Here is a 112,284-nt window from a genome sequence, read left to right on the forward strand (position 1 = left end):
CCCAACACAACCCATCCCAGTTCATCCCATCCCCGCTCAGCCTGTCCTGTCCCATTTCATCCTAGTTCATCCCATCCCATTCCAGTTCATCCTGTCTCATCCCATCCCAGTTCATCCCACTCTGCCCTGGTCCGTTCTGTCCCATCCCATCCCGGTTCCACCTGGTCCATCTTATCTTGCTCCGTCCCAGTTCATCCCATCCCGTCCTGGGTCCATTCTCTCCCATCCCGTCTTCATCCCTGTTCATATTGCCATCCTGGTCTATCCCGGTCCATACCGGTCCATCCCGGTTCATCCCGGTCTATCCCGGTCCATCCCGGTCCATCCCGGTTCATCCCGGTCCATCCCGGTCCATCCCGGTTCATCCCGGTCTATCCCGGTCCATCCAGGTCCATCCCGGTCCATCCCGGTTCATCCCGGTCTATCCCGGTCCATCCCGGTCCATCCCGGTTCATCCCGGTCTATCCCGGTCCATCCCGGTCTATCCCCGTCCCCGCCGCCAGTATCGGCTCAGCGCGTCACAACAGCGCCACCTGCTGTCGCCGCCGCGCCGGTGCCCCGGGCTAGCGCAGGAGCGGCGTGGAAGAGCCCAGGTACGTGCGGAGGTCGCTGAGCGTGGACGGGATGATCTTGGCGGGGATGGTCTCCCGGTTGAGCGCCTGGTGGGCGGCGAAGCGGTGGCAGCCCCCGAAGGAGTAGAAGTAATCCCCGCCCTGGGTGCCCTTGATCCAGAGCACGTCGATGGGGGGCACCCGCTCGGGGTCCTCCTGCCAAGGACAAGACCCCCGGCAGTGACACCGCCACCGCCTGTGCCGGGGGTCCCCGTCACGGTGAGGGGTCCCGGGGGAGCGGGGCCGCTCACCTGCAGGGTCTCCATCAGGCTCCGCACCTTGTCCGGCTCCAGCTGCGCAGGGATGGGCCGGATGAGGACGCGCATGGGCACGTTGTGCACGGCCGAGATGTGCTGCGTGTGGATGCTCTGGTCCCCGGGCTCGGCCATGGCTGCTGCTGCCCGGAGCTGGCCTCGTCCTTCCTCCTGCGGGCCCGGCCGAACGCACCGCTCCACCCCGAGCAGGGCAGCGCCCAGCCGGGCCCCTTTACTTCCTCCCGGCCCGGCCATCGCCACCGTCATCGCCACCGCGCCCGCCCCGAGGTTTTGCAGAGTCACAGTGAAGGGGCAGGACCGGCTGCGGGCCCGGTGCCAGCGCGGCCTGGCCTGGTGCCCGCTGCTCTCCGTCCCGGCGAGGCTGTAGGTAGGGATGAGCCCTGCTCCGGGGCTGCTCCATGTGTTGGGGGCCTCTGCTGCTGCTTGGGGGCTGCCCGGGGGTCTCTGCTCCTGCCTGGCCATGTGGGGCACTAAGGCTCAGCCTGCAGCACCTCACAGGAGCTGGGATGTGCCCCCACCCACCCCTGCTGCACTGATGCCCATGGGGTCCTCGGGGAGGAAGAGGAGGCACGAAGCAGCCCCCGAGCTGAGCAGTGCAGCGCCGATGCTCTGCAGTCAGGCACACACCGCAGCATTCCGGCTCTGAATCTTTCTAGGTCATTTCTCCAGCCCAGCGCTCCAAATGGTGCAGAGGCTCCTGGGAAGAGCTGGGTCTCATATTCCACTGGTGGCTGCAACCACGGCAGCCTGGATCTGTGATGCTGGTGGATGGCAGCTCCCGGTCCCCTCACCCTGGCTCCCGGGGCGCATGGAGGGTCCCCAGCCCCAGCACCGACTCAGAAACACACCAGTGTGGCCGGGCACTGCCCGTGTGCGGAGCAGTGATGGGGATGGTCAGGGACCGGTTTGTGAAGCTGCGGGATGAGATTTTGTCAGGATGAATCCGGTGGTGACTTCACAGGTGAATCACTGTGCCTGAGGGGCAGCACCGATGTCACCGAGACCACAGGGTTCAGCGAGGGCTTTGCTGACGTCCTGGAGGCCCCAGATAACTCACCTTTTCCCTTTGGCACCCATCCGTGGGGAGGGAAGGCAGCGAGTGGGGTCCAGGAGCTCCTGCCTGCCCTGGAGCTGTTCACCCCTGCCCCATCTGCACCTCTGTGCGGGCAGGAGGGGATGCAAACACCAAATCCTCCCCATCCATCACAGCTGAGCCCCATCGCTGCCCCCCCAACCCCCCCCCCCCCCCCGAGGCTGCCCGCCGGGCTCCGAGCCCCGCTGCCAGGGTTTCGCACGGCGCTTTACTTCCAGGTCACTGCTCTGCCGCATCCCCAGGCAGGGCGATGCTCCCAGCGCACCGCTCACCGCAGCAGGGGATGTCTGGCTCCTTCTGGTGCTGGCAAGGCAAAGCGGGCAGGCCTGGGTGCTCCGGGTGCCAGGACACATCCACCCCTTGGCTCGGGGCAGGTGATGCCCTTGGGACACGGCTCCACGGGATGGGGATCCACCACCCGCTCCCCCCGGTATAAACGCCCCGAGACACACGGTTAGTGGCAGAAATCCCTTTTATATCCCTGAATTGCGTTACAAGTAATACTGCGGGCGGCCGGTTCTCAGTGGATTTCTCCTACTGGGGGCTGGCGAGTACAAAACCTGGCAGAAAAAATCTATCATCATGCACGGAAAATTATTGCTGTAGTGTCTGCTATTTACAGGAGAGACGGGGGCAGAGGCGCGGGGCCGCGCCGGCACCGCGGGGGAAGCCTGCCCGGCTGCGAATGCGCTGTGGCTGCCTGCGCGGCCGCGGCCCTGCTCTGCCCCTGCGCGGGGTGCGGAGGCCACGGCAGCGAGGACCGTGACAGGGACATCCCCGGGGAGGCGCGGAGCCTGCGAGCAAGGGGAGCACCGAGGCGGCGGGAGGAAGACGTTGCAGGGAGGAAGACGGCGCAGGAAGACTGCGTGTGGGGAACGCGAGCCCCGCCGGGTGCCGGGCTTGGACCCCGCAGGTACCGGGGACCGGCACGGGGTGATGGGGCCGTGGCAGCTCGCGACCCGAGGTAGGAAGCGGAGGCGCGGGTCGGGCCCCGCTCCGGGATGCCGCACGCACGGCGCTTGCTCCAGGGATGCTCCGCTGGGACGTTGCATAGAATGGGCTGGTTTGTCCCCGCTGGGCAGGGAGCAGCGAGGCAGACAAAGGGAGAAGGGCTTTGCCTCTGGAGGAGGCGTGCAGGGCGCAGAGCCCCGGGTTCCCAGCTCACGCCCTCCTGCCTCTGTGCCTGCTGCATGATCCGCTCTCGGGGTGCCGTCCCCATCCGGGTCACCGTGGCTGTGTCCTGGGGACGGCGGCTCTGCTGCAGCTCTGCCACCTCCAGCGCTGGCACGGCCCTGCCAGTCTTGGCAAATAAATAGTGAAAAGCATAAGTTATAAATAATATAAATAAGAATAATATAAATAGACTCACCCAAACTTGACGGCTACACTGACCCCTCCTCCTGAGCGCAGGCGGGGGGACGATGGGTTAGGGGGGCTGGCAAAGGGTCTGGGCAGAGGCTGTGGGGACATGAGGGGTGGCTGGGGGCTTGGGTGCTGCCCCAGGGCTGGCTGTTCAGCCCAGTCACCAGCCTGGCTGTTTGCACAGCAAGGGGGCTGCACTGGCCCGGGGGGGCTGTTCCCCAGCCCATCACCATGGCAGAGCCCAGTTGTGCCTGCCCAAGCTGGGAGCCAGCAAGGGATGTGTCCCCTGGGGCTCTGCTGGGGGCCCCTTGCCCTTCCTAGGGCTATGGACCCACAGTGCCAAGGTGAGCACCGCGGGGCCATGTCCCATGGGATCGTGCTGGCCAGGGGCATCAGGGTGCCCCAGGGCCCGTGCAGTGTGGGCTGCAGGGACCCCAGACTCCAGGGGTGACCGACAGCCCAGCCGCACCATCCATCAGTCCCGCCGAGCCATCGGTAGCGCCAGCCCATGGTCCCATCAGTGTTAGGGGTCAAGGTGAGGTTTTGCTCCTGGGGGGGGAGCAGAAAAGTGTCTTTTCTCCCCCGGGATCCCCCGGGGAGGAGAAGCAGCAGCTCTAAATAAATAATGGTAATAAATTAAATAAATAGAGGTGAAAGCCAGGAGCTGGGGAGGAAAAGTCTCTCCTGGGTCTGGAAGAGGTCCTGAGGTCCCCGCAGAGAGACCTGCCTGGCTGCGGGGGGGCTCAGGGACCTGTGGGCGAGGAGCCGGGTCCTGCTGTGGTCCCGGCTGGATCCAGCCCTTCCCAGGAGAGCTGGGACACCCTCCCCCGGGGGGGAGTGAGTCTGTGGGGACGCGTCCTCCAGCCACGGCACAGCCAGAGCTGGGCTGGCTGCAGCTGCAGGAGCGCTGGCGCGGGGACCAGGACCGGGATGGGGACAGGGATGGCAATAGGGATGGGGATGAGGGTTGGGATGGGGATGTGGATAGGGATGGGGATAGGAATGGGGATGGGGATGGGGATGGGATAGGGATGCGAATGGAGATGGGGATGCGGATAGGGATAGGGATGTGGATGTGCCACAGGGGGCTGGGGGGCTAGTTCCCTATTGCACAGCTGTGTTCGGAGCCCTTGAAGCAGGCGGACTCGTAGTGCTTGTTGAGGTACGACTTGAGGGCGAAGGTCTTCTCGCACTGCTTGCACTTGTAGTGCTTGAAGGCCGAGTGGGTCTGCATGTGGGCGCGCAGGTTGGAGCGGTCGGCGAAGGCTTTGCCGCAGTGGGAGCAGCCGAAGGGCTTCTCCCCGGTGTGTGAGCGCATGTGGCCCTGCAGCAGCCAGGGCCGGCTGAAGGCTTTGCCGCACACGTCGCACTTGTGCTTGAGGTTGTGGGTGAGGACGTGCATGGCCAGGGCGGGCATGGACACGTAAGCCTTGCCGCAGGTCGGGCATTTCCTCGCCATCTTGCTGTCCAGGCTGCGGTGGGTTTGCTTGTGCCGGCTCAGGTTGGAGGAGGTGGCATAGGTCTTGCCGCACTCGGGGCAGGAGTGGCGGTGGCTGCCGCGGCGCTGGCTCTCGCTGCGCCGGCGCGACCGCCCGTCCGTGATGAAGAAGGCATCCATGGAGTAGCTGTCCGTCACCGCCGCCTCCCCGTTGAAGTAGCGGGCGGAGAAGCTGGACTGGGGGCTCTCGGGGTCGCTGTACTCCTCATGGCCCGGTGCGTAGGCCGGGTCTGGTGGTGGCGGTGGCAGCCCTTGCTTCTTGTCGGTCTCATAGCCGGCTGGTGCCAGGCAGTGCTGGAGGTACCCTGCAGGGGCGACACAGCGGGGTCACCGTCACTCCTGGCCGGCACTGACGGGGATGGGGAAAAGCCACAGCCAAAAGTGCCCGTTGGAGACGTGGAACCAGGGCTGTGCCCCCCGCACCGGTCCCTGTGTCCGCTCAACCCCAGGGGCTGCCCTTGAGCACCGGAGCTGCCTCACGCACCCAGGGGCTGACTTTGCCCCACATCTGCAGCAGGATGGGTCCATCCCGCGGGGCTGCCCGGGGTGGGAGCGGGATGGGGCTGCGGAAGCTTCAGCTGCTGCTGCCCCGGTGCCGCAGCAGCCCCCGGGGGCCGCCCGCCGCCGCACAGCTGTCGGTGCAGAGCCTCATTGTTCACCGTAATGAGCTCTGCTCCGTCCACCGCCGGCACCGGGCGAGCAGGAAAAGCCCACCCCGGGTTTCCCTTCTGCAGCAAAGGGCATTGGAAAGGTCCCCAGCCGCCCATTGACCCCCACTGGGGCTGATCCGAGGCAGCTCCTGGAGGGCAGCAGCACCGGGGCAATGGGCTCACACCCAGGAGAGGGACCCGCAGCCCCCCAGGCACGGAACGGGGCTCGGGTGCTGCTCTAGTAGTGTCACCCCTGTGTGACATTGGTGCAGGTCTGCTCATGGCCTGGCTCCTGACCCTGGCAGAGCTGGCACCGCGTGGGCATCCCCATCCCTCCGTGCTGGCACATGAAGGTCACTGCAGGAGGAGCAGTGCAGTCCTCTCCCTGCGGGGCCAGTGTCCCCGTGGGACATGTGGCCACCCCGGTCCCCCAAACTGGTCCCAGTGGTCTGCCTTGTGTGCCCGGCCCTTGTCCTGCTTCAGAGGACACGTCCTCACCATTGGTGGCAGTGGGGGCTGTCAGGGGGCTGGTGTCAATGCACGGCCAGGCTCAGCAGTGCATGACACCCACCCCAGCTGCAGCTGAGCATCCCTAAACCTAGGTCCTGCCCATGGGATCTCCAACCCACGGGACCCCCAGCCAGGGCGAGCGGCTGCTGTTGGGTGTTCCACAAGGTCTGGGGGTGCCTGCGGTGGGGAGGGGGCTGCGTGGCAGGGGCAGAGCTCGGCCCCACTGTGCTGACAGCGCGGGCTGTGCAGAAAGCGCTCTGCTCAGCAATTTCTCACACTGCCTCCGAGCATGCAGCAAGGTTATTTCCAGGAGAGCAGCGTCGGCAGCTTCTGCCCAGCTGCAGCACATCCCTCCCCCACCGGCCTCCGCTTCCCGGTGCGGGAGGGGGGAAGCTGGGGACCCCCAGGCCCTCACACCCTGCCCCCAGCACAGAAAGCCCACCAAGGGCTGGGGAGCAGCCAAAGGCAGGGGGACAACGCAGCACTGGGATGGTGCTGGCTTGTGCGTGGCTGGATCAGGCCCATTCCTGCATCCAGCTCAGCATCCCGGTACCCGAGCAGCCAGGACCCGCCAGCCCCCACTCTGGGACAGGACCCCCCCCTCGGTCCCCTCTCCCAGGGCAGGTCCCTGGGCCGCCCCCTCTGGGGTCTCTGCATCCCAGTGACCCCCAAAACTCTCCCCAGTGTTCCCCAGCGGGACGCAGCCCCAGAGAACCCAGACCCCCCCCAGCCCAGCCCCCGCACCTCTCCCAGCACTGCGGGGAGGGGGGGGCTGCCCCTCGCCTCTCCCCCGCCTGCTCCCGGTACCCCGGAGAGGCGGCGGCCCCCCCCGCGCTCCCGGGGAGGCTCGAGGCACCACTGCGAACAATGAAACCTGCGGGCTCGGAGCGGCTCCGCTGCCCCCCGCTCCCCGGGAGCTTCGGACCCCCCCCGAACTTGCCATGGGAAGGGACCGGCCTCGCTGCACCCGGTCTGGGGGGGCGCGGGTCCGGCCGGGGCGGGGGGGTGCCCGCGGGGATGCCGCTGTCAGACCGGGGATGCTTCCCTAAGGACCAACTTCGGCAGAGGCCGCTGGCCCCGGAGCCCCCGGGGGGGGAGAGAGGTGCGGAGGGATGACCCCGACCCCCCCACCCCGCTGCACCCCCGCTCGACGGAGACCCCCGCCCCGTCCTGCCCCGCTCCCTCTGCACCCGGTGCCCCGGCGGTCGCACACACAATAGCGGCGGCGGGGCCCCCCCGGAACCCCCGTCCCCGCACTCACCATCACCGGCGGCGGGGCCGGGCAGCGCGTAGGGGGGCTCCAGGGGGGTGTAGGGGGGCGCGGGGGCCCCGGCGGCCGGGAATGCCTCCGCCTTGAGCTTCTTCACCAGGAAGGAGCGGGGCATGGCGGGGCCGGGCCGGCGCCCTCAGCACTGGACAGCTCCGGTACCGGCACCGCCACCGGCCCCGGCCCCGGCACCGGCCCCCGCCCCGCCCGGCCCGGCCCCGCGCTGCGCCCGCTGCTCCGGCCCCGCGGTGCGGACGGCGAGGAGCGGGGAGCGACTGCGAGGGGCGGGGAGGCAGGCAGAGAGCAGGGCGGCGAGGAGGAGGAGGAGGGATGAGGAGGAGGAGGGGACGAGGAGGAGGATAAGGGGGAGGAAGGCAGGCGGCGGGGTGGGGGGGGGGAAGGGGCCGCTCCGCCCGGCCGCGCCCGGACCCCCCCCGGAGCCCCCGGAGCCGCCGGCAGCGCGGGGAGCCCGGGGCAGCGCTGCGATGCGGGGTCCCCGGTCCCTCCCCCCGGTTCCTCCTCCCCCTTCCCCGGACACGGACAATGGGGACACGCGGGGACGGGGGGTGGGACACGCTCCGCTGCCTCCCACCGCCTTTGTCTCCTGCCGCCAGCCCCCAGGGCTGTGAAGGACGGGGCTGCGGGGCGGGGGTCCCGTCCTTGGCCCTGCTCCCGTCCCCATCCCCGGCCCTGGCCCTTGTCTCCACCTCTGGCCCCTGTCCTTGTTTCTTGCCCCTTTCCCCTGTCCTTGCTCCCTATTCCTACCCCCGTTCTCTGTCCCCATTCCCATCTGTCTTGTCCCTTCCCGTGTCCCTTGTTCTCTGGCTCCATCCCCATCCCCTCTTCCATGCCCTGTCCCCTCTGCCCTGTCCCCATTCCTGCCCATTATCCCTTTCCTCCTCCCCACCCCTCTTCCTTGTTCCTTTTTCCACCTTCTCGCCCTCTCCCGTGTCCCTGTCCCCATCCCTTTCCCAGGGGAAGCCTGTGACCTTCGCAGCCCACAACAATAGCTGGGCTCGGTGCATTGTTCCCTACCGAAGCCTCCTCTCCCCCCCTCGGCTGCCGGAGCAGGATGAAGCCCCAGTCCCGCAGGCACGGGTGACCTGGGGCTGGTGTCCCTGTGCCGCTGGGGCTGGAGGGTGACACTGGGACCTGGCTGGCCGCGGGCCCTGTTCTGCCTGAGCCCGGTGCTGTACTGAGCGGTGCGGTGCTGAGCTAAGGCCAATCCTCATCCGTCACTGCAGGCAGAGCGCTGGCACGGCCGTCACAGTGCAGCCCTGGGCACCCCCAGCTGCAGGAGCCAAGTGGCATCGGGGCTGGGGGTCAAAAGCAGCCCCCCCGTGACAGGCACCCTGGGTCTGACTGCTCACAGCCACGACTGGGAGCCAGGGCTGGGGCCATCCTGGCAGTGCATCGGGCTTATGGCTTTGTGTGGTACCCCATAATCCAGGGCATCCCACAGCCCAGGGTATCCTACAGCATCCCACATCACCCCACAGCATCCCACAGCCCAGGGCATCCCATAATCCACAGTATAAAATAGACTACTTTAGAGCTCACAGCACCCCCCATCCCACAGGGTACCACATCCTTCAGCATCCTAGAGCCTACAGCCCCACATGTCCCACAGCATCCCACCTCACCGCAGACCCCAGCGCATCCCTCAGCATTCCGCACCTCCCAACCAGGCCATTGCCGGGGGGGGGGGGGGAGCCCGGGGTGCTCCCCACACGTGCTGGGGTCTCACCCCCCCCCCCCCCCCATCCCTTGAGGCCTCGCCGGCAGTGTCACGGCTCCCATCCATCCCTGCAGCATCCCTGCCATCAGGGCTCTGCCAAGTTCAAGGTCACCTCTCCCGCAGGACCATGGCCCCGGGGAGCTGCCTCCTGCCGGGGCTGCTCCCGGTGATCCCCCCCCCTCACACCGGGCTCCCGGCCTCCGCTCCGTGATTCATTATCCAGGCGTGTGCCGGGGCTCTCCCGGCAGGCGCTGGCAGAACGGGCCATTACTTACGCCCCAGTTGGGCCGGGCCTGCCCCGCTGCCCGGGGATTTTGTCTCTCTCCAGGCTGTGGTGTAATAAGGGAGGTAATTAAGTGTAAAAGACAGGGGGAGGGAGGGCTGGGAGAGGGGGAATAGGAACCCGGCTCCTTTCAGAGGCAGGGGACTGAGATAATGTATGTTAATAACCTGCAATCAGTCCTGCCGAGCTGTGCTGATATTGCTGACTGCAGCGCCTGGGCCCCCCCCAAACCTGCCCCCGCCGGGCTGGGGAGGGAGGGGAGCTCCAGAAGAAAGGCTCAGCCTTTCTCCTCGGCTGCGGCCGGGTTTGTGCCTTCCTGAGCAGCTGTATGGAAATAATTCCCATCGGAGCCGATTGTTTCCTTGGCGAGAGGGAGGGGATCGGGGGGGGGTGCGGGTGTCCGGTGGGCGAGGGTCCCAAGGGCAGGAGCATCCTTGTGAGGTGCAGCAGGAGCGGGTCCCTGTTTCAGCTCCCACTCTCCCTGCAAAGGCCGTGGGATGCATCCTGCTCCTGGGACGAGACAAATCACCCCATGGTGCCTCCCCAAAGGCCACATCCCTCTTGTCCTGACACTGAGCATCCCTCATGGGGCTGGACCTTTGGTGCTGTGGGGTCAGCCAGGAGGTGCCGTGGGGCAGAGCCCGCTGCCCTCGCTCCTGCCTCTCGCCGGCGTGGGGGGCTGCCGGCCATTAGTGATTCCAACCGCGTCGTTCCCGGAGGCGGCCGGGCCGCAGCCGGAGCCCCGGAGTGGCTTTGAGGCAGAGGCTGGGTCTGGCGCTGCCGCCAGCTCCGGAGCAGATTGCCAGACAAAGGGCTGGGGACAAAGGCCCGGCTGCCTCGTGCCCCGGGGAGGGGGCGCAGGCGCGTGTGGGGCACGGGGGCTGTCCCGGTGTGGGGCTGCTGTTGCCCCCCGGTCACCAGCGCCTGCCATGCCCCATCGCAGTTGGGTACCGGTGGTCCTGTGCCACCTCCTGACTGTCACTGTGCCCAGGGATGTGCTGTAGCCCCGGTGCTGCCCAGCTTGGGGTGCAGCAGGGCTCAGGTGGGGTACAGAGGGGCACAGGGCTATGGAGAGGGAAGAGAAAGCATGGACGGGGACACTGCGCCCTGTGGAGGGTGGCAAATGTCAGGCAGGCTCCCCCAGTCCCCTGTGCCTCAGTTTCTCCCCACTGGTGGGGCCCTTGTGAAAGCCCCATGGTCTGTGCCCCCACTTCCCTTCCTCATGGCCAGGGCAGGGCAGGCTCCAGCAGGTCTCCGGCACAGCCCTGCTTAAGCCACCTTTGTCCCTGCTCCCTGCAGCTGGCTGTAAACCCACTGACAGCCTCTGCATGGCACAGGGCTGGGAATGCCGCTGGGAATGCTGCTGGGGCCATGGGTACAGCTGGGGACAGGGGGGCTTTGGGGCACGATGTCAAACGGTGCCAGACCCCCCAAGGGACGCGGCCCCAGGCGGGTGGTACCCAGGGGGGCAGCGGCATGGGGGGGGTGCAGGTAGCAGGGAGCCGAGGGCTGAGCAAATACCTTCTATTGCCTTGAACACAACAGGGAGGCCCGGTGCTCGGGGCCACGGAGCTGCCCCAGCCCATGGACACGGCAGAGCCCGGTGGGGACGCGTGCCCGCAGCCATCCCAGTGCCAGCGCTGCCTCCCGGCCCTCACTGGCTTTGGGTGCACAGTGACAAGAGGGGGTGTCCGGGGGTGCTCACGCCGGGCACTGCAGGCTGCAGAAGTCGGCCGATGTGAACAAGGAGTAGACGTTGACAAGGGGGAACATGAGCAGGGCCCCCAGGAGGGAGCCCAACTGCTCCATCGCCCCGTACCACACCAGCTCGTTGCGGCTGCAGCTGCGCAGGATCACCCCGGCCATCGCCTTCACGTAGGAGAGCGTCCCGGTGAAGAGCACCCAGGAGAGGACCTGGAGGGGAGAGCGGTCAGCAGGGCTTGTGGGGGGGTGCCCAAGGTGGGGATAGGGGACATTGTGGTGAGGACAGAGCTTGGGGTGGCCCCAGAGACCTCGCCGGGTGAGGGGGACCCAGTGACTTACAATGGTGACATCTCCCCACTGGGACTGCTGGAGGATTGGGCAGGGACTCATCACCGCGATGGCCATGTTGTAGGCACCAAAGCCTGTCCCCAGCATGGTGAAGGTGCCCAGCAGGGCCAGGGACCTGCAAGGGACATGTGGGTGACACTGGGGAACACTGGTGAGGGGCACAGACCCACGGCACAGGCTCCATCCTCCTTCCCTGCGGTGTCTCTGCTGCCAGGGCACGGGAGCCCCACAGCCCCTCTCCCATCCAACGCTTCCTTCTTCCCCCATTGCAAAGCAGGGCCTGTTTCGGAGGCGGAAGCCCCCGGGGTGCACCCCACCATGGCCATCAGCACCCTGATACCCACCTGCCGGGCAGGAACATGGCCACGATGCAGGCCAGAGGGTTGGCCATGGCGCTGAGCGTGGTGGCGAGGTGGTAGGCGGTGTTGCCATAGGGCAGGCAGGAGTAGGACTGCACGGAGGGCAGGACCCCGTTGGTCAGAGCGCTCACCCAAGCAACGAGGAGGTAGATGAAGGTGAGCTTGGCCAGGGAGTAGGAGGCCTGCTCCGGCACGATGCTCGTCAGCCCCCTGGCATCCTTTGGGCATGGGCAGCCTCCGCTCAGCCGGGAGCCTCCTTCCTCACTGGGGGTCTGGTCAATTGAGCTCAGCATGATATTGCTGGGAAAGAGCTGCTGCTGGGAGAGCTCCCACTCCTTGGGCAGCCTGTCGAGGCAGAAGAAGGCCAGCAAGCAGGCCAGCATCATCGCCGTCATGAGGAGAAAGAAGACGAGGGTGGAGAACTTGGCTGGGAGGTAGCGGGTCTGGGAGATGGTGCTCTCCACGGTCTCATTGCTGATGGTGACGTTGACCAAGGTGGTGTTGTCGCAGGTGGAGATGCCAGAGCCCTGGGCCAGGGCAATGAGAGCAGGGATCAGCCCGCTGAGCCCTTCACCTACGAAGAAGGTGTTGAGGAACTGGGGCTGCAGCTGCATCATGAAGGGCAGGAAGGTGACGGAGGAAGTGCAGTCCACCAGGGCCAGGAAGAAGGTGAGGAGCAGGAAGGCGGTGCTGTGGGGTGCCCCGGCGATGGAGGATGTGTAGTTCCAGAGGAAGGCTAACAGTAAACAGGCCAGGACACCCACAGACACCACCACATAGATTACAGCCTCCTCCTTCAGCAAGCCGGGCCGAAAGCGGTGCATGAGGGTGACGAAGAGCGGCCCCACGTTGGCCATCTGGATGATGATGGTGATGTACGATGGCAGACCCCACTGCTCCGGCAGCACCGTCACCAGCAGCGGCAGCTCGACCCACAGCCCGTTGATGGCCACCCAGGAGCCCATGCCGAAGGTGCAGGCGAGGAAATGGGTGAGCAGCGCCATGCTCAGGGATGGCTGCTCGGGGGCGATGCTGCTGTGCTGCGGGGAGAGGTTTGCATCAGCGGTGGGGTGAGACCTGACCCCCCCGGACCCCAACCCATGGCCCTGCCTGCGACCTCCCTCTGCGGGCAGAGCGCCTCCTCCCCATCACCCCAATGTGGCGCGGGACCCACAGAGCACCGCGGCCCATTCCCAACCCCTCCTGCCCCCCTACAAGCCCACCGGATCCCCCTGCTCCGCACAGCCACGGCGCTGGGCCGCATCCCGGACAGGCACGGGGCAGGGACCCTGTGGCCATTGGGCCCGTCCCGGGTCAGGGCACGGCGTGGCCCGGGCTGGCGGCGGCTCTCACCTGGGCGCCGGGGGGCCGGGGCAGCGGCTCTGCCGGGAGCAGAGCGCTCGAACCTCCCACCGCGCCCGCAGCGCCCGTCTCCTCCCCGCCGCGCCCCGCGGCATCCGGGCGGGCTCCAGCGCCTGCGGCGAGAAGGGCTCTCCCGGCAGCCCCACCTGCGAACCGGGCCCGGCTCCTGCCTGCGCGCTGACTCAGCGGGGACCCGGCCGCATCCCCTGCCCCGGGCTCGCCGCCCGCTCCGGCCAGCACTGACCCCCGCGGCCGCACGGCCCCACGGGTGAAGCTCGGGTCTGCCCAGACCCAGCCGCCCATGGCCCCGGCCCTGCGGGGTGGCACCGGGCCCGGCGGGACGGAGCGGGAGCCAGCGCGGAAGCGGGCTCCTGGTCTGACCGGTCCTGCAGCAATGTCATGGCAGGGAACTCACTGCGCCTCGGGGAACCGGCTGCCGCCGCGGCCGGGAGCGGGGCCCGGCTGCCGTGACGCGAGGCCAACGTCACCGCCTCCGGATGCGGACCGGAGACCGGCGGGCCCCGCGCGGCCGCCGCCTCTGCTCCTGTGCCGGTCCTCGGCTGGGTCCCGGCCGGTGGAGACCCCGCGGGGGGGGGGGGGGGGGGGGGTCCCCGTGTGCTCCTCCACGTGCTCAGGCGCGGTTCAGGGCTCCTGCCCTTGACGGGGGGGTCCCAGCAGGTCGCGGGGAAACACGTGAGCCACCGGCTGGGTCGGCTGCCAGCACAGGGTGCGATGGGATAAAAGCCATCAGAAAGCACAAGGAAACGCGCGGTAGTTCCTGGAGGGATTTGGGGGGCGGGTCCTGCTCCCCAGGGGATCCTCATGGTCAGAGGGACCAGCTCCTACCCCAGCCATAGCCCCCCCGCCACAGGACAGGGGCTGGCTGGTGTCAGCCTGGGCGTGGGGCACGGCCGGAGGGGACAGGGGCTCAGCACCCCCCTGGCTGCTGCCTCTCTTCCCAGTGGGTTCCTGGTTTCCTCCAGCTCTTCCCGCACAGCCCAACCCCAGGCGCTGGAGCCTTTAGCTCCAAACTCCGTCCCGGTGGCCAAAGTCCAACTGCGGCGCCTCCAGCTCCTGCCAGCCCGGGGACATCCCATCCCCTGCCCGGGACCACCGCTGCCCTCCCTGCTCACGTGCTGCCGGCTGCCATGGCGCGGGGCTGTCACCGCAGCGTGGCCGCTGGCCCGGTGCCCCCGGCTTGGCCCGGTGCCGGTGGCTATTCTTGGCAGTGTCCTGGGCTTTGCACGTGTCCTCGCCTGAACCACATCCCACCTATTTCAGGCTGCTTCCCGCAGCTGGCAATGTCACTTGGTGCCTGACCCCTCCGGGGGTCTCTGCAGGGGCAGGGGCTGCCATGGGGCCCTCGGGGACCCAGAGCGTGGCGATGTTCCGACCTCGGGCGCACCCTGGCACATGGCAGCAGGGTGGCACCAGACGGGCAGTAAAGACATGAGATGTGGATAAGCCGCTTGCAGCAGCTGGGAGGTGACTGGGGTGAGGCCAGGTCAACCCCAGGAGCACAATTTCCCCCCCCCCCCATCATGGCAGCACCCCAGGGTGCCTCACGGCGGCTCTTCCCACAGCACCCACCGGGTGTCGCTGGGACAGAGCCTGGGGCTGCCTTCCCTGTGCCTGGCCTGTCCCTGTCCCTGTGCCTCCCTGTGCAGCCGGCCCTGCCCTGCCCATGGCTCCAGCCCTGCCCCAGCCGTGTGGTGCAGCAGGGACCTGTAGGGACAGGCCAAGGGGAACGGCTTGAACCTGCCCGAGGGGAGACTGAGCTGAGCTCTTAGGCAGAAGCTCTTCCCTGTGAGGGTGCTGAGGCGCTGGCACAGGGTGCCCTGAGAAGCTGTGGCTGCCCCATCCCTGGCAGTGCTCAAGGCCAGGTTGGACACAGGGGCTTGGAGCAAGCTGCTCCAGTGGAAGGGGTCCCTGCCCGGGGCAGGGGTTGGAGCTGGAGGAGCTTTAAGGTCCCTTCCTACCCAACCCATTCCTTCACTGCTGCCTGCGCAGGCCCATGTCCTGCCAGTCCCAGCACAGCAGATCCATGTGTAACAGTGACTCCAAATGTCTCCTGCTTCCTTCTTTTTCTCCAGCTTTTATTGCTGAGTAGGAGAGCCCCTAGTTTGGGGTGCCCCTTGCTCACTGAGGTCTCCTGTCCCATCCCCATACCCCCCCCCCCCCCCAGTTTCCTGTGCATCCCCAGTCTCCTCACTGCTTGGGCACTGTGAGAAGCAGACAAGACCCTGATGCTATGCAAGAGCTGCTCAGTGATAACCAAAACACCCCAGACTTATCTGCTCTGCAGCAAGAACCCAAACCAGCCACATACCAGCTCCTATGGAGAAAAACAAGTCTATCCCAGCACAGTCCAGTGCTGCGGGGACCTGGAAGTGGGGGAGCACATCCAAGATGCTAGAAGGAATCAGGCGCAGGGGCTCGGGCTGGTCCGGGCTGGGGACAGGAGGGGACGGTGTTGCATTGGTGTTTAATGTGGCAGCACAAAGGAGACCCGTGCGAGGGCAGCCCGAGGGGCTCTGGGTGCGGGACCCCCACGCTGCTGCTTCACGCTCCTCACCCCGATCCACCCAACACAGGCTGCCCCCTCCCATGCTGCAGCTGAGCCCCCGGCCCTCTGCACCCCAGCAGATGCGAGCCAAGGCCGTGGAGGCAGATGGCAGCACTGGGGAGCCGAATGGTCCCTGGCCACTGGACTCTGCCGAGCTCTGGTGACCGGATCACTAGGAAGCCCCCTCCCCATCACCGGTGAGGATGGGGATAGGAAATGGTGGGATTAGCGGGGTCCATCCTCAGGCTCAGCCCCAGCAAGAACCATCCCCGAGTAGCTGCTTCACTGAGAGCAGTGGGGATGCTCTTTTAGGGCAGGGGAATGCGGCTGCTCCATTGCAGGGGGACAAGGGGTACCCCCTCGCCCCAGGGACCGCCGGCTACCGCAGGCACATGTGTGTGACCCCCAGAGCTGGGTGCAGGGAGCCGCTGCCACGTCGCAGGCGCTGGCCGCTGGCAGCCCCCTCCCGGGGCCATTTGCATCCCATTTCCATGTGAAAGGAGCAGGTCAAGTTGAAAGTTGAAAGGCGGGGGGGGGGGGTTGCTGCGGGGAAGGGGCCGCTGCTGGAGGTGAGACCCCGACAAAAGGGCCGGCTCCCCAGGGCCCGGCGCTCGCCCGGCCTCGGGCTGCGGTCCCGGCCCCGCCGGCAGCCGCCATCTGCGTGTCCGTGCCGCAGCCACCGCGCAGACAAAGGCCTCGTGCCCGGCCTGTCCCCATCTGTCACCTCCCGGCTCCGGGCCCCGAGCTGCTGCCTGCGGAGACGTGTGGGGAGAGCGGGGTGCGGGCGGCATCCTGCCCTCTGCCCCTGGGGAGCGGAGCAGGGCGGTGCTGGACCCAGCCAGAGCATCCCCATTGAGCACCCACATCACAGATCCCAGAGGGGTTTGCGCTGGAAGGGACCTTAAAGCTCCTCCAGCTCCAGCCACAGGCAGGGACCCCTTCCACTGGAGCAGCTTGCTCCAAGCCCCTGTGTCCAACCTGGCCTTGAGCACTGCCAGGGATGGGGCAGCCACAGCTTCTCTGGGCACCCTGTGCCAGCGCCTCAGCACCCTCACAGGGAAGAGCTTCTGCCATAGATCCAACCTAGATCTCCTTTGTTTCAGTTTGAACCCATCACCCCTTGTCCTATTGCTACAGTCCCTGATGAAGATGCTCCTGCCTGCCAACTGGGGAAACTGAGGCAGGAGCAGGCGGTGCCTTGCCCTCGGTCAGGGCACATGGCACAGGGGAGATTTCCCTGCTACAAAGCCGGGCACAGCCTCGGTGTGCCAAGGGGCTGTTATGAACCATTGGGAATTCGCACTCACCAAGAAGAGGTGTTGGGGGGCTTCGTGGCTCTGGGATTCTGTGCCTGGTGCTGCCGTGAGCCCTGGCACCCGCAGCTGCCTCCACCCAGCACTTCCAGCAAGGATTTGGCCTCTGAGTGTGTTTTCTGCTCCTTCAAGGCTGTGTTTAGTTCCTGGAAATCCTGGAAGCGACAAGTGGGAGGTTCAGCCTTGAGCGCCCGTGGGAGGTGAGAGCGAAGCCAGCGCCAGCACCCGCCTGTCCCTCTGCCCCCCGACACAGCATCACAGAACCCCGGCCCGGATCGGGCTGAAATGACCTTAAAGCTCCTCCAGCTCCAACCCCTGCCACGGGCAGGGACCCCTTCCACCGGAGCAGGGTGCTCCAGGCCCCATCCAGCCAGGCCGGGTGGTGCCGGAGGTGCTGGGGAGCGCTCCCACCGCTGGCTGCCTTCCCAAAACCCGCCCTGGGATGCTCCCAGTGAGGGTGAGGCTCCAACGCCCCGCTCCAGGAGCACCCGACGTGCCCGGGCAGCCGCCTGCACCCGCTGCTGCGCCCTGCGCAGGCTCGGTGCCCATGGCGGGGCTCAGCCCATCCGGGCAGGCTCTGAGCAGTGGTTTTCCAGCCAGGATCATTGTGTGGATCCCCCTTTGCTGTTTGCCAGGCACAGGGCAGCCCTGTGGCACCCAGTCACTGTTTTCCATGTGTTTCACTCAGCTCTTTGCTCTCCGCCTGCTCCTTGTCTTGCTTCCAAGAGCAGTTGGAAAAGCACACGGCTCCATCCGCTCCTCGCCACGGGAGACGCCTGCACCATGGCACCTGGAGCCACCCCAGGGCTGGGTTCAGGCCTGCAGGGCTTTGTGGCCGCAGGCTTGGTGACCCCGCTCCGGTCCATCAGCTCCATTCCCACTCTCCGGGTTGTTTTCCTGTGGTTTGGAGTTCATTACAGAGGGCTGCTGGGTGCATGCGGGAGCAAGGCAAGTTTTCCAAGTCGGAGCAGGCCCTGCTGCCTGCTGTGCCGGCAGGGAGCCAGGCTGGGAACCTTCCCATCTCCCTGGATCCCTGCCAGGGCACCCGGACCCTTTGCCCACAGCAGGCAGGGGGCATCCAGAGGTGATTTGGCTTTGGCAGCGGGAGCACCTCAGGCCGTGCATCCCCATCCAGCACCGCGGCTGAACCAGCACCACGCCGGGACGTCACCATGTCCCATCACGCTGCGTGACGCAGCCTGGCATGGAGGATGCCCCACGGTTTTAATCCCATGTGAGCTCGTCCTCGCCCAGCACTGACTCAGCGGGAGCAGTCGCGGTGCAGAGCAGCTCCCGGTGGGAGAAGGGGAGGACGCGGCTGGGGACCGGGACGCGCAGGGACATCGGGACAGCCCGGACGAGCGCAGGGAGCAGCGCTGTGGCGGCTGAGCCGTGCCGGGCCGGCTCCCACATCGCAGGGCCCATCCAGGTGGGTGCTGGAGGCGGTGCTGGTCCTGTGCCAGCGGGATCACTTGGCGAGGGGGGCACAAGCACACATCTCCCGGCATGGCTCCCTGGAAGCACTGCCTGGGTCATTCCGTGCGCCAAGTGAGCCCGGTTGTGCTGCCCGCACCAGGAGGGATTGGAGCTGGGGCCATGGCTGGGCATCCCCCAGGGTAGGTGGGGTTCTGAGCCCTGGCGTTTGGATCCCCATGCTCCGGCCGGGCTGGGGGCATGGGACAATGTGGCCGTGTTTTGGGGTGTCTGGGGGGTGGCTTGGCTCAGCCCTGCTCGGTGCAGCCCGGCCGTGCCAGCGCAGGAGGCTCAGCACCGCAGGAATGCGGAGCAGCAGGCTGTGCCCGGCCCGGCCGTCCCTGCCGGCCAGGCAGGGAGGGGACCCACGCTGCCCGCATGGCTGTGCTGGGGACCCTGTGCCCTCAGCCTTGTGCCACAAGAGCCACCCCACGGCTCACCCTGGGGCTGAGCCTCCGGCACCAACCCGAGCTCCACAGCAGCGTGGAGCCGTGTCCCCGCTTTGCCTCCGGGGGGGGGGGGGGGGGGCACGTTTGCACCTTCTGCAAGCCGAGGACCTGTGCGTGGTCCCCATTGGGGCGCAGACGCCGATGCACTGGTGCGTGTGGCTCGGCGCGGCCGTGCCCGTGGTGCTGTGGGTGCCGGTGCTGGCTCCGGCCGCCCGCGGTGATGCTGGGACGGGCCCTGGGTGGCACCCAGGAAGTTGTTGTGCCGGGGAGCGGTGACGGTGACGGCAGCCGCTGGGGCCACCGCAGGAGGGACCGCGGCCACGGCACCGCTGCACCTGGTGAGTGCCGGGGCTGTCATAGCATGGGGTCACCAATGCTGGGGGGCTCAAAGCAGCTTGGGAACAGGGGGAAGATCCGACCCCATGTGCCCCCCCCTCCAGCTGCCTGAGCCCCTCCGTGTGTTGGGACCCCTCCAGCTCTGCCCACCCTTGGGCGGGGGCACTGGGGGCTGATGGGAAGGGGCTGCAATGCGGTTCAGGGCTGGTTTGGACCCTCCCCAGGCTGCTATGGGCAGGCCGGGGCTCGGTGCGACCGCTGGGGAGGGCGGTTGTGATTGTTGGGGTTGGCAGGGGCCCAGGGACGTGGGGTGAGCGGGGCCCCAGAGCCGCTCCCAGCGCACCTCGACCGGGCAAGTTCGGGTGGAAAACCCCGGTGGTGCTTTCCAATGGGATCCAAGGTGGGAGCAGGGAGCTGGGGAATGGAGAGCAGGGGGAGCAGAGCTCCAGAGCCCCCAGCCTGGCAGGGTGGTGGGTGGGAGGGGTGGGTGTTGCACCCCTGGACATGGGGGATGCTCCTCTGGGAGTAGGTGATGCTCCACTGAGCATGAGCACTGCACCTCTTGATGTAGGTGTTGCACCCCCTGATGCAGGTGATGCACCCCTGGGCATGAGCATTGCACCCCTGGGTGCAGGCAATGCATCCTTTGATGTGGGTGATGCACCCCCAGGCACGGGAGATGCAGCCCTTGGTGCAGGTGATGCACCCTTGGGCACAGGCGATGCAGGCAGAGCATCACTGAGGGGTGCAGGACCAAACCACCCCCCTCCACCCCAGCTTCGCTCCCCGGGGTGCCCCTTGCCGTGGCTGGGGCTCCCTCCCCGCCATCCCCATTGGCCCGGGTGCGGTTTGAAGCAGGCCGGCTGTGCCGATTGGCCATGCACGGTGCCGGGGAGGCCGCGGTGGTGATGGAGGCGTGGTTCCTGCCTTCAAATAGCAGCCCGGCGCTGCCGGCGCAGACAGTGCGGCACCGCACACAGCCCGGGCAGCCTTTGTCTGCGGTGGGGCCGGGGGCCGGGCAGGGGCAGCAGCACCACGCTCACTCCAGGCTCTCTTTGCAGCTGCCGGCACGTGAACCCATCGCTGCGGTTGCCGGGCACCCACCCGGTGCCGTGGTGCCAGCGCTGAGGATGCCCGTTGAGGCGCTGCAGGCCAGAGACGCCATGAAAGGGGTGCCGGTGCCGGCTCCCTTCACCTCGACCATGCCCATCCGCATCCTCCGCAAGGGCCCAGCTTATTTCCGCCGTGGCACAGAGCCGGGTGCCGGGAAGCCGAGCGCGGTGGAGAGGCTGGAGGCCGACAAGGCCAAGTACGTGAAGAGCCAGCAGGTCGCCAGCACCAGGCAGGAGCCGGTGAAGCCACCGCTGCTCAAGCAGCCCCTCTTCACAGCGGGGGTGCGCCGGGCGGTGCTCACCCCCAGCCGCAGGGCAGCGCCGGGACCACGTCGCGCCGAGCCTGCTGGCACCAAGACCTGCCTCGACCTGGAGATCCTCAACAACCTCATCAACCTCTGCGACAGCCCCTTCCCCAAGGCGGAGAACCCGCTGGGCAGGGACTGCAAGTGGAGGGCGGAGGCGCCGGCGCCGCGGTGCAGTGGGGCGGATGGCGCTGCCAAACCACCGGAGAGTCCCATTGCCACCAAGCCCCCCGGCAGCGTGGCCGTGCGGAGGGTGGACGTGCGTCCCTGCGGGGCTCCACGGGGGCCGGTGACACCGGTGACGCCGATGACACCAGTGACACCCGTGACACCAGTGACACCTGTGACACCGGTACCCGCATCCCCCATCCCCGGTGCGCTGCCGGCAGCCCCGGCACGGAGCTCGCCTGCCCGCCCCGAGAGCGCGCGCCGGCAGCCGGTGCTGCACCGCTCCAAGTCGGACCTGAGCGACCGCCTCTCGCGGGCCACCGCCGACCTGGAGCGCTTCTTCAACTACTGCGGCCTGGACCCCGAGGAGCTGCAGGACACGGGCGCCGAGCGCTTCGCCCGCGCCAGCTCCGACATCGTCTCCCTCAAGTTCCACAGCGTGAGCACGGCCAGCTCGGAGGGCGGCCGCTCGCCGCCCAGCGCGGCCACGCCGGAGGGACGCCCGCCCGAGCGCGTCCCTTACGGCATCTCCGTCATCGAGCGCAACGCCCGTGTCATCAAGTGGCTGTATGGGCTGCGCCAGGCCAGGGAGCACCAGCAGGTCTCCAACGTGTAGCCGTGCCGCGGTGGTGGAGGACACCGGGGTGGGTTGCTCATAGAAGGCGATGATGGACACGGAGGACCCGGGGACCTCTTGGCAGGGATGGGACCCTTGAACTCAGACCCGTCGTTGCTTCCCTGGTGCGGTGGCCACGCATCCGTCCCACCGGCTCCATCAGAACCCTGTGCCAGCACCGGAGAGCCAGGTCACTGTGACCCCATGGCAAGGCAAAGGACACCCATGTCCATGGGTGCACGGCGGGTCCTCACCACCTTCCCATTGCCCATTTGCATGGGAGCCTGTGTGTGGTCACCCTGCCTGCCCTGCTCCTCACCGGCACCCATGGGTGGGGGGTAAGGGGCTGTTCCTCCCCTGCACAGAGCCCCCTGAGGGGGCCGTGCTGACTGGGGTGGGGGCTGCATCCTGGGGCCCCCCATTTTAATGGTCTGGGTGAAGCTGGGTGCTTTGTGGGGTGGGGGCAAATGTGAACCCCTCACTTCGAGCTCGCAGGGCTCTGTGTGTGTGTGTGAGTGAGTGTCCGCGAGTGCTCGTGTCCCCTCCTGGACACCTTCTATTTATGACGATGACGTTGGTGGTCTTTTCCTCATTTCCACCGGTTTTCCTGATGTGTGACCTGTAAAGAGCGATAACGACACCAATGCAGGCGGTTTTATTAAATCTCTGTGCTTTGGATGCTCGCTGCGGTGCTGTCTCTCGAGGAGGTGAGGTCGGGATGGGGCAGGGACCCTCAGGGTGCCCACCCCGGTGCCGGGTGCCGATGGGAACACCGGTGCCGTGCCGTAGCGTGCCAGCGCGGGGCCCGGCAGGCACGGCGCGACGGCGGTTGGTTCCGGCAGGTCCCGGCAGAGCCCTTCCCGCGGGATTCCCCTCTGTGCCGCAGCCAGCACCGTGCCGACCGTGCAGCCTCCCATGGGGCTTGGCCGGGCCCCGGCTGCTCGGGGATGCTGAGATGGGGCGGCGATAGCCGGGACCTCCGAGGCGGGCTGAGGATGAAAGGGAGCGCAGGGAGAGCTTTGAAGATGAAAAGCAGCCGGGTGTTACCCCCGGGCTGCCCCCCGCAGCCTCCCAGCACTGGGGGTGCTGCCTGCGCCTGGGAGGTCCCCCCCATGCAAGTGGGTGGCTGCAGGGGAAGGGGCACCAAGGCACCAATGACTGCACCCTGGGGACCCTGCCTGGCCCCCGGCCCTGCCGCTGCCTCCCTGCAGCTCCGGCAGCGGTGTCTGGGGCCATGGCTACAAATGGCTCCGTGTGCTGGGAGCCAGTGTGCGGGGCACGGGTGCTGCTCGGTGGCAGCAGTGGTGAGAGGCCAGGGGCAAGGTCCAACTGCAGGGCTGCAGGTTTCGTTTCTGAAGGGGTCAGATCCATGCACACACACCCATGCATGCACGGACGCACATAAATGTGCCCAACATCCATGCACACACCTGCATGACCCCTGACAGGGATACTTGGGGTCCCCAAAAGAGCCCTCATAGGGATGAAGTGTTTCCCCCTCCATCCTGGCTCCTGCACTCTGAGTGTTTGCCCAAAGCCACTGCCCAGGGTGCAGGATCCATCCAGCTCCTGCTGGGATACGGGCAGGTCCGGCTGCCTGGGATATGGCAGTGATGGGCAGGATGTGGTGTGCAGATTGTGGTGGGCAGCACGTGGTGGGCAGGATGTGGAGATGGCATCTGGCCCCGTGAGTCAGGCTGACAAATCAGGCTGGGGAGGAAGCACACACTTAAGGGATCCTTAATGATGGCACGTGGGGCGCAGGAGCTGGAACCCTCGGGGTGACGGTAACCCCAGGCACATGTTGGGGGCCAGGATTCCCCCTCAGGAAAGCTCACTGGGAAGCGGTTCAGGGCGCTGGCAGCACCGGCTGCGCTGCCGGATTCCTCGGCTCGGCGTGGCCCAGGGCTTGGTCTAAATTTGATGCTGCTGCCAAGGACGGGGTGGGGGGGGTGTCCCTCTGGCCCTTCGGCTTAGCTACAGCATCCCAGCACCTGCGTGTCCCCGCAGAGCCCATGTGCTGCTGCGTGTGTGTGATCCCGTGCACGTGTGCGCGCAGGGCCGTGGGCATGCACACGTGTGTGTCCATGGGTTTGTGTGCACGCAGGGCCGTGGGCATGCACACGTGTGTGTCCATGGGTTTGTGTGCACGCAGGGCCGTGGGCATGCACACGTGTGTGTCCATGGGTTTGTGTGCACGCGTGCCTGTGTGCACGCGCAGGAGGAGCCGTGATCCCAAGGCTTCTGACCCTGCAGCCGTGGGACTGCAGCACGAATCCCTGGCACAGGCGCATCGAGGCCGTGCTTGCCTCCCTGGGGATGCCCCCCCCCCTTGCTGGGACAGCAGGATGGCCCCAGCGCTCCCTATCACTTTCCATGGCAGCTGCCTCTCAGTGGCTCCGATTTCGACGGGGGCCACAGCTGATCCCGTCTGTTATTCCTATGGAGCAGGGATGGCAGGGACGGGGTCTCCATCACACTCACCCCTCCATGCCGGGCTCTCCCATAGGTGCCCATGTGCAGCACCCCATGGTAAGCACCACCCCATCCTCCTGGCACCCAGCCCCAGCCATGCGGGGGGCCATGGCCCGCGGCTGCACCGCGCCGGTTGCCTCCTGCAGCGCTGCTCGCTCCCAGCATCCCCGCTCCCTCCGTTTTCCATCCTGTCGTTATCCGGCCCTGATGAGCATCTTCGGGAAGCGCCAACCACGTCACGTGCTTTAATCACTGGTAATTAGCGAGTGCCAAGGGCAGCGTGAACGGAGCCTCCCCCCCCCCGCTGGGGTCACCGGTGCCAGCACCCTGCCAGCGGGTCCCGCTGTCCCGACGGGCAGGACAGTGCGTCCCCATGTCCCTCACCCCACTGGGAGGTACTGGCCCTGTTCCCCAGCGTGGGGGAAATGGGGTTTGGTGGCAGCAAACCCAGCTCTGTGAGGTCCCTGCTGTCACCCAGCCAGCCAGGGGTGAAAGGGACCTGTTTTGCGGTTGTCGCCACTGCCACCGTTCCGCAGGGCTTGGGTACCAGTGGGAAAGGTGAGCTGGGGATGCAATGGGGCACCCAGGGGTGACGGTGCTGCGGGGAGCCACAGTTGGCTTGGGGGGAAATCTAGTGGCAATGGGGCTGAAGGGGACGAGGACAGCGAGGGGACAGGGACACTTGCAGAAGGCTGTGACTGGGTGTCACCGAGCCCTGTCCTACTGCGTGCTCACCCATGCACTGAGGCCTTAGGGTCCCCTGAGGTTGCTGGGGTCACTCTGTCCTGCCCTGCTGCTGAACAGGAGGAGCGGTTCCTTGCCGAGCTCTCCCCCAAAGCCCCCTCCAGACCCTTGGAAAATAAATATCTCTTAGTACAAAAATAAAAGTGGCTCCAGCCCGACCCGCGCCAGCTGCTGGGGCCGCTCCTGGGGCCTGGTGCTGCCGTATGGAGACCGGGCTGCACCGTACCCCGCTGCTCCGGCTGCTCCCCAAGGTGCCCTCAGCCCGCTTTTGCCATCTCAAGGCATCCGCGTGAGGGGGTCTCACTGCCTGCATCCCCAGCTCCTCCCACCCTGCCCCAGCTCAGACCCCCTGCAACACCTCCCCCAGGACCCTTCCCATCCCCTCCCCACCCACAACCCCTCAACCCCATCCCGGGGCTCTGCCAGCCCCTGCCTCCATCATGAGCATCCCCATCCCCTCCAGCTCCCCTGATCCCATGGGGTAAAAGGAACAGTGGGAGCTTTGCAATGCCCAGAGACAGAAAAGGCAAAGCCCTGGTGTGCCTTGGAGCCTGGCTGCGTGTGCAGGGGCTCCTGCTGGGCCTTGGACCCCAGCCTGGGGCAAAAACCGGAGTCGCAGCAGAAGGATGGGAAGAGAAGCGAGGTGGGACCTGGTGGTTCCCCGTGAACCATCCCTTGTCCCTCCGCCCCTGCTCTGGGCTGAGGCGCTAGAAGCTGACAGGTCGGATGAGCATGCGGGTGCCCTTCAGGGAGTAGCTGGGCCCTTGGAAGTGGTGCCAGCGGATGCCGTTGAGCTTGCGGATGTTGTGCCGCGCTGGGTAGTAGATGCCGTTCAGGTTGGAGAGCCCACAAGCATCGAACCACCAGCCTGTGAGGAGGGAGCAGGCGGGAGGGTGGCATCCCATGGGGAGCACCCATGGGTGCTGCATGGGGGGTCCCCCCACCTCCGCTCACCTCCTGACAGCATCTGGGCGCACTTGCAGAGGCAGTTGTCGTTGTCGGCGTCGCGGGTGCTGAAGCGGGTGCCCTGCAGTGCCAACCCGCTCTGCTGCCCCGCCGTGCCGCTGTAGTCCTGCAGTGACAGCCTGCAGCACGGGTGGGCATGGACCATCAGTGCTGGACATTGTGGGGGCCACAGAACCCCTCAGCCCTGATCCGGGGGGTTAAGGGACATGGGATGCCACCGGCAGAGGCACAGAGGGACGCAGGCAGAGATCCTGCACCTCCAGCTTGGCCTGGAGCTGATGGTTTGGGGTCCCTAAGGGTGGGGGTCATGCTATGCTTGGGATTGGGACCATAGACTCAGACTGGTTTGTGTTGGAAGGGACCTCAAAGCTCATCCAGCCCCAACCCCTGCCATGGGCAGGGACCCCTTCCACTGGAGCAGCTTGCTCCAAGCCCCTGTGTCCAACCTGGCCTTGAGCACTGCCAGGGATGGGGCAGCCACAGCTTCTCTGGGCACCCTCACAGGGCAGAGCTTCTGCCTAAGAGCTCAGCTCAGCCTAAGAGGAGCCTGGGGAGAGCAGAAGGAGCAGCAGAGCAGAGCCCCCAGCACCGGGGGACGAGTTCTGCTGAGCCATAACCCCCCCCCCCCAGGACACCCCGGTGAAGCCCTGTGGGATCCTGCACCCGCGGGGCACCGCAGCCACCTCGCCCATGGCCACCGCGGGGCAGCAGGGGTCAGGCGGGGCCGGAGCTGCCCCTCTCCTACCTGTAGAGCTGCCGCTCGCTCCCCAGCTGGAATCTCCCGTAGTGGGCATAGACCTGGCCGCCCTCCCAGTCCCGCAGCTCCACGCGCAGGGCGTAGGGGCCCTGGCTCGTCAGGAGGTGCACGGCCTCGTTACCCAGCCAGTACTCGCCTGCGGCATCCCCAAACCCCTGCGGGAGCAGTGGGGCAGGTGAGTGCGGGGTGTCCCCGGGGTGTCCCCCGCTCCCCGGGCAGGCACGGACCTGTTTGTACTCCCTCCAGCTCCTCTGGAAGCTGAGGCTGCCGTTGGCACGCAGCTGGATGACGGTCCAGCCGCCGCCGTCTGTCTCCATGTCGCAGAATGCCTGCAGCGGGGAGAGCCGGGATGGGCTGCGGAGCAGGCAGCACCAGGCATGGGTGCTGCATGGTGCTGGATGGGTGCTGTATGGGTGCTGCATGGTGCTGTATGGGTGCTGTATGGGTGCTGCATGGTGCTGTATGTGTGCTGCATGGTGCTGTATGGGTGCTGCATGGGTGTTGTATGGTGCTGTATGGATGCTGCAGCTTGCTGAGGGGTCTGTGCCCTCACCCAGCAGCTCCTCCCTTCACCCTCCCTGCAGCCTCAGCCCTCCCAGCCAGATGGGATTGGGATCATAGAACCATGGACTGGTTTGGGTTGAAGGGACCTTAAAGCTCCTCCAGCTCCAACCCCTGCCACGGGCAGGGTCCCCTTCCACTGGAGCAGCTTGCTCCAAGCCCCTGTGTCCAACCTGGCCTTGAGCACTGCCAGGGATGGGGCAGCCACAGCCAGGCAATCAGGATACCAGCACTGGTCTGGGGTTAGTGTGCACTGGGTGCACTGGGATCAGCAGCGCCCCGGGGTGCTGTGCTGGAACCCCTTGCCAGCCCACACTCACCTTTTTGGGCTCGCTGAGGTTGCTGATGTGGAGGGTGTAGACGCCGCTGGCGCGGATGCCGGCCCGGTGCACCTCGGCACAGTCCTGGAATTGCTGCTCCTGCCCCGGCAGCGTGGCTGCGGCAGAGGCCCAGTGAGACAGTGGGACCCCGGCTGGTCCCTCAGCCCTGCCTGGCCCTGCTGCTCTCCCCTCGCCCTTTGGTGCTGTTGTGACCAGGGGTTATTTCTCCTTCTTCTGCCCCATCTCCCCAGGGCTGTGCTGGAAGATGAGGAGCTCTCCCACTGCCTGCACCCTGCCCGCACCCTGCCTGCACCCTGCCTGCACCCTGCCCGCACGGCCCCGTCTCACCTCTGCCCTGGGAGACGAGGCGCACCAGGCTCTGCACGGACTCGAGGAGCTGGAGCTGCTGGCGCTGGAGCAGGCTGGTGTTGGCGCTGGCGGCCAGCAGAGACTTCTCCAGCTCCTCGATGGTGCCGCTCTGCCTGCTCACCAACCGCTGCAGCTTCTCCTTCTCCGAGCGGGCCCCCGCCAGCTCCTCCTGGTGCTTGGTCTCCATCTCCAGCACCCGCACCTCCAGGATGCTGGAAGGGGAAGGCAGCGGCGATGGGGAGGCTGTGAACGCAGTGGCTGTGCAGCCCCAGCCCCAGCTGTGGTGCCCTGGCCCATCAGTGGGGACCCGGAGCTGGCCCATCCCCTGCAGCACCCACAAAATCAAGCCCACTTGGCACCTCTGGGATATGCTTAGCAAAGGGAAACCAATGCCCAAAGGTCTGTGCTGGGGCTCTGTGACCCCCCGCCATGGACCCCACCCAGCCCCTGAGCAAGTTTAACCCCCCCTCAAAGTGCAGCCTTGGGATGGGAGACACCGGCTGGGGTCTGGGGGCTCGGGGGTCCCCCCCAGGCCCTACTTGTTCCTGTTCTGCAGCTTGTGGATCTCGTTGGTCTGCAGCAGGAGCTGCTTCTCCAGCTTGGTGGTGGACAGCGAGTTCTCCTGCAGCTGCATCTCGATGCGCGACGTCTGGTTCAGCACCTACCCCAGAGCATCCCTGTGAGCACCCGCGGCCACGCCATGCCCCTGCTGTCACCGGTGCATTAAACCATGCCCCACCTCGGGGTGCTTTAGCAGCAGAGCCCCCGTGCTCCTTGCTATGGCCCCGGGGGGCTGTGGGGACCGGGGGGGGCGGTGGGCAGGGGTTGTACCTGGGCCTCTACATCGGTGAGCTTGCGGCTCTGCGCGGCGCTCTGGTTGAGGAGGCTGCTGCCGATCTCCAGCATGGTGGCGGTTTGGTTCTGCACCGCCGTCTGTGCCACCTCCGGCTTCATGCCCGTCTGGATGTAGCTCTCCAGCTGCAGGGGGGGGGAGCAAGGATGGGGCGGCTCATTTGGGAAGCTCCCTGGCACGGCCCCGGGCACATCGCTGGGAGCGTTCCAGCGCGGCACATCCCATCTCCAGGCTCTTTGGGGCTCATCAGAGCGAGCTCCCATGGGCTGTGCTGTGGCGGGGGAGCCCCTTTGGGCACCGGATTCCTTGGACCCGGCACAGGGCTGTGTGTTCCCGGGTGTGCTGGCAAGCTGGGGCGGCTCGGAAGAGTGTGTCCAGCATCAGCATCAGCTGCCAGCCCCCGAACGCCACAATCCCGTGGCCGGGGAAGGTGGGTGTCCATCACCCGGCGCTGCCCCGCCACAGGGAAGAGCTCGGGGCTGGGAAGAGGCCGCTGTGGACACAGCTGAGCCCCCGCTTCCTCTTTCCCAGCCCGCGGGGAGCCGCTTTTCCCAAAGGCCCTTTCTATTCCTGGCAGCCCCTTCCATGAGGTTCCCATTCGGCCGGGAGGGACACGGGGCTTCGGCAAGGGGCCGCGGGGAGCGGAAGGGGCTGCGCTGCCCACGCTGGGAGCACAACCCCACACCAGGGAGCCCCCAGATCCTGCATCCCAGCCCCGCATCCCGGTGCAGCTCATGGGAGCGCGGGCCCGGCGGCGCTGGCAGGGTGGGATGCTGCTGCCGGGATGCTTGGCACAGGAGCGGGGCCGGCAGCGGGCCAGGGCGCTGGGCTCTGCTCTTGCACTTGTTTGCACATGATGAAATCGCAGTGAGGCCCCATTCCCTGCTTCCCAGACCCAGGGAACAGCAGAACCATCACCCCACTGCGAGCACCCATAGCGGGCAGGAGGAGCCCAGCTCTGAGCATCCCATCCAGCACCTCCTGCCCCCCGATCCTGGGGGATCTTCCCTTAGAGGAACACGCTCATGAGGAGGAAGCGGGGAAAGGTCGGAGAGCCACGTCTGGAAAACATTTCCCGAGCTGAGTGCTTGCTGGAGAGTTTCCCTTTAACCACGTCGTTAATCTTGTTGCTTCACAGGCTCGGGGAGGCCTTTCCTCCCCCCCATTCGCTTGGCTGCTTTTTTTTCCCTATTAAATAAACAGATCTCGGAGCTCCGGGGCAGAACATACCCATGGAAAAGGTCAGGCTGGCACGGGGAGGGCTGAGACGGACACGGAGCCCCCGCTCCCGGCCCCAGCATCAGCCTGGGAGCAGCAGGGGCTGGAGAGGGGCGCAGTGACCCCGACCGTGGGTGGCACCGGGGACCCAAGGGGGGTCTGTGCAGAGCGCAGGGGTCTGGGGTTGTCTCCCCTTCAGCCCATGGGTACCGAGGAGAGCAGGGTCCCACCAACCTCATCCCTCCCTGAGGGTGCTGTTGGTCACCCCAAAAGCTGCCCTGGAGCAGGAGGGACCCCAGCACCCTGCTGTAGCAGTGCTGGGGACCTGGTGCCCAGGGCTGCATGGTTCTGCGCTGCCTTCTTGCAGCCACAACCCTCCCCTGTCCCCATCTGCACTGGTATTTCCAAGCATCCCACAGGCACTGGCTGCGGGGTCCAGAGGTGGGAGGAACCCCCCTATCTGTGCCTGTACCTCACCAGGGGGACCCCATCCTCCCCTGAGCCCCCCCCCCCCCCCAGACCTGGTGGCACCATCAAATGTTTGCGTCTGAACTCAAATGAATTCCTCCCGAGTCGGGAGCAGCGATGGGACAGGGAGAAGCCACACGTCCTCGTGTGCTGGGTGCTGGCCATGTCCCTGTCCCTCCCCACCGCTGGGGGCTGCACGTGGGGAGGATGGAGCAACACCCCAGTGCTGTGTATGGGGCTCCTGGGGGGGACCGAGGGGCCTCGGAAGCCCAGCAGCCCCCAGCGCCCGGCCAGGCTCCACGGGCCAGGGCAGAGCAGACGGGGATGCGACGTTCACAATCCATCCCCAAACCCGATACCTCCTTCGAGCCCTGGGTTGTTTGTTCAGGCCTGGAGCCCGACCAAAACAAGCTTCCCTGGGCCGTTCGGATGGATTGGGAATGCCGAGGAGCAACAGCAAAACATCGCAGTGGGCTGCCTCCGAAAGGAGAGGGGTGTGCTGTGTGGTGTGGTGGGATAATGCGGTGGGACGAGCTGGGATAATGGGATGGGGGACCACTGCCCAGTGCCCCACTGCCTCGTGCTCCTTGGGGCTGCAGTGTGGGGCATCGCTGCCCACAGCTGCCCAGATGTGCAGCCCCACATCTGTCTTGCTTATGTGCACTTGTGGTGGCACCTACGGCCCCTGCCTTCCTTGGGCATGCCTAAAGGTTGTGCTCACCCCAAGAGAAGCTCAGAGCTTGGGCACCCAGGGCAGGGAGGCCAAGGAGCAGGTTCCCCAAGGCAGGGACCGCCAGGCACAAGTACCCCAGGCTGTGCATGCACAGGAGACCCAGCAGGTCCTGCAGTGATGGAGACTCATTGCCACCGGCCGGGCGGTGACAGGCTCTGCCGGTCCCTCTGTGACATCCCGGGATGGCTTTCACGGATCAGCACTTTCCAGCCTTTGAGGAATTTGTCATCTAGTGTGGATGAGGGAACAGCCCTGCATGTCCCTGCTGCCCCACAGCCAGGAGAGGCTCCTGGGCCACCCCTGGGACCCCACTTGGTGCATTCAGCCCAGCCCCAGTGCTGCTGCCTGGCATCATCCAGGGTGCAGACACCCAGGTCCCACTGCATCCACCACCAGGACAGGGATGGGGCCATGCTGGCGATGCCATTGGGCTGGAGGGTCAGTGATGGCCGGGACGAGCCGCGTGCCCTCTTGTCAGGACAAGCACCCAGAGTGCTGCTGCTGTGTCCCATGGGATGAGCCGCCGGGAGCTATTCCTGGGTCTGACGCAGGCACCCGCAGATGGGGCTCCATCAGCTCTTGAGCTCTCCGGAAGGAAACGCCGCTTCCTGCTTCCAGTCATGGGGATGGGGAGAGCCTGGGTGGGGGCACCCCCATGGGCACCCCACTGCCCCCCACCCTGCAGCCACCAACATGTCACAGGGCCACAGAGAGCCATGGGCCCCACTCAGAGTCTTACCAAACGCCAGGAGCTTTTGCAAAGCCCGTAAGTGGGAACATGATGAAGCTGGAGGGGTTTTGGTGGCTCCTGCCCTTAGGTCCCTCTCTCTGCTGCCTGCCAACAGCCCTCCCAAGAGCTTTCCAGCATCCTGACCCAGAACAGGGAGTGCTGAGCTCCACTGTCCCTGCTCCATTGTGGTGGGACCACGATGAGTAATGGCAGGGGTGACAGCGGGATACAGGCAAGCACCAGGGAGCTGCAGTACTCACACTGCAGCACCCATAACGCCCACAGCATCTGCAGCACCCATAGCACCCGCAGCACCCATGCCCTCCAGGGAGTCCGCACCCGGTGCAAACAGGTTGCAGGGGAGATGCCGACCTGGCACAAGACCCCCACGCATCTCTGCTTCCAGCAGCCCGCGCCAGGCAGCCGGTACGAGGATGCTGCACCCATGGGCGCTGCCGGCAGAACCCCCCCGTCCCCTCACCCACCTTCAGCAGCCACTGGGTGCTGTTCTCCAGGACGCTCTCGAGGTGCCGCAGGCGCTGGGCCGCGCGGTGGCCGCCGTGCGCGGTGCCGGCCGGCGAGTCCCGCTGCAGGAGCGCCTTGGCCGGGCCGGGGGCAGCGGCGCAGGGCGCGGGGTCGGCCTCGGGCAGCACGAAGGTGTAGCTGCAGTGCCCGTGCTGCACCCGGTGGTAGCGCCGGCGGCTGCCCCCGTCCAGCGCCCGGCGCTGCGCCCCGGCTCCGCGCAGCGCGGTCACGGCGCAGGTCAGCGCCAGGAGGCCGAGGCTCAGCGCCCGCATGGTGCCGCTTGGTACGGGCTGGCAGCGGGCTGCGGTGGCCGGGGGTTGCCGGGCTGGGTCAGCGGGCGCTCGCCGCCGGGCCGGAGCGCTGCAGTTTTGGCATTTCCTCCCTCGGAGCCGGCTCCGGGCTTTTATCGGCGGGGGGAGAGGGGGAAAAACCCAACCCGGAATGAAAACAAGAGAAAAAAACCGGGTTTGAAAACAATTCTGTGCCTTTTCGCTCCCCCCCGAGCCCACTGCGCGCAGATCAAGTTTCACACGTGATCGCTGCATGCCTCGCACACACACACACACACGCAGCCCCCGTCCCTCCCCCGGCCACACGCACCCATCACCACCACCCCCCCCCCCGGCCGTTCTCTGCACAGCTCCTTGCACCTCCCAGCACCGGTACCCACCGTCCAGCCCGGCGCTGTGTGAGCCCCACCGTCCCCGAGCGGTACCCGCTGGGTCCCGGCACCCCCGGGGCACCCCCGTCCCGGCAGCAGAGCTCCCTCCCTGCATCCCGGCTATTTATAACATAGGATGGAGCCAGGCCTGGATTTGGCCGCGGGATGAGCCCGTGGGGACCAAGATAGGGGCTGAGTTCCAGGCGGAGCTTGGCAGGACCCAGACAGACCCTGCACAGGGCTTGGGGTGCCCAGAACTCAGACTGGGGCTCCACTGGGGATCCCCCCCCAGTGCAGCTTGCAGCCTATGTACTGGTGCAGATCAATGCTGGGTGCCCCAGGAGGGGACAATGATAGAGTGGGGATGCCCGAGCACCTCAGGAGGAGGTGGTTTTCTCCCAGCATGAGGGGCAGACGGGTATCCCAACACACCAGGCTGCTCACACAGCCATGGAGCTGGAGAATGGACCCTGGTCAGTGCAGGATGGCCGGGAATGCTCTGAGCCCAATGACTGGGATGCTCCAGGCCTCTCTATAGGAAATGCGCGAGCTGCCGTCAGGCCAGTGCCTGCAGTTGTGCCTTCACAGTAACCGGATTACACGGCTGAACCCAGCCATGGCTGCGAGACCTGATACTCTCATTTCATTAGCAACCGGTTGGATGAGCCCCTCAGTGCTTCCCGATGGCAGAGCTGAGGCCGGGATACCTGCGGGGAGCATTCCCGGTGAGGCGCTTCCCTCCGCCTCCAGCACCAAGTGATGCTGGGGAAGCTTTCAATAACGGCGTTAAAGTCTTTGCTCGGAGTCCCCGCAGTGCCTGGCGGCCAGGGCAGGGTCCTGGCGGCTCATCCCCATCCTCCTGGGAATGGCTCCTCCTGGGCATGAGGAATCCGGGGGGGCAGCGCCGTGCCGGACGTTTCCTGCCTTTGTTGGACGTGAAGCGAACAGCTCCGGGGCCGGCTCGATGCTGACACCCAGTGCGCTCATCCTGAAGGGTCTGTGCAGCCCCCATATGCCAGTGCCAGCCCTCGGGATGAGGGCTCGGACCCCGGCACACTCCAAATGCAGCAGTGCCTGTGGCTGGGGCGGTGACATGAGCGAACCCTCGTTGAACCCACTGATAGAGCCCTTGTGGACATTCAGCTGTGAGCTCTGTATGTGATGTGAGCGTGGCTCAGCACCCCTGGTGCCGGCTGGGATGGGGCTGCTCCCAGGGCATCCACTGGGCAATGCTGGAGGCAGCACCATTCCCTGCTCCAGTCGCTGCAGTGGCATCGTGTGCGCCCCTGTCCTGGACCGAGCGTGGCTATGGGATGCCAAATTCCTGTGCCCACATCCAGCTGGGGAGAGAATCTCTTCCTGCCCTTCTGTAAGCCTGAGGATGGCAGGATATGGTCCATGGTTGTGCTGGGGGGGGATGCTGAGCACTGGGCTGGTCTCCAAAGGGGTCCCATCCTTGGCATCTCACTGTTCTCTGTGCCACTAGCTGAGGATGGGGGGACTTGTATGACACCAGAGCATCCCTGTGCCATCGGGACCCCGGGGGAACAGAGCATCTCCCAGCCCTGAGGGATGAGACCCAAGCAGACACCATGTTCACCAACAGGGTCCAACCCCATCCCAGCCGTCTGGAGCACGGGAAGGGACGGCGCAGGCTGGGGGAGAGGGAAAACCAGCAAAGTGAAGGAGCCACCCCGCTCCCCAAGCCCCAGGGCATTGCTTTGGACACTGCAAATTAGATTTTCTGAAAAGGAAATGTTTTACAGGCCATAAATTGTGTCAAAAGAAAAGGGGGGGGGAGGAGAAAATGTTGTGCAATTGTGTTGTGGATGGAAAACTGGGGTGATGCGGCTGGGGCAGCGCGGTGGGAGCCCTGGCCAGGGGCTCCGAGAGCTCCCACCCCGCTCCCACCGCGCTGCCCCAGCTCCAGTGCTGGAGCCGCTAAGTACCCGCCTCTGGTTCTGTCTTCGGCTTCTTCTGCCTCTTCTTGCCTTTATTTTTGGGTTCGGTTTTCTCTGGAACAGGAAAGAGGAGGAGAAAGGGAGGGATCGCTCGTCAGGACCCGGCCCGAGCCCCATCCATGGGGTGCACACCCCGCATCCTCCCTCCGGTGTGAGACAGGACCCTCTTCCCAAGCTGGCGGACCCCAAAGCCCTCTCCAGGTCACTGAATGTGGGGGTCTGAGTGTTGGCAGCATGGGCAGAGGGACGCCAACGCATTGCCCCCCAGCTTCCATGGCCAGATCCTAAACTCTGGTACCCCCAGAATCTCCAGGAATGGGCTGGGAGATGCTCGGCCAACCTAGGGGCACGCCTGAGGTACCCCAACTTCTCTCTGAGCAAGGACTGGGGATGCTGGAGCACAACTATGGCTGCATCAGCACTCCGAAGCTGTGCCGCAGCCATGCCTTGCTCTCCCATCCTTGACCAGGCACCAGTGGAGCTTGGCTGCATCCTGCTGTCAGCCGGCAGGGACTCAGCACTGGTGGTCCCCAGATCTTGCACACCCCAAGGGGCTCCCCAAAGCACTGGTTGAGGCATTGGTGCTGCGACACCAAAGCAAACAGGGTCGCAGGAGATCTGCCGTGCCGTGGGTTCCAACGGGAAGGGGAACCCCTACTTGGGAGCGGAATGGCTGCCCAAAAACCGGGAAGCTTCACTTCTTCTTCCACCCCTGTGCTCTCCTGACTTAAAGGTGGGCGATAAGAGGGGTCTGGTGCCCCTCTCCCCACACATCCCCTGTGTGAGGGGCACGGGGCCGGTGAGCGGCCGGTCCTTTCCGAGGGCTCCGTCTCCTCTTCCTGCCCGTCTCTGTTTTCCAGCTCCGATCTCCCAGACATTTGCCACCCACCGAGGCGAGGGCACAGCACGAACGCCGAGCGCAGCAGACACAGGACAGATTTACAGCAGCGCGAGGGGTTTGTGCCTCGGCCAAGCGCGGATGCTTCCCCCTTCCAGCTGCCTGCGGACGGCTTAGAAGTGGTGGCACAAATCTCTCCTCACACGCTCGGGCCCCGCTGCCTTCCCTGGCTCGCCCGGGCTGGGGGTGTCTCGGCTGCATCCAGTGAACTCATTGTCCTCCTCCTCCAGCATCTGGATCCCATAACCCAGCACTCGGCCGGGCGGGCAGGAGCCTGGGAGCGAGGGCAGGGGATGCTGAGCAGCCGGCCCGGTGATGATGGGCACTGAGGGCTGCCCTCTCCTGCCTCCTGGCTGGGGCAGTGGGGCTGTTGCAAGGCACTGATGGGTTCCCCTCTGCCTTCCTGGGGCTACATCTGCCTCCGGAGCTAATCCCAGACAGCATCCGTGAGGAGCCCTGACGTTGAGCTCAGGGACAAGAGCCCAAGCGCTTTTCCAGGGTGCTGCTGCCTTCTCCGTCACCCCACAATCCAAGGTGCCTCTGGAGCACTGGAGGGGCATTCCCTGCTTCCAGGACAAGGCTCGGGGCTGCAGGCACCCGGCACCCCGCTGCGGGACACTGTGCTCCGGAACAGCCAGTCCTGGCACACCATAACGGCTGCATCAAACTGTCACCAGCTCGCTGGGTCCAGAGACGGAGCAGCCCAGCGGGGATGGGAATGGCCCCCAAATCGATGCCACCTGGCACCCCAAGGCCGCGAGCCAGGGCCCGGCTGGGGAAGGAAACGGCTCCTCTGCGCTGTCAGCAGTAAAACCTGATTTACGATTGATAGCGCTGGGACGAAGCTGCTCTTCTGGCTCCGTGGCCCCAGCCTCAGCACGCACGTCCCATCGCTGCCCCCATTGCTCCACGCTCGGGCTGGTCCCTTCCTCGGGGCACCGCGGCGCTGCCACGCTGGCGGTGCCGGCCGGCACGTCCCCCGGCACAGCGCGAGCCCGCGCCTCGGGCCCGCCAAGCGCCGCGGCTCAGATCTGCTGCCAGGCCCGGCACATCCGTATCCCATTGCAATCCCCCCCTTCTGCCAGCTGTGAAGGGGAGATTTATTAGAACGGCTTCGGTCCAGCCGGTTGCATCCAAAAATGACATCAGCCGCCTCCTTGCTCCCAGCGCCAGCCACGTGCCCGCACGGCCCCGGCAACCAGGGATGGGGCATGGGAGACGTGGTGGCAAGCCCTGAGCCAGGGAGCTCAGTGCCGAGGAGCCCCCAGCCCATGGGATGCGGTGCTGCTACAGTGGGAGAAGGCACAGGAGCAGAGGCCAACATCTGGCTGGGGAATCCATGGAGAAGAGCCCTGTTCTGGGATGGCGCCCAAGGCTTTGGCCATCAGAAGCCCCCTGGGTGATGCCCTCAAGCTCTATGAGTGTTTCTGGGGCTCAGTGGGTTTTGGAGGAACCTCCCCTGTTGTTCTCAACCCTTCTTATCCACAACTGTGCTGCAGAAAGCTCTGGCCGTGCTTTCCCCTCCCTTGGCAGCCTCATTCCATCACAGAGGCTGCCACCAGCATCCATCCCAGCCCAGCAGTGGATGGAGACACCGGCCGGTGCCAGGAGCTGCCAGATGCGAGCAGCCAGCGCAGCGCTGCCGCAGGGGTCCCCCAGCCCTGCAGCCAGGACCAGCACCAGCACCGGCGCTGCTCAGCACATGCGCCTGTAACTCCAGTTACAGCCACCAGCCTCAGGATGCCAAGGGTAACAGCCGGGCTGTGGGGCAGGCTGTGGGGCAGGCTGTGGGCAGGCTATGTGGCAGGCTATGGGTCGGGCTGTGGGGCAGGCTGCAGGCCGGGCTGTGGGGCAGGCTATGGGGCAGGCTGTGGGTCGGGATGCCCGCGATGCAGTGCTCACCTCCTGGGCAGTGCTTCCTCATGCGGCACTTCCGTGTCTCCAGCAGCGCGGGGCAGGCGGCTCCTTCCTCCCGGGCGGCCCCCGACACCTCCCGGACCCGCGTCTCCACTCCCCACTTGCAGCCGCAGGTTCGGCTCTCGTGGGTGCAGGGGCTCCACTCGCTCCACGGGCCCGGCTCACACGTTTCTGCGGGGGACAGGGGCGCAGAGCGGGGCCGGTGACCGCACAGCGCCGGGCATCACCCCGGGGACCACGGGGATGGGGTGCGAGTGCTCCTTACCTTGGCACTCGCGGGTGCCGGGCTGCACCGTGGTGCTGGGGGGGCACTGCCGAAAGCACTGGCCCTTGTGCAGGTAGAACTTGTCTTTGCACTTCATGCAGAAGTCTCTGCTGAAGCAGCTCTCGCAGCTCGGAGACCTGCACTCTGCGAGGAGGAGGGATGCTCAGCCGGGAGAGCCCGGAGCCGGCAGCCCCGGTACCCACCAGGAACCCAGAGGCCTTTGAGAACCTGTGGGGTCTGGGATGGGAAAAGGGGAGGGAGCCCCATGGCCACCGGCTCTGTGCCACCATCCCTCACCCCTCCCATGGCACCGGGACCCGCAGGGGGACACTGGGAGGACCCCGGGACCTACTCGTGCATCTGTTGACCTCCAGGCCCCGCACGCCGAAGTAGCCGGGCGGGCAGGTGTGGACGCACATCCCGAACTGGCGGATGCCGTCCCTCCAGATGAGCAGGAAGAGCCGGTGGTGGCACGTGATGCAGCCGTTGTCCTCGGAGCACAGCACGCAGCCCGTGCAGTTCTCCAGCAGCCCGGCGCTCGCTGCAGGGACACAAGCGCATGGCATGGCCAAGGTGCCAGGGAGGGTCCCAGGCCCCTGCCATCCCCATGGGGTGACAGCACTGTCCTGTTTCCCCGCAAACACCTCCCCAAATCCCTGCTGTTTCCCTGCCTGCCAGCACGGGAATGCACAAATCCATCGCTCCCCACTACTTGGGCATCACCCCCTCCATCACCCCAAGATCCAGGGCTGAGGGTTCACCCCATGCCCAGGCTGAGCCCTGTTCCTGCACCAGCCATTCCCAGCCTGTGGGAAGCATCCTAATGGGAGCTAAACACCAGCTCTGTCAGTAGAAATAGGCTCTGACCTGGATTAATCGGTTGATGCCTGTTAAGTGTCAGGGGACAAAGGGATTTTGGAAACACTCAAGAGGAGCCGAGATAAGGATCTGTCTGGTTGCTAAAGAGCCTCTGCCGCCTCCTTGGCTGCCTCTGCAGTGCTCCTGACCTGCGTGAGGGCAGCAGGCCCCACGGTGGGCTCTGCTCCCAGCGAGGACGGGTGCCAGCCCCCCCCAGCCTGCAGCCCCAGCAGAGCCCATGGGGATCCTGCCAACAGCTCCTCCTGGATCCCGGTGCCAGAGAAATGCAACCTGGGGAGATGCTCCCGGCATGGATCCAGGTTGCTACTGGGGGCTACCAGCACCCGGGGCCTCTTTGCACCCCCAGCCTGGCTGGGCATCTCTGTAAGGGGCCTGCAAGCCCCTGCATGGGCAGCTGGCATCTCTGCTGTGCTGGGAAGGGGTTGCTTGGCTCCAGCACCTCGGGGTCCTCTGGATGCTCCTGAGCAAAGGCTCCTGTTGTGCAGCAGTGACAGCCAGTGCCAGACTCCATCTGCCAGCACATCTTGGAGCATTAAGATGGTTTTTTTGCACTTGGTAAAGGTCTAAGGAGGTGTCTGACCTGAGCAGAGCAGGGCCCAGAGCCTACAGCTGGGACAGGCAAGGGCTGATGTGGATCCCTGGATCCAAGCTCTAGAAGGGACCTGCGCTGGATAACTCCGAGCCAAAGGAGCCAGAGATGGGCTTCACCCCGGGAGCAGTGCCCAGCACTGATCCTCTCTGACCCCAGGAGCTGAGAGCAGCAGGAGCCCCATGGCTGCGGTGCCAGGGCAGAGAGGCCGGTGACAAGCAGAGGCGGGTGCTGGGGAAGCCAGGAAAGATGCCGGGAGCTGCCTCAATACCCCTGGCACAAGCCCCGGGTGCGGTGGTGCCGTGTATCTGTCCCTGTATGGCTCATCCCTGTTCCCTCCCTGCAGCACAGGGGCCTGGACAGTGGCAGCAGCCGCAAGGCTTCGTTAGTGCCGTGTCTGCTGGGAGCGCGCTAACGAAGCACCTTGGATCCATTAAGTTGTTATGGTCTCCGTTTCATATTTACCAAACGCTGACAACATTTGTGTTCCTGGCTGCAGCCGGAGCGGCTTCCCTGGAGACTTCCCAGGGATTTACGAGCTTCTTTCCCTTCCCTCGCTCTTTCTGAGGACTTTTTCTTTGCCGCTCTCATTCCAGCCCCCGTGCGGGGCAGGGGAGGTGGGAGCCCTGCGAGGCTTTAGAGATAGCCCTGGGGTGCGGAGCTTGGGAAGGTTTGGCCAGACGGATCCTGCTCCTTGGCACCGTGAGCCTCACGAGCTGCCGGCATGGCACGTGCCACTGTGCCGGGAGCTGCCGGAGAGCTGGGGGATGGCTCTGCCATATCATGGGATGTGCCACGCACTAAAAACGGGACAAGGGAAATTAGGGATCCCCCTGCCCATCAGGGACTGCAGAGCCAGTGTGCCAGACATCAGAGGGGCATCACCCATCGCTGCCCAGCCCTGCTGCCGTGGGCTCTGTTGGCACTGGGAGACCTCTGGGCACTGCACTGCCCGGACCAACCCTCCAGGGCAGCAGAGCTCATGGAGGCAGCTCCTGTTTGCAGTGGGGTAGTTGTGGAGTGCGCTGCAGCATCCCTCGGACCTCCCAGACCCTATGGACTGGGCCAGCCCTTCTCCATTGCTTATACCAGGAGATAGAACATGTGTTTGAGGTGCAGAGCCATGGCCAGACCCCTGGGTGCTCCCAGGACCCGAGTCTCCCATGCATCCTATAGCATGAGGCTGCTCAGCATCCTGAGCTCCTCTCAGTGCCAGTCAAGCATCAGCCACTAGCACTGGTGAGGAGACAGGAGCCAGTGCCCAAAGGAGGGTGTGTGTGCCTTGGCACAGCCCTGGCACCAAGCAGCAGCTTGGCTGGTGCAGGGGACAGGCAGTGCCTGCAGCGGCTCTCAGCATCCCCCCAGGAGATTTTACTCCTAATGCTTTAAGCGGAGAAATACCAGAAAATCACCCAGTTCTGCTCTATCCCACCAGGCAGCCCCTGTGCCAGTTTCCCCTCTCCCTTGCCCCGAGCCATAGGACAACACTTTGCCTTCTCCACATGCCTCTGCACCAGCCCCGTGCCATGCACCGGGACGGGAAGCAGCCGGTGTCCAACGAGCCCCGAGGGGCTGGGCTGGGGAATGCTGGCTCCCGGCTCCTTCCAGCTTCACACCTCCGGCACCGGCAGACGAGGTCACTGCCCTCATTGTCCCCATGTCTCTGAGCCACCCGCGATACCTGAGCGGGACGATCCGGCCGCGCACGCACCGTACCTTGCTTCTTCCATCGGTTCTGCGTGAGCATTTCCATGGAGCTGATGAATAACAGCAGCATGAATATTATCCACTGCATCTGGGCAGGAGGCGGTTCGGGCAGGGAAGGAATCAAAGCATCCAAGCGGCTGCGGGCTCGTCGCCTCCGGCCGGAGCCAGCCGAGGGGCGCTGGGGAGGAGGGAGCAGGACGGCTCCGGGCTCACTCCATCCCACCGCGGTGCTGCCGCGCTGTAAGGGAGCGGGAGCCGGCTGGGCAGGGGCTCATGGTGGTGGGACAGCGCCGGCTGCCCCGGGGAGCTCTGCCTTTATACCCGCTGCCAGCCCCCCCTTCACTACAGCAACACCAAGGACCCCCCCCTCCAGCAGCGACGGAGCCGCCTGCGGACGAACCGGCTGCAGAGCCCGGGGTCGGGACCCGTCCCGCTGCCCCGCCGCGCTCCGACTGTGCCGCTGCCATCCCCGCGCCGGGGCCACGCCGGACCCCTGTGATTTGGGGGGGGGCGGAGCCAGGCGGTGACGCTGCCTGAACCAGCCCCCCCCGGCTGCTGAGCCTGGCCCGGGGCCGTGGTGGGGTCCGGCTCCTCCGGCTCTGGATCCGCTCTTTGGTGTCCCAGGGCTGCAGCTGACTCTGATTTACCCGAGCGCATCGGAACTCACTCCCCTCTCAGCTGCTGGAGATGAGCGGAGATGAGCCGAGCCCAGCTGAGCTGAGTGAAGCCGAGCCCAGCCGAGCCACACTGAGCCGAGCTGAGCCGTTTTTAGCCCCCCTCATCCTTGCTCCATTCAGTGCTCCCCAAAACGCCCCCCAGGAGCTCTCAGTTTGCCCAGGACAGGAGGGGAAGGGGCTTGTCTGCAGCACCTCGGTCACCAGGTGAGCCCTGCGTGCCCGTCCTGGCAGCTCCATGTGCTCATCCCACCCCGCTGGCGTGCGCCAGCCCCAGCGGCCGTGTGCTACGGGGAAATGAAAGGAGCAAGGGTTGGATCCCAGCTTTTGGGGTAACCCCAGTGTTCCTTGAGCTGGGCTCAGCGGGCTCTGCCATTATGCTGCACCCCACGGAGATGGTTTGGGTTTGGACCTTGGTCCTGATGGTTTCCAGTCAATCAACAGAGAGTCTCTCCTTCATTCTTGCAGGATGCACTGATTTAACTGGGATTTGCTCTCTACCCACATGAATTTCTACCTCCATCTCCCCCTTCTCCCCCAGCCTCCCTGAACATCTCCCTGCACCGCTCCCATGCAGCACCACCACTTTCCATTCCCAAGGAGTCAAGGATTCAGACAACAAAGGAGCCATTTCACCCCTTTGGCCTGGCCATAGGAAACCAGCAGCAATAATGGTTGGGATCACTTTAGGTCTGTTTTTTCTAACGCCAATAAATTGAAATACTCCAAATAAATGCCAAAGAAATTGAAAAAATACCCATAAAATGCAGGTTTCCAGCAGCTGGCTCGGCCTTACTTTCCATAAACAACCAAGCCCTCAACACAGCATTCCCATCATGGATCTGCATGGGCTGGGGGGATCTGTGGGCATGGGCATGGTGCTGCCATCCAGCACAGGAGCTGGCAAGAATATGAACATGGGAATGGCATTGGAGCTACTTGAGTACGGGCTGCAAGGGTGCTTGTGGGTGACTGGTTCCCCAGGAGCTGCTTGGGAATTGTCCTTGTCAGACACGGAAGGGAAACGCTGTGCAAGGGAAGTGCCCTGGCCCCGGCTGCTGGCGTGGGCTTGTGGATGCTGGAGCAGCCTCTAATTGGGTGTCTCTCATGAGGGATGGCTCCCCGGGGACAGCCCGTGCAGTCTGCTCACACTCATCACTGCCAAGATCCTGGATCCCTGCTGGTGGGTGCCGGGTGTCCCGGAGGGAGCAGGGAAACCCTCTCCTTCGGCTCTCTCTGGCTGCTGCTCTGAAGACTGCAGTGGGAAGGGAGGATGTGCTGTCCGCTGACTAATCCAGCCTGGATCCCCTCTGCTGTGCCAGGAGGTGCTCTGGGGAGCCCGGATGGATGCTGCCGCGGTGGCAACCACAGTGACTCAGGGTGATGCCGGGGAGCAGCCCCACAGCCAGCGCACAGGGAATGAAATGTTCCTCCTCTGCCTTCCAAAGCACCGGGAAGGAAGTGTCCAGGAAGATCATTTGGAAAGTTTGTTTGACACTTGAGCACGCTTTCATCTCTGGAGAAATCTTGGTGATCCTCCAAGGCAGCACTGCCTGCTTCCCGGCACGGCCAGCGCCCGCAGCACCGCCCCAGGGGCTGCTTTTGGGATAACAGCGGCTCCGGGTGGGAGAGCATGGTCCTGGCAGGGCCACAGTTTAGTCAGGAATACTGACACGGGGATGCTGGCAGAGGGATGAAGGCATGGGGATGCTGGCACAGGATGCTGGTGCAGGGATAGTGGCACCAGGGATGCTGGCACAGGATGCTGGTGCAGGGATAGTGGCACCAGGGATGCTGGCACAGGGATGCTGGCACCAAGGGATGCTGGCACAGGGATGCGGGCACAAGGATGCTCCTGCCCAAGGTAACAAAGTGAAAATGAAATGGTTGGATGTGGTTGGCAGCAGGGGGAAGGAGGCAGCGAGGAGCTGAGAGATGGATGGAGCCCCTGGATGAAGGCAGGGTTATCTCCCCACCTGCAATGAGCTTCCCATAGGCGAGGAGGGATATCTCCTCCGGAGCAGGGGCCCTCGTGCATCCCAGGAGATGAATGTGGGTTTGATCAGGGAGGGTTTGAGCGGATGGTAGTGGATAAGGAAGAAAAATATTTGGCATTCCTCTCCCATCATAACAGGGCCAGATGCTTGGACGGTGGCAGGCGCTTCCCACAGGAATGGAGTCACAGCCGCTCCCTGCTCCGCAGAGGCCCTTTCCCCTGTGCTTATGAAATGCCAGCTCCACCTAACCCAGCACCGTGGTGCTCGCCGGCATCCTTGGTCATGGTGGCACTGACCGGACCCCCACTCGGGGCAGGCAGAGCCCGGAGCCCGGCGGATGTGCATGGAAACCTGCTGGGAGAGGCCGGACTGCAGATTTACGGCCCATGTGGGAGCCAGGTGTGGTCGGGCACTCCAGGGACAACCGGCCTGGCACAGCGCGGCAAGGGAGGAGAGCTCCGGTGAGCTCCGGTGATGCCGCTGCCACAGGGAGATGCAGTCGGAAGCAGGTCCTGCCTGGCCAGAGCTGGTGCGAGCAGATGGGCTCTGTGTGGCCAGGGGCAGCTTCATCCTTGGTGACAGGATGCCGATGGCTCCCCCAGGCAGGAAGGATGGCGTAAAGAGGGCTAAAAGAGGGGAGACTGAGATGAGCTCTTAGGCAGAAGCTCTTCCCTCTGAGGGTGCTGAGGCGCTGGCACAGGGTGCCCAGAGAAGCTGTGGCTGCCCCATCCCTGGCAGTGCTCAAGGCCAGGCTGGACACAGGGGCTTGGAGCAAGCTGCTCCAGTGGAAGGGGTTGGAGCTGGAGGAGCTTTAAGGTCCCCTCAACCGAAACCAGGCTGGGATTCTATGGTTCTATGACACCAGACACTGCACGCTCATGGCACGCTTGTTCTCCCCCTGCCTTCAGCCAGTCCTGGACCTGCTGATCCTGTTGCTCTCGGGTGGATGCGGCACCCCAGGAGCTTTAAGTCCTGCCTGACGGTTTAGGATGTGCCTTAAACCAACCCTCCATCCCTCAGGAGCACCGCTGCTCCCGCTCCCCTCCCGCGGCTCCTCTGGCTCGGCTCCAGCTTGGCCGCTGGTGCAGCCGCGCAGCCTCCGAGGGCTCCGGCTGCCAGAACAGAAGCAAAGCCCAAAGACAGATTTGGTGTCGAGCGGCGCCGGAGGCCGAGGGGCAACGGGAGGAGGAGCCGGAGCCTGGAGCAGGAAGGGGCAGGCGAGCGGTGAGGTTCGGGCTCGAAACCGAGCTGCCGGCGCGTGCCAGCGGCGCGGATTTCCAGTGTTTATTTTATCTCTTTCGTTGAGCCCCTTTTGAGGCAGAATATATTAAAATGGTTGGACTTTATATAATGGGAATAATTGAAACAATATTCCTGCTTCCCGGCTGCGGTTTGGTTCCAGCCGAGGGTGTCCGGGCCTCCTCGAGGTGCTGGGGCCGCCGCCTGTTCACTGGTTATTGTTGACACATGTCGGAGCCGTTTCCGTACGGCTGCCGGAGTGGGAAGAGCAGGATCCGTGCCCAGCAGCATCGCCCGGTGCCTCCGCTGTGATGGGGCCGGGTTCTGGCTGAGCCGGGGGTTCCTGGGCAGCGCTGGAAGGAAGATGGGAGATGAGGGTGGTGGGATGGGGTGAGGCTTGGGAGGAGAGAGGATGCGCTCATTGGTTGTGTGGTCCATTGTGCCTTGGTGTTCACTGGAGAAGGTGGAACAAGGAGATGGCCACAAAGGTTGAGGGTTGTTGGAGTCCTATTCAATCCCTTCCCGGCAATGGGCAAGGTCATTGCAGAAAGACCCCTGAGCCCAGCGTCCTCACAGGCCAAGCTCACACCAAACACTTGTCCTTGCAGCCAACATCCATCTGCATCCCACATGTGCCACTGGAACTGCCACCTCTGGATGGACAAGGGAGAGCAACCACAATGGTGACGCGGCCCCAGCGTTGAGCCGGGTCATAAACCAGCTTCCTGCCCTGCAGCACCACAGCGTCTGGGGGGGCAGCTGATGGAGGCGAAACTAAGAGCAAAAGGATGGGGAGGTTTTCAGGGAACTGGGACACGTGTGAAATCCGGGTGGAAATCTCTTCCCACCATTGCCGCAATTCCCACCAGCTACGTGCAGGGCCCGGGACAGTTTCTCCAGGAAAAGGCAGGGATGTGGGCTGCACCGTGCAGGGTCAGGAGCCTGGGGCTTGGGGCAGTGGGACCAGGCTTCCAGATGGCTGGAAACATGGAATTGCAGAGGGTTTCACAGCCAGGGAGCCGGGATTCCCCAATGGAGCTCCTAGACCCAGGCCATGGCACCCTCCTGGCAAAGCCGGAGCATCAGCAACCTTGGAGCCCCCTCTTCTCTGCCAGGCAGAGCCATCCAGTGCCTCCGGCTTTCCTAGCACTGGGAATCATGTGTCTGCTGCTGGAAGGGAGCAAGGCAGTGGTATTTTAGTAGCTGGCCCTCTCCTATTTTCCTAAGAATCATCCATGCCAAATTCCAATTGAATTTCTTTTAATATTTGCGCTATTTGGGGAAAGCATTGGGAAAGACAGATGGAAGCGTGGCTCAGATGGACGATCCTGGCTCCACGTGAGGCAGTACTCAGAAATCCCGTCCTGTTTCAAATAACTTGAATGTGACTGCATGGTTCCCTCTCACATCATTCCCCAGGAGGGCAGAACCCTCTGACTCCAGCGCATGACTCTCACCGGCTGGAATTCAGCAGAACAAAGGCTTTGGGCAGGATCCTGCTCCTGGATGGGGACATTCCCCCCTGGCAGCCGCAGAGCCTTCGTGGCTCCGGTACCCATTGCCCCGCATGTGTCTGGCTGCAGCCGTGGCTCCCGGTGCATGTGCCACTGGTGAGGGTGCCTTGAGCACTGCCAGGGATGGGGCAGCCACAGCTTCTCTGGGCACCCTGTGCCAGCGCCTCAGCACCCTCACGGGGAAGAGCTTCTGCCTTGTATCTTGCTGGTCTCCACCATGGTTCCTGCTGAAATCAGACCCTTAAGAGCAAATGAAACCCCCATGGACCTGCTGCAGCAGGATGTGATTTGTACCATGACCGAAGCTGATGGCTCCTCTGCCCCTGCTCACCCTGGCCAAAGCTGCAGGGCTGTGCTCATGCTTTGAACAGCAAGCCAGAAGGAAACGGCGTGTCCTAAGGGCTGCCTATGAGCTAGTCCTTTGATGGACCCTCCTGCATGGGCACAGGGATGGGAAACAGCTGAGTGGACATCCCCAGGCACAGAAGCGCATCCTGCCCCATCCACAGGAGCCAGGCCTTTGAGTCCTCCTCACCCTCCCAACCTCATGCTCCATCCTCACCCTATTGCCAGCTCCTGGTCCCCATATCCACCAGGCACCGCCCCACATCCCTTCCCTCCACACAGCCTGGGGACATGGTGCTACCAGGGCCAGTGTGGACCATGGTGACCAGCCCGGCGGTGGCTGCCATCGCCCCAGGGCTGGCGCCTGCTTGTGTCCCCGTGACGTTAAAGGCCTCTCCCAGAATTAATACCAGGAGGGACACAAACATTAATATTGCTGAAGTGAAAATAAAGTGATAATTGCATGGAGCTGGCATTCAGGGAACTCATTACCACCGCTCGCTGCTGACGTCCAGGAGCACCAGAAACCACCCTCAATGTGGGAGAACACCATGGAGAAGAACAAGAAGGGAAGAGCAGGAACTGGCAAGGGCAGACCTCTGTATGAACTGAACCCCAGGGCTCAGGAGCTGTCCTGTGATGCTGCACAGGGCCAGTCCCAGGCTGTGTTTACCATTAGAAGAGTTTAACCAGCGCAGAGGGGATGTGGTGCCCACAGGTTGCTTCCTCCATTGCAGGCAAAGCCGTGGAGTAAAATGTTCCCCTCTCCTTTTGCTGGTTTTTTTTCAGTGTTTTATATCCTGTTTATGCCGCTGACAAATTGAATTTTCAGGAGCTGGAACCAGGACAGTCTGAGCTGTTTAAAATGCTGCCGGGTTGTGGGCGGCTCCTCTCTTGAAGTACGCAGAGAGGTTCAGCTTTGCCATCACCACCAAACCACAGCGGCAGGAGGAAGAAGAGGTCAGGGTGGGCAAGTGGAGCAGGAGCACTGCCAGGGATGGTGCTACCCCGAGCCTCACACCAGCCCCAGAGCATCCCTGCTGCTACAGCTGAAGGACGGATGCAGGGCACAGTCCCCGGCCGGCCGCCCGTGCCCACAGCCGGGCACGGAGCCGCTGCGGCAACCTCTGGCTCATGGAAAGAATTCTTCCATGAATTTGAGCAAATTTGTGTAAAAACAAAAAAATAGATTAAATGAAGGAAATTGATCAAAAAAGTGATGGAAAAATGTATGCTGTGCCGTGGAAGCAGCAAAAGTGCATTTCCAAATGTCCCCGGCCTGCACGCACCCTGGTGCTCTCTGCTCCCCACAGCATCTGGGGTATTCACAGCTCCTCACCCAAGGGGACAGCTCTGTCCTAGCAGGCAGGGACACTGACACGGTGCCTTCAGCTCAACTGCTCCGTCCATCCCTGCTCTCCTGCGGCCACCCTCATGGTGGTGCAGGTCCAGCACCATCCTGCAAGCAGAGGGTCCCTCCTGCCCCAGCCTTGGCCATCCCAACAACCTTGAGCTCCAACTCAACCGACTGGACATGGCTGCAACCACAGACAGGATTTGATTTGACTTTTGCTTTTACATATTTCTTTCCTTCAAAACAAACAAAGAGAACTCACGTTTCCCATCCATGTGAATGGCATTTGCAGGGACAGCGATGCTGGGGGGCCTGCGGCCTGGAGAAGCCAAAGAGGGACACGGAGGTGTTTGGCAGAGGTGACCTGGCCAAGGAGACTGAGCCCTTGTAAAGGCTGCAGCTCCCTAAGCCAGGATGCTGGGAAGGGGCAGGACGGCACGGCAGGACCAGGGCTCAATCCAGGGTCTGGCTGCCTCAGCAAAGAGGTCGCGGCTTTTAGCCAAGGCTTCAGGAAGGAATTTCAGAAAGCTCTTGCTCTGGCCTCTCCTTTCCTGAGCTGATCAAGAGCTGGGCTCTGCTCTGCAATCTGCTCCCTTCCATGGGCCAAGCTCTCCCGTGGGGTCAGAGGAGCTGAGCTGAGCTGAACTGAGCTCCACTGGGGCTGTGGAAGGGGTCTGCATGGGCAGAGGGATGTGGTGGGCAGAGGGATCACCAGGTCAGGACTTGCATCCCTTTGTCCACACATACCCACCACCCTGCATCTCTGCATTCCCGTGTCTCTGCATCTCTGTGCTCCTGCTCCCTGCATCTCTGTATTCCCACCTCCCTGCATCCCAACACCCTATCATCCTCATATCCCTGCTTCCCTGCATCCCTACGTCTCTGCCTCCCTGCAGCCCTGGAAGGCTGTACTGCTCCTGGCTTATCCAAACACCCTCTGTTGTTCTTCCCAGCTGGATGATGCCGCTGGTTCCCTGGTAGCATCCCACCGCACTGGACACCTTCCCTGCGTGCAGCCCTGGCACCTCCTTGCTCTCGCAGTTACGCATTCACTGAATCCTTCTTTCCTTGTTCTTAACGGACAAATCCTGTGGCACAATTCCCTTCCACACCAGTCGCCTGTCAGCTCCCGTCGAGCTGGAGGAGCCCAGCGGCTCCCACCCTCTGCTGCGCTGCGCCAAGCGGCACCAAGCAGCCTCAGCTGCGGATCCCTGCGCTGGGACAGAGCGGCTGCGTCACGGCCCCTTCCCCAGGGCCCTGTGCATGAGGAAGGGGAGTCCTTGTCCCCGGTCCCTCGAGCCCTGGGATGCCGCTGCCCTGCTCTGAGTTTCCCGCAGCCTCCAGCTCCATCGCTGCTGCTGCCGAGCACCCAGAGCCCCTTGGGAACACTGAGCGGGGCGGGGGGGTCCTGCAATTGCACTGACCCCTTCATCCAGCTCTCATCCAGACCTTCGCCAGACGCTGGCACAGCCCCAGCACCCTGCAGAGGGGAAGCCACATCAGAGAGAGCCGGGAGGCAGCCTGCGAGGGGTCCGGCGATGGCGGTGCCATGGGCAGGGGTACTGCAACCCCCGAGGAGCGGTGGCAGGAAGCCGGTGCCATCCCGGTCCTCATCCCCATCCCCGGCGCGGGCAGCTGCCGGCTGGAGCGGAGCAGCAGTGTCCGTGCACGGCCAGTTCCCAGCCCGCAGCAGCCTGAGACAATGCCGATGACAGTGGCAGGGATAAAGAGATGAGAAATGTGTCTGCGATTTTAATGGGCTGGAAACACCCAGCGCAGGGCACGGAGGGAGCCTCCCGGCCCCGCATTGCAGTGACACCCGGCATCCCGGCAGGGAAAGGGGTCCCTAATGCTTCCAAGATGTGGAGCCGCTCGGGAGGCAGCCTGGCTTTCTGCGGCAGCCTCACCTCAGGGATAACTGGGAAGATTATCCCGTTAGAAACGGCTCGCAGGGGAGGGATGCTCCTGAGAGCACGTCCTTGGGCTTTCGCATCTGCACCAAACAATTGCTCTGGGTTGCAAACACAGGCAGGGGGTTGGTGGAGCTCCATGGCCTCGTGCAAGGGATCTCTGCCTTGATCCATCACTGGGAGCAATGGAAAGGGAAAGGCTGGGCCGTGTGTCCGGTGGGGCAGTCCTGAGCTGGTGACAGGTCCTGCTTTGGTACCGGCTTTGGCACCAGTTCCTGGTGTGCAGCAGGACCAGGATGGAGCTGGAGGGGATGATCTGCACCAGACCATCGCTGGCGCCTGCGATAACAGAGGCAGCAGCGCCCAGCCCCTCCTCAGGCCCTTTCTCCTTCATTCCCTGGGATTTTGTCCTACGTACATTTTTTCTTTTTTCCTTAATTTAAAATTTTTCATAGCCTTTTAAACACTGCAAACATTTAATACAAAGGAAATGAAAAAACCCAGAGGAACGATTTGCAAAATCATTTCACAATCCGTACATATCCCTCAGCAAATTTAATTTGTAGGGAATAAAGAACAAAATATGACAATAAAGGGCTTCTAAATAGCCCCTAATGCTTTGCATGTGTAAGTGCAACTGCGGCGCCTGTGTGCAGGCTCCCGGCAGAGGTGGGTGGTGTGGGGCTGGCAACCAGGTTCTGCCACCGTCAGCCGGCACCGCAGGAATCCCCGCTCCGCTGGGATGGCTTTTGCTGCCCTGAGAGCCCAGGTGAGCACCGCTGCCTTGTGTCCCAGCAGTTCCAGCTCCGGAGGCAATGCTGAGAGCGTGTCATAGGATCATGGGATGGGTTGGGTTGGAAAAGACATTAAAGCCCCTCCAGCTCCAACCCCTGCCCCGGGCAGGGACCCCTTCCACTGGAGCAGCTTGCTCCAAGCCCCTGTGTCCAACCTGGCCTTGAGCACTGCCAGGGATGGGGCAGCCACAGCTTCTCTGGGCACCCTGTGCCAGCGCCTCAGCACCCTCACAGGGAAGAGCTTCTGCCTAAGAGCTCAGCTCAGCCTCCCCTCGGGCAGGTTCAAGCCATTCCCCTTGGCCTGTCCCTACAGGCCCTTGCCCAAAGCCCCTCTCCAGGTTTCACAGGAGCCACCTCCACTTTGGGGTCTCAGTGGCACAGGGATAAGGGGGGTCACTGCAGCCCCCACCTCCCTGCTCCCCAACACCACCCAACCCCACAAAGGCATCTCCATCCCCACATGTTCCTTGTCCAGGTTGTGGCCCTGCCTCTCCCCTTTGGCTTTTTTCCCTTTCATTTAATAAACCTGGCACCTGGAGGAGACTTTTCCCATTAAACCCCCGGCCCCACGGCAGCGACTTTCATTTTGGGTCTTAATTAACCCACTGGAAAAAATGTCAACTATTACCTACATGGGCATGTGCTACCGCAGACGGCAGTGGCAGGAGGTGCTCGCCCGGCACCATGAGCACAGTCCTTGTGCCCTCAGGAAGGGTAAATGCCTGGAAGCACAGACTGCAACAGGGGAAAAACCCACTCTGTGATGGCAATTTGCTGCCTCCATCTCCTCCCCAGCAGAGCGTGGGGTCTCTGGGCTGCAGGCCTCTGCTCTCTGTGCACACCAAGCTCTTTCCTGGCTGCATCCATGATGCTGAGGCATTGGTGGCCTCACAGCGAGCACTGGCGTGGAGCTGGAGCAGGGCACAGGCCTGTTTTGGGGTGTAGGATGGGGCTGTGCATGGTGGGTCACAGGGCAGAGCCCCCGAACCCTTTGCTAGTGGGCAAATAGAGGATACCTGGGTGGGTTGCACCCAAATGCACCACAGCACTGCTCCGGAAGGATCTGGGCTCTCTCCTTTACCCAGACCTCCCATTCCTAATGGATAACCACGGCCCAGCCCACCATGTCCAGACCCCCAGCTCCCCCCTCGCCATGCCCATGCAGCACATCAGGTTGGTTTCCAGGGGGCTGTTTGCCACCAGCTCCTCGGAAGGAAGGCGAGCGCTTCCCCACCAGCGCTGCGCCGGGAAGCTGATACTCCCCGAGCACATTGCCTCATCCGATCCCTGCGTGCCTGCCATGGGCAGCAACACTGGGGAGCTGCAAGGGACGTCCAGAAACGAATGTACCGTCTGCAGCAGCGCCGGGGCAGCAGGCGGGGGAAGCGCCTGCCGTGTGTCATGGCAGGAAACGCAGAGGAAAGAGCTGTGTGAGGACAGCGGGAGCTGCACGGCTGGAGCAGGCTGAGCCATCCCTGCGGCTCCAGCGGCTCCGTGCAGCCACTCAAGTGCTCCGGGACAGGCTCGGGTTGGGACTGGCTCTGCATCCATGTGCGATGACGCCTCCTCTCCCTCGTCCCACTGAGGGGATGGTGCTCCCAGCCCGAGGATGCTGGGATGGGATCCCAGATGCGTTCTGCAGCAGACGTGGCCCCGGGCATCTTGCGCTGTACCTGGGGCAGGGAGCAGCGCTGCATCCCGGCGGGCAGGGAGTGCAGGCAGCAGCTCATGGGCAGGGCGCTGCCGTCTGGGTGCTGGGGTGGCCCCGGCAGCCAGCTGCTCCCTGCTTTGATGTGGAGTCCCTCCGGCTCCGCACAATGCAACCGGCTCGGGCTGCAGACTGCGGCAGGAGTGAAGCAAGCGTGATTGATGGGCTTGTTTTGTTCCTCCACGCCTGCCCCGGACCGTTCACATCTGAGGTCCTCCAAGAGCAAAGAGGGGGATGGCAGCATCCACACAGGCTGGTGGTGGTCAGGGGACCAGGTTTGAGCCTCAGTTTCCCCTCACTCCTGCCCCTTAGGAAGGTGTTGATGCCTCTGGATGAAACTCCACGAAACCCACGAAACTACCCCCTGTTGCTCCCAGTCATAGACTGGTTTGTGTTGGAAAGGACCTGAAGATCATCCAGTTCCACCCCCCTGCCATGAGCAGGGACATCGCGTTGGACATCCCCTGACCTGAGGCAGCAACGGGAGCGCAGGAGCCTCGCCAAGGATGAAGCTCGTTGGGACTCGAGCGCTTTGACCTCCCAAATATTGCGTCCAGCTCCATGCAGCTGATGAGTCACGGCTGTGTTTGCGCACCGCGCTCCCTGCGAGCAAGGCTTCCACCGCAGAGCTAACAGGCTTTTCTGGGAAGCACTGGGGTTCTGCGCTTCCTAATCATTTCAAACCCTATTGGCAGCCTCCCTCCAGCAGGGATTATTCCTGCTCGGAGCAGCACTCGAGCGTGTTCGGATCCTGAAAGCGCTAATTGACTTTCCGTTTGGCCTCGCTGCTGGGAGCTTGCTCTTTTCGCAGCCCCAGTCCCTCCTCCTGCTACTGCAGTGAACCCGCCCGCATGTGGTTTGAATTTCTTTCCCAGAGAAAAACCCTCTTTCTCCTGCCTCGGTGTCATCTTTCCCTGGAATTAAATTTGGGAGAAACGAAGAGGAGGCCAAATGTTCATGGAGCCACTGCCTCCCCTCTCAAGGCAGTGGCAGCACCCCAACGAATGTGAGGGGGGAAGCCTGTTCCAGGAGCCACCGATGCTCCATCCCACCCAGCGCATGGTGATTTCGGTCAGCCTCAGGTGGCTCCTCACGTGCCACGAGCCCCAGGCTGTTCAGCAGAGCACGGAGGAAGCTGTCCCAGCTCCAGCTCTCCCTCTCTGCAGTGGGGGATCCCTTCCTTCCATGCATCTACAGAGCAGTGCGGGTGGCCCGGTAGGAAACACCAGGAGGAAACACCTCCAGTATCCAGTGCTGCTCACCCCGGGTGAGGCGATGCTCGCGGAGTTTCACATCCATGGGGCAGGAGCAGCAGCGAGCTGAGGGATGATGCTTTCCAACAGCAGCAGCCTGCAGCGCCAGGGATTATCCACGGCTCCTCTCTGCCTTCCCTGCGTGCCCCAGGTCATCGAGCACGGCACGGGGCTGAGCCGGTTGCCCCGTCCGTGCTGGCTGCCATTCCCAGTACGGAGGGCTCGCGGGCTGCCAGCGGGGCGGGCGATTGGGAAATCTGTTTCCTCTTGTGCTCATTACAACACCGCAGTGGGCGCATCCACCGGGAGCAGTGAGGCAGCGGGAAAGTATGAAGGTCAGGGGAGGCTGTGGTTTGCGTGACGGAGGTGACCCCAGCTGAGGCATCCCTCTACCTGCTCCGAGCACCACCGCCCTCCCCTGGGACATCTCCATGAGATACGTGGCCACATGGATCCTGTTCCTGGGCGAAAGAAGGAGGAAAAGAGCCACGTGCTGCTTCCCCTGTACTCCAGTGGGCAGGAGGCTCGGTGCAAGAGCTGGGCACCCATCCCCATGGACACATGCAAGGCGCTGGTGGCCCTGGGGGCTTCGCTCAGCTCTCATAGCATCACTCCTGCTCCAGCTTTGCTCCAGGAGCCCACAAAGAGGACGTGGCTGCTCCGACAGCAGCACAAGGTGCCCGGCAGCCGACGCGCTTGCCTCACAGCACGAATGAGCTCTGCAATCCCCATCACCTCCCTAATGACTTGGCCACCGCATCCCAGCCAGGGCTGTGCCCTCCGCTGCCTCCCACGTAGCTCGCAGGCCCCTGACTCCCATTGAGGGAGCTGCTTTCATGTGGCCACTGGGTTTCATCACCAACGAGCCACCGGGCGAGCGAGGCGCTGGAGCCAACGGGGAGCAGGCAGCGCAGGCAGTGGGGAGGCAGCTTTGATGCAGCAGCAGCCAGCGCCGGGGCTGCGGGCTCAGGTACAGCAGAGCCTGGTGCCCAGGAGAGGCCATGGTGAGGGGATGTGTGGACACATCCTGCTTTACCCCACGCTGTGCCTTCAGAGGCTCAGGCCAAAATTCACTGCTCTGTGGTCCGGGGCAGTCAGCACGATGTGGGGAAGGGAAGAGAAATGAAGGGGTGGTGAGGGCTCAGGACAAGCTGGTGGTTGGATGGGAGCGTGTGGTGATGGGTGAGAGGGTGGACAGCTTGGGTAGCGGGATGGCAGCAAGCTGGATGGCAAACAGGCTCGGTAAGCACTCGGCATCGCTTCTGTGTGATTCCTGATGCCTCTCGCCCACCGAGGCTCCTGTGGTCGCCATTCCCAAACATCCACACGCTCCTGCACCTGCAGCAGCCCCGCGGGCGGGAGAAGCCCGTTTGCAGCGCTGGGACCCAGGATCTGGGGCCAGGCTTGCACATCCTCAGGAAGGGGCATCGGAAGGAAGCTCCCGGTCCCCGCATCGCCCCCCCGCCAGGGCCGGGCTGTGCCGGGGAAGGGAACCGTGGAAACGTGGATGCCGGCAAAGCTGCAGCGGGCGCCCCGCGTTCTGCCGTGAATCACGAGCTCAGCGCCGGAGGAGCTGGCGCTGAGGCATTTCCTGCTGCTCCCATCGCACAGCCCCGTCCGACGCCTCCCGGGCTGAAATCCCGACCTTGGGAAAGCCAGCGGTGCCCTGCCTGCTGCGCCCTGCCTGCTGCGCCCTGCCTGCTGCGCCCTGCCTGCTGCGCCCTGCCTGCTGCCCCCTGCCTGCTGCGCCCTGCCTGCTGCGCCCTGCCTGCTGCCCCCTGCCTCCTGATCCCTGCCTGCTGCCCCCTGCCTGATCATCCATGCCTGCTCATCCCTGCTTCCTGCTCCCTGCCTCCTGCTCCCTGCCTGCTGCTCCCTGCCTCCTGCCTCCTGATCCCTGCCTGCTGTGCCCTACCTGCTGCCCCCTGCCTGCTGCGCCCTGCCTGCTCATCCCTGCTTCCTGCTCCCTGCCTGCTCATCCCTGCCTGCTGCGCCCTGCCTGCTGCTCCCTGCCTGCCCATCCCTGCCTGCCTCACTCAGCTTCCCAGCCCTGGCCTCCTTCCGTGGTGCCCTGGGATCTGCCGGGCCGCGGTTCAGCACCAGCGGCTGCTCGAGGGGCAAACGGCAGGAGCGGCAGCGCCGCGCAGCGAAGCCAGGGCGAGATCCCCGAGCAGCCGCGTTGGGCAGGCGGCAGACGAGGACGGTGCCACCCAGCGCCCGCCAGGGCTCAGCCCTGGGGCCGGGGCCGGGAAATGAGCCCGGTTTCGGTGCCAATCGAACGGGGTTCAGGGGCCGCAGCGCCGAGGGCACGACCCCACCGCTCGCCGCCGCGCTGGGCAGGCTCGCCCCGGCAGCACGCACGTTTATAACCCCCGACGCGTCCAGCCGCGGGGCGAGCGCCGGGGCAGCAGCACGGCACCGCCGGCAGCGGCCGCAGCCCCCGGGGGAGGCGGCCCCGGGCCTTGCGCAGGGGACGGGGGCCCTCTAGTGAGGGCCGGCCCGGCTCCGCTCCGCCCCGCTCCGCTCCGCCCGCTGCTCCGCACCGGGCCCGGCGCGGCCATGGCGGGGCTGGAGCTGCTCTACGCCTCGGCCAGAGCCGCCATCTCCTGCCCGCAGGACGCGCTGCTCTGCGGCGTGCACTGGGAGCTGGTCCGGCACGGCTACCGCTGCCTCGGCGCCGGCGACCAGGTAGGGCCGCCTCCGCTGGGTAGGCCGCGGATGATCCCCGGCCTTTCCTGGCCGCCGCTGCCGGCGGGGGGTGTGGGGCGTGCGGCGCCGCGGGTGTCCGGGGGTAGCCGGGCCCCGTGCGGGGTCTGAGGGGCCTCAGTGCTGCTGGCGGCTGCGGGGGTGCCGGTGCTGGGGGACGCGTGGGGGGGTCCTGGAGGTAACGGGGTCAGTGTGGTGCTGGGGGAGCTTGGTGCTGAGGGGGGGCCCCAAAACCAAAAGGGGGCTCAGTGCAGTGCTGGGGGGGGGGAAGAACGTGGTCCCCGGTGGGGTCCCAGTGCTGGGGCACTGGAGTTACAGCAGGAAAGGGGCCAGTGTGGTGCAGGGTCCCTGTTGCCTTCTGCTCAGCAAAGGCCAGTTCTGCCCCTCCTGTTCCAGCACCGGGGGGCTGGCAGGAAGGCAGAGCCAGCCCATAGGAAATAAAGGCCTGTTCCTGCAGTTAAAACCTGGCAGGCTCTGAGAGATCCCCTCCTGGATCTCTCTGTGCAGCCAGACCAGGTCCCCCCTGCCCTGCAGTGTGCTGGGCTCGTGGGCAGGGTCTCAGCAGCTCCTCTGCTCTGCTGCAGCCAGGTCCTGATGAAAGGAAGTCGGAGCTGTTGCCCGCTGGCTGGGAAGCCAACAAGGAGCTGTACACCCTGCGCTACAAGTCCACGGACGATGCCCGTGAGCTGCTGCTGAAAGCCATCATGGTGGAAGACAGCATGATCCTCAACGCCATGGTGAGACCCGCGCTGGGCCCTGCGGGTTTGGGGTCCCTGGGGAGCAGCGGCTGCAGAGAACGGCAGGGTCTGTTTCTTTAGTTGTTATTTGCTGTCCCTTGCAGTGGTGTTTGTCCCTTGGGATGGAGCAGAGCCAGAGGGTGTTAGGGGTTGGTGGTGCAGCAGCAGATGTGGCGCAGTGTGAAGCTGGTCAAGCACATCAGGGCAGCGATGCAGTTTGCCTTGCACACGCTGGCCCAGGAGCTGCTCCTTTTCTGTCCCTTTCCCAGCTCTGCCGAGCTGCTCACTCTGTGCTTTCCCTGTCTTGCCAGGACAAAGGTTCTCAGAAGGTGGCAGATGTGACCTTGACAGTGGCCGACTACATCGACCCAGAGCACCTGGAGGATTTCCACAAGTAATCTCCGTTCCCTGATATTTTCTGCAGGAGAAATGTCCCACAGCGTGGGGAGGGGGGCAGAGGTAGGGTTAGGAGGAGCCTGGAGGGCTTTTCTCCCCAGTACAAACCCAGGGGCAGGCCAGCCAGCCCTGCAGTGCAGCCAGAGCTGCCTCCCCTGCCTCCCTCTGCACTGCTGGCAGGGACAGTGGGACCATGGGCCAGCCCAGCCCAGCTCTTTTGTTTCCTGCTGGCTGTCCTGCCTCCTCCCTGCAGGGTGTACAGGAACACCGAGGAGCTGAGGACTAGGATTGCTTCGGGCATCATCGCTCCCCTCGGGGCCCCCGCGGAAAAGGCCAAGAAGGAGCCTGAGAAGAAGGATCCTGACTCACCCCGGGCTTACGACCCCCTCAGGATCCCCCCCCATCACCCAGCAGGAATGAGAGCCCCGACCCGGTGAGTGAGGAACGTGAGGCTGCTGATGGTCCTGTGTTAGATGGGAGATGGTCCTGGTGCAGCTCTGCAAACCGCACCTCTGGTCCCTGTTCTGCACGTGTGGGATGGGGAGCATCCAGCCGGTTTCAGCCTTGTTGGCTGAATGCTCCCCCCACAAGTTGTAGTCCCCTTTGGCTGTGGTGGCTCTGCCATCTCCTGGGGACTGTCCGTGGCTTCTTCCGTGCGTGTCATCTCTTGCTGCTGTAACCCCAGTGCTGTGTGCTGGTGCTCAGGGTGCGGGATGCTCCTTGGGGGAGGCCTGGGCAGACAGGCTGGAGCTGGGCCTGGCCCTGAAACCACATAGGATTGGCAAGGAGAGGTGACAGCTGGCTGCAGGCTCACCACCCCGCTGCCCTGGCGCTCCTGGAAGCAGGACTGGCATTGTGCTTCCAGATGGGATGTGCTGGAGAGCCTGACCTCAGTGCGGCCCAGCTCAGGGAGCCCCTGGCATGGAAATTCCCAGTGTCCGCAGACAGCTGCAGCCTGGAGAACTGGGAACAGCAGGGCCCCTTCAGCTCAAGCTTCCCACAAGCCTGCCACGCACACCCAGCTGCACCCTGGAGCAGGGAATGCTGTGTCCAGGGCGCGGGGTGGCTCCCAGCGCCTGCTCATGCTGGTTCCAGTCCCTCCACCGACGGTCTCGCTGTGTTCTGTGTTGCAGGCCTTCCCCCTTGAGCCCCTTCGCTGTTGGTGGGGAAGATCTGGACCCTTTAGGGTGAGTATGGTTGGGTGAGGTTGTGCTTTGGGTGCCTGGGGAGCTCTGCCCTTGGGGTTTGGGGGTTGGAGCCCTCTGGCACAGCTGAAGTCCGCCTGGCTCAGGCATCTGGTGAATTGTCTCTTCAGTGCAGATGGTGATGGGGCAGTTGCTGAGTACAAATTGCAAGGGACCAATTGGCGGTTGCTAAAGCTCAATATGGTTCTAATATCGTAATAAGATCCCGTCCCTTGCATACATGATAGGTTGCAGTCTGTGTCTGTTTAATAATCAGCTTGTATTCATTTAACACGCAGTAATTCCTCCAGTAAATCAAAGCTGAATACATCATTAAGGGAATGTAAGCCCCTAATTTAAAATGGTACCAGCTGCTGTGTGTACAGCCCAGCAGTCTGGAGAAGGGGAGGCTTAAAGCCGAGCCCACAGGTCCTGGTTGTGAGCCTCCCTGTCTGAGGCACTTCACAGATACATCCCTCAGTCTCTGGTTTGCTCAGGCAAGGAGAACCGCTCATCATCCATTCCAGTTAAAAGCACAGAAGCCAGACAGAAAGCCCTTGGAGTTGCTGCAGAGTGTCCTATGGCCCAAGGGTGTCCTTGGAACCGCTCTCCTGTGGGAATGGCATTTTTCCCCTCTTGCAAGACTTGGTTTTCCATGGGTTTGGCTGGGAAGAGGCAGCTAAAAACATCCTGCCTGGAAGGAGAGGCCTGGAGCCTGCCTGGCTGCAGGGAAACCTGAGAGCACGGGCAGGGGGGTTCAGGGGAGGGGGTTCCCTGCTTCTCTTGCTGCCTCCAGCCCTTCCTTAGAAGTTTCGGTGTAAATGGAAGCAGATTTGGGCACTGGCACCTGCCAGCGCCGTGCTGGAGACCCAGACTGCAGGCAGAGGCTGGTGGGGCCCGGCTGGCCCGGGGGTGCTCTGGGCAACCAGCCTGGCCTAATGGAACTCATTAGCACCATTGTTAATGACTTGTCTGATGGCAGCGGCGCTCAGAGGCTCCAGCCGAGCTTGCACAAAGCCAGCCGTGAGGAATGGCACTCCCAGCGTGGGGCAGCTCCGAGCAGACACCGTGGGCAGCAAATGACTTCCAGGCAGCGCTTTGGAGGAGCCCTGGCTCTTGCGACACTGCGCAGGGCAGGATGCGCTGCTCGCCCTGGAGAGCAGAGCGGGCACGGGCGCATGGGCCAACAGGGCCGGCACTTCCCATAGGGAATGGTCAGCAGCTCCCTGGGACTCTCCGGCCGTTGCTGATGCCCCAGATGGCTCCTTGCAGGAGCTGGGAGGGGAGAGGGAAGCTGCCTCTCTGCTTCTCTGAGTGTTTTGGCATTGGCTGTGAGGGCTGTGGGGTCTCCAGCTGGGCTTTGGGGTACTCCGGCACCACGGACCTGGGTGTTTGGTGGTGCCCTGGCTTGGGCACACTCTCTGCAGCCATGAGACCATCACCGTAGTGTGATGATGACGATGGTGATGATTTGCATCCGGCCACTGTCCCTGTGTTGCGGCATTGTGCAGGCAGATCTGCAGGGCTGCGATAACCCCGGGCAGGAGCCAGGTGGGATGTGTTTGGGTCCGTGCCTGTCACAGGCAGCAGCCTCTGTGGCCCTTGTTGTGGTGGGTTAGGGCTGTTTTCCTTCCCACATGCCATGTATCAGCTTAACCCCATGTTCCTGTGCTCAGCATTCCTGCAGCAGAGGTTTGGCACAGGGACACGCTTTGCTCCTATCTCACCGGTGCCCATCTCATCTCTTCCTCTGCCTTTCCTCTCCCCAGACGTCAGAGTGGGGGAATGATCATGGATCCTCTCCGGTCTGGCTTCCCACAGCCCGGCATTGACCCATCATCAGGCATCCCAGGCCGGCTCCCCCCAGGAGCAGTCCCACCCGGAGCCAGATTCGATCCCTTCGGCCCGTTAGGGGCTGGCAGATCCGGGTAGGTACTTGGCTGTGCCTGGAATCCCCATCCTGCTCTCTGGGCTACCCTGGAGCTCCTGGCTCATCCCTGGTGCTGTGGGACCAAGCTCTTACCTCTGCTCTGCATTTCTTTCCAGGCCGGATCCCGACCACCTTCCCCCTCCAGGCTATGATGACATGTTCATGTGAGGGGTCACCCCTTGGCTCCTCATGGCTGTGGCCAGAGCAGGCTCCTGGGAGGCCGGGGCACTTCCTCCAACTCGCTCCCCATTTGGTGGATCTTCTCAGCAGCGTTTTCCTTCTCCCCATTTGGAGCTACATTCCCGCGTGTCAGAGCAGCCATAAAGGTTTCCCTGCGTGCAGAACAGAGGAGGAGGCAGTAGGTCCATTGCTTTCCCTGCTCCTCAGAGGGTGAAGCAGTGCTGGCAGCGCCGGATGCAGCGCTTGAGAAGGGCCTGGGGGCTGTGGGGCTTCTGCTGCTGCTCCTCTGGGGTGGCACCGCTTTTGCTGCTGGGGTTGTGTGAGTCAGTGCCGAGGGGGGAGCTGGCTTCTTGCTCTGGGGGAGCTGCAGTGGCTTTGCTGCAGGTGGGTTCTCCATGCAGAGATGGTTTCTCTCTTGCTCTGTCCAAGTGAAAGGTAAGGAAGCCTGAGCCATGGGGCTGAAATCAGCTTCCATGTGGCCCTGCCCACAGGTGTCAAAAGAACAAAGCCTTTAATGTGCATGAGAAGAGATACAAATTGAATTCCTGACCCAGAGTTGCTCCCTCTCCCCCTGCAGCCACGTTTTCCATTCCTGGCCTGCAGGTGAAGCCCCCGCCGGGCACCACACAGGGCTGGGATAGGAGTAGGGATGCTCGGTACCCACACAAGTGGCCAGGCCCAGTGTTGGTTCTCCTGGCACAGAACTGAGCCCAGCGTTGGGCTGGGTTCTTCATGGGAACACACCCAGGGGCTCGCTCAGCTGCAGGATTTGCTTTGCAGAAGAGGTTTAGAGACCATTTCGTCCCCATCAGTCCCATCGTGAGGGGCTGGTGCAGCTCTGCCTGGCTGAGCTCTGCCAGGCAGCTTGGGGAGAAGGGGGGAGCTCTGGGAGGCTCAGGCTCCTCCGTGTGGAACCCTCCCTTCACCACCGCTCCCCCAGGTCAGCTCAGTTTGGGGCTGCAGCCCTTCTGTGCCCTCGGGTTCATGCAGTTTCTTCTCGTGTTTGATCTCTTGTAAGGACGCTCATGAGGCAGAAATAAAAAGCTGACACGTGTGGTGGTGCTCGCTGCGGGTGCCCCCCTGCTTCCCTGCCTTGTGCCAGCGCTGTGCCCAGCCTGGGCCTGCCCTCCGGAGGGGGAGGATTCAGGCTGGGAGCCTGCTTTGTGCCTTCCCCTGAGCAGCGGAGCTTTGCCAAGGTGGTGTGACCGTGTTAAGAACACGAACTGGAGCGCAGCCCAGCCTTGGCTCCGCTGAGCTCCGTGTGGTCCCTGCCTCTCTGGAGGGTTGGATGCTGTCACACGCTGCACTCGGCCGTGCTGGCAGAGGTAGAAGGGGAAGTGATCCCCTTGTTGGTCTCTTCTCTTCCCAAAGGCATTTTCCCTTTTAAAACCCCTTTGCCTACAAATGCAGCTTCTGAAGCTGAGTTAATGGCATGTGCAGCCCTGGGCTGGGCACAGGTAGGAGCAGGGAGAAGGGGCTGTAGAAATAAGGCGCTGAGGGACACTGGAGCATCCCATGCGTCTACCCAGGACTTGTGCATGGACCCCTGTTCACAGAAGCTGGTTTTGAGCCCAGTCCCGGTCCTGCTGCTCATCCTTGAGGGCTTCAGTGCCCAGCTCAACCCACAGATGGGCAGCAGGCAATGCCCGTGACCAGAGCTTGGGTGGGAATAGAAGAGAGACCCAGTGCTCGCTGAGGCCATTGCTCCTGCACCTCCGGCACCTGGGGCAGCCTGACCCATCCAGTGCTTGGCCCATGGAGAAAGAAACCCCCGAGCTCGTTGAGAGAGGCTTGGGGTGAGGAAACAGCTTCGGCCTTATCAGGGGGCCCCTCTCAGCAGGAGGCGGCTGCTCTCTGCCTGCATTCATCATGTTCTGCCACCTCTGAGGCGGCAGCGGCTCTGATGGGGCCAATTAGAGCCGGCAGAGCGGGGAGCGGCTGCACGGGGCTGATAAACAGCCCTTTGTCTGCAGCCTCAGCCCCAGCGGGGCCCTGATGTGCAGCTGCGGGGCCAGGTGGGAAAGGAGAGGGGCTTTGAGGGGGTAAGTGCCTGGCATTGAGCTGAGCTTGGCATTGAGCTGTGCCCGCTGCCAGTGCCTGAGCCTCAGGGCTGCCAGTGCTGCTGCATCCGCTCTCAGGAGGGGATGGATATAAGGAGGTGAGGATCCTGCTGTCTGGACCAGAGGGCAGTGGCAACAAGACTGGTCCCTGCGACTGGTTCAGCTCACACCAAAAGGCCACTGTGGAGCTGCCCAGAGCATGGCAGAGGTGCCCCTGGGAACCCTTGATCCCAAACACATTCCTTGCTCCATCGCAGGGCTGGTGGCTGGACACAGACCTCATTCCCCTGCTGTAGGCTCGTACCGTGGGGGCTGCAAGGGCCCCATATCCCGGCAGCAGGAGGGACCCTGGCACGGCTGCTGCTAACCCAAGTGGCAGCAGCATTAGCATGCAGGGGAGCACATCCAGCAGCACACACCTCCAGTTATTACTGTGGGGAGCATGAGGGGCGGCTGGGGCTGTGTGTGTGCTCCTGGCACAGGCACAAGCCTCCCTCCTCCCGCAGCTCCGGAGAGGCACTTCCAATGTCATGTTTGAAGAAAGACATTGGATGATTGGGAATGGCTTGGGATCCCCGGAGAGCCCTTCAGGCCATCTGCCAGCCCGGCCCGGCGCTCCCAACCGCAGAGCCCTGGAGCTGCTCATTGCCCACAGATGATGCTCCATCCCCGGCATCCCGTGTACCGGAACCGTGTGGATTGCACAGATGGAAAACAAAGCAGCTCCCATTGTACGGGACTGGGAAAGGCGCTGGGATGTTCCCTCTTTGCTCACCTGGGCACAAGCAAAGATACCCAGAGATGGCAGGTATAGGGGTGAGGCACTCTCCCATCAGGGATGCTTCTGGGGTACCTTGGAGCTGCCTCTGCTGCGCCCACCTTATTCCATGGGTGGATGAAGCCCTGGATGCTGCCACACTGAGAGGCTGGTGATCCTCATCCCACCCAGGCTGTGCAGCAGCAACCTGCTTTTCCCAGCGGGATTTTCCCCACCATCCTGGAGTATATTTGATTGCTTCCTAAATACCCCCCTGCACATGAACCACCGCGGGGCAGTGCCTTAAGTTGACTGCACTGCTCTTCCCCAGCCACAAAGGGCTGGCCAGGCCAGTGCAGGGAGAGTGCACATCGCAGCATCCGTGTCCCACCACCGCAGCCACCCTCCCTTTCATCCCGGGGGATCCCTGTGCAAAATCACGTCCCAGTTCTGGAGTCTTGATGGGGAACTTCTTTAATGGCACTCCCTGACACAGCTCATTCCCCTTAAATACATCTCTGTGAGCCCAGAGGCTTCCCCCTGTCCTGCAGGTCCTCGAGGGACCGCGCAGCGATGGCAGCTCCCTCCCGCAGCGTGTCCTGAGCGGCCTCGTGCTCTGATCCCCGGGAGCATCTCTTGTGCTCAGCAGCTGTAACCTCCACCGGGCTCAGCCTTGCCTCCTGCAGAGACCCTTCCACCTTATGTGAAGTGACAACAATGAGGGTTTCTCCATCTAACGGGTTTATTGTCTGCTGCAGGCTCGCAGGAGCAGCACTGAGAGGTGCAGGAGGGAGTTCTGCCTTCCCAGGGCAGCCTCCTGCTGAACACAGGGCTCCCTGGGCAGACCCTGCACAAGAGCCTTCCTCCCCTTCCTCTCCTTCATCCCCTTCCTCACTCCTATGTCCCCATGCCCCAGGATCACCCGTCAGTGACAGCCCCGATGGCCTTTGCTCCCCCTGCTCTGCTTGGGCTCTTTCTTTGATGCTCCAGGCTCTGCTCAAGGGTCCATGGGGAAAGGGGAGCACTGGAGCACAGCCACCCACATCTCACCCCATGCGTGCCTTAAGCCCAGGGAAAGGTGCCTGGGTGCCAGGGCTGCGGGGGTGAGGCTGAGATGGTTTCGCAGGACCCTACAATGAATGAGGAGCATGGATGGGTGATGTGGTGATGGCGAGAGGGACCTGGGGCCCTTCACTGCAACAGGAGGAATCGGCTGCAGAGCATCAGATGTGAAAACACGGGGCAGAGAACGATCCCCCTGACATAAACCTGGCCCAGACAATTGCACCCCACTTAACAGCGCCTTTCCCCTCGTGTTGGGCTGCTGGAGAGATTTGTCTCCACCTGGAAACGTCTGAAGTGAGTAATTTAGGGGCTGGATGAAACCTGGCAGCTCAGGACAAACAGCCCCTTTCGTGGGCCTGCATTTCCTATGGGATAATCATTTCCCTTTCACAGCATCCCGCTCGGGCTGATTTTGCTTTCCGCAGAACATTGTGCTTTAATGATGCTTCATGTTTAATTCCCGAGATGCATTTTCCCCTTCACGCTGCAGACAATGGCCCTTGTGATCGGCACAAAGGCTCCTGAATGGGAACAGAACCACCACATCGCTTCCAGGCGGTGGGAATTGTCCTCTCCCCCCCAGGCAGAGCACTGTGATTTTGAGGAGGCCGTTCTGGGGCTGCCGGTGGGAGTGGGATGCTGGGCACGGTGTGTCAGTGAGTCCTGGCCTTCATCCCACCCTCCGGAATGGGAGAGTGATGGGGTGCTGGTGGTCGCACTTGCTGCCTCCTCCTCTCCTGCCCAGCGCGGTGCAAGCGCCAAATCCACACCACGGAGTTCTCAGGAAACTATTGCTAGAAAAGGTCACTGGTGGTGGAAAATGGGAAGCTCCATCCCAGAGAGGAGCAGCCGGCGCTGCCCTGGATGCGGCTGTGGCTTCATGTCCAGCCCGTGACCAACCACGGCACTGAAATCCCAGGGGTATCTCGAAGGTGCCGTTGTGCCGATGCTGGTGAGCAGGACCCCATCCAGGGAGGTGCCGGGGAGGCGAGCGGGGTGTCCAAAGGCCACATTGCCAGTGCTGGTGGTGGGGCCATGCACCCGAAACCACATCGCTCCGATGCTGCGAGGGGATCCCCATCCAAGGAGGGTCCGGGAGGTGAGGAAGGTGGCCGGGTGCGGGTGAAGCCTCACCGGAGGGCATCGGTGTTGGGGAGCCCGGCTCCTGCCTGCGGCTGCGGGTCCCGGGGGTGCGCTGGGTGCTAAGAGCCCGGCCCCTCGGGGGGCTGCTGCGGGGGGCTGAGCTGTGTCTCCAGCAGCGCCCGCGTCCCCTCGGCCGACACCCGCCGCAGCCGCAGCCGCACGGAGCCGTAGGTGCCCCCGGTGCGACGGGCGGCCCGTGCGCGGCGGCGGGCGGCGGCGGCGGCCAGCAGCAGGGCTGCGAGCAGCAGCCCCCCCAGCGCCAGCAGCGCCAGCCCGGCCACGGTGCAGCGGTCGAGGCGGGCCCGCAGCCGCGCCGCCCGCTCCTCCAGCCGCTCCATCTGCCGCGCCGGTACCGCCGGGTCGGGGCGCGCCGCCCGCGGCACGGCCCCCGCCAGCACCACCAGCGCCGCGCCGCCCAGCGCGCAGCACAGGGCCAGCGCCAGCCCCGGGCCCGCCGGGCCCCCCCCCGCCGCCGCCGCCTCGCCCGGGCTCCGCAGCTCCGCCGCCCGCGGGGCCGCCATGGAGCCGCCGCCGGCCTGCGCGGGCTGAGGTGAGCGGCGGAGCCGCAGCGCGGTGCTCCCCGTCCCCGCACCCGCCTGCAAACCGACCCCCGGCACCCCGACCCGCGATCGCGCTCCCCCGAACCGGAGCCGGGGCACCAGACCGGGCTCCCAACCCGCCCCCGGGGCCCCAAACGGGGCTGCCCACCGGATACGGGTCCCCGGACCGGGCTGTCCCCCCTCCCCGCACCCGGGGCTCCGCACCGCGCTGCTCCCCTTCCCTGGACCCGGCACCCGCGTCCCCGAACCGGATCGTCCCTCCCTCGCTCTCTCGCTCCCCGAACCGGGCTCCCACCGAGCAGCCCACCGCCCCGACCCGGGCACCCCGTGTCCCTGGGACCCCTCCCGGACCCGCTTCCCCCGTCGGGCTCTGCCCCCGCTCCTCGCCGGTTCCCCGGAGCGCTCCCAACCTCCCCGGTACCCGCACCCGCCGCTTCCCGCACCGAGCCCCGCTCCCGCTCCTCCGGTCCCGCCTGCCTCTGCCCTTCCCACCGGTGCCCCCCCGCGCCCGGCTGCCTACCCCCGGTGCCGGCGCCGCCGGTGCCCCGAGCTGCCGGTCCCCAGGGCGCGCTCCGCCGCCGCCCGCACACGCACACACACACGTACACCGGGCTGCCCCGGGGGGCACTCACACACACACACACACACACGCCCTCGGTACCGGCACCGGCTCTGCACACCCTGCCCGCGACAAGCACCCCCCGACAGCACCAGGACCCTCCGTGGGGTCCTCGTTGCGGGGGGGGGGATGCGTGGGGAGGGCACGGGTGGAGGGGATGGAGCAGCGCGGTGGGCTTTGCATCGGGCAGACCATGGGATGCTCCCAGTGGTGCTGGGTGGGCACTCCACAAGCTGCTGTCCCCACTGGGGACCCAGGGCAGAGCTGGGGACACTGGGACTGTGTCCTGAGGTCCCCCAGCCCTGAATGCAGCAGGGAGAGCTCCAGCCCAGCCACGAGCCCCTGAAAGGATCCAGCCTGCCCCAAATCCCTGGGGATCCAGGGCTTGACCTGGGCTTGGACCACGCAGCAGATGCTCCAGAGGAGCCTATGGGGGTGCTGGCTGCCCAGAGCCATCCACACGGTCCCACCATAGTCCCACAGCACAGAGCCCCCATGGCCCCACCTCTCACCAACACTGTTTATTCCATTTCTCACACAGCACCGGTGTTGGTACCCACTGCTCCCAACCCACACCGGACCCAGCCCGAGCCCTACAGCACCCGCTGGCAGCAGCACGTTCTGCTCTGGTTCGTTATCAGGACATGTGCTATTCCCACCTTTGGAGCGGTGCCTGCAGATGGTGGATGTAAACCCTGAGAGATTGCTGCTGAAAGCTGTCAGGAGGATTTCTCCATCACATTGATGGTCCCTTCAGCACATTCAGGTGCCTCCAGCACCTTCACAACCTCACCCGTCATTACCCAGGGTGATGCTGGTGCTGGGTGATGAGCTTGGGGTGCAGGGGGGACCAACCCTCAACGCTTCCAGTCCCTGCACTGCGGCAGGGCTGGGAGCTGTGGGGTGGGCTGGGGTCTCCCATCACCCTGTGCCATGGCAGGGCAGGGATACAGGGGATTTGGTTAGTTCTGAAGTTGGCAGTGCAGGTTGTGTGTGCTGCTCCCGTCCCCTCTTGCTGCCCTGCGTGGAAAGGCGGATGCTTCCCAGCACTGCATCCCTAGGGATGCACCCAGAAGTGGGCCGAGAAAAAAGCTGAATTAAAAATAACTGTGAGTGCATCCTGACACGTTAACCACATTCCGAGAGGCTTCAGTGCCAGCCCACTCCGCGGGAAGGCAGGAGATGCTTGGAGACAAGTAGGTCACGGGACACAGATTGTCCCGAATCAGCAGGAAAAGATGGATCTGGAGCAGGCGGGCACATGCGTGTGAACACACAGTGTGCCAGCGCTGGGACTGCTACCCATGGCATCACCAAAATCCCTGGGAACAAGAGGAACGCTGCTTAGGGGGTTGTTCCTGCATCCTGGTCCCACTTGAGAGGGTGCCTGCAATGGATGAGGTGAAGGGGTGCATCCTACACATGTCGCTGCCTCTGGGTCCCACATGGGAGTGGGGTGATGACCTCCATCCCAAAGCTTTCCCCAGCCCATTCCTGATCAGGCTGGGGGCTGGCAAAGGCTGCTCCATGCCCAGGGCTCTGGCACGGAGGGAAGGAGACATGGAGACAACCAAGATTTATGCTGCCAGCGCAGGAGCAAAGAGAGGAGGGAGAGAGCCAAGGTCAGAGACAGCGCTGCCAAAATTCACAATGAATCTGCAGGAGCACTGGAGGAGAGAGACCGAGGGCTTGGGAAGACATGGGAATGGGACAGAGGGAGGGAGCCTGGGAGATGGAGCCGTGTGGGGCTGCTGGGGATGGGAATGGGCCATTGCTTGGCCAAAATGATTAAATGGGGATGTGAGAGCCAGCAAATGGGAGCCTCGTACCATGAAAGGACAGTGAGAACAGGAATGGAAGGGCTCTGGATATGGCTCCGTGCCTTCAGACCCCTCCAGCGCACCCCTATGCAGCACAGCCCAGATCTGGGGTGGACGTGGCTGCTGGTGGTGGTGACCCCGATCCAGCCCCACCATGGGGTGGTCTCATTCCTGCCTCCTCAGCGCTCACAGCATCCCAAGCAGAGCGAACGCCCGCAGCCAGCACGGCTCAAGGTGACTCAGAGGTCGGGAGCAAGCAGCCGGGCAATGTGGGAGCCAGGACCGGAGGAGGCACGGGCAGGCAGTGAGGACCGGAGGGGGCACGGGCAGGCAGTGAGGACCGGAGGGGGCACGGGCAGGCAGTGAGGACCGGAGGAGCCCGGCTCGTTGTGACCTCCCCTCCTGGCACTGCTGGTCCCTGCTTGCTTCCTGCTGATCCCAGCTGCAGCCGCCCTGGAAGCAGGCTCACATCTTCCCTGGTGCTAATTGAGATCTGGTTGCCATCACCTAACACCAGCCCGCTGGGAGAACCCCAGTGCCTCCCGGTACAGCAGCTGCTGCTGCACTGGGCTGTGGCTCGGGAGCACCGGGATCCTCACTGCTCTGCCTGGATGGAAAACAAAGCGCAGAGAGCATCAGGCAGAGGGATTAGGAGCCGGTGATGCTCTGGCTGGTGCCATGTAAGAGCAGACAGGCTCAGCGGTGGCTGATGCAGGCGGGCGGCCGCACACCTTCACCCTCCTCCCTCTGCACAGGATCGGGGCCGAAGCTCTTCTTTTTCCTTCTATTTCCTTTTTTCCTTCCGCAAACGTGCCTGGAGCCCCTCGGGAGCTGCTCACCCGCAGGGAGGGAGATGGAGGGGTGCTTCCCGAGAGAGCTTTTCAAAGGGCAAGGGGGAAACAGGCTGGGAGGAGGGAAAAGAGGAGGAAAAGGGTGAAAAAGGGGGGGGGGGGGAGAAGGAAAAAGGTGGAGGAGGGAAAAGGTGGAATTGAAGATGGAGGAGGAAAAGGAGGTGGCGGAGGCAATGCTGGTGCAGGTTCTGGTGCAGGTGCAGGTGCTGGTGCAGGTTCTGGTGCAGGTTCTGGTGCTGGTGCTGGTGCTGGTGCAGGTGCTTGTGCCGGTGCTGGTGCTGGTGCTGGTGCAGGTGCAGGTGCTGGTGCTGGTTCTGGTGCTGGTGCTGGTTCTGGTGCTGGTGCAGGTTCTGGTGCAGGTGCAGGTGCTGGTGCTGGTGCAGGTGCTGGTGCAGGTGCAGGTGCAGGTTCTGGTGCAGGTGCTGACTCAGGTGCTCTTCATCCACAGGGAGGTGAGCAGCATCCTGCTCCCTCCGACGGGCGCGCGCTCCCTGCTAACCCCACCAGGAATGGGCTCCGCTGCCAGCAGCATTCCCTGCGGGAGCGCCGCCAGGAGCCGCCGGTGCCGGGGCTGTGCCCACGGGTGCAAGGCGGGCACCGGCCCCGGTTGGGTCCGGGCGCTCGGAGCCGGTCCCGGGGAGGGTTCCCCCCCCCCCCCCCCCCCGGTGCCCCCGTGGGGCGGGGACCGGACCCGAGCCCAGGGCGCGCTCCCGCTGCCGCGCGCACTGCACACACCCCGCCCCCCCCCTGCCGGTTTTGGCGGGAGCGCGCAGGAGCCCCTCAGGCCTGAGGAGGGCCCGACATGGACGGAGCCGAGCGCCCATGAACCCCATCCGCAGCCCTTTGGTGCCCGCTGGGTCCCTCAGCGCCCATAAACCCCATCCCCAACCCTTCGGTGCCCGCTGGGTCCCTCAGGGTCCCTCCATTTCCTCAGCGCCCGGGGAGCTCCCTCCATCCCCTCAGGACCCGCTGCCCCATTCCCTCAGAGCCCGCCCGTGCCCAGCCCCTCAGGTACCCCCCCCGCTCCCCTCAGGAGCCCACCAAATTCCCCCTTGTCCTCATAAATCTCTCCCAATCCCACTTAGATCCCCATTGTCCCCTCGGCACCCAGCTGAGGCGCCCTCCATCCCTCAGCCCCTGCTAAACCCTCTCAGGGCCTGCCTGGCTCCCCCCATCCCCTCAGGATCCCATCAAATCCCTTCGCCCTCTCCTTTAGGATCCCACCACGTCCCCCTCATCCCCTCAGTGTCCCATTCAACCCCTCCTCGGGCCGGAGCTGGGCTCACCAGCGGGGTGGCAGGGGCTGCCCTCAGCCCGGGCGCCATGTTCTACCTGCACTTGCTGCTGAACAAGCGCGGGCCCCTGGCCAAGATCTGGCTGGCCGCGCACTGGGAGAAGAAGCTCACCAAAGCTCACATATTTGAGTGCAACCTGGAGGCCACCATCGAGAAGATCATCTCGCCAGAGGTGGGCTGGTAAAACCGGGCAGGTGCCCCCCACCCAGGGAAGCTGTGGGGCCGAGGGGTCCATCTTCTTCGGGAGCAGCGCTTGCGACCTCAGGGTGAACGTGTGGCTGTTCCGAAGGAGGTGTGGGGGAAACTGTTGGTTTTATGTAGCTCTCGTTCCGACGGACCCCTGTGGGATGGCAGTTCTGTGAGTATTGAGGCTGCACTCGCGTCCCTGGAGGTCTGTGGGGTACAGTCAACGTGCAGCGCGGGCCGGTGTTACCACAGTGCATCCGAATGGGCTTCGCCGCACACGGATGGAGCTCCAGGGCCTGCTCCGTGGGCGCCGGGGCTGAAGGGTCTGAGGCACTCGTGAGGCAGCACAAGGCCGTCAGTGCAGCGCGGTAGTGACATGTACGACAGCGCTTGGGAATGGCGCTGTTCGTGCCGCAAAAAGGTGCAGAAGTCGGGTGCTGGCTCATACCAAGGGGCTAAGGAAGAGCCGTGACAGGGTACGCGGCTCTTCGGGCAGAACGCGTTTGCTGCTCTTGTCAAAAGTCATTTATCATATCTCGTAACCACTTTCAGTGGACTTCTTCCAGGTCCCCCTTTATAAGCAGCTAAATACATAGTTAAGCATACGCAGTGCTTATGAGAGGCTCTGTGACCAGTCCGGGAGGCTGAAGTCCCCCCCCCGCCTCCCAGATAAGGTGTGACTCAAGCAAACAATGCAGGTAATCAAGGACCCATGACTCAGTCCTCGGCCTCTCCAGTGCAACCGCATCCAAGGGAAGCATCCAAGGGAACGGGGAGGAATGCTTTGCACGCTCCCCAGTCAATGGCTCCGGAGATCCAAAGCTTTCAGCTGGTGCAAGCAGACTTTTATCGTTATGTTTTCCTCTATGAAAACACCTGCTTGATATCTGGCAGCCTGAATCCCACTGTCCTGCATGGGTTACCGTTAACAGAGTGCTGTTAAATTGATATTATATGGAAGTGTTTTCCAAGAGGTATTAGATGAATATCCCCTACCTTCCCTTGTATGCTGTCCTGCCTCACATCAGCATGACCACCCTGAGAGTGCTTGATGCAGGAAGACTTTGCATAAATAAGGGCATATTTTGGCCTTTATTTGCGTAAATAAGGGCATAGGTATGGTGTCTGCTCAGTTAAATAACCCAAGTCTCAAACGCCAGTTTATGCGCAGCTGCTTGCTGTTTCAGGGTGTGTTGCACTGTTTGTTGGCAGTTAGTTGAGGTGATTTAGATAAAGGAAGAGCTTCAGTTCAGGCCTCACGCTCTGGCACAGCAACATTTAGCAACAGAAGCAGCTAGAAGTTTCTAGGCTCTGTTTATGATCCTCTACATCAGCACAAAGCCTTGTTGAATTTCACAGAGCTCTGTACTGGTGTATGATACTGGAACTCTGTCACTGCTGTGTAATATCCCCATTTGAACGGGAAAACATTTCCATTTTCATGGTTTTGCCCCAAATCCTAACTCCTGGACAACCTTTTTAAACCATCCCAGTTTACAATAGCTCTGCGGACCTCTGGACACTTACTCCTCGGAGTGGTGCGGATTTACCACAGGAAAGCCAAGTACCTCATGGCAGACTGCAGCGAAGCTCTGACAAAAATGAAGACAGCCTTCCGCCCAGGTGCGTACAGAGCTCTGCATCTTTCCACCTGTGTCCTTTACAGCTCTCATTTTGAAAGGTAATTGTGGATATTCCTGTTAAACACACATTATTGACCCCAAACATACCGGTGGCCTGCTGTTGATGTTTAATTTAATACCATTTCGGGTCTTTGACTCCTTTAAAAGAAACAATATCTTAAGTGTTCTTATTAGGTGAAGCTTCAATTCAGCCTCCATTGTTAGCTAATTGGTTTTAATTTCTGATGACACCATCAGCATTCTAACAGAGTGTTAGTGCCAGACCTGACAGTGGGGTTTGAACTCTACCCATGAAGCCAGCGAGGAGGAAGCAGACGTGGCTGGATCCTTTCCCAGCTGGCTGGATGTTTGTCATTCTTAGGCAGCAAACGAGGAGGCACTGTTGTCTAATAAAAGGCTAACAACCGGACATCAGCATCTATTGTCAGCCCTAATGTGCTTTGTAACCTGATCTGTTTGCAGCGTAGCAACAGACTACTCTACATTATTCTCAAGGACAGGATCATAGGATAAAGAATTATTTAGGTTGGAAAAAACCTTTAAAATCATTGAGTCTAACTGTTAACCCAGCCCCGCCAAGGCCTCTAAGCACCACATCTACATGTCTTTTACATACCTCCAGGGTTGGTGACTCTAACACTACCCTCAGCCCCTGTTCCAGTGCTTGACAACCTTTTGGTGAAGCTCTTTTTTTTCCCCAGTATCCTGTCTAAACCTCCCCTCGTGCAGCTTGAGGCTGTTTCCTCTTGTCTTATTGCTTGTTACTGTCGAGGGATGCTGTCATTCTCCATCAGAAACAGTCAGAAGTGATCTGACTTAGGAACTAACTCTGTTCTGAGCAAAAGATTGCATTAGATGACCTTTGGAAATCCCTTCTCACCTGAATTGTTCCTAGATCCTCCCATTAGTATTTGCACTCTCACTTCATAATTATTTGATGCTGAAGAGCAGTTATGCAGACACTGGAGAGGGAAAGAAAACACAATAATTCATCTGAAGCGGTGTGGAAGACTCCAGGCTAAATGTCAGCTGTGAGGATCTTCCAGGAACTTCAAGTGGCTGTTAATAAACCCCATATATTTACTTTATCTCATGTCCTGTAGCAGCAGACTCTGCTGTATCTGTAAAAAATATGGTGTCTAAAGTATATGGAAAGGAAAGATTTTACTTCCACTTTGGAGTCCTGTTGACACAGGGCCTAAGCTTTGCCCTTCTGTTAGAACAGCAGCAGTCCTTCCTGACAGATTTACAATTCCAATTCACATAAGTGGGAGAGCATTACTTTCACCTTATTGATACTTACTTTGTGCTGTTGTTTGTTCTAGGCCTTGTTGACCTTCCCAAGCAGAACTTTGAGGCTACTTATCAAGCCATTACACTACCTGAAGAGTTTCATGATTTTGAAACACCACTACCTGATGTAAAGTAAATGCTTCCCTCAGTTTTATTCAGTATCTTCAGAAGTAAAAGATATCCTCATGTTATCTTATGAAGACTCAGGTGGAATTGTTTGGCTTTGGTACCTGGATTCTCCTAAATGCTGAGTCAGCTTTGTGAAGCTGCAGTCACAGGAGCTGTGCTTTTGTTGAGCCCCTCAAAGTCTGTTTAATCAACAGCCCTTTACAATGAAATAATGCATGAACTTAGAGTTCAGGGCTTCAGATTGCCAGAGCGAAGCCTGCAAACCACTCTCTGACCTCAAGAGAAGATAGTGTAAATCCTGTTTTTAAAGCAAGGGAGCTCTGGTGAGTAACCTCACCACCTTGTACTGCTCCCTTGTGTAACTGCTTTTAATTTCTGGCTCTTTGGGGCTGGTGTATTTTATCAGCAGCAGTCAGCTTGGCTCCTGATGAAAAGCCAGCATATTTCATTGGCTTTCCTGACACAAACCAGCATTAATGTAGAAACACTGATAGAAAGCAGGAGGCCAAGACGCGATAGCTCTGATGCCCCCAAAAGTCTGGGATAACGGATTTCTCCTGAGGCTTCCTCTGTACCTCGTCATGAATGCAGTTTGATGGGGTCTGTTTAGGGTTCCCCAGCTGTCTCCTGGCCAGGGCAGGGTCAGTCCCCACTGTGTGATGTACATTGGAGGCTACACAGAGCTCTGGCCAGCCCAGGTGGTGGCCTCCTGCTTGCTTGAAGGTACCACTGTTAATAAACACCCAGCACCTGGTTTCCAAATGCTTATTTTTAGCTTTTAGAGGAAATTTAAAGTAGGGAAATTTCTCCATAAAACCCTAACTGGCTCGACTGCAAATAGCCTTGGGGGAAAAAATGTTCTCTCCTTGAGGATCAGCCAGGGTGCTTCCAATGCCACGGAAAACAAGCTGTCTTTGGGGGTTTGTCATAAAACATCAGATTGGTGATTTTCTAGAAGCAAGTTTTCACATTCCAGCCTAATGCTTAGTGGCTCTCAGTTCTCCTTTTATTTTGTGTGATGTTTTTTCCATCAGTGCCATTGACGTTGCTGAACACTTCACCTTGAACCAGAGCAGAGCTGAGGACATCACGCTTGCAGAGGATTACGAGAGCAATTTATTTCTTTGTGACAGAAACTTTGGTGAGAGAAGCTGAGAAATTAGAAATATTTCCTAAAGAAAACTGTGTTTATGCAAAAATTTAGTACATTTTGTGTCCCTTCCACATGCAAAATGCTGTTATTTGTGCTGATTGCTCTGTCATACTGTTATATGCTTAAATTTTTGTGTAATGATTCCACCTAAGTAGTATAATGTGATCATGGAGAGTCAAACCCAACACTCTGCTTTTTACTGAATTAGCTACGGGTTGTTTTTTGTTCCCTTTGAGGCATTGGGGCATCTTACAACCTTTTAAAAATGATTTGAAACATTAGGAATTAGATAGATACTTGTTTCAAAGATTCCTGAAGATGAAGCATGGGATATTCTGTGTTTCTTCAGATGACGAACCAGAAGCCCTGAGGAAACAAAGCTTCTTTGATGGCAGCATCTTAACAAGCAGCAACAGTCTTGTGGTGGATCGCTCTGTGAGTGTGAACGGGGACAAGTCTGCTCTGCGAGAGGAGACCTTCTGTTTTGAGTACGACGGCTTTGGAGACGAGGAGGATGCTGCAGATATGATAGGTGGGTTTGACACAGATAAACAGGATCAGTTTCTTTCCAAACATCTTTATTCTGGCAGGAAAACAAACAGGACAGAGTGAAAGTGATTGCTTTCAAACATAAGTTGTTTTCTTGGTGAATTCATGCTTCCTTTGCTTTCTACTTAGCACTGAATCTATGACATATGACAATCCATGTCAGACATTGCCAAATAAAAATGTTTTAAAGGTTATATTTCAGGTTTTTAGAACTAAAGGCATTCCAGTTATACTTAATGGTGAACCATTTAGTTCATATTTTTGAAGGTGAAGCACTGCAGCATTTTTATCTTTATTGTAAGAGCAAAGTCAGCAAAGAAGCTTCTACATCTTTATGGCTTAGAGTAGTTACATAAACCTTTTTAGATTTATACCTTTTAAACAATATCAATATAATACTTTTCAGAGCAGCAGTGGAAACTCAAAGTGAAGAGTAACCCTCTCCTCTTTGCACCCCTGAAGGCCACCATTCCACTGCAGCCATTTGTGGGAGCTGAGCGGGTTTTGTTTGCTGAGGATTAACCTTGAATAAGTCACATTAGTTGGTATCAGGCTATTTCATGGCTACTAAGTCTTTGAATGATTAAAACGATGTGGTTTATATTTAAGAAATCCTGTTGAGGGACGAGCACACAGACCTGGATCAAGACATTCTTGGTATGGAGGAAGAAAACCCTTTGTCCCAAGAGCCACTGGGGAACAGCACAGCCAGTGAGTCTGCAGCACCCACCCTGCTGTCCTCACACCAACCCCTGTTCCTGCACTAATGCCTCAAGTTGCTCACACTCAGCTTTGTACCATGTCCCATCCCTTTTGCCTTGGTTCATTTATTTTGCTTCCCCCCCCCCCCCAATTTTGTTCATCCTCCATTTTGGGTATAATTCAATTAGACCTGGGGATCCCAGGTCTGTAACTTGACATTGCTTAGAAACGCTTTGGTATGACATCCTGTTGGACACGCTCTTGATCCACCTGCTGCCTCCACAGCAGGAGATCACTTCTGGAGGGGAAAGGAAACTGAATAAGGGTTTGCTGTAACTTTGAACTTCACCTATGAGTATTTCTGGCTTCATATTGCAACAAGTGACACTTCAGTAAGATCATCAGGTTGTTGTTTGTCTTCTTTCGGTTTGATACCAGTGACATTGATTTCTGAAAAGTGTTTCTGGAAATCTTTTGATATCTTAAATCCTTATTTAATTTATCCCCCCCCCCAACACTGTTTCTTTAAAACTGTGAGATTACAGACAAAATCATGGTTCTCTAATTCTGATCTTCTTTGTCTGATATCATTCTGTGGCGTGAGATAAAAAACTTTACAAGATAGAATAATTTCTTAAATTTTGGGTTATTTTCTGGGTTTTCTTATAGTTGAGTCCTGCTGTGCAGACACCACCAGTAAAGAAGTCAGTCACCTAGTGAGTGAAACCACACTTGTGTTGAAAGAAGATGATGGATTTGTTCTTGAGCCACTTGATGCTGCAGGTCAGAACGTGACCAGTTTCTTGCTGAATGTTTGCATCAACAAGTTCATGTTGACACCATTATTTAGCATTCTGGAATTTTCCAGCCTGCCAAAACAATATTCAGGAAGTTATGGCCATATAACCAATCCCTGGCTTTCTTTCCTGTTTACTGTATGCATCTTAATCCAGCTGCTAAAGGATTAAATTGACAAATACAGATATTCATTAGGAGGTAATGAAACCTGTTGAGGACATCAGCAGTTCTTGGAATAATTAACTTCCTGATGGATTAGAGAGAGATTATTCAGTCCTGGTGGCATATCACGTGTCCTCATTAAGTTCTCATGTTCCTGGTTCTTTAGTGCAATAGTCATATGTCTTCCGCCATTAAACACGTGTGAAGCTCCTGTACAGGAATACAGGGAGTGTATGTACGAAAACCTTTGGAGAAGTGGCCCATGTGCTTGTACTTTGGTTTTCAAGTCTGTGTGATGTTTTGGGAGGTCATCAGCCTGTCTGTCTGAGTCCAGCGCCTGTTTTGTACTTGAATGTTCTGTGAATAGACATTATTTAGACCTTCTTTTTTTTAGCTATCACCCAGAAGAAAAAGAGTAAAAGAAAGAGGAAGTTGTTTGTGGATGTAGACAAGGAACTCACCTGTTATGCCATGTACAACCAACTGAACAACTGCACAGACATCATGGCCACCTTAGACCTCGCACCCCCAACCAAAAAAACAATGCTGTGGAAGAAATCCGGAGGTGTGGATAAACTCCTGTCCCACACGACACAGCTGCTGCTTCCTGCTAAGCTGCAAATGGTAAAGATTGAGTCCTTGCAGGGTTTTATATCACTGGCTAGGTTAGGAGCTCACTGCGAGAGCTTTCAGGCTTGAAAAAGTTTCTGTGAACTCCTTCCCATGTGTGTGGCATCACTGAAGTCCTGTTTTGCAGTATAGTTGGGTTGGATACCTGACGGTTATTTGCATGCTCGCAACTGGAGCAGTTGCTCCATTAGGAAGCCCATCTATAGAGCTCAGGGCTTTCATCTCCAGCTGTCCACCACTAAGTGAAAGATGACAAAAAACCACGAGAGCTGACATTTAATTTCACAGAGTCATAGAATCACAGAACAGTTTGGGTTGCAAAGGACCTTAAAGATCAAAGCCTTTCCTGTCCTCATGTAGTATCTGTCAGATTGTTCAAAGAACCTGGTAGTAGGTTTAGAGCTGATGATAAGATAAAGAAGAGCTAAAGGTGATAATGAGAGCCCTGGTATAAGCCATGTGCAACAGCCTTACTGCAGTGCCTTGTGCTGTGTGGCTTGGTGAGGGCAGGGCAGCAGGGGCTCCAGGCCAGCAGCAGCACTGCAGGTTCACAGCAGCGCAGCTTCACCACTCAGAGTCCAGCGACAGAACTACAGCTCACTCTCCCAAGGATGAATGTTATTCACACTCACAGAGCTGCCGATGTTTCTTTCTTTCGTCCTTCCTTACTGGCTGGCTTCAAGGAAAACCGATCCAAGCTGTTTCTAAGGTGTTTCTTCATGGAGTTCACTGCAATGTTGAAGCTGCAGAAAGCTATTATTAAAAAAAAAAAATTAAAAAATCCAGATTTTCAGAATTACCTAATTCAAATACCTAAATTTCGAGTTGCAGTAACTGATCCACAGCTCAGATTGATACCTTTGAGTTGGTACTTGCAAATAATGTGACGTAGTGTTCTGAAAGCAAACCAGCGCGAATAATTGTTTGCAGTTCCTTGCAGCATGCTTCAAGAGTCACGGATTTAAGATGAGAAGGAGGGAAATACAGAGGGAGTCTGAAATGGAGGAAACAAGGAAAGAGCAAGAGACCACAGGTAATGTTTTAACTCTGTTGTTGCAAAATTGGCTGTTAGAAAATACCTTGTGTTTTACCTTTTTACCATTTAAGAGAGTGGGCAGTATTGTACAAAACAAAGGCCCAAAAAAGTTAAATGTTGAGGAAATTGGCTGTTAATTATTAATTTTTAAAGGGCTTTTTATTTTCATAAGTACTTTGTTGCTTTTTTGTTCCTTAGCTCAGAAATTAATTTCAAGTCTTTTTCTTCCTTGTGGCATAAGGAGGTATTTTGGGGGTCACTTTTGCTTCTTTAATTGTCTACCACACAGAACAAAACCTTCCCACCTTTTCTGAGTTTAACCAAACCAAATTCATGTCAATAACATGTATTTACATCTTGAAGACAGCATTTGGGTTAATACCAAGCAAGTGGAAATGTCCTGTTTCAGATGTGTTGAGGTGATGTATCTGCTTTCATTCCTTTGCTCTGCTAGAAATACAATCTGGGTGTCTGCCTTAGTTCATCAGCAGAACCACCTCCTGCAGTGCCTAAAGGTCAACTTCTAGGAAAGGGAAAACTCTCTTGGCAGGTTCTTCTTCTTCCATGATCTGATTGGGAATGATATTTATTCTGTATTTAGTCTTTCTGGCTCTTGCTCTCAAATATTGCTAACGAGGGTGTGACTGTTGGGTTTCAATGTATTTTTAAGGACAGAGATGGCCAGGAATTGCCTCCTAAACCTTGTTTTTTCATTAATACAGAGATGCTGATAGTAGAAGAGCCAAGTTTCCTGCAGGAGTCAGCTCATTCAGACACTGAGAGAAAAATTAGACACGATTCATTTATGTTGCCATCAGAGAATAGCAGAAATGTAACTGATGATCACTGTGGTGAAACTATAGTGAGCAGTTTCCATAAGTTTTAGACACCTAAATGTATTTCTTGGTGTTGTTTTATGCCAGGGCTCCATTTAAAGCACGTTAAGAAGTTTCTAATACCTGTTTGAAGACATTCTAGAGGCAGCTGATGGTTTATTTAGAGCCATAAAAGTTTATTTATAAGCACTGTGGTAGACACAATGAATTAATGATTAATTAAAATGTCTATTAATCAGTATAGATTGCAGTCAGATCACTAATTATACATGAAAGGTAAATGTGAAATACAGCTTCTATACTGCAGAGATCAATCTAATCATTTTTATAAAGGATAAAACTTACCTCTTGTGTCTCATATTGAGGAAATAAGCAATAACAAATCATCTATTTCTGCTGTCTTTACCCAGGCTGAGGTACAAGGGCATTCCCCAGGGAATATGAGGCTTGTTAAAGTTGGAAAAGCATGGCAAAATTGGACCTAACAGTAGCAGAACATGTAGGGTCTGTGCCTGAAGCAAGCCTGCAGGTGCAGATCAGCTGTAGGATAAATACTAAAGCAAAGTCCTTTCCTAGGTGGGATGTAGTAAAAATAGGGACTATTCCATCATTTTGGAAAACATTTCTTGTGATACATTCTTGGAGCAGAATTGTGTAATTGGGATTTGCACTGTACCCATGAGCTGTAACTCCTGTTGATCACTCTCTGTTCTGACAGCAGGGTGCAATGGTTTTGTCTGAGAGCTCCTCACTGGTGACCAGTATCCTCAGCCAAGAAGCTGAAATGCAACAAGCTGAGCTATCAAACGTATGTGTGCTCCAGGCTGACTGCTCTGGCCCATGTCACACTCTGTTCTTTCTCAGATAGATTAAAATAGCAGTGATGGCATCACAGCCTTGTTTGGCTGCACTCACATCACCTTTAGCCTTCAGAGGTTAAGCCCAAAGCCTAAATCCAGATTTTTGAACAGCCTTTTTTGACCCTGACCAGCACAAATGATATCACAACCCAGGCATGCAGAGCGGCGTCTTCTTGTGGAGCTGCCTCTCCAGGCCTCAATGGGACCATCTCCACAGTGCTACCATGCACCTGAGCTGCTCCTTGGTAGCAGAAAGAACATAGTTAGCATTCCTTTCTGTTCCACAAAGCCTTGTGTGACCACAGAGGTGTCAGAGGTCCCAGATATCCTGAGTATGGCCACCAAAATGCCCAGTTCCAGCTAGGATTTTCAGTTAGAACTCTTGTCCTTGTTATCATACACATGCCACCTAACCTTCTGTTCTATTTCCTCTCAAGGAGCTCATGAGGAACAGGAAAGACAGTGAAGAAATCAGGTGGAACAAAAGAACTCTCCAGCTCTTAAAAGCCTTACAGGTACCAGTGCTGGATTTTATAATTAGATGCCAAACTCAGGTGTTGTTTTCAGTTGGACCCTGTCAGAAATCTCTTCCTTATGGAATCCCACACTGGTCTGGGTTGGAAGGGACCTTACAGCTCATCCAGTTCCAACCCCCTGACACAGGCAGAAACACCTTCCACTAGAGCAGGTTGCTCCAAGCCCTGTCCAGCCTGGCCTTGACCCCATTACTGCTGCCGTGTTTCCTTGGGTATTTACTCGGGAAACCAGGATTCTGAGTGCCTGACGTGGTCCAACAGAAGTGTCGGACTATCTCCTCCTTATAGAATCAAGGAATCATGGAACGGTTTGGGTTTGAAGGGACCTTTCATGTAAGTGTAGCCATTAAACCCTAAGAAATAATTACACTTGATTAGCTGTGGCACTCCTTGCCTGTGATAGAAGTGGTACCCAGCACCCAGGGAGCAGGCAGTGATGAGTCCTATTGGTTTGGATGCTGAAAAGCATTTCAGATGTGCTTCACCTGAAAAGCCAACCTGACTGTCCTGCTTCCCTCCTGCAGCACCTGAAGAGATCCGGGGTGAGCTCCTTCAGTTTCCGGGATCTCAGTTGGAAAAACAACCGGAAAGAGGCCGCAGCCAAGTTTTACATCCTGCTGGTGCTGAAGAAGCAGTCGGTTGTGGAGCTCAGGCAGAGCGCTCCCTTTGCCGACATCACAGCCACCGCCGGCCCTATGTTTGATGCTCACTGACCTCGGGTCAGAGCCAGATAAGCCACCAAAAATCAACCTCATTGATTGATTGATTGGTGATTTTCCAGCAAATAGATTTTTGGAGAAAAATGATTGAATGTCTTGTTAAACCATGGAGCCACCTCTGAACTACCACGTAACAGGCTCGTGCCATGTGCCATGACGTGCCACCATGGTTACCAACATGTTCCCTAGCTCGTTTATTTTTAATATAGCTGGTTTGGTGATAAGCAGTTACTTATTCTGTTAATAAAATATCACTAAAATACATTAGGGAGGGATTTCTGTTGTGAGGGATTTTAGGAAATGTTAAAATCCTTTCTGGGAGGCAGGATTTGAACTAACACACGTGTTAATCCTCACACCATCGGTAAGAGAAATCTGAGTTCCCTGTATCCAAAATCCATCTGTTTGCAGTGATTCCTTCCAGAGAAGGGCCAGTGTTTGCTGTTTCAAGGCCCAGTGCGGTAGTGCCTCCAGCACTGTTTCCCTGTGTTCAGGCAGGGAGAGGTTACAGAGCCCCTGGAAGAGTCACATAAGCATCAGGACAAACCCTCTCCTCTGCAAATCCTCCAATTTCACGTTCCATGGAGCATGTTCACTTAAGGATGAACTCTTTTATTTATGTGTAGCCCTATTTAAAAATGGCTGTTAAAGGAATCCTTGTAGTTCTTTGCATTTGCATCTAATTTAGGAAGAGTTTTAACACTTGTACTGTCATGTGGCGGTGCTTTTCAGGCACACTGAACCCGCGCAGGTGGCTGTGGGTACATTCCCCCTCTTACCATGAAATCAATAAAAACCAGAACATGACATCTCCTGTGCTCCTTGGTGTTTGTGCTCAAACTCTAGGATCTCCTTCTCGGAGTCAGTGTTCTGGGGGATTTTCTTACAATTGGGAAGGATGGACGATGTTGGTGGCCAGGTGGTCCCAGTGTATTTGCGAAGAGCCTGTGCTGGGCCTGGGTCTGTTCCACCTGGATTCTTACTTCCGTTTGATAAAATCAGTAAGAAGCCTTTGCTTGCCATGGGGTTACCTCTCTGGCTGTAAGGGAGGGAAAAACAACCCTGTTTGGTAAAAATCTTCCCATTTACTGCAAGAGAAATGGCATTTTCCTTTTCTGATGGGAACGGGAGCGCTGCTCTCCAGAAGTGCCAGGCCAAGCCTGCACTTGAGGGTGACGTGTTCCCTTCTCCTCTTTTGGGACTAGTTTTACTTGGGGATCAGGTACCAACCTGGGCTCAGGAAAGGGTTTGGTTCCCTAAATGTGACTCCCAGTGAGTGCATGGCCAAAGGAGGAGCAAAAACCTCACCCCCATTCCCCTGCACCAGCCCCGATCCCCACCAGCACAGTGTCCAGTGAGCCCCTGTGACACAGAGCACCGCAGCCTGGGGAGGGAAGGAGAAATCGAGTTATTCTCCCCGCAAAGCCATCCAAAATGACTCTGCATCTCCCACCGGCACCGCTGCCACGTGGTAAGAGCAGCTCCAGTGGCAGCAGAGGCGATAACACATTCATTTTCCTTTCAGGGAGAGCAGCTCTGCGCTGGATTCACCAGGAAAAAGGGAAACAAAAGGAGGCTGGAGGCGGGCAGGAATAGATGAGAGGCAGGAGACGTGTACATCGAAACGAGTCAGTGTGTCGGAATAAATGAGGTACAGACCTTGAAGGAAATAGGTCGGGAACAGAGTGCAGGTGTTCCCAGAGCAGGCTTGTCAGGACTTGGGAATAACAGCGGGGGAGTGAGGGAGCCTGTGAGGGCAGGGGGAGCACAGGGACCTGAGGATGGATTTAGCTCAGAGCCGTGGCCTCGGCTCCAGCCCCAGACATGGAGCAGATTCTGCTCTGACCCCAGCAGGGTGTGAACTGCTTCCAGCTGCAAGCATGTACATAGGGTGTTAGGGACACGTGTGTAACATGGGTACACATGTATGTGCACATCACTGCTCTCACAGGCTGCAGCCACCCTTGGGTCCTTTCAGCTGCAATAACTGGGGCAGAGATGGAGCCAAAGCCAGTCTGAACCAGAGCAGTGACTGTTCCCCTGCACTGGGCACTGGTGAGGCTGCACCTGGAATCCTGTGTTCAGCTCTGGGCCCCTCACTACAAGAGAGACATTGAGGGGCTGGAGCAGGGCCAGAGAAGGCAACGGAGCTGGTGCAGGGCCTGGAGCACAGCGGTGATGGGGAACGGCTGAGGGACCTGGGGGGTTCAGTCTGGAGAAGAGAAGGCTCAGTGGGGACCTACAACTGCCTGACAGGAGGATGGAGCCAGGAGGGGCTGGGCTCTGCTCCCAGGGAACAAGGGATGGGACAAGAGGAACCGGCCTCAAGCTGCACCAGGGCAGGTTTGAATGGAGCTAAGGAACAATTCCTGCCCCAGAGGGTGCTCAGGCATTGGGACAGGCTGCCCAGGGCAGGGCTGCAGGCACCATCGCTGACGGTATTAAAAAGACGCAGATGTGGCACTTGGGGACCTGGGCTAGTGGTGGCCTTGGCAGGGCTGCGTTAACAGTTGGACTCCGCGATCTTAAAGCTCTTTCCCAACCTGTTTGATCCTGTGTTGCCCGGTGGCTCCCGGCAAGCACGAAGCAGCCTCGCCCTATGCCTGCTCCTTAGTTTGAAAGGTTGAACCTCGCCAGCTCCAGGAGGAAACACGCGGTAACCGCACCGTGCTCGGGACATCCGACGTGCCGCGGCGGCCGCTGCCAGCCGGGGGAGGCTCCGACTTGTGCTGGGTCCCGCTGGCTGTCGGTGGCACCCGGAGCGGAGCCCCGGCCGCCGGCAGGGAGCAGGGATCGGGATTTATGTGGCTGCACGCAGTGCGTCACTGGGAGCACACGGATGTCCTGTCCTCCCAGTTGGGCTGGTTAGATGAAAACTGCGGCGCTGGGGGCACTCCGAGGGCCGGGGGGGCCGCAGCGTGGGGCTCCCCCTTCCTCCTCCTCCCTTTCCTCCTCCTCCTCCGGGGTTACTCGGGGAGAGGAGCGGAGCGCCGGGACCCGCGGGGCTCCGCTGCGGGGAAGGGACCCCCAAAACCGGCTTTTCCTTAAAATTCAGGGTTGTGCATCCCGGCAAAGGGGCGTTGCCATAGAAACGGGGGGGAAACCCGGCGGGGGGGGGGGGGGGGGGCGGCGCCGGAGCCGCCGTCGCTTTAAGAGCGCAGAGGAGGGAGACAAATTACGCAGCTGCAAGGCTCATCCCTCCCTCCACCCCTCCCTCCCTGCTTCCATCCTTCGCTCTCTCCATCCATCCCGCCGCACCCATGGAGGCCGGCGCAGGTGATGAAGGCGGGGGGGGCACCGCGATGGCGGGGGGGGGGGGGGGGTGGGTATCACCGGTCCGTGCCCCGCTCCGCCGCTCACCGCCCGCTTCTCTCCCTCCCCGGCAGGTCGCTGACCCCCCCCCGCCGGCGCTGCCGCCCCGGACATCGGCAGCGGGGCCCGCGCAGGTGAGCGGGGAGCGGGGCGGGGGGGGGGGTCCCGCGGCCGCCGGGACTCGGGCCCTGGTGGCTGCGGAGCGGGGAGGGGGACCCGGAGCGCGGGTGCGGGAGGGGGGGCACGGGCTGGGGGTGCTCGGGGCGGGTCGCGCATCGGGCCCGCAGCACACCCGCATTGCATGCACCGGGCACGGGGCACGCCCACCGGACCCGCAGTGCATGCACTGGCCCCCCATGGCATGCACCGGGCCCGTATCACACTCGCCAGACCCACATCTCATGTACCTGCACCTGTGCCATGCACACCGGTCCTGCATCACAAGCACCGGACCCATAGTGCAGGCGTTAGATCCTCACAGCAGGCACTGGACATACAGGATGCTCACCAGACCTGCAGAGCACTCGCCAGCCCCCCCCCACCCCAGCATGCTCCAGACCCCCATCACATGCGCCAGACCCTCCCTGCATGTGCCAGACTCACATCACATGCCCCAGTCTATCTATCCCTGTAGGACCAGACCCTCCCTGCATGCACCAGACCCTCCCTGTGTGTACCAGACCTCCATCACATGCATCAGACTCTTCCTGCATGTACCACATCCCCATCACATGCGCCAGAGCCTCCCTGCATGTGCCAGACTCTCCCTGCATGCACCAGACCCACATCTGCTCATGCAGCATCCAGGCATCCCTCCCGGCACCGTGGGGCGTTGCAGGAGCCGGAGCTGCTGTGCCGCTGAGGTTTCATGATTTAATGGCTTAATGCTCCATCTCGGAAGGGACCCGGGGAGCACATGAGCTGCCTGACGCGCCGGGAGCTCGTTTCTCTCCTCCCCGCAAGGTCAGTGCTGCTGCTCCCGGTTGTCGCACCCAAACCCGCCGCTGTGCGCTCGTGGTGCTTATCACACACTGGGGTCCCTCATTGTGAGACCCCGTGTGTGCAGTGGGGATCTGGGGCTGCAGAGGTACCTGTGGGGTACCAGGAGGGGCAATGCCTGTGCCTGAGACAGGAGGTTTGGTGGGGTGACAATGTAGGCCCAGTGGTGCAGGGCGCCAGGGCTGAGCCGCCGTGACCACCGTCATTCCTAGCTCAAGGTGGGTGCTGAGGAGGGAGACTGCTTCTGCTGCACTGAGACCATGCAAGGGTGCGGAGGGGAGGAGTAACGGCTGTGCTGGGAGCTGGGTTTATCTCCCATGGTTTTGCCGTCACATCCTGAAGGAGTGGGCTCTTCCTTCTCCTTTACCAGCCCTCAGCTCGGCTCTGCAGCACAGCACCGGCACAGGATGGGCTCTGTGGTGTGATCTCATGTGTACCCCCAACCTGCCCAGCCTGGGGTGGAACCGTGGCATCCGCATCCCGGGCATCCTGCTCTGCTGGCAACTACTGCAGCGCGTGTCATGGAGCTCTGCTCCCTTTGCCTGCAGAGGCCTCCGCAGGGACCAACCTGTTCCCTCTGCTCCAGGTGCTTATTTTTAGCTGCTGAGGGCCAGGAATCGCCACCTCCCACCCTGCACCATGGCCAGGTCAGCTGGAAAAGCGATGAGCTGCAGAACCCGATCTGTTGGAATGGGCTCTGCTTTCCTGCAAGCTCTGGGTGTCAACTCAGCGTTCTGTAACAAACGAGGGGATAAAGGAGAAGCTCCTGCGGTCCGTTACGTGATGCGACGACTCTGAGCAGCATTGATCTTTCTGGGGCTGTTGCATAAATGTCCCGTGTGGTTTGTCCCTGCCCTGAGCACTCTGCCCTGGTGTGAACTGGAGCATCTCCCTCTGTCCAGGACCCAGGTGAAGCTCTGCTTTGGGATGAGCCCATCCCTGCTGGAGCAGGGAGCAGAGTTCCCGGCTCCTGGGGATTTCACTGCTCCACTGGAAACTCCCAAGCAGGAGCAAAGCAGCTCCCAAAATATCCCCTGTGGCAGGAGGAGGAGCACAGACATCATCACTGTGCACCCGGCAGCGTTCCCCTCCTGCCTCGGATGGTGCCTGTGGTGCTGACCCCCTCCTTCACTGCACCCTGGCTGCTGGATCCTGCTCCTTCCCACCCCCCAGCTGCATCCCAGCCCCATTCCAAGCACACACTGACCCCAGCACTGCTGTTTGCTCTGTCCCAAAGCAGCTTGCTGCCGCTCGGTTGCTGCGTTGGGCGCTTTGCTTATTTTTAGTGTGGAGGAAAAGCAATCGGAAGGGCAGGAAGGGCTTTTTGTTCCCTGGGAAAGCGAAGCTGTGATTTCCCTCCCCCTGTTGCTCTCTGCTTTTAACCTTGTTAGTGCTGGCAGGCTGGATATCTCCCACCCAGTGCGGGGGGATCTGCAGGGAATGCACCCTTCTTCTCCCGAGCTTTCTGCACCATCGGTGAAGCTGCTTTCAGACGCTTGGGCTCGGTGCCACCGCTGCAAAGTGTTCCTAGCACAGGATGTGTCCGGGAATCTGGCAGGGGAGGGAACTCCGCTAAAGGAGAGCAAGAAATCCAGGGAAGTGCAGCGGCTGCTGCTCGGGGCCAGGGCTGACGGAGGGTTCCATGTGCTCCTCACTGTCCTGCGTGCTCCCCATGGGCATGGGATGCGCCCTGAACCCTGCAGAGACTGAGCAAAACAAGATGCTCTGGAAGCTCCAGAGCCTGGAGCCATGAAAGCCCGGAGGAACAAGCTGAGGACCCATCAGAGGGGATGGTGACGGCCTCTCCAGGCCCTGTGTCCCATGCAGGAAGCTTCTAGGAGGGCAATGCCTGCCTGTCCCTGTCTGACCACAGCAGGCACAGAGTGCTCGGGGTGGTTACAACCAATGGCCCAGTGCAGGGCGCGGGGACCTCCTCTCCTTGGGGCGAGAGGCTCCGGTGCTCGGTTGTGCTCCATCCCACCCCACTGTGGGTATCAGCTCTTTGTGCTGTAGCTCCATCTGTCTCCTTATCAAGGCCCATTGCTTTTATTTAGCGTGACTCCCCCAGGCTCATTCTGCACAGAATAAGCCCCATTTTGTGCTGCTGTTTTCAAAGGAGCCTCTCTGTGAGCTGGGAGGTCCGCAGGGAATTTTGCTGCTCTTCCCTGCAAGGGTGCTGAGGCGCTGGCACAGGGTGCCCAGAGAAGCTGTGGCTGCCCCATCCCTGGCAGTGCTCAAGGCCAGGTTGGACACAGGGGCTTGGAGCAAGCTGCTCCAGTGGAAGGGGTCCCTGCCCGGGGCAGGGGTTGGAGCTGGAGGAGCTTTAAGGTCCCTTCAACCCAAACCCCTCTGGGGTTCTACTGGATGGTTTCCAGATGTTCGTGACCTGCTCTTGGTTACCTCCCTGCTTCCTGGCCCTCGTGGCTGCTGTTGTCTTCCCTGCTGGAGATCAGGTAGCGTGCTCAGGGATGCAGTTATTCCTCTTGGAATGCTTTCTATTTCCTTTGCTTTTGTTTTTCCTGATCCCTGATGGATGAACAGCCACAGGAACAGACCCCTCTGCCCATCACCAGCAAAGCAGAGCTCTTCCTCCCTTGATAAGATAACCTTGGATTTCATCTTGCTCCCTTCACTCTGCAGCTGCTCATCCTGGTGTGTGCTGCAGTGGTCATTCTAGGGGCAGAGAAGTGATTCCCTCTGTTGTTAGATGCAAGTTAACCATGTCCCATGTGGAAGGTGTGTTTCCAGTCTGCCCAAGCTGCCTGTCCTCAGCAGCCCCAGGCTTCTGGGGAGGCTGAAATGGCCCTTTCATTCTCCAGGAATAAAGACGGTGATGATTTATTTATTACCAGTGGTTAAATTCAAGCTGCCCTGGGGCAGCCTGGGCAGAGCCGGTACCCAGGGAGGGGATGCGCAGCTCAGCATCATTGCGAGAGGGGGACCCGGGCAGGGTGCAGGATGGTGCTGACCTCTCCACTGGATCTTGGTGCCCGCTGGCAGCAGCACGGGGCTGCTCCGAGCTTCTCACCCTAAATCCGGTGCCGTGCGAGGCATCGAGCGTGGGCTCGGGTGCGTCTGCAGCCGTGGGAGGAGGAGGAACTGAGCTCAGCAGGCGCGAGGCCCAATCCTGCTTCCCCACAGAGCCCTTCCTGGCTGCGGATGCTGATGCAGGCGCCTGGGGTGCAGTGTGGGAGCCCCCGGCGTGGTACCAGCCCCTGTGCTGGATGCACGTGTGCTCTTTTGGTGCTGGCGTTGACCTGGTGGTAATGGAGCAGAGGAGGGAAGGACCCCTTGGCGTGGGGGTGACCGCTGTGGCCGGGGAAGAGCAGGAGGCAGCGGCGATGATGGGTACCATGGGGCTCGCGGCTGCGAGGAGTTAACCTCCATGGCCATGAATGTCCTTAAAGCCCTGCTGGGAGCTGCTTGGGGCACTCCCTGCAGCAGGAAAAGCAAGGCACAGGCTGGCCCCACTGCGCTGTGCTGCAGCCCTGCATGGAGCTGCTGGAGGATGCTCCGGGGCCAGCTCAGCTCTGGATGCTGATTCACGCTGCTGCATTAGCAGAGCCCGCAGCCACCCGGCCGTGCACGCCACAGACCCAGCAGCAGTTCCTGACAGGGCAGAGCTGTCACCCCTGGGTCATGCCCCGGCAAATCCATCCCAGAGGGGAGCAACAGGACCCCCACATCCTGGTGCTGGCACCCCCCCCCCCCCCCAGTGTGGGGCACTGGGTATGCCAGGGCTGGGGGTCTGTGCTCTGCATCGCTGGGCTCTTCATGGGTTTGGGGTCAGGGAGCAGTGAATCCTGGGCAGAGGAGAGGCCTGGGCTGGCTGCTCTGGGCATTGGGCGTTAGGCAGGGGATAGCTGGAGAAAACAGCCCTGGGGTGGCAAATGCAGAAGGCTGCACTGGGGACAGCGATCTCTGCTCCTCTGCTCCTGACCCTCTTCTTGTCCTGCTCCCTGTGCTCCCCTGGAGCAGGGCCCAGCAGCGCTTGGTGTTTCCAATTGCCCATCAGTTATGAGCTGGCCGGTCCCATTGCCTGCACTGCTTTGGGCTGGAGCTGCCAGAATGTGGGATAAATACCAGCATTGTGAATGGGATGGGGATGGGGAGAGCTCAGTGGCATCCTGGCCGTCATCCCTGGCAGCCTGTGAGCACAGCGGTGCCATGGGATGCTCAGCGGAATGGACGTGCTGAGCAGATGCTTTCTGTAGCTCCCCTCTGCTGCAGCATTCACATCCCATCACATCCCAAAGTGCTGCCTGTTCAAGCAGCTCCAGCCGGTTGCTGCGAGCCTCTGGATGTGGCCTATTTATTTACAGCAAACGGGCTCTGTGTTTCCCAAGGGATTATCTGCTGCTGCTGCCGCATCACGCCGGATCTGGGCTTCCTCGCCCGGTTTCACTGGAGCACGCCTGATTCTGCCTCACTTAAGAGCAAGCAGGTCCCAGGCTGCTGCAGGGACCCTGCCTGGGCCAGGCCTGGGGGTCACAGCCCCTGCCCCATCTCTGCTCCGAGAGGTGCCAGCACTGAGGCACCCTGCATCCCGGATCTCCCTTTGCCTGCAGGGAAACGGACCTGGGCCAATGGAAAGCTTATCCTGTGCCTGGAGACCGGTGGGAAAGGGGCTCAGACCATGGGCAGGGATCTGTTATGCTTCTGTTTTGCCTTATAAATTAAGGAAGTGCTCAGCCTGTGCCCACAGCATCCCCTGCAGGATAGGCCCTTGGGCATGCACCATCCCGGCATGGCTGGGCCGCGGGAGTCAGGCACAGCCCGGATGTGCGGGGGATGCATTCACATCTGTACAGGAGGCTTTGGGGACCGAGCTGGTGCCGTGGTGCAGGGGCTCACCTTTGCTTGGTCCCTGTCTCCCCAAGGCCATTCTTTGCCTTCACCTCCTCTCTCTGTTGCCTTTACCCCACAGCTCCCCGTGCCCAGGACCGCGGTGCTGTGGCCATGTCCCTGCCGGGGAGCCGACGCTCGTCCACCGGATCCCGAAGGTGAATATGGCTCAGGCTCCGGGCGCGGGGGGGGGACGAGCCCATCCCCGCCTCACCACCAGCAGCCACGCTGCAGCACGAGCCCAGCCTGGCTTTGGCACTTCCCTGTCTGTGCACGCAGCCCCCCGAGTGCTGCATCCCTCCCTGTGCATCCCTGCCGCAGCCGGGCAATGGCAGGCGGTGGCCGAGGGCCCCGGCAGCGGTGCAGGCACTGGGTGAGGCTGGGTCAGCCCTTGGGCAGCCTCTGCTTGAGCTGCACTGAGCAAGAAGAAGAGGGGGGGGAAAAAGCTTTTATTCCTCTCCAAGTGTCTCCGTGACCTGGGCTGCTGCTGTTCAGGCACTGGGTGCCGCCAGCAGCGCTGGCAGGGAGCAAAGGCAGCTCTGTCCATGTGTGGGTGCTGCCCTGCAGCAGTGGTTGGGTGCCTCCAGCTCTGCCAGGCTCCTGAGGGGCTCCTGCTGTGCTGGGGATGCTGTGCCAGCATCCAGGGGATCCCACACTGGGAGCAGGGAAGCGGGTGGGCATCACCCCCCCCCCCCCAGCCCTGCCTCGTGCCCGTCGCCATGTCCGTGCCATTTTGATCCCTGCTGTTTGTTTTGTCCTCTTGTCTTGTGTGTTCTCGGTGTGGTGGTTGGCAGTCGCGGGGTTTATGGACGGAGTGGCTTTGCCTCCTTCTTTAAGTCTTCAGCGCCCTCAGCCACTCGGCCTGAGACACAGCCTCTTCTCCCTGCCTCCAGGCGCCCCTCGCCCCCCGGGAGGGACACCTACGGCACCTCCTCGCTGAGCAGCAGCAGCAATTCTGGCTCCTGCAAGGGCAGCGACAGCAGCCCCACCCCAAGGTAACCCCATCACCCTCGGCCCCCGGGCCGGGGCAGCAGCGCCCGTGGTACCGGTGCCGCTGGGACAGGAGCGCAGGGGCCGGTGGAGCGAGGCTGTGCCACGGCGGCTGCGGGAGCCGGAGCCGCTGCTGCGTCCCGATGACCCCCTCACCCTCCTCCAAACCCCTCTGCTGTCATTGTGGTGTCTGCTCCCTCCCTTGTCCCCCCGCCTGGCAGCTCAGCACCCGTCCCTTGCTCCTGCCGTGGCTGTGGCTTGCGCGCTGCACGTGTCCCTGCTGCGCTCTGAGGAGCACCCTGGGTCCTTTGGAACCGAAGCTGTGATGGGCAAGAGCTTCGTTTCCATCCCGTGGCGCTGCCCGGTCTGGTCAGAGCTCTCGGTGTGCTCCGGGCACGACCAGCCGGGCTCTGAGCTGTGGGATGGGCACTGCCTTGTCCCTGGGCTCTGCAGCTCCTGCCTGTCCCCAAGAGCCTCCCAGCTCTGAGATGGCATCAAATGTGGGAGGACGTGAGGGGCCTGAGGGTGACCTGCTGATCAGAGCCCACGTGCGCTGCAGCAGGGAGCAGTGGCCCTCCTGCTGCCATGGGGTCCTGCCTGGCTGCTCCTAACGTGATGCTTCCATCTGTGGATGAAGGCTGCCACCATGCACAGGGCTTGGGCTGTCCTGCTCTGTGCACAGCGTCCCCACCACCCCGCTGCCATGCACAGGGGCTTTGGGCCACCCTGCAGCAGTGCAGGAGCATCCTGTGCCCAGCTCTCTGCATCCCCCCAGCCCAGATGTGCAGCCCTCTCCTGGGCTTCAGGCCACAGGCATCACCTCATCCACCCCAGGAGTGGCAAGAGGAGGGTCCAGGTGTGCTGCTGGCCCAGCCCGGGGCAGATGCTGGATGCCCTGACTTGCTGTCCCTGGGCAGGACAGCCGCCAGCTCCAGACCTTCTCCAACCCACACCCATGACCAACCTTCCACCTCCATCCCTGCCAGGGCAGATCCCATCCTGGGGGTCTCCATCAGCATCTGCCATTCCTGGAAAGCTCATTTTGGGCACAGAGACCTCAGTGCTCGCCTGCTCCTGGCTCTCCTCATGCACCCTCATGAAGCTTGCAGCTCTGCAGCCATGGGCAGCGCCAGCGTGGTGGGAGACACCCACCCCGCCCCTCCTGCCCGCAGGGCTCCGTAGGGATGCTCCCAGCACCCCAAGAGCAGGCATCTCCCTTGGGACCCCTGCGTGAGCCCACGCCGGCACCGGCAGTGGGTGACTCGTGTGTCCCCGCAGGCGCTCGGCCAAGTACAACCTCTGCAGCGACAACCATGGGATAAAGCCGCCGACGCCGGAGCAGTACCTGACCCCGCTGCAGCAGAAGGAGGTGTGCATCCGGCACCTGAAAGCGCGCCTGAAGGACACGCAGGAGCGGCTGCAGGACAGGTGAGGATGGGAGCAGCGGGCACGGGTCCCCTGGCATGGGTCCTGGCCTTGCCACCTCCACCAGCAGCTCCTGTATGGGGCCGGGACGTTGATGCTTCTGGGCATTCCCAATTCCCAGCACTGCAGCTTGGCCGTGGGCTCGTGCCCAGGCCCTGCGTTCACAGCCTCACCATGGCGTTGCAGGCACGTGGGCATCCCCATCCAGCTGGGATCTGGGGGCCGCAGAGCACTTAGATCCCACCTGCAGTGGTTGCTCTGCCCCGTGCCCCTGGTTAAGTCTCTGCTGTATCTGAATTTCATCATCAGAGGGTGATTAATCCCCATCTGCTCCTCTCAGGCTTAGGCACGTCCTTGCTGGTGTGCCAGCTGCCACGCACCCACCCAGGGCACCTACCAGAGCCCTGGGCTCTGCAGCATCGCTCCCAAGGGTCCCCGAGCCGCTGGGTCCATCCCTGGGTCCCAGTGTTGAGCGTTACTGGGTTGATGCGGTTCCAACTCGGTGCCGGGCTTGTGAGGCCAGGGCTGGCCCCGCAGCCTGCTCAGCACCACGGCCGTGCCCTCCCCATCTCCCACAGGGATGCTGAGATCGAGGACCTGAAGACGCAGCTCTCGCGGATGCAGGAGGACTGGATCGAGGAGGAATGCCACCGCGTGGAGGCCCAGCTGGCGCTGAAGGAGGCCCGCAAGGAGATCAAGCAGCTGAAGCAGGTCATCGACACGGTGAAGAACAACCTGCTGGAGAAGGACAAAGGGCTCCAGAAGTACTTTGTGGACATCAACATCCAGAACAAGAAGCTGGAGACGCTGCTGCACAGCATGGAGGTGGCGCAGAACGGGGCGCTGAAGGAGGAGGGGGCTGGCGAGTCGGCCGGGGGGTCCCCAGCGCGGTCCCTCACCCGCAGCTCCACGTACACCAAGCTGAGCGACCAGGGGGCCGGGGACCGCAACGTGGGGGGCTCACAAACCATCTCGGTGGACGAGGGGGCCGACAGCGGCTTCATGGGCATGGAGGATGCTCCGGGACACACGGACCCGCTGGAGATGGGGGCTGAGCCCGGCCCCCGCCTGCCCCCCAGCTCCACCTACGAGAAGCTGCTGCGGGGCAGCGCGGAGGCCGGGGTGCAGGCGAGCTGCATGCAGGAACGGGCCATCCAGACGGACTTCGTGCCCTGCCAGCCCGACCTGGACACCATCCTGGAGAAGGTGATGAAGTCCCAAGCCTGCAGCTTGGGCAGCCCCACCTCGGCCTGGGTGTCCGAGATGGAAGACACGATGCCCGTCCCCGAGCTCTCCAACCCCACCACGGACCTGCTGGTGGCCGAGCCCGACGCCGCGGTGATGGGTGCCGGCGGCGAGGGGGGGCCCGTCCCCTGCCCCAACCCGGCCGTGCGGCAGCCCCCCAGCGCCTCGGTGGCCATCGCCTGCGCGGCGGAGGAGGAGCCGCCGGAGGTGCCCGGCTGCGAGGGGCCCCCGTCCAAGAGCTACTGGAGCCGCCACTTCATCGTGGATCTGCTGGCGGTGGTGGTGCCGGCCGTGCCCACGGTGGCCTGGCTGTGCCGCTCGCAGCGCCGGCAGGGCCAGCCCATCTACAACATCAGCTCCCTGCTGCGCGGCTGCTGCACCGTCGCCCTCCACTCCATCCGCAGGATGGGCTGTCGCCCCGTCGCCAGCCCCGGCGGCAGCGCCCAGCCCTGATCCATCCCCCCCCCACCAGAGCCCCCCGATCCCCCCCCTCCCCAAGGACCCGACTGCTGATTGTAAAGCCCCAGCGTGGCCCTGCTCCCCGCAGGGATGCGGCCCTGGCAGTGGGAAGGGGATGGGGGGGGTCCTGTGGGTGCATTGGGGTGCGCTGTTCCCCCTCTCCCCCCCCCCCAGCATCCTTTGTCCTGGATGGGGGAAGGATGGTGCTGGGAGAGAGGTGCCGAGCGGCGCTGCGGGATGTGGTGCCAGCATCACCCTGCTCTATGGACCCTCTGCTGCTGGCTGGGGGAGGCTGCACCCATGGGTGGGCTCTCCCCTCGCTGCACGTGCTTTTCGGTTGTCCTTGCCCTGCCCCAGGCTGGGCGATGGCAGCGGGTGGGGGGATGCGGTGGGACCCTCCGGGTGCATTTCCTGCTCCAGATGCAGGTCGCAGCACAACAGCAAAGTCTGGCTGTGGGCAGGAGGATGGGGGGGGACCTGCCCGGACACAGGGAGCAGTGCTGGAGGTGATGGAGCCCATGGAGCACCTTCCCCCGGGCCTGCTGCCCTGCTCTGGTGTCCATCCTCCTCCCCTGGCCGGGATGGGGCCCCCCATTGCATCCCTGACGCAGGGGGAGCCCGGCTACCTCCCTCCCCCTGCTTTGCACTACATTCACTTTGGTTTGGGTACAGACTGAAGCCCAGCGGCTGGGCTCTGGCCTCCATGGAGCTTGGACCAGAGGCTCCGGTGGTTTTGGCACTGGTGATCCCTGTGCCGGAGCTGGGGCTGCAGTGAGGGATAGGGACAGGGGCCGAGCGCCTTCGCCTGCTCCAGCCCCATCCCTGCTTTGCTGGTGGCCTCTGGACCAACAAAATGCCTTGTCTTTCCCTTTGGAGCAGCAGCGCCAGCGACGATTGCTCAGCGGGGGCCGGCGGGACGTGAGACTTGGGCTCCCCCCCCATGAATGTCAGTGGGTTCTTCGTGACTTGAACTAACAGTGTTCCCCCCCCAAAACCCCACTCCACCGCCCACGGAGCGGCCATGCCCCACCAGCGGCATTCCCATGGGACACGCGCCGTGTTCCCTGTGTTCCCTGCGCTCCCCATGGCCCCCGCTGTGGCTCTGCCGCGGTGGGGATGCAGCTCCCGGTGCCGGGTGATGGATGCGGGAGCCGGGGCGGGCGCTGGGGCATCCGCCTCTTGTGCAATGTGTTTGTGGCTGTGTGTTCGCGTCCGTCCGACTGCCCAAAGCTTTGCCAAGAAATAAATGTAATGATTATATTTGAAAGACAAATCTATATTATATATTTTTTAAATACAGAACTGACAAAGCTGTAACCCCCCCCGGTCTTGTTGCTCCCCCCCCTCCGCCCCCCCCGTCCTGTACTCGCTCTCTGTTGGTGGATGTAATAAACGTCGCTGGGTCTGTGTCTGCTTTGGCTGGAGCCAGCCTTTGGCATCTGCCCCAGAACGTGGGGGTGCGCGTTCCCCATCCCTGCCGATGCGAGGGAGGAGAGGACAGCACGGGCTGGAGGTGCCACCGGCGGCCGTAGGGATGAGGGACTCCTTTGGGGATGCTGTGGGGTACCTTCAGCAGCCCACGAAGCTTCCAGCAGCGATGTCCTCACAGGTCAGGGATGGAGTGGTCCATGCTCGACTTCACCACCCCTGGGGAGAGCCTGGGCACAGGGAATGGGTACTTAGTGGGGAGAGGCACCCTTGGGCACCCCAGTGGGGTTGGGGCGGGCACCACGGCCCCATGGCCTCACCGTTTCACCATGTGCTCGTAGATCACAGTGGGGATGATGGTCAGTGTGACCACGTTCCCGGCCCCCGCCAGCACCTCCATGAGCTGCTTATCCTGCGGGAGAGAGCGGTGGCTCCATGGGGTGCCCCCATCCCATGGGATGCTCCTCACAGCACCGCGGCTGGGCAGCCCCTACCTTCATGCCGATGACGTTCTGGCCGTTCACCTCGCAGATGTAGTGATGGGTCAGGAGCCCGTTGCGGGCAGCGGAGCTGTTCTTGGCCAGGGACACGATTTTCCCCTTCTTCACCACGACGCCGACGTGGCCGGTGCTGTCCTTGTGCACGGTGACCGTGCGCTGGAAGGGCCTGCGGGGAGAACCGGGATCAGCGCCGGGATCAGCGCCGGGATCAGCGCCGCCAGCGCCAGCGCTCACCGGTCCCGCACCACCATCACGATCTTCTCGGGGTTCGCCTTCTTCAGCGCCCGCTGCGCCTTGGCACTGCTCCAGCCCGCGCAGCTCCTGCCGTCGATCTGCAGGATCTGGTCCCCGAAGCGCAGCCCCACCAGCGCCGCCGGCGAGTTGGCCTTCACCAGCTGCACGAAGATGCCCTGGGGACAGGGGGGAGCGATGGCACCGCGCTGGCAGGTACCGTGCCACGGCCCACGCCGGGCTGGGCTGCACCAGGCAGGCACAGGGTGCCCAGAGAAGCTGTGGCTGCCCCATCCCTGGCAGTGCTCAAGGCCAGGTTGGACACAGGGGCTTGGAGCAAGCTGCTCCAGTGGAAGGGGTCCCTGCCCGGGGCAGGGGTTGGAGCTGGAGGAGCTTTGAGGTCCCTTCCACCCAAACCCCTCCGTGATGCTGTGGGTCTGTGCTGTGCCGTTCCCCAGCACACATGGCCACGCCGTGGTGCACCGCCTCATGTCACATCCATCGTGCCGGGATGCCCCATCCCATGCCCAGCCCCGCCGCAGCCCAGCCCTCACCTGGTCGACGTTCTTGAGCTGCAGCCCGGTCTTGCCCCGCTCGTCCTTGCAGAGGTGAATCTCCCGCACGCCCGGTTTGATCTCCGCGCGCCGCAGCCCCGCGCTGCTCCCGCTCAGGGGGGCCACCACCTGCCCCGGGGGGGGCCCGCTGGGGGTCAGGGCCTGCGATGGAGCCGGGGGTCAGGGTGGGAGCAGCCCTCGGGGGGTGCCGCATCCCAGCCCGGGCAGGATGAGCACCGCGCTCGGCAGCGATGCTGCGGCACGGGGGCACCTACGGAGCCGCTGCCTTCCGGGGGCAGGTTCTTCTGGATCTCCTCGCTGCTCAGAGCCAGCCCCATGTAGTTCTCCAGCTCGGCCAGGTTCGGGTACAGCACGGGCGGCGCTGCGGGGACACGGAGCGGGGGCCTCAGGGACGGTGGCTCCCAACCCACGGCCATTGCGTTGCTGCCTCCATCCCCTGCCCATGCAGTGAGATGTGAGGGGCCTCAGCTGAGCCCCCCATAGCAGCCATTGTTTCCCCCCCCACACGCCCCCTCCCCGGACAGCCCCCGGGCAGGCAGAGCCGGTCCCAACCCCCGTTACCGGTGTCTGAGCTGAGCTTTGGCTTCTCCGTGACCACGGTCGTGGGGGGGGTCCTCACCCCGGCTGCTGCCTGCGCCTGCAGAGAGATGGGGCTTGCTTGAGGCGCTGCCCCCCCCCACCCTGGGGACCCTCCGGGGAGGGGGGGGGGGGGCACCCATCGGGGCCAGCTCACCCCCCCCTTGCGCTGCTGCGCCAGCACTGACCTGCAGGAGCTGGTGGCCCTTCATGTCCTCGAGGGAGGGGTAAAGCGTCGCCATCGCTGCCGGGGCCGTGCCTGGGGACGGGGACGCAGGGGTCAGGGACGGGAGCCTCTGTCCCGCCCGGCTCCGTGCGCCGGGCACGGGCTCCCCCCCGCAGGCTCCGCAGTGACCCAGAGCCGGTTCCCCGGGGCCGTCAGCTCCGCCACTTCCTGGTGGCTGGGACACGGGCACCGGCACCATGGGCTCCGCTTGGCTGCCAGCGGGTCCTGCTCCCCACTCCCCTGTCCAATGGGGCCATTCCAGCATCACCCAGACACAGCAGCGGGATACCCCATGGAAACAGCCCCCTGAACACCCCATCAGTCCCCTCTGCCCCCCCCCCCCCGGCAGCTCACACCGTGCCCCAAAGCACATCACCCAGACCCAGGGTGTGGGGGCTAAATCCCGACCTGGCTCTGGGGCACACACAGCACAGGGCCCACAGCAGCAGCCCCCCAAAACCCAGCCTGGCAGCCCCGGACTCACCTGCAGCAGCTCCCCGCTCCCTCTGCCACCCTGTGCCCGGCCCCGGGCACTTATAGCTGTGCCCAGCCCAGGGAGGGGCCCGGCCACTCAGCTGACTGTCACCCCAGGTAGGGCACAGGGGAGGAAGAGGAAGGTGAAGGCAAAGCTGCACAGGGATGAGGATGGGGACAGGGATGGGGATGGTTTTCAGTGGGTTTGGGCATCTTGGGGGAGCAGGGGTGATGCTGTGGAGCCCCATTCCCACTGCATCACCCATCCTGCCCACAGCAACACACGGTCCCATCAGAGCTCGGTGCCTCACACCAAGGAACAAGGGTGATGCTGGGGGGCGTGAAGTGGGGTCCCAAGGGTGATGACACCAGGGGGTGAAAGGGGGGTCCCCACCATAAGCATCCCTGAGCAGGGGCTGGCTCCTTGCTGCTGGGCACATGGTGCTGACGCAGCTGTGACATGACACCGTGTCCTGCACCCTTCCATCCATCACGTGCTGGGTGTGACGGCCCCGTGGGAGTCCTGATGGAGCAACCGAGCGGGTGCGGAGCTCACGGGATGCACACGGGCATCCCGCTGCCATGGGACATCACCCTTGGGATCCAGCCCTCGGCATCCCGCTGCTATGGGACATCACCCTTGGGATCCAGCCCTCGGCATCCCGCTGCCATGGGACATCACCCTTGGGATCCAGCCCTCGGCATCCTGCTGCTATGGGACATCACCCTTGGGGTCCAGCCCTCCACATCCCAGTGCCATGGGGCATCGCCCTTGGGATCCAGCCCTCAGCATCCCGCTGCAATTCGACATCACTGTGTTACCTTGGGGTCCAGCCCTCCACATCCTGTTGCCAGCACCACGGATGCCACCGACCACCCTGTCCTCGGGAGCGGGGTCCCATGCACACTCAGCCGGGCCCGGTGCCAGCGGCACCAGCCCAGGATGTCCCAGCAAGGGGCCAGCCCCCCCATGGAGCAGCAGCCGGGCACATCCTGGAGGAAGTGCTCCATTTACTGCTGTTATATTTAGCCCAGGACAGCAGCAGCCCCAGTGCCAGGAACAGCCGAGAGCAGGGAGAGCACCTGCAGCAGCCGGAGCAGGGGGGGTCCTGTCCCAAACCCCTCATCCCCATTGAAACAGAGCTGGAAGAACCCCAAGGGCACTGGGCTCGCCCCCAGCCCCGGCTGATGCCCGGCTGGAGCCATGGCACTGCCTGGCACCGGCTCACAAAGGAAACCCCCCCTGGCTGCGAGCTTCCATCCAAGAGTGGGTGCAGCGAAGGGCAGGGCACGGGGCTGGTGCCCCCCAGCTCCCTGTGCTGCTGAACCGAGCAGCAAGGAAGGGCAGTGCCCGCGGCTGCGTGGCCCCCATCCCTTGCGATGCTGCTCCCGAGTCCAATCCGGGTTTTCCACCATTAAACACAAACTTTGCTCCCGACAAACCCGCTCCGGAGGTGCTGTTATTGATCGGGGCCAAGGGAGCAAAGGCCGGGTGGGGAGGGGTTGGGAGCTGGCACCCAGCAGCACCCCAATAGCGAGACACGGAACCACCCCCAGCAGACGTGGAGCAGCAGAGACCAGACCCGGGGCACAGGAGCCCCACCGATGGGGAGACCATGGAGAAAGGCACCAAAATAACCCCTAAGAGGCTTCTCTGGCCTGCAGATCCCGGCTGCCGGCGGTTCCGTGTCAGCCACTGCCAGGTCCAGCCCCCCCAAAAGGACCAAACCGAATGCATGGGGCTGGAGCCATGTGCTGCTGCGGAGCTGGAGGGACCCTGGAGCATCATCATCCACACTCCATGCTCCGGCCCAGGCTGAGTCACAGCTGCGAGGGCGAGAGGCTGCGTGGATGGGTTATGGCGAGGCAATCGATGATTCAGATTCCAAGAGGCCTCCATCACCTCCCCATTGAGCCCAGTGAGCCCTGGGCACCGCTTGGTGCTCCCAGGGCCAAGCACCGGAGCCTCACACCAAAGCCATCCAGCACGGCCCGAGGCACAGCCCTTCCTGCTGCTATGGCACTGGGTGAGCCCAGCACGGCACCCACAGCACCATGACCCCACCATGGAGCCCTCGTACATGTACCGCACCCCATAAGCCTGGCATGGAACCCTGGGATGGCACCCACAGCACCCATGAGCCCAGCCCAGCACCCCCAGCATCCTGTGATCCCGGCATGGCACCCCCAGCACCCCAGGAACCTGCCATGAGCCCTAGTACAGCATCCACAGCACCCATGAGCCCAGCCCAGCACCTCAGGAACCTGCCATGAGCCCTAGCCCAGCACCCCCAGCACCCACGAGCCCAGCCCAGCACCCCCAGCATCTCATGAGCCTGGCACGGACCAGCACCCCCAGCACCCCGCGCTCCCGGCTCCCACTGCGCTGAGCGACAGAGAAAGGCGAGGGAAGAACGTGCAGGACACGGCGCTGAGAAAAGCCAGCATAAAGCGTTTTTATTGCAAGAATAAAAGTGGGGACCTTTACGCGGTGGAGGAGGGAGCGGGAGCGTCTCTGAGCACATCACTAGGCAGGGGCAGGCGGGGAGCAGCAGGAAGCTTCGCATCGGATGGGAGCAGGCAAGCGGCGATGACCAGCATCAGGCGGAGAACGGCCCCGGTGTGCTCGGAGCGGGCACGACCGGGGCTGCTGCTTCCTCCCCAGGGGCACCCCCAGAGGGTTGGGGGCGGCCGAGCTGACTCCCCCCCACCTCCCCTGCAGGCAGCACCTTCCCTTTGCTGCTCTCCTTTAAGCTCAATGTAAGCTCTGAACGTTCAGGGTGTGGAGGAGCAATGATGGAAACCCAATCTGAAAGCGGGCTGAGGCGCAGGAGGAAGGGTCACCGCGGGATGGCCGAGTGAGCAGAGCATCCCCACGGTGTCCTCTCCTGGCCCTCGCTGCCCCGGGTCCAGGCAAGGGACCTAACACACCATATCCCAGCACTGCTTTGCTCTCCGCATCCATTCGGCCTCGACAGCCTCCCCTCTGCTATGGCTTTTGCAGCAGCAGCAGCAGCAATTTCTGGTTTGAAACCACCATGAGATCTGCACCACAATGAGGATCTACCGGGTTTCCCGTGGTTCAAATGACTCCTAGCTAAGGGCAGCCCATCTGCGTGCTACCGGTAAAACGTGGGCTACACCTGGAACAAAAAGATGAAGAACTTGACCCAAAAAAGAGTTGAGGTTTACGGCGTATAGTTTAAAAAGACATAAAAACACGATACAAGGAGGAAGAGTCAGACGCAAAGCTTAGTGACCAAAGGCATTCAATCAAGGTGTAAGGTTATACAACGTGTAGTGGGCTCTCAGGAAAAGCTCCGTACAAAGTCATGTGCACTCGTCTTGAAGCTGAGATTCTGGATTCCTCCATGTGCCAAACCTGCTGGGAGAGAGGAGGGCAGCTCAGGAGCAGGCTCTGGGGATGGAGCTGCCACCCCAAAGTGCCCCGAGAGATCTGAGGAGAAGGCAAGGAACAGGGCCCCATCCTGCCCACACTGCAGGACCCACAGACCCCATCCTGCCCACACTGCAGGGCCCCGGACCCTAGAGCACAGCCCCATCCTGCCCACACTGCAGGACCCACAGACCCCGGAGCACAGCCCCATCCTGCCCACACTGCAGGACCCACAGACCCCGGAGCACAGCCCCATCCTGCCCACACTGCAGGACCCACAGACCCCCATCCTGCCCGCACCACAGGACCCACACAGCAGCAGCAAGAGAAGCACAAGGGAGTCGAGCCCAGAAGCGCAGCAACACAACCCAAGGAACCCAAGGCCTGGTCAACCAGCACTGCACCACCTCCACGGCATTAACCTGCTCTGTCAGGCTGGAACTGCTCGTGCCACCACAGTGACCCCCAGCTCAGCAACCTCCTGAGGGCAGCTTGTACCTGCCCCTCTGCTTCTCATCCCACCAGCTCTATCCCATCACCGCAGCCCAAGAGAAAAGATGGGGGCCCTGAGTCACCCCCAGGCCACACTGGGGCACCCCCCCTTACCCGAGGACAGGGTGCTGGGGTCATTCCAACTTCATGAGCTCCACGTCAAAAATTAGAGTGGCGTTGGGTGGGATGATCCCTGGGTGCCCGGTGGAGCCGTAGGCGTAATCTGGGGAGATGGTCATCTTTGCCCGCTGACCGACGCTCATCTGGGGCAAGGGAAGAAACAGGGACGTCAGGAGATGGGCACAGTGAGTGAGTGATGGGTTGGATGGGCCTTGGAGCAAGCTGCTCCAGCGGAAGGGGTCCCTGCCTGTGGCAGGGCTTGGAGCTGGAGGAGCTTTAAGGCCCCTTCAACCCAACCCATCCATGATTCCGTGTCTTTCACACAGCGACGGCACCAGCCAGGACATCCCCGAGAGCCCCCAGCACCCCTGCGCGCGTCCCCGGCGGCACAGAGCTGGCTGCAGCCACGCAGGAGCCGAATCCATGCCCAGAGCCCTCCCTCTGCGTGGGCTCCGCAGCCCGGGCTCTGGCTCCTGCCGCGCGCTTGCCTCCGTGGGGAAATGTCAGCGCTGAGTCACCGCCGCGCCGTAGGTGTTGCCGGGCCCGGCCCCTGCTCGGCTCCTGCCGCGTGCCAGGAGGCAACGCAGAAGGGGACCTCCACAGCCCCGGCGCCGAGGGGGCGGCGGGCGGCAAGCACGGGGGGATAAAGGGAAGGAACGGATGGGAGAGGAGAGGAGCCGCACGCAGCGGTCCCTGCCCGCGCCGCGGGCGCAGCGCGCACACAGGGACGCAGCGGGCACCTGAGCGACGCCTTCCTCCCAGCCTCGGATCACCTCCTGCTTGCCCATCACGAACTTGAACGGCTTGTTCCTGTCGCGGGAGGAATCGAACTTCTTGCCGTCCTCCAGCATACCTGGGAGCGAGAAGGAGGGAGACGATGGGGACACGGGGACGCAGGCTGTGAGCTGGCAGCCTCAGCAGGCGACAGTCACCGAGAGAGCTCACATGGGCCTGAGTCAAAGATGTTCCGTAGCTCAGACTCCTTTTCCTTTGGGAAACACCTCCATGGGGCAGCCCGGAGGGGAAACCCCACCAGCACCCACAGGGCATCCTGTGGGGCAGGGCAGGATTGCTCCCGGCTGCTCCTCTGGGCTGGGATCGAGCACAGATGAGGGGAGAGGACGGAAGCGGGGGGAAGATACCTTCCTCCCCTTGCAGCACCACTGTGAGCCATTTAGCAGGCAGCAGGATCAGGCCCGGCACCTCCAATCCCACCAGCGAACACGTCTCCCACTCCTCAGCCAGGCTTCCATCTTCAGGTACCCAAAGCACGAGCCAGGGCTCCGGGGCTCCATCCCAGCTGGCACCAGCCTCCAGCCCTGCCCGTGCCCAGCTGTGCCCTGCTCATCCTCAGCCAAATCACTCCCAAACCCAGGAATGACAACAGGGAGAGGCAGCAGCAAGCGCTGCCCGGGACATCCCCCTGCACACGCTGCGTGGTGAGGGCTGATATCCCCAGGGCTAAATATAACTCCCCAGCACGAGCAAAGGAGGAATTTCCTCCCCTCCCTTGCTCCCTGCCTGACCTTCTTGGGGAATCTTGGAGCCAGAGCTGCCTCATAGGAGCAGAAGCTCCACCGGCCAGCGGAACCGCTGCTCCTATAAGGCAGCTACAGCTCCGCACTAACACAGACAGCGCCCAGTGCGGCACGAGCAATAGTAAACCCTCCTCCAAATGCTTCTCACTCCTTCACGTCCCAAAACAGCCCCCAAACCTGTTTTCCCAGCTGGAAGCCATCCTATAGTCTTGAACAACCAACCTCACCCAGCGGCACGCGGGGCACAGCGACTTCCCTTCACCACGGGCGAGAGAAAACGCAGCTGGGCAGAAGATGGGATGGGGCACATCGGCCCCGGCTCGCGCCACGATGGCACAAAGCCACGGTGATGGGAGGCACTGGTGCGAAGAAGGGAATGGGGCAAAGGCATCACCTTTGCAGGGCAATGAGCACCAAAGCTGGGCCGCGGGAAGATGCAGCTCCCCTTTCCCCCAGAATTAAGCTTTTCGTGTCGCAGGAAGCAAAACCTCCCCCGTCCGGGCCTTCGAGCGGGACCTCGGAGAAGGGAGCCCGGAGCTTCCTCGTTCCTCCCGCCAGGATAAAGCTCTTGTGGCTGAACCTGCTCCCGGCTCCGCCTGGCACCGCTCCCCGCTGCCGTCCCCTGGCTCTGCTCCTGCGCCGCGGGGCCGCTGGCAGCGGGACACGGGACAGGCCCCGCTGCTGGCACCGGCAGCGCCGCTCGGCCACGGCCCGGGCTGACCCCGAGCTCAGCTCCGAGCCCTGGGGCACCGCAATGAGCCGGGCACAGCTCCTGCCTGCACCCTTCCCCTGAGCACCCACCGAGCTAAGCCCCAGCGCCACGCAGCACAGCCCCGCTGCTTGTCCCAGCAAACAGGGGCGCGTGTGGGGCAAATCCACCCTCGGGGAGCATTCTGCAGGGAGCTCCCCGGCTCCAGGAAAGGGGGGATTAATGGGCTGAGCCGGCTGCAGCAGCACAGGGATATTGATCACTCGCTGTCCCCAGCCCCGGATGGCAAAGGTCACACAGAGGAGCTTGTCCCTGCTGCCCAGCACGGGGCTGCTACGCTCCCCCATCACACCAGCGAGGAAAACAAAGAGGCTCCGATGAGACAGCATCCTCGGCTCAGGTGCCTCCTCTGCCCGTGAGGCTCCTGGGAGATTTCTCCAGCCCTGGACAAGTACGAGCAACCATTTCCTCCTCCCTGCCATCCCCGAGCGAGCAGATAACAGGATCTTAACACTATTACAAAGCAAAGCATCCTCTGGCAAAGCAGCAGGAGCAGCAGAAAGCCCCTGGCACATCGCAGCCCCTGGCAGGGCTCTTTGCTTGGCACCCCCAGCCCCATGAGAAGGGCAAAGCCCATGGCAATGGGTTACAGGGACCCACCAGCGCCAGCTCCCACCGCTGGACCCCCTTGGAGGCCTCAGCCGGACTGCAGCACACCGAGGAGGAGCACGGAGGAGCCCTGCAGCCGGGGGCTCTGCAGAGCAGCCCCAGCTCAGCCGCGCCGGCAGCGGGGCCCTGCCAGGTCTCTGCCACACTTGGCAGGCAGCAGCCGGGAGGTGCTGGCTGCAACGCCCCAGCCTCCCCCAGCAGCGCCGTGGGGCACCGCATCCACGGCCCCGGCAGCCAGACCCACAGCGGGGGTCAGGGCCGCTGCTCCCCAACCCGCATCCCACTGCCCATCAGCCCGCTCCCAAACTCATGGGGGAACTTTACCCTTGATTTAGCTTCTTTCAGAGCTCGCTGTGGCTGATTTCACATCAAAGGCCATTGCAGCAACCTCGAGCAGGGAGTTGGGACCGAAGGAATGGATCTGATCCCACTTCCACAATCCCAGCGTGAGCAATCTGCTCAGAGGATGCTCTGCTCCCCGGCGCTGCCTTCCTGCATCAGGACTATCTGTGTGTCCATCCCTCACCTCGGGGATGAAATGGCTGCTCCCAATGGGGCCGGATGGCTGATCAAAGCAGCTCCCTACGCTCTTCATCCCTGGTCACCACTTTTGAACCCCAAACCATGGTTTTTAAGGGCATGAGTGCACATCCATAACCCATCACAGGGGGAGCTGACTGGCTGTGCACCCCTCTCAGCACACCATGGGCTGGATCTCCCCAGTGCCGGCAGGTTTCTACATGGGAGCAAAGGGCAGTCAGGGATGGAGCTGACATCAGGCTCTGGAAGGAGCCTCGCAGAACAGCACCTGATGCTGCTCCGGGATCAATGAGCACCGCAATGGGGCTGGAGAACCAGAGGCAGCTCTAACATTCCCTGAGATCCAAGCCCCGCTCTGGCCTCTCACAGGGCTGCAGGAGCCGCAACGTGCAGCAACGCAAACGGCATCAGGGCCTGAAGGGGCTTGATTCCTGCTGCCTGCAGAGGGAACCGGGAGGGGGGGAAAGGACAAAAGGAGACAATAACAGCAAACAACCGGAGGAAAGGAAACCGGGAGCTGCTCCCACGCGCGGGAGCTCGGCGCCGCTGCTGGGGAGGGTCCGTGCGGAGCGAGCTCTGCCCCAAGCACCGGGACGTGGGCACCCACCGCGAGCAGCTCCGCCGGGGCGGGGGGGCCATGCACGGCGGGAGGGGAGCGATGGCGCTGGGAGCAGCAGGGCTGGCAGGCGGCAGCGCTGGCCCACCGGGAGCCACTTGAGTGCCTGCCAGGCTCTCTTTGTTCTTCCACCGGCGGAGGAAACGGGGCGGCCGGGGCAGACCCAGCCGCTTCCGCCGCTTCCTGACAGCGGGACGGGAAGGCCGGGGGCAGGCAGGGGAGGGGGCGATGGGCTCGGTGCCCACCGAGCACCCCTGGGTGCCTGGGTCCTGCTCGGCAGAGACGGGCGCCCTCAGACCCCGCTGGGGGTGAGCGCAGGGTGGGAAGGGGAACGGGTTCTTGCCAGAAACAGCCTGAAATGCATCGATTCGTTGTTAGCCAGAGCACAGCAGCCACCGCCGGCCACCAGAGCTGGTCAAAGGGGGGGCGAGGAGGAGAGGAGACCCCTGGGGTGACCCCCAAAGTGGTTTTTGGGGTCCCAAGGTTGGTTTCGTTCCCCTCAAGCTGGCTGCAGGCTGATGGAGGGCACTGTGGAGCGTGCCCCTCCCTGGCTCGCAGGGCTTTACCCACCACCCAACCACCGCCCCGCGCTACCCACACCGGGGCTCCCCATGGCACCGGCATCCCACACACCCCGAGCCCAGCCCCGGCTGCGCTGTGGGTCTGCGCCTGCCCCACGGGCACCCGGCTCGCACCCCACAAGGGAGAACGGGCACCGAGGATGCCGCAGGGGAGGGGGCTGCACCCCGATAAAAACGGGGACCCCACTCCAGAGCCCGAGGCTCCCGGGGGCTGCCACAGCGTGGGGGCCCTGGGCTCCACCGCCCCATGGCCCGTAGCGCCCCGGGACCCGCGGGGCACCGGCCCTGCCCGCCCGGGGGTCCCCATTTCCCCCCCCCCCCCCCCCGGGGCCGCTTCCCGGTGCGCCCCCAAAACCAGGGCTGGACACGGGGGGGAAGCGGCGGCGCCCACGGGGACCCCGCACGGCCCCAGGGCACAGCCAGGCCCCCCCGGGCACACCCAGAGCCCCGATCCCCTCCTGCACCCCCGGTAAAGCCCCGCGGGGCGGGCCGGGACCCTCCCGCTTCCCCCGGGCAGCGCCGGGGCCCAACCGCGGCTCCCGCATGGGCCGGGCCCGCGGTCCCCGCAGCTGCCGGGGCCGAGGAGCGGGGCGCAGACCCCGCGGGCACCGGACAGGGCCGGGGCAACCGGACCCTCCCCTCCCGTTCGCCGGGGCCGTTGGGGCCGTCGGGGCCGCCCCGCCCTGCGGGCCCCTCGGCGGGCGGCACTCACCCGTGTAGTGAACCACGCAGGTCTGGCCGCGCTTGGGGAACGTCCGCCCTGCGGGGAGACACGCACCGTCAGCGCACCGGGACCCGCACCGGGACCCGCACCGGGACCGGGCCGGCGGGGAACGGGGAAAGGAGAGGGGGTAAAGCGGGTGGATGGGGACGGTGGATGGGGGGCGCGGGCCGCGGCTCACCGTCGCCGGGGGCGATGGTCTCCACATGCACACCCATGCCGGTGCCGGTGCCGCTGCCGGTGCCGGTGCCGCTCCCGCACCCGCAGCGCCCGCAGCCCGAGGGAGGAGGGGCCACGTGTGCGCAGCCTCGGCCCCGCGCCGCCATAGAGCCCGCCCCCGCCCGCCGCCATCTTCCCCCCCTCCCTCCACCATCCCTCAGCCTCCTTCCTGCCCGGCCCCGGCCGCCATCTTGGCACCGCGCGGTTGCCGGGGCAACGCGGCCCTGCTCTGAGGGACCCCGGGGCCCGCCGGTGTTACCGGTTAAACCGCGTGTTCCTCGCTGTGAGGGTGCTGAGGCGCTGGCACAGGGTGCCCAGAGAAGCTGTGGCTGCCCCATCCCTGGCAGTGCTCAAGGCCAGGTTGGACACAGGGGCTTGGAGCAAGCTGCTCCAGTGGAAGGGGTCCCTGCCCGCGGCAGGGGTTGGGGCTGGAGGAGCTTTAAGGTCCCCTCAACCAAACCCGTTCCATGGCTCCGTGTCCTTCCCAAGCTGCACTGGACCGCTGAAATCACCACCTCTTGGCGTGCTGCTGTAGCCGGGGCGGCATTTACAGCCGTGAATGTCAGCGCCTTGGGTTAGTTCTGGTGTCAGCCGCAGCCTGCACCAGGGAACGCTTAGATTGAAGATGAGGAACATTCCTGCACCAAACTGGTGCTCTGGTGTTGGAACCGGTGCTGGAACGGGCGCTGGAACGGGCACTGGAACGGGCACTGGAATAGGCACTGGAATGGGCACTGGAACGGGCACTGGAACGGGCATTGGAACAGGCACTGGAACGGGCACTGGAACGGGCACTGGAACGGGCACTGGAATGGGCACTGGAACGGGCTGCCCAGGCAGTGCTGGGGTCCCCGTCCCTGCAGGGATACAAAGGCCGTGCAGATGTGCTCAGCACCGTGGGTCGGTGGTGCCCTTGGCAGTGCTGGGTTAACAATTGCACTCCATGAGCTTCAAGGCCTTTCCCAACCTAAGCGGTTCCATGTTCTACATCCATGCTGCTCCTCAGCACGCAGGCAAAGGTCAGCACCGGCCCCGCGGTCCCGGGCAGGCTCAGCAGGGCTGCCCAACCCCTCCGAAAGGATTCTCTGCTGGTGGCAGTGGCTCTTTTCTTCCCTGCTCCAATGAAGACCTGCTCCGGGCAGGATTTGTGCCTCAAAGCGTCCCAGTTCCTCACTTCAAGAGCTGAACTGCGGCGCCCGCAAGGGAACAGAGACCTTCCAAGGACAGCCGAGAGGCTCGTAAGAAGCTGCTCTTCCCAGCAAGTGCGGTAAAGTGGGGCACGAGGGGAGCAGGCTTAAAATAGCACCTGATGGGATGGAGCAGGTTTTAATGGCTTCCGGCCCTTGCTCGCTTCTTTTAAGTGCTGGAATACCAAGGGTGCCCTCCCTAGCTTGATGCCGGAGCATCACACAGATGGGGCCTGTGGTCCCTGACTTTGCGTGGAGCAGAGGAGGGCAACGGAGCTGGTGCAGGGCTTGGAGCACAGCGGTGATGGGGAGCGGCTGAGGGACCTGGGGGGTTCAGATGGAGAAGGTTTGGGGGGACTTGATCGCTCCCTACAAGTGCCTGACAGGAGGATGGAGCCAGGAGGGGCTGGGCTCTGCTCCCAAGGAACAAGGGATGGGACAAGAGGAACCGGCCTCAAGCGGCACCAGGGCAGGTTTGAATGGAGCTGAGGAACAATTCCTGCCCCAGAGGGTGCTCAGGCATTGGGACAGGCTGCCCAGGGCAGGGCTGCAGGCACCGGCCCTGATGGTATTCAAAAGACGTAGATGTGGCACTTGGGGACCTGGGCTAGTGGTGGCCTTGGCAGGGCAGCGTTAACAGTTGGACTCCGTGATCTTAAAGGTCTTTCCTACCCCAGCCCATCCCATGGTTCTGTAATCCACGCTTTCTGCAGGATTTTATACTCTCAACAATCAGAACATTTCCCCAGTGCTCAAAGGCGTTCGCTTGCTCTTAAATCCAGCAGCACCCAAGGCTGAAAGCGCGGCGGTGGCAGTGGGCAGGGCCTCCCAGTGCCTCAGCATGGGCTTCGGCAGGCGATGCCACAGAGCACCCTGCACCCAACAGAAACCAAGCCAACAGCAGGAGGAAAAACCAGAGGGGGAAACCAGTCCGGAGGCTCTTTGTGTGCCCGAGAAATGGCTCTGAACTGGAGCTGCTGTGGCGCGGCTGCGGGGGCCCTGCCGCAGCTCTAAAGCATCTCCCCCACTGACCCAAAGTTGTGCTGCAGGACCCGAGGCTTCCCATGAATCCTGTGCACGGCTGGGGCTGCTTTGCTGGGATGGTGGCGGTGGGCACCGGGCTGGGAGCTGCAGGGGCAGCCCACGGGCACGCACAGCCCCAGCCCTAAAAATAACCACGCTCCCGCTGTGCCTCGGTGCGGGGCGGACTCGGCTCCAGCTGACAGCTACGGGGTGGCTGATTCTCCTCTTCCCCCTGCTACCTCCTCCCTGTTGCCAGGAGAGATGTGGGGGTGCTGAGCAGCGCTTGCGAGAGGCTGCTGTGGGAGAGCAGCTCTGGGCTGCGGTGTGAAACCAGCTTGAATCGCAGCCAGGTTTGGGTTGAAGGGACCTTAAAGCTCCTCCAGCTCCAACCCCTGCCACGGGCAGGGACCCCTTCCACTGGAGCAGCTTGCTCCAAGCCCCTGTGTCCAACCTGGCCTTGAGCACTGCCAGGGATGGGGCAGCCACAGCTTCTCTGGGCACCCTGTGCCAGCACCTCAGCACCCTCCCAGGGAAGAGCTTCTGCCTAAGAGCTCAGCTCAGTCTCCCCTCGGGCAGGTTAAAGCCATTCCCCTTGGCCTGTCCCAGATGAGTGACGTTCATTTGGCACTTGTGCCATAACCTCCCAAGCTGCAGGAAGCAGGAGAAGATGCCACAATCCTGCCCAGCTGCATGACTGGGGCAGTGCAGCCCATTCCTACTTGGAAGCTCCCAGTTTCCCGGAGGTGATTCAGGTAACCCAGCACAGGCAGATGGACAGAGCTGGTTTCCAACACCCTCCTGCCAGGCACCAGTGCTTCAGCACATGCTTTAAACCACTGCTGGCTTGAACTGCACCCTTGGTCAAAGAAA

At 62.0% G+C, this 112,284-nt stretch overlaps 12 protein-coding genes across 23 annotated transcripts; 4 read left to right on the forward strand and 8 right to left on the reverse strand.

Moving 5' to 3' along the window:
- Nucleotides 1–397: 397 nt before the first annotated feature.
- On the reverse strand, nucleotides 398–1,172 carry SRXN1 (sulfiredoxin 1). The gene is made up of 2 exons (XM_065691270.1): nucleotides 863–1,172; nucleotides 398–767 (listed from the first exon to the last, which is right to left on the reverse strand). Exons 1-2 carry the CDS (start codon nucleotides 1,130–1,132, stop codon nucleotides 564–566), a joined length of 474 nt encoding a protein of 157 aa, XP_065547342.1. The 5' UTR covers nucleotides 1,133–1,172; the 3' UTR covers nucleotides 398–563.
- A 1,261-nt stretch (nucleotides 1,173–2,433) lies between these two features.
- Nucleotides 2,434–10,914, reverse strand: SCRT2 (scratch family transcriptional repressor 2). 2 transcript variants are annotated; one of them, XM_065691269.1, is made up of 2 exons: nucleotides 10,809–10,914; nucleotides 2,434–5,144 (listed from the first exon to the last, which is right to left on the reverse strand). In XM_065691269.1, the coding sequence occupies exons 1-2, from the start codon at nucleotides 10,912–10,914 to the stop codon at nucleotides 4,438–4,440; spliced, it is 813 nt and encodes a 270-aa protein (XP_065547341.1). In that variant the 3' UTR covers nucleotides 2,434–4,437. The 2 variants fall into 2 exon arrangements, with proteins under 2 accessions (XP_065547341.1, XP_065547340.1); XM_065691268.1 differs by lacking the exon at nucleotides 10,809–10,914 and adding an exon at nucleotides 7,261–7,472.
- SLC52A3 (solute carrier family 52 member 3) lies at nucleotides 10,894–17,087 on the reverse strand. Of its 5 annotated transcripts, none has more exons than XM_065691265.1 (4): nucleotides 16,934–17,087; nucleotides 11,684–12,738; nucleotides 11,331–11,454; nucleotides 10,894–11,201 (listed from the first exon to the last, which is right to left on the reverse strand). In XM_065691265.1, the coding sequence occupies exons 2-4, from the start codon at nucleotides 12,700–12,702 to the stop codon at nucleotides 10,989–10,991; spliced, it is 1,356 nt and encodes a 451-aa protein (XP_065547337.1). In that variant the 5' UTR covers nucleotides 12,703–12,738; nucleotides 16,934–17,087; the 3' UTR covers nucleotides 10,894–10,988. The 5 variants fall into 5 exon arrangements, with proteins under 5 accessions (XP_065547337.1, XP_065547335.1, XP_065547333.1 ...); XM_065691263.1 differs by lacking the exon at nucleotides 16,934–17,087 and adding an exon at nucleotides 13,476–13,663; XM_065691261.1 differs by lacking the exon at nucleotides 16,934–17,087 and adding an exon at nucleotides 13,052–13,450.
- A 1,263-nt stretch (nucleotides 17,088–18,350) lies between these two features.
- Nucleotides 18,351–22,076, forward strand: FAM110A (family with sequence similarity 110 member A). 2 transcript variants are annotated; one of them, XM_065691267.1, is made up of 2 exons: nucleotides 18,351–18,368; nucleotides 20,259–22,076. In XM_065691267.1, the coding sequence occupies exon 2, from the start codon at nucleotides 20,328–20,330 to the stop codon at nucleotides 21,396–21,398; it is 1,071 nt and encodes a 356-aa protein (XP_065547339.1). In that variant the 5' UTR covers nucleotides 18,351–18,368; nucleotides 20,259–20,327; the 3' UTR covers nucleotides 21,399–22,076. The 2 variants fall into 2 exon arrangements, with proteins under 2 accessions (XP_065547339.1, XP_065547338.1); XM_065691266.1 differs by lacking the exon at nucleotides 18,351–18,368 and adding an exon at nucleotides 19,125–19,199.
- A 3,081-nt stretch (nucleotides 22,077–25,157) lies between these two features.
- Nucleotides 25,158–32,861, reverse strand: ANGPT4 (angiopoietin 4). Its single transcript, XM_065691490.1, has 10 exons — nucleotides 32,788–32,861; nucleotides 32,078–32,517; nucleotides 28,422–28,568; nucleotides 28,130–28,251; nucleotides 27,570–27,802; nucleotides 27,222–27,337; nucleotides 26,568–26,669; nucleotides 26,329–26,495; nucleotides 25,572–25,702; nucleotides 25,158–25,485 (listed from the first exon to the last, which is right to left on the reverse strand). Exons 2-10 carry the CDS (start codon nucleotides 32,387–32,389, stop codon nucleotides 25,325–25,327), a joined length of 1,491 nt encoding a protein of 496 aa, XP_065547562.1. The 5' UTR covers nucleotides 32,390–32,517; nucleotides 32,788–32,861; the 3' UTR covers nucleotides 25,158–25,324.
- A 1,657-nt stretch (nucleotides 32,862–34,518) lies between these two features.
- RSPO4 (R-spondin 4) lies at nucleotides 34,519–41,590 on the reverse strand. Of its 2 annotated transcripts, XM_065691492.1 has the most exons (6): nucleotides 41,004–41,590; nucleotides 38,172–38,360; nucleotides 37,820–37,963; nucleotides 37,540–37,725; nucleotides 34,719–34,793; nucleotides 34,519–34,637 (listed from the first exon to the last, which is right to left on the reverse strand). In XM_065691492.1, the coding sequence occupies exons 1-5, from the start codon at nucleotides 41,080–41,082 to the stop codon at nucleotides 34,720–34,722; spliced, it is 672 nt and encodes a 223-aa protein (XP_065547564.1). In that variant the 5' UTR covers nucleotides 41,083–41,590; the 3' UTR covers nucleotides 34,519–34,637; nucleotide 34,719. The 2 variants fall into 2 exon arrangements, with proteins under 2 accessions (XP_065547564.1, XP_065547563.1); XM_065691491.1 differs by lacking the exons at nucleotides 34,519–34,637; nucleotides 34,719–34,793 and adding an exon at nucleotides 35,385–36,722.
- A 14,263-nt stretch (nucleotides 41,591–55,853) lies between these two features.
- On the forward strand, nucleotides 55,854–61,969 carry PSMF1 (proteasome inhibitor subunit 1). The gene is made up of 7 exons (XM_065691591.1): nucleotides 55,854–56,470; nucleotides 57,073–57,225; nucleotides 57,537–57,619; nucleotides 57,875–58,054; nucleotides 58,755–58,808; nucleotides 60,575–60,733; nucleotides 60,852–61,969. Exons 1-7 carry the CDS (start codon nucleotides 56,342–56,344, stop codon nucleotides 60,901–60,903), a joined length of 810 nt encoding a protein of 269 aa, XP_065547663.1. The 5' UTR covers nucleotides 55,854–56,341; the 3' UTR covers nucleotides 60,904–61,969.
- An 8,566-nt stretch (nucleotides 61,970–70,535) lies between these two features.
- On the forward strand, nucleotides 70,536–83,124 carry RAD21L1 (RAD21 cohesin complex component like 1). Its single transcript, XM_065691849.1, has 13 exons — nucleotides 70,536–71,257; nucleotides 72,765–72,894; nucleotides 74,240–74,339; nucleotides 75,371–75,477; nucleotides 75,839–76,021; nucleotides 76,648–76,749; nucleotides 77,410–77,523; nucleotides 78,095–78,324; nucleotides 79,261–79,363; nucleotides 80,089–80,228; nucleotides 80,921–81,010; nucleotides 81,500–81,577; nucleotides 82,123–83,124. Exons 1-13 carry the CDS (start codon nucleotides 70,613–70,615, stop codon nucleotides 82,309–82,311), a joined length of 2,211 nt encoding a protein of 736 aa, XP_065547921.1. The 5' UTR covers nucleotides 70,536–70,612; the 3' UTR covers nucleotides 82,312–83,124.
- A 2,388-nt stretch (nucleotides 83,125–85,512) lies between these two features.
- SNPH (syntaphilin) lies at nucleotides 85,513–95,969 on the forward strand. Of its 3 annotated transcripts, none has more exons than XM_065691797.1 (6): nucleotides 85,513–85,593; nucleotides 85,704–85,763; nucleotides 91,509–91,631; nucleotides 92,268–92,468; nucleotides 93,742–93,891; nucleotides 94,467–95,969. In XM_065691797.1, exons 3-6 carry the CDS (start codon nucleotides 91,588–91,590, stop codon nucleotides 95,584–95,586), a joined length of 1,515 nt encoding a protein of 504 aa, XP_065547869.1. In that variant the 5' UTR covers nucleotides 85,513–85,593; nucleotides 85,704–85,763; nucleotides 91,509–91,587; the 3' UTR covers nucleotides 95,587–95,969. The 3 variants fall into 3 exon arrangements, with proteins under 3 accessions (XP_065547869.1, XP_065547867.1, XP_065547868.1); XM_065691795.1 differs by having other exon boundaries at nucleotides 85,563–85,593; nucleotides 91,556–91,631; XM_065691796.1 differs by having other exon boundaries at nucleotides 85,563–85,593; nucleotides 91,556–91,631; nucleotides 92,367–92,468.
- Nucleotides 95,970–96,950: 981 nt separating this feature from the next.
- SDCBP2 (syndecan binding protein 2) lies at nucleotides 96,951–99,658 on the reverse strand. Of its 2 annotated transcripts, none has more exons than XM_065691821.1 (9): nucleotides 99,613–99,658; nucleotides 99,091–99,161; nucleotides 98,888–98,963; nucleotides 98,581–98,687; nucleotides 98,306–98,467; nucleotides 97,755–97,930; nucleotides 97,515–97,686; nucleotides 97,341–97,432; nucleotides 96,951–97,250 (listed from the first exon to the last, which is right to left on the reverse strand). In XM_065691821.1, the coding sequence occupies exons 2-9, from the start codon at nucleotides 99,142–99,144 to the stop codon at nucleotides 97,196–97,198; spliced, it is 894 nt and encodes a 297-aa protein (XP_065547893.1). In that variant the 5' UTR covers nucleotides 99,145–99,161; nucleotides 99,613–99,658; the 3' UTR covers nucleotides 96,951–97,195. The 2 variants fall into 2 exon arrangements, with proteins under 2 accessions (XP_065547893.1, XP_065547892.1); XM_065691820.1 differs by lacking the exon at nucleotides 99,613–99,658 and having other exon boundaries at nucleotides 96,951–97,066; nucleotides 97,160–97,250; nucleotides 99,091–99,302.
- A 2,376-nt stretch (nucleotides 99,659–102,034) lies between these two features.
- On the reverse strand, nucleotides 102,035–109,283 carry FKBP1A (FKBP prolyl isomerase 1A). 2 transcript variants are annotated; one of them, XM_065691847.1, is made up of 5 exons: nucleotides 109,167–109,283; nucleotides 108,977–109,024; nucleotides 104,352–104,464; nucleotides 103,606–103,754; nucleotides 102,035–102,987 (listed from the first exon to the last, which is right to left on the reverse strand). In XM_065691847.1, exons 1-4 carry the CDS (start codon nucleotides 109,201–109,203, stop codon nucleotides 103,626–103,628), a joined length of 327 nt encoding a protein of 108 aa, XP_065547919.1. In that variant the 5' UTR covers nucleotides 109,204–109,283; the 3' UTR covers nucleotides 102,035–102,987; nucleotides 103,606–103,625. The 2 variants fall into 2 exon arrangements, with proteins under 2 accessions (XP_065547919.1, XP_065547918.1); XM_065691846.1 differs by having other exon boundaries at nucleotides 102,035–102,984; nucleotides 109,167–109,280.
- LOC136020584 (transcription initiation factor TFIID subunit 4-like) lies at nucleotides 104,471–108,700 on the reverse strand. Its single transcript, XM_065691803.1, has 2 exons — nucleotides 104,754–108,700; nucleotides 104,471–104,662 (listed from the first exon to the last, which is right to left on the reverse strand). The coding sequence occupies exon 1, from the start codon at nucleotides 108,569–108,571 to the stop codon at nucleotides 107,303–107,305; it is 1,269 nt and encodes a 422-aa protein (XP_065547875.1). The 5' UTR covers nucleotides 108,572–108,700; the 3' UTR covers nucleotides 104,471–104,662; nucleotides 104,754–107,302.
- Nucleotides 109,284–112,284: the final 3,001 nt, after the last annotated feature.

Source organism: Lathamus discolor, chromosome 11 (assembly GCF_037157495.1).
Source record: "Lathamus discolor isolate bLatDis1 chromosome 11, bLatDis1.hap1, whole genome shotgun sequence".
NCBI lineage: Eukaryota > Metazoa > Chordata > Aves > Psittaciformes > Psittacidae > Lathamus > Lathamus discolor.

Coding starts and splice junctions, on each gene's coding strand:
- FAM110A (XM_065691267.1), top strand. CDS start 20,328: ATGCCCGTTGAGGCGCTGCAGGCCAGAGACGCCATGAAAGGGGTGCCG.
- LOC136020584 (XM_065691803.1), bottom strand. CDS start 108,571: ATGGGGACCCCCGGGCGGGCAGGGCCGGTGCCCCGCGGGTCCCGGGGC.
- SNPH (XM_065691797.1), top strand. CDS start 91,588: ATGTCCCTGCCGGGGAGCCGACGCTCGTCCACCGGATCCCGAAG. Junction 91,632..92,267: donor TCGTCCACCGGATCCCGAAG/GTGAATATGGCT, acceptor GGTGGTTGGCAG/TCGCGGGGTTTATGGACGGA. Junction 93,892..94,466: donor CAGGAGCGGCTGCAGGACAG/GTGAGGATGGGA, acceptor CATCTCCCACAG/GGATGCTGAGATCGAGGACC.
- SCRT2 (XM_065691268.1), bottom strand. CDS start 7,384: ATGCCCCGCTCCTTCCTGGTGAAGAAGCTCAAGGCGGAGGCATTCCCG. Junction 5,145..7,260: donor CGGCCCCGCCGCCGGTGATG/GTGAGTGCGGGG, acceptor TCGCCCCTGCAG/GGTACCTCCAGCACTGCCTG.
- FKBP1A (XM_065691847.1), bottom strand. CDS start 109,203: ATGGGTGTGCATGTGGAGACCATCGCCCCCGGCGACG. Junction 109,025..109,166: donor GACCATCGCCCCCGGCGACG/GTGAGCCGCGGC, acceptor GTCTCCCCGCAG/GGCGGACGTTCCCCAAGCGC. Junction 104,465..108,976: donor CTGCGTGGTTCACTACACGG/GTGAGTGCCGCC, acceptor TCTCGCTCCCAG/GTATGCTGGAGGACGGCAAG.
- RAD21L1 (XM_065691849.1), top strand. CDS start 70,613: ATGAACCCCATCCGCAGCCCTTTGGTGCCCGCTGGGTCCCTCAGCGCC. Junction 76,022..76,647: donor GGATGCTGCAGATATGATAG/GTGGGTTTGACA, acceptor TTTATATTTAAG/AAATCCTGTTGAGGGACGAG. Junction 77,524..78,094: donor TGAGCCACTTGATGCTGCAG/GTCAGAACGTGA, acceptor TCTTTTTTTTAG/CTATCACCCAGAAGAAAAAG.
- SDCBP2 (XM_065691821.1), bottom strand. CDS start 99,144: ATGGCGACGCTTTACCCCTCCCTCGAGGACATGAAGGGCCACCAGCTC. Junction 98,688..98,887: donor AAAGCTCAGCTCAGACACCG/GTAACGGGGGTT, acceptor GTGTCCCCGCAG/CGCCGCCCGTGCTGTACCCG. Junction 97,433..97,514: donor AGAACGTCATCGGCATGAAG/GTAGGGGCTGCC, acceptor TCTCTCCCGCAG/GATAAGCAGCTCATGGAGGT.
- RSPO4 (XM_065691491.1), bottom strand. CDS start 41,082: ATGCAGTGGATAATATTCATGCTGCTGTTATTCATCAGCTCCATGGAA. Junction 38,361..41,003: donor GAACCGATGGAAGAAGCAAG/GTACGGTGCGTG, acceptor GTGTCCCTGCAG/CGAGCGCCGGGCTGCTGGAG. Junction 36,723..37,539: donor GAGGAAGCACTGCCCAGGAG/GTGAGCACTGCA, acceptor TCCCCTTCACAG/CTGGCAGAAGGGGGGGATTG.
- SRXN1 (XM_065691270.1), bottom strand. CDS start 1,132: ATGACGGTGGCGATGGCCGGGCCGGGAGGAAGTAAAGGGGCCCGGCTG. Junction 768..862: donor GCCTGATGGAGACCCTGCAG/GTGAGCGGCCCC, acceptor TGTCCTTGGCAG/GAGGACCCCGAGCGGGTGCC.
- PSMF1 (XM_065691591.1), top strand. CDS start 56,342: ATGGCGGGGCTGGAGCTGCTCTACGCCTCGGCCAGAGCCGCCATCTCC. Junction 56,471..57,072: donor GCCTCGGCGCCGGCGACCAG/GTAGGGCCGCCT, acceptor GCTCTGCTGCAG/CCAGGTCCTGATGAAAGGAA. Junction 60,734..60,851: donor TTAGGGGCTGGCAGATCCGG/GTAGGTACTTGG, acceptor ATTTCTTTCCAG/GCCGGATCCCGACCACCTTC.
- SLC52A3 (XM_065691261.1), bottom strand. CDS start 13,363: ATGGGCGGCTGGGTCTGGGCAGACCCGAGCTTCACCCGTGGGGCCGTG. Junction 12,739..13,051: donor CCCGGCCCCCCGGCGCCCAG/GTGAGAGCCGCC, acceptor CTCTCCCCGCAG/CACAGCAGCATCGCCCCCGA. Junction 11,455..11,683: donor GCCATGTTCCTGCCCGGCAG/GTGGGTATCAGG, acceptor TGTCCCTTGCAG/GTCCCTGGCCCTGCTGGGCA.
- ANGPT4 (XM_065691490.1), bottom strand. CDS start 32,389: ATGCGGGCGCTGAGCCTCGGCCTCCTGGCGCTGACCTGCGCCGTGACC. Junction 28,252..28,421: donor TCACCGATGTAGAGGCCCAG/GTACAACCCCTG, acceptor GCTCTGGGGTAG/GTGCTGAACCAGACGTCGCG. Junction 26,670..27,221: donor ACCTCAGCGAGCCCAAAAAG/GTGAGTGTGGGC, acceptor TCCCCGCTGCAG/GCATTCTGCGACATGGAGAC.